General features: G+C 42.5%; 2 protein-coding genes and 1 long non-coding RNA gene across 5 annotated transcripts in view; 1 reads left to right on the forward strand and 2 right to left on the reverse strand.

Annotated features, from left to right (window-relative positions):
* Nucleotides 1–50,229: 50,229 nt before the first annotated feature.
* Nucleotides 50,230–113,901, reverse strand: LOC129643900 (uncharacterized). Its single transcript, XR_008710592.1, has 4 exons — nt 113,787–113,901; nt 63,865–63,970; nt 62,768–62,842; nt 50,230–50,387 (listed from the first exon to the last, which is right to left on the reverse strand). It is a non-coding gene; the product is annotated as an uncharacterized LOC129643900 (long non-coding RNA).
* SLC7A14 (solute carrier family 7 member 14) lies at nt 62,947–115,836 on the forward strand. Of its 3 annotated transcripts, XM_055569088.1 has the most exons (7): nt 62,947–63,250; nt 83,453–83,689; nt 85,232–85,449; nt 95,733–95,879; nt 97,866–98,074; nt 99,894–100,771; nt 113,701–115,836. In XM_055569088.1, exons 1-7 carry the CDS (start codon nt 62,947–62,949, stop codon nt 114,021–114,023), a joined length of 2,316 nt encoding a protein of 771 aa, XP_055425063.1. In that variant the 3' UTR covers nt 114,024–115,836. The 3 variants fall into 3 exon arrangements, 1 of the variants encoding a protein (XP_055425063.1); XR_008710591.1 differs by lacking the exons at nt 62,947–63,250; nt 83,453–83,689; nt 85,232–85,449; ... (1 more) ...; nt 97,866–98,074; nt 99,894–100,771 and adding an exon at nt 112,589–112,724 and having other exon boundaries at nt 113,701–113,840; XR_008710590.1 differs by lacking the exons at nt 62,947–63,250; nt 83,453–83,689; nt 85,232–85,449; ... (1 more) ...; nt 97,866–98,074; nt 99,894–100,771 and adding an exon at nt 112,896–112,999 and having other exon boundaries at nt 113,701–113,839.
* A 25,558-nt stretch (nt 115,837–141,394) lies between these two features.
* Nucleotides 141,395–144,179, reverse strand: part of CLDN11 (claudin 11) — a 14,310-nt gene continuing 11,525 nt past the window's right edge. Inside the window, exon 3 of the mRNA XM_055570333.1 lies at nt 141,395–142,107. Coding sequence (XP_055426308.1) covers nt 141,875–142,107 — 233 coding nt within the window. The 3' untranslated portion in view covers nt 141,395–141,874. The remainder of the gene's footprint in view (nt 142,108–144,179) is intronic.

Here is a 144,179-nt window from a genome sequence, read left to right on the forward strand (position 1 = left end):
CAAGAGATGGGAATACCAGGCCACCCGACCTGCCTCCTCAGAAACCTGTACGCAGGTCAAGAAGCAATATTTAGAACCAGACATGGAACAACAGACTAGGTCAAAATTGGGAAAGGAGTAGTCAAGGCTGTATATTGTCACCCTGCTTATTTAACTTATATGCAGAGTACATCATCCAAAATGTCAGGCTGGATGAAGCACAAGATGGAATCAAGATGGCTGGAAGAAGTATTAGCAACCTCAGACATGCAGATGACACCACCCTTATGGCAGAAAGTGAAGAGGAACTAAAGAGCCTTTTGATGAAGATGAAAGAGGAGAGTGAAAAAGCTGGCTTAAGACTCAGCATTGAAAAAATGAAGATCATGGCATCTGGTCCCATCACTTCATGGCAAATAGATGGGGAAACAATGGAAACATGACAGACTATTTTCTTGGGCTCCAAAATCGCTGCAGATGGTGACTGCAACCATGAAATTAAAAGACACTTGCTCCTTGGAAGAAAAGCTATGACAAACCTAGACAGCATATTAAAAAGCAGAGGCATTACTTTGCCAACAAAGGTTCATATAGTCAAAGCTATGGTTTTGCCAGTAGTCATGTAAGTGTACGAGAACTGGGCCACAAATAAGGCTGAATGCCAAAGAATTGATGCTTTTGAACTGTGGTGTTGAAGAAGATCCATTTGAGAGTAAGAGTCCCTTGGACTGCAAGGAGATTAAACCAGTCAAGCCTAAAGGAAATCAATCCTGAATATTCACTAGAATGACTGATGCTGAAGCTGAAACTCCAATACTTTGGCCACCTGATGCAAAGAGTCAACTTATTGGAAGAGACCTTGATGCTGGGAAAGACTGAGGCAGGAGGAGAAGGGGATGACAAAGGATGAGATTGTTGGATGGCATCACCAACTCAATGGACATGAGCTTGAGCAAGCTCTGGGAGATGGTGAAGGACAGGGAAGCCTGATGTGCTGCGGTCCATGGGGCTGCAAAGAGTCAGACATGACTGAGCAACTGAACAACAAAGAGGGCACTGCCCTTTCCTTGGAAAGTAGTAAGTTGTATGTCTAGGCCCCTGCATTTGCTTTTGTCAGTTCTCCACCACTCAACTAAAGTGGTGCCCTCACTCCTTGTATATCACTCTATTTTTTTTTTTTTTATCATGGTTCTTATCTTCACCTCTTTGTTTACTTGATTAGGGTCTGACTCCCTCTACTAGACTGTAAGCTCAAGGAGAACAGGAGCCATTTCTGTGCAGTTCATGGCTATATCTCAAGTGTCTAGAACACACTGAATAAATCAATCAACAGTCCCATATTCCAATTGTTAGAAAAATAAAAATAGAATGTGTACTTTCAAGATGTAATTAGCAGTCAATTTGCAGTATCATTGCTTAACCCTGGAACTAAGATATGCATCCATTGTTCCTTGCTGTGTGTGGCTCTAAATGCTCTGCTACCCTTTTATCTACCACATTTCTATTCATTGGTTCATTAATGCTTGGTCCACAGCTGGAAAGTGTCTGCAGTGACTCATAAAGGCAACAGTCAACAGGTAAAAGATAAGACCTTGTAAGTAAAGGAGTAGGACCCAAGGGAAACCTTATCAGGAAATCATTGTTAAGGTGTAACTTTCAATTACAATCAATGCAAGATTTGTCCCCCAAGCTTCCTTTTTCTGTCCTATGCTGAGAAAGGTGACTTGAACATTGAAAAGTTGTTTGGAAAAATTATTCAGAGTCCCAGAGCAATTTCTGGTAAAACTGTCCAAATTTTTCTGAAATTTATACTCATCCAAGTAACTGCTCATAATGGTACCATTTTTGAGGCAAAAATTATATTATTTCATGCTAATTCTTCCATTTCTTATGCTTCCTCATGACAACCCAGAAGTAGGTAGGAGACAGAGGTAGCATTTTACCTTAAAATATTTTTTTTAATGATATATATATATAGGAGCATGAGTTGGCACCTTCTGGTCTTTTGGTGTCCCTAAACATAAAGAGGTCCAAACTGACGCTTTCTGAAGAATATTTATAAAAAGAAAATCAGCAAAGTGGACTAGAATTTGCTTACAAATGGGAGAACTCCTCAGGAGTTCCTGGTTTGTATAAAGATGTCATTGGGTTCATTGGCAGTGAACTGGAGACTCCTATCACTCAAGGAGCTGATGGCTAACCAGAAATTGCTCCTGGATGCTGAATATTCTTGCTTTGAAATCAAACTTATTTTGAATTTCTAACCCAAATCAGTTTTACCTGGGAAAGGCAGAAGAGTGTAAAGCTGCTGTCCTGAAATATAAGTGCAAACTTATCTCAGTTATGAAATACTCATAATCACTGTGACTGTGGCTGGTGTTGTTCTAAAAATTAAAAGGCAGGAAAAAAATTAAATTTAATCCAGAAATCCATTACAGAAGACACTGAAAATGAAAATATAATGCTCAAAACACTACACCCCTTAAATTACATGCACACCCACAGACTTACAGAAAAATACTGACAGTTTAGTTGTTGCACATTCCATGATAAATCCCAACTTCCTACCCCTTCATGCCCATAATGCATCTGGACTAGAATAAATTCAGGGTTTTCTTCAGTCTGTAATGTCAATAATTCACATTTATTCACTCTGGACATTTAATGGTATGGCTTGTCATACATTATCCTCCATTTGAACCAGCTCATGGAAAAGGCAGACAAACATTCTATTCCCATTGTAAAGCTGAAACTCGAAGAGCTTGAGTGATTTGCCAAAGATCATATAATAAGTAACTGGCAGAGCCTGTATTTGGAGAAGGAAACAGCAACCCACTCCAGTATTCTTGTCTGGAGAATCCCATAGTCAGAGGAGCCTACTGCCCTCTGGGGTCGCAAGAGTCAGACATGACTTAGCGACTAAACCACCACCACCAGAGCCTGTATTAAGATGCCAAACTTCTGATTCTTTAACTCTATGCCTTTCCTGCAAAGTTCCACAGCTTCTTGGGTATCCTAGAAGATCTGATATACCCTGCATAAGCTCAAATGAAGGAGATATCTCGATACTTAAGACCTGGATGCTGGTCCAAGGCAGTAATAAATTTAAGCTAGGTAGACTTTCCCAGACTGTCACCCAGGTCCTCTAGCTAGAATCCACAATCTAAAGGTACATTTGACTGCTCCATGCTAGGAAAGAAGTGTCAGACAGCCAACATTCTTCTCAATCAGAAGTCCAGTGAATGTGTTTCCAAGGATGGGGAGTTACATCTCATTAGCTCCCATATATTTTGAAGGCCTGGACCAAAGATACAAGATTATGTAGGTACTGTCCATCTAAAGCAGTCTTTTCAATGAATATTAAATAATTCGTTCTCTGATGAGGCCAAACATGCCTCAGTTTGTACTACATAGTCCTCATCCTTTTGAGACATAACATAGTTCTCAACAAAACCAATGAAAAAATATAAGCCCAGTAAATTGCTTTTCTCCTTTCATATATTATCTGTCAAGCCTGAATGCACAGATACCCCTTTCTAAGTTTACAAAAAATACTTCCATTCTACTGGTGCAAATCACAATCTCCTTGTTTCTGAGATTTATTTTAACAGAGATGGGGGAAGGATTCCCATTTATTGAGTTCTAAATATGTTAGGCAATTTTAAGAATATTACCATTTTTAATTCTCATAATAGTTCTGTGAAGGGGTCATTTCACAGATGAGAGAAGAAAGGCTAACAGAAGTTAAATACTCCCAAGGGTATCTATTTTTAGTATGGACCAAAATTCCTCCTCAATCTTCAAATCTCAAAGCCTCAATCTTTTCTACTCATAAGATGTTTATCCAAAGATAAACTTGGTCTATTGGAGAAAGAGGAAGATCTTGTCTTTTTTAGGAGGGGAGGGGAAATCAATCTCCCCCATCGTTTCCTTTCAGTAATGCTGAGGGAGGTGGAAGAAATTTAAGAGCAGCAAGAGCTCGGTGAAGAAGGGGGAAGCTTCCAGAGGGCAGGAACCAGGTCTGGGTAGCCAGCTTTGTCCAATGTCAAGTCCAGCAGAGGTGGACCTTCTCGCAGAGGCTGTGCATTCGCAACACATCAACACTGCAGAGTCCTGCCTGGTACTCTCCCAGGGCGGAGAGCTGCCCACATCTCTTCCCCTCAGCCTCACGTACCATGAGGTACTGGAAGCAGCACCTGGAGGCTTAATAGGCCGGGGAGGAGTTGAGAGCGGCAGATAGCAGTGTGTGTGTGTGTGTGTGTGTGTGTGTACTGGGGGCGGGGGGTGGGGGGGGACGTCTGGTGAGAGGCTTCTGCTCGGTAATGTAAGGGGTTGGGCAGCCCACGTGACTCCAGGAAGGCGGAGACAGGTTAGCTGGAGGGAGGGCTGAGAGGCCGCGGGGAGGGTGCAGATAGAGGGGCGATCTGAATAATTGAGGAGCCGTTCGGCAGCGGCGGCTGCCTCCTGCTTTCCTTTGCCGCCAGCACCCCGCATCACGGGAGAAGAGACAAACCCCGAGCTGTAAGTGAGGACCGCCAGCCATCAGCCCCGGTAGCCAGTTCATCACCTCCAGCCCTCCGGTGAGTGAACGTCCCCCTGTCGCTGTAGTCTGTCCCCCTCCGTGGCCCCTGCATCCCAGCTGGAAAATGGGATGATCACCTCTTGTTGAATGAACCAGGGAGCCGGAGCCACCCGGAGCGGGTAAGCAGGAACATGGCGCGGAGGCTGAGGGCGCCCTCCGGGAAGGGGTCTCCTAGAAGGAAGGATGGAGCCGGGTCGGGGTCTCTCCGGCTCTGGCCCGGAATGGGGCCTGGATAGCATCCAGGGTGTGGGGACGCCGGGCTCCAACTGCGGGGCTGCCAGGCAGGTCCGGCCCGCGGGAGCTAGAGGCGGAGGAGGGAGCCGCGAGCAGCGTTCGGGCCGCCCAGGTCTCCACAGACGCCGGGCCCGTCCTGTCCCCCCAGTGCCTTGGCACGCACCTTGGCTCGCGCCGCTCGGTTTTCTCGGCGTCTGAAAGAGTCCAACGAGAGAGAGAGAGATGCTTTTCCAGCCGAAGCCCGAAGGACGGGCGGGAACAATGTCTGCCCTTTTACATTAGAGCAAACTCTTCAAAGGGACTCTATCTGAGCCAGGTGACCTGACAAGGCCATGCGCTCGCAGGAGCATCTGTCCCCAGAGACCGGTGACACACCGGGGGCTACGAGGAGGACGTGATGGGTGAGGTGTCAGGGAAGCTCCCTGAACAGAGGGGGCAACCCCGGGGAGAGGACTCTCACACTTACACCTAAGTCAGAGCCCGCCCCTCTTCCCCATCCCAAAGCACATCAGTGTCCTAAGAATCCAAAGGGCCAGAGTAGGGCAGTGTAGCCTCGCCGGACGCAGCCACAACATCCTTCTAGCTCTTGAGTCAGCACCCCCCTCTCCGCAGCCCCCCCCCCCCCACACACACACATACATGTATTTTGTATTGTGATTGAAAAGTAAGACAGAAGTCGCCGAATGGCTAGAAGTAAAGTGAAAGGTGGAGAAAAGGTGCAGGAATGCTGGAAAAATAGAGCCCTCACCGGGCTATATTTTAGCACTCCACCCCACCACCTATGCTGACTTCGGTTCTTGGAGCTCTTCAACCGAGAGGAGAAAAGGAACCGGCTCTTGGGAGGTATTCTCACCGTAGTGGCAGGGCCGGTCACTGGCCAAAGTTGACCGAGAAACACAGAATGATAACCCACCTCCCCTCTCCCAACCCCACTCCGACCGGAGCCCCCTCCAGGAAGGGGTTCGGGAGAATCCCAGTCCGGAGAGTGGGCCACAGAGAGGACGGCGGGAGCTGTCCGCGGTGCTGAAAGTTCTCCAAGGCGGCGAGATAACACCGCCAAGGGACTGGAGGCTCACTGCTTGCCAACATTTTTCTCCAAAGCAGAAACTGTGTTAGAACCCTCGTAAAGGAAGTCAAGTGGATCAAGTGACCTAAAGAGAGGGGTAAAGGTGCTATGCATTCCCCGTTTCTCTGCCTTCCCCTTCCCCTCGCCCTCCCCCACCCCTGGATTCCACTTGGAAGCAGGTTTTCCCCAATGCTGGGTTGAGGAGCAAGGAGCGGGTGTCACTCTAGGATCCAGCTTTGCTTACTCGAATGGGAACGAACGTGGTGCCTCATTCTGTTTTCTCTGCCTGCGCTGTGTATCTTCCTGTTGGTGAAGTGTTGGAAACACAGGGTGTTGTTCTGATAAACGCTACTGTGGCTTTCAAGAACCAGAGAACTGTGAGGCTGCACAAAGGAAGAGGCTTCATTAACGGAGAGACTAACTAGGCTTTCTATTCCTGGCTGAGGTTTTTTCTCTCTTCAGTACCCTTCTCTCTCCACCATGCGTTATCTACAATGTAAATTTTGCATCCTCTAGATATAGATCTCTAAGCAGTCTTGTATGTTTCTTTGAGAGTCTTTTACATTATGGGCTAGATGAGGAATGAACTAAGCCAATTTCAGGAGGCCGAGTTAAGAGACTATTTACTTTAAAAAAAAAAACAAAACCCTACTATTTGCTGGGCCATATCATCTCATTTAAGCTTCACAATAGCTGCTAACCAAATGTATCACAAAGTTTAGAAAACTGAAGTTATGTATCTCAAATCCAGAGCTTGGATTCAAATTCAAGTCTGCTTAATTCTGAAGTCCAAGCTATTTCCATGCCCTTATTTTGGCATTGACTTTGGGCAGTGGTTACTGGAGACTATAGCAAGAATCTGTCAAAGGTAGAGGACCAGCTTTGCTTTTCACAGACACTACTCTCTCTTCCAACCCTTTCCTCTTTAATCTGTTCACCCACCCACTGTCACTAACTCCCACCATACCAACTGCTTTTGTGCATGCTGCTTGAGATACCACTGTTCACACACTTGAGCTTCAGGATAACAGAAACATGACAGAGGAATAAACGGCAGGCTTTCCTGAAGAACAGCAAGGCTTCTGGGAGTCTGGAGAACTAGATCCCACTCATGCTTTCATATTTAGAATTACCCTTGAGTTATAGGGCTTGAAAAACCTTCAAGATCATTAAGCATCATTGTTTTACAAAAAAGAGAATTTGGGAACCAAAAGATGCTTATTAGTCTAACGCACATGACTGAAAAGTTAGGACTGGAATCCAGTTGACATGACTCCAAGGCCAATGCCCTTCCCACTACTCCCATGGTGCCTCAAATATTCTTCCATGCCTTCTCTGATTATCTTTGACAAGAACATCAGCAGGACTGAACTATATTCAGTAATTTGTTGTTTTTGTTGTTGTCATTTAGTTGCTAAGTTGTGTCCGACTCTTTGCCACCCTATGAACAGTAGTTCACCAGGCTCTCTGTCCATGGAATTCTCCAGGCAAGAATACTGGAGTGGGTTGCCATCTCCTTCTCCAGAGGATCCTCCCAATTCATGGGTTGAGCCTGCATCGCCTCCTTGGCAGGCAGATTCTTTTATCACTGAGCCACCTGAGAGGCACAAACACTCAAAATACAAGTAGTCCTCCTACCTAATTTTTCTTCCTGTTCTTCCCTCTCTGGTCTCACTGTTCCAGTGTTGGCTGACCAAATATAACTGAGATACCTGACCCACATTCCTCAATAACTGTTTTCCCTATACCAACAATTTGCAAATCGGGATGGTGGTATGGCATTTCTTTACTTGCCTTTATGCTGTCTATATTTCCTCTTCTATGATCTATTCTCAACAAAATAATTTTTCCAAAATCAATTACCCTTAGCATCTTCCTATGTTCTCACAGGTACTTGGAAGAGGCCTCAAAAAGATTTAGGCAGAAATAAGTGATCATCCTAAGTCCTGATATTTATCAATGCTAGGCAGTATGCTAAGTCCTTTCATAAGTCATTGAATTTTCACAATTCTGTCAAATGGATAATTTCATTAGACATGGTCCTAGAGTTCTAGTCCACTCTAACATACAACAGACCTGATACTCTATTCATTTTTGCTTGTTTCTCTTCTAGCCCATAGTAAAATCTCACTTTCATTAATTAGATTTTTGTAGCCCTAGTAATCACACTTGGCAAGATGAAATTTTTATATTAAATTGGACAGTTCTATCCTGCTCCAAAATGTAGAATTTAGGAATTCAAATTCAGTTCAAATGGCACTATTCTGCTGTTTCATCTCTTAATATTTACCATAACATATTCCTCCCATTTATTATTCTTTACTTAAAGATCCCCTTATGCCTTCCTAATGCTATTACTGACATTCTGCTTCAAACCTGCTCCAGAAGCAATTAAGGCATAACTCATAATTAGATACATAACTTCTATTATATCATCACTGGGTGATTCTGCAAGGATGATGTTGCTGGGTTACTCAGTCCCAGGTACCATAATCTTATACTGTCTAGAACCACTCTATCCAATATGGTAGTCACTAGCCATATGTAGTTATTTACCATTTTAATTAACTAAAGTTTAAATGTTAAAAATTCAGCTCCTTAATTACACTAGCCATATTTCAGCTGCTTAATAAAACCATATGTGGGCACTGACTGCCTTATTGGACAATGCAGATATAGAAAATTTCCAGCATTGCAGAAAGTTCTATTGGACAACATTTCTATAGGAAGTCCTAAAAACATCACAGCAACTGAGAATATGAAATTGGGAATAAGGACTTGGGACTCTGCTTTGAAACTTTTTCCAAGAGAAGAGAAAAATCCACCTGTGCTGAGAACATCCCCCAAAGCCCAAAGATGCTCAAGACAATAAGGCTAGGAAAGAAAAACATGTATCTCACTGAAGGAGCTGAAGCCCTCTGGAGTTTAATTTCACATAGATTCCTTTTTACCATAAAGTCAAATGCTCTATTTTACTGTCTTACTGGCTTCCTGAGTTCCAACTTAGAAATAACATAGCTGTTCTTATTCAGATTTCAAATTTATATATACTTTATATAAGTATCTTATATATATATATTTATCTTAAGATAGATAAATAGATCTTAACAAAAGAATGGATGGTAACTTGAAAGATACTCTTTCAGAAAAAGAGCTGAGATATACTCTCAGCCTGTTGTTGGTCAAGCATGCCATTCTCAGGCAATTGTCGCATATGGAATCTTATTACTAAAGGAGAGCTTAGAGAAACTGCCTACTCCGGTCTCCGGCAGATCATGCTGGCTTTAATAATACATACCACTTTGGGGGGAATCATGGTTTATTCATTTCATGGGAACTCTTTATCTCTTAGAGAGGCCTGGATTTTGGAAGAGAGAAATACATTACCTTGGAGCTGAAAAGAGTTTAATTTTCACTGTCTTCAGCTTGAGGGATTTAACTGATTTTGTATCTCAAGAAATAAATAGAACTGACCGTGTAGCTTTGAAACTCATGCTGGTAGCATACAATCATTCACTTAATCAATAAAGTAGTTGAGGAGTGTCATATATTTGCACAGAAAGGCTGTGGTCATAGGTGTTTGGAACGCCTATAGCCTAGCACATGGGTGCTCAAAAGATATTTGCTGAATTCATACCATTGTTCCAGGTCACTTCATGCCACAAACTCATCTAGCCAAGAAATGAGTACTCCCCGTGGCATTTTCCCTTATCAAATAAAACAGGAGACAGACACAGAACATCAAATCTTACCCTGATAACCACCCTCCTAACCCCTCTGGGGGCATAGATAGTGATGGCCAAGACAGACCGCCACTGAGAACTGTGTCTTGCTGTTTTCCTCCAGGGAACAAGGGACACATCAGTCCAAGAGTGTTTCATTTCTTTATGATGAGGCAATTTCACAAACAATACTTAAATGGAATTGTATGATACTTTTCACTTTTACCTTAAAGAGACATTTATCTCCTTAAGAAATAAATGATTGGCCTTCATGATTGTTGCAGGCAACTACTATTAGTCCTAAGTTCAGAAGGGGCTTAGCTTAAAATGAAAACACATATAATAATTAGAGGAGAGCTGACGACATCACAGTTTGATTGGTCATATAATATTATCCTTTTCCAGGAATAATTGGGCTTTCCTTTAAAAGTTTTAACTGGTGATTACTGACAAAAATGAAAGAAAAACATCTTTCTATTCTAGCAAGTCATTAAGCAAATGCCTGGAATTAGCTGATTCTCACTTGCCAAAGGCAAAATATTCCAACCCAATAAACTGTCCTACAAATGAGCAAGCTGATCTCCATCATCTGTTCATTTGAAAAATTGTTTTCCTTTGTTTGTTTTAAAAATAATCAGCAAATTTAAAAAAACAATTGCATCCAGGTGTTTGAACATTTTGATGACAAAATGTTTCTCATAATTGTAAAGATTTAATTGTTCATTAGAGAAAATCTTTATACAATATATTATTGTGCCAATATTTTGTAACAGTTGCATAACCTAACTCTCTTACTTTGCAAACAGAAAAACTGAGGCTGAGAGTGGTCACTCAAGTTAATAACAGAGGCAGAAGCAAGACTTGAGTCTTCTTTCACAATTCACTGCTCCTTGCATCTTTTAACATCATGCATCTTTTCATTAGTCATTAAAATTTTTATCAATGACTTTAGCCACCAAAACTTTACCAGAGATGCTAAGAGTAGGAAAATGAATGTATCTGGATTTCAGATTATTTCCCTTGTACGCTGGTGTGAACTACTAGTCAAGGATAGTCAACAGGTAGAAATTTCATGGCTGGTATTATAAGGCAGAAGAAAAGCATTCAAAACTTCAGAATCTTTGTTGCCAAGAATTTGAACAAGGATTTTACTTCTCTCACCTTCATTACCCAAGAAATTTGGATTAAATAGTGTTTCAGGTCCCACAAGCTGTAATATTCTATGGTTCTATGAAATGAGGCTAAAGACTTGAATATGCTGTCTCACTGAGCCCAAAGAATGAAAAATAAATGAAGGATTCCTATTTTTACATCATTATTTATTGGAAGCTCTGACATGTCATGACATGTCATGCTAGTATTTCACCTAGTAACAGCAATAATAATAATGATCATGATCATGATAGCAGATACCCTTACTCTGACCCTAAATGTTGGTAATGTTATTATCCTTTTTTTACAGATGAAGAACTGGATCCTAGAGTACTTAAATAACCTGCCCCAATTCTTATTTCTTCATGGCTATGCTGGATCTTCACTGCTACACATGGGCTTTCTCTAGTTGTGGAGACTGGGGGCTGCTCTCTAGTTGCAATACTCAGACTTCTCATTGCAGTGGCTTCTCTTGGTGTGGAGCATGGGTTCTAGGGCGTGCAGGCTTCAGTAATTGTGGTGCATGGACTTAGTGGCCTTGTGGCATGTGGAATCTTCCCAGACCAGGGATAGAACCCGTGTCCCCTGTGTTGGCAGGTGGATTCTTAACCACTGGGCCACCAGGGAAGTCTGACACTTCCTCTTTGAAAACCATTAGTCTCTCAGATAACTGATGTGAATCATTTTTAGGCCACAACATACAAGCCCCTTCTCTGGGGAATTTTCACTTTACCTACATTTTCTGGCTAGAAGAGCAATCACAAGGTGAATAGAATTTCAGGTTTCTGGTTCTGATGAAGTTACATAGGGATCTGTATTGTCTTTCTGCAAGATGGCTCTTGTCCTTTTGTAAGTTACGCCATTGATCAATTGTTTCAGTAGTTCAGTACTGAATGTTGTTGCTTTGCACCATGCTGCTTTTCCCAGAATACATGAACTGCCTGTACTGCCAGAAATGAATGAATGCTGGTGCAGGATCCATCACCTTTTAACGCTACAAATGTCAGCCTACCACATCTTCACTGTACAGTAGAGTTTTCTGGTTTTACCTCCAGGTTTTTTACTCAGAGTGACAATCTAGACAGCTTTTAAGGCAGAGAAGGAGAGCTTCCAGCGTGTCATTTCCTAGTGATGGGCTCCTATCAAAAATAAGACCAAAATTTTCAAAATCATGTGTAGAATTCATTTTCTTCTCATTAACCCTACCTTAATACCAAATTAGTCAAATAGAATACATCACAGTATCTATCTACCTCACTGTGGATTTTAACATATAGTAAATCTGCTCCTCATATCACAAAAAGGGCCGATAAGATACTCCTTGTGAACCATAAAGTCTTTACAAAGGAAAGGATGGATTTTCCGTCCTTTCTGTTCTTTTCAAAAATAGCTCTCAGGTTGCCAACATCCAGTCCTGAACCTGACTTTACAGCTAAATCAAAGTCTTTAGGGTTAAGATCTTAGACCTAAGCTTGCATGTCTAGAAAATGGTTATTAACAATAAGGGATGCTTCCTGGTTCCTTCTAAAATCAATAGTTCTCAAACTCAGGTGCTATCTCACTACTGCTGCTAAGTCACTTCAGTCGTGTCCGACTCTGTGCAACCCCATAGACAGCAGCCCGTCCCTGGGATTCTCCAGGCAAGAACACTGGAGTGGGTTGCCATTTCCTTCTCCAGTGCATAAAAGTGAAAAGTGAAAGTGAAGTGCTCAGTCATGTCCAACTCTTCACAACCCCATGGACTGCAGCCCACCAGGCTCCTCTGTCCATGGGATTTTCCAGGCAAGAGTACTGGAGTGGGGTGCCATTGCCTTCTCCGGCTATCTCACTAAAGGGTATTTTATTTTTAATTCTTACAAACACTGGGTGTAGGGGGAGGTATTATCACTGGCTTTGGCAGCCTGGGATCAGGGATGCTAAATATCCTGCATCAGCAGGACAACCCTGCACAATTAAAAAAAAAAAAAAATCCCACCTGAAATGTCAATAGCAGTCCCCCTGCATTGAGAAATCATGCTCAAAGTGAGATGCTATTCCAGCTTCCTAATTACCCAACTGATACAGAGAATTTACTTTGGTATCCTTCCCCAGATGAAACGCAACCAATGTGAAGTCTACAGCAGCTCAGAAGCATTACTGGGATTTCAATAATTTTATTGAATTCAGGGCTGGTTCATGCCCTGAATCATGAAGTCTATTGTCACAGCTACAAGAAACCTCAGAAATCACCCCAAATAGCCTTCTCCCTTCCCTATGTTTTAAAGATGAAGTAATTGAAACCCAGAAATGTTAAGTGACTTGCCTAAGGTCAGCCAGCAAATTAGTGACAGGACCAAGACTAGAGCCCAGTCCATCCTCTTTGTTCATAGCATTTTGCCCTGCTCTGTACTGCCTTCAGGAATTTTATTCATCCTTGGAGCACAATCCAGTGTAACACACAGTGTGATTATTAAGTATTTATGAAGCTCCAAGTTTTCCACTGCTCACTATTGAGATATGGTTCCTTCATAACAACCAGGTAAGAGATCAGATCCTGGGCTACTTCTATACAAGAGCATTCTTCTTAGAAATACAGATAAGCAGCATACCCAACACATGGGCACAGCATTCTTCCCCCGCCTCACACACCCTCCCCTGCCTCCTCGTTTCAAACTGCCAGAGATTATAGAGGCACAGCCTGAACAGAAGGCATCTTAATCTCCGGTGATTCTGTAAATAATATGCTGTTCATGCTTGCATATAAACGATCACAGCCTCTCTACTTTCCAGATGAGGGAAACTTCAGAAAGATGGAAGTTGCCTGCACACAAAGCATGTCAGAAAGAGGATTTTCAGATTCCAAGCACCAGCTCTCTTTGTAGCAGGGTTAAATTTTTCACCCATCTGCACATTCCTAATTATTTATCCAGGCTTATGGTCTTAAATTTCACCTCACAGTCAAGTTAGTTTGTGCATATTTAGATTCTGAAATTGCTTATTTCCTACTTTTCATTCTCTGGCCACCTTTCTTCCACCTCTCATCCAATATACATCCAATAGAGATCATCTAAACCAATCCACTCAATTTACAAGAGATGAAACTCTATCTCTGAAAGCCAGAGAGGCAAAGCTGCCAGTTCAAGGTTAGATTCTCTGACTCCCACCCCCATGCTTTTCCCTCCACACCAAGCTGCGACTTTCCAAGGGTAGGTAAAAGAGCATCTTCCCACTCCCCACACACCTCCCATTCATTGACCAACCCCATAAGGATGGATGGAAATGACTAACTGCACTGTGCTCTGATGCTTATTCCAGGACCTTATTTAGAATATCCACAACTTAGTATCGCTCACTTTGTATTGATCCATCTATCATATTAAGAAGCTGGTTATAGAGGACACTTTCTAGTCCAGAGGGTATATATAATCAATATCATCAAGGCAGAGATCACCAGAGAAAACTGTGCTCGAGAAAAAAGAGGGCATGATCCATGGCTCCCATCACTTGATAATGGAGCAAAGTTCACCCTGCATTCACTGTAAATGGCAGGTCATTGGATTCATAATCCCAGAAAGCAGATAACTGGGTAAATGTGTAGGCTTAAAAGAGTAAGAAAGTTAAAAAAGACAACTCCTAAACCATGTCTGCTTTAGGAGCAAGGTGTTTTTCCTGAATTGATCAGCATGTGTTCGTGCTAAGTTGCTTTAGTCGTGTCCAACTCTTTGCGACCCAATGTACTGTAGCCCACCAGGCTGCTGTCCATGGGATTCTCCAGGCAAGAATACTGGAGTGGGTTGCCATTTCCTTCTCCAGGGAATTGATTAGCATGATACATTTAATTTAATGTACACAAGGCTTACAATAATAGGGTTTTTCTTTTTTTTAGAAAATCAATGAAACATTTTCTATTTAAATTCATTCTGAAGAATCATTTAAAAACAAAAACAGGTGGTGTTTCAGTAAAAATTGCACTGAAAAGAGAATTGGTGAAGAAGTCTAAGAACCAGCTTCTCAGGCAGGGCTTCATACGGTCGTGATTGTCTCATCGTCTGACCAGGCTTATTAGGTTTAGAAACCTGATTTTATCAGTTCTATCAAAAGTCTTCTAGCTCTGCAGAGTCAAGCCATGCTCCCCAAATCCCAAGAGACTGACCTGATAACTAGATGCCAATACAGTCACTTCTAATGTAGGATGCTTTCGAGTACTGCCCAGCTCATTCCCATCCTGGTATTAGGATAGTAAGAAAACCGAACAAGTCATAGAAGATGACTTGAGAGCACAAGATCAGGATCAGTGGAGTTGGAGAAGCAGTCTCAGGAAATCTACCATCCACCCTGAAACAGGGACTAGAGAATTCTTCCAAATTCCACCAAGAACACCTTTCAGATTTCTGGAATATTGGGCCCTCCAAGTGGAGGATCTTGTTTCCCCTTTCTCTAGTGTTAGAGAAACTTTGGAAAATTATTTCAGTAGAAGGTAGACTTTAGCTTCTGTGCATCCCTCATCTTCTGTTAGGATATTATTTCATACATGTTATAACTTCTTAACTCATAGCTTGTCTTTTTTTTTTTTTTTTTTCATAGCTTGTCTAATATTTAGTTACATTCTAGTCTCCTTTAGGGAGTTTTGGTAGATGCCCCAGTTTAACCACCAGTCATGAATAAGTCACCCTAGTGGTTGGGTTATTTCTCTAAGGGGCAAATCTCTTGTATTTTGTGCATATTCTATTTATTCCGCTTCTCAGAGGGTGCTGTGATCTGACCTCGCTCTGAGAGCACTGGGTCTGGTGTATCCTTGTCAGTAATCTTCATGTGTGGACCCTGACATTTGAAACTGTATTCATTAGTCACTCTCAACACAGAAGACATTCATGGGGTGACTATGACTCATCCACAAAAATGCCAAAGGAATCAACTCTCAAAAGGTTTTTTTTTTTTTAAAAAAAATCAGACACCATTGTTACCTCTGACAGAGGTCAAACAATCATTTAACTATTTTTATTCTCCCCTTGAGCAGGCTAGTTATCCTAGTTCCAAGCAGGCATAAACTGCAACAGACGGTCTGGGATTCATCTTAAGTTCTTTCCTAGTCACACAGACTTTTGACACACTTTCTATTCCAGCATCAGAACATAGAGGAAGAAAATATCTGAATGAGTATAGACTGTTGTGCCAGAAATAAGTTCCTAATATAGACAACTAAAACATGCCACCATAGAACTTAACTGTCAAAACAGAAACAAGACTTCTCCATTTCAGTACTGTCTTAGTGACTAGCCTGTGTTCTTCTTTTCTGCCCCCAAGTCTATTCCAAACCAGTTGTAAATAAATATTATGGTGTCAACACAGTAATACTAGGTATCTGGGGAGAAACTTCAGTTGAGCTTTGTGATGTCGTCTCTTTACACACGTGATTCCAATATGGCAAGTTACTGAAGTCAGGGATAATTACATAGCTACATCATAATACTTCTGACAATAGTCACAACAGCTCAGTTCAGTTCAGTTCACTTCAGTCACTCAGTCGTGTCCGAATCTTTGCGACCCCATGAATCACAGCACACCAAGCCTCCCTGTCCATCACCAACTCCCGGAGTTCACCCAGACTCACGTCCATTGAGTTGGTGATGCCATCGAGCCATCTCATCCTCTGTCGTCCCCTTCTCCTCCTGCCCCCAATCCCTCCCAGCATCAGAGTCTTTTCCAATGAGTCAACTCTTCGCATGAGGTGGCCAAAGGACTGGAGTTTCAGCTTTAGCATCATTCCTTCCAAAGAAATCCCAGGGCTGATCTCCTTCAGGATGGACTGGTTGGATCTCCTTGCAGTCCAAGGGACTCTCAAGAGTCTTCTCCAACACCACAGTTCAAAAGCAGCAATTCTTCAGCACTCAGCTTTCTTCACAGTCCAACTCTCACATCCATACATGACCACTGGAAAAATCATAGCCTTAACTAGACGGACCTTTGTTGGCAAAGTAACGTCTCTGCTTTTGAATATGTTATCTAGGTTGGTCATAACTTTCCTTCCAAGGAGTAAGCATCTTTTAATTTCATGGCTGCAGTCACCATCTGCAGTGATTTTCACATGTACTCATTTAATCCGAGGAGTAGGTATATTTATCCCAATTCTTCATATGAGAATTATCAATTTTAAATGACATGCCCAAGGTCTCAGAGCCAGATTCAAATCTGTGCTACCTGACACCAAAATCCTCCCCATTCATACTATTCACCCACAATTTTCTTAATTAGTTTATTTATTTTAATTGGAGGATAATTACTTTACAATATTGTGATGGGTTTTGCCACACATCAACATGAATTAGCCACAGGTGCACATGTGTCCCCCAGTCCTGAACCCTCCTCCCACCCCACTCCCCACCCCATCCCTCTGGGTTCTCCCAGAACACCGACATTGAGTACCCTGGTTCACACATTGAACCTACACTGGTCATCTATTTTAAATATGGTAACATACATGTTTCAATGCTATTCTCTCAAATCATCCCACCCTCGTCTTCTCCCACATAGTCCAAAAGTCTGTTCTTTATATTTGCGTCTCTTTTGCTGTCTTGCATATAGGGTCATTGTTATTGTCTTTCTAAATTCCATATATATACATTAATATACTGTATTGGTATTTCCCATTCTGACTTACTTCACTCTTTATAATAGGCTCCAGTTTCATCTACCTATTCAGAACTGAATCAAATGTGTTCTTTTTTATAGCTAAGTAGTATTCCATTGTGTATATGTACCAAAACTTCCTTATCCATTCATGTACTGATAGACATCTAGGTTGCTTCTATGTCCTAGCTATTGTAAACAGTGCTACAGTGAACATTGGGGTACATGTGTCTCTTTCAATTCTGCTTTCTTTGGTGTGTATGCCCAGCAGTGGAATTGCTGAATCATATGGCAGTTCTATTTCCAGTTTTTTAAGGAATCTCCACACTGTTCTCCATAGTGGCTACACCAGTCTGCATTCCCTCCAGCAGTATAAAAGTGTTCCCCTTTCTCCACACCCTCTCCAGCATTTACGGTTTGTAGACTTTTTGATGGCAGCCATTCTGACCAGTGTGAGATGAAACCTCATTGATAATGAGTGATGTTGAGCAACATTTCATGTATTTGTTAGCCATCTGAATGTCTTCTTTGGAGAAATGTCTGTTTAGTTCTTTGGCCCACTTTTTGATTGGGTCATTTATTTTTCTGGTATTGAGCTGCATGAGCTGCTTATATATTTTGGAGATTAATTCTTTGTCAGTTGTTTTGTTTGCTATTCTCTACCATTCTGAAGGCTGTCTTTTCACTTTGCTAATAGTTTCCTTCATTGTGCAAAAGTTTTTAAGTTTAATTAGATCCCATTTGTTTATTTTTGTGTTTTGATTTTTTTTCCATTACTCTGGGAGGTGGGTCATAGAGGATCTTGCTGTGATTTATGTCAGAGAGTGTTCTGCCTCTGTTTTCCTCTCAGAGTTTAATAGTTTCTGGTCTCACATTTAGATCTTTAATCCATTTTCAGTTTATTTTTGTGTAACTTATCCACAATTTTAAAAGTCTCTCTGAGACAGACTGACCCTGATATATCTTACCTGAGCACACGGATGACGAGAATGGCTCTGCAAGCGCGCTAACCTTCTTGGCCTTATCCGAGGAGTTAGACCCAGAGGTCCAAAGGTTTCACGTGGAACCGTGAAAAAGTTGTACTTTTTCTAGGCCTCAGTCACTCCATCTAAGAAAGATAAATAATAGTGGCTCTTTAGTTATTCACTCATTCAACAAATATTCTAAAAACTGAAGTGACAGTGGAAAAAAACACAGGTTAAGAGTTGTTAATAAAAATAGGAACCCCTGTTCAGGTTATTGTTGCTAAAATAAAGATAATACTAAGTGCCAATGGCCTAGGGTATGTGGAAGACTGCATTCAAGATCGTTTTGGGTTAGTTTCTTAATCAGCAAAGCAGTTTGAAATCTTCTCATGTATCTGTCAAATAAAACTACAGGCCCAACTGACCAACATAATGCAAGTTGTTACTTATGAAAAACAATAGCCTGGATCCTCAAGGTTCCTGTGAATGGTTTCTGAAGACAAATTTGTCCTAAGCGATGAACAATACATCTTTAGACTTAAATTATTACAGAACTTCAAAGTGCCTTTTCATTTGCCTAAGGAACTCATTTCTTTCAGTGAAGGCTGAGATTATGTGATTACCCAAAGCAAGAACACAGTACAGGAAGACTAATAATCTATGATGGGAGAACTGATGGCAAAAGAGATATTTATTAAGCAAACAGAATGGGCAATTTGAAATGAAGGGAAGTAAGGCCATTTTGAAAGGCCATTTTGTTCAGTTTAAGAAAATTCTTAAGTTTAATCTTGCTGATGAACTAGAGAATGTTAAGAAAACACTGAATGAGAGAGTAAAAAAGAAAACTTGCTGTTCAGTTGCTAAGTCGTGTCTGACTATTTGTGACCCCATTGATTGTAGCGCTTCAGGCTTCCCTGTCCTTCACTATCTCCCGGAGTTTGCTCAAACTCATACCCATTGAGTCAGTGATGCCATCCAACCATCTCATCCTCTGCTGCCCCTTTTCTCCTCCTGCCCTCTATCCTTCCCAGCATCAGGGTCTTTTCTGATGACTCTTCACATCAGGTGGTCCAAGTACTGGAGCTTCAGCTGAAGTCAACCCACAAAAAGGAGGGGGAAGAGATGGCATTCTTCCTAAAGCACTTTCCCTAGAAAGGAAGAGTTGAAGTGGGAAGTGCAGAGGCGTTTGCTGGGCGGTGAGAAGTGAGATGTGTTTCCTTCCCCTCAATCAAAGACTTTACCGTGTCCCAGGCTTGAGAGTAAGAGACATCGCACACATAAATAAGCAGATGGCTCTTTCTTCAGTTCTGAATCATCCAATTTGTCCCCAGTTTTCAGAAGTCACTTGGCAAAAGGCATCATCATGAGGCCATCAACTAATGATTGCAAATTCACCAAGCCTAGAAGCCTAATTTATACACAGGAAACTACTTGGACTTTTAAAGTAATTTTCTCCTGTTAAGAAAAGGGACATCCAGCCTTTCTTGGCATAAAAACAAAACAAACACAGACTCAAAAAATCAAGGGGGAAGCACTGGCATTAGAAAATGAAGGAAATTTGCCAGCCTAATCTCGTAGCTTAGCTTGTTTGCAAGGCCAGTTTCCAGTCAAAAAGTAGGATAATAGGAGTTGTAAACGGAATGTTAAAATGTGATTTATGACTGGACTGTGTCATATCACTCAAGGTGATCCATTTTAACTTAACTTTAAATATCAAAGCAAAGTTCTCAGTGTTGGCTTTTTTTTGTTTGTTTTTTAATGAACTATAAGGAGGTCCTTACTGGAATTTATTTGCTGCTCAGCTGCTTGCAGTTTTTTGGAGAAGTGTTTCATTACAAGCTCGATGGCTATAAGATTAGTAAAACTCATCTCTCCTGGACCTTGAATGCTGAGCTAAGGGGATTAAGCTTTAAGCCACAAGCAGTGGGAGCCACCAAAGGTTTTAGTATGGTGAAAGTTGTGACCAGAAGAGTGACAGAAGGTTCTGGCAACAGTGAGTGGGATAGCTGAGGGAGACAGAGAGAGGAGGGAAACAGAAAAGTCAAGTCAGGAGATTGTCAAAAACATTCAAAAGAAAGAGCATTTCATAGCCGCAGAATCAGGGGCCATTGTTATTTCTTGGCTGGTGTTAAATCATGTCGCCTGGATCTGGAGATGAGCACAGGTCCCAGGACTAGGGCTCAAGAGCACCTTCTCCTTGACTTTACACCTGACCCACGCCCTCCCCCTCCTTTCTGTCAGCTGACTGGAACCCCTCTCCACTTATGGTGAAAGGGTTGGTGGGGATGGGCTGGAGTGCAGACAGAGGTAAACCAGAGGAGCTTTGCCTGCCTGGAACCAAGACAGTGCCAAGAAGGCCCCACGGGGAAGCGAAGCAGGGGTGCTGGTTTCAGGCCAGCCTCTCTAGCAGCGTGTGCCTCACCTCGCACAGGTTTCTTTGCTTTTCTGGGCCTGAGATGCCCCATCCTTCAAACAGAAAGGCTACTGTGGATGATTGCCATGGTTCTTTCCAGCTTGAGAATTTATAAAATCAGCAGTGTGTTATTAATTTAAAGATGCATTTCATGGACCACATTCAATTCAGTTCAATTCCAGGGTGGACACTGTGCAAAATGCCAAAGGGTTTAATTTCCTCCTTTTATTCCCCACCACTCCATTTCTTGTATTTTTCCATTATTTTTCAGATACAGTATTTTTCCCCTGTTCTTTTTTTTTTTTTTTTTCCATTTTCTGGTGGTAGCAGGGAGGGGGCTGTTTCCATAAGACAAGACACTGGAATCATCTGTTTATTGACAGGACAAGGGACTAGCCGGCCAGCTCTTTTCCACATCATTCTGCTGATGTCCCGTAGTCCTGTACCAGCAGGAAGAGGAAGTTGAACTTAACCTCCCTTCTGACTTTTGTTTTTTAATCACTGCTTTCTCTACCAAGCTGCAGGCTTCCAGATGTTCTAGGCAACTCTCCCTCACTGCCTACAGGTCAAGCAAGATGATTGCTGTTACCCACTTTTCCCTAGGAAAACTAATAAAGAAGGAGGCTGTTTATACTGTCTTGCTGTAGTTTAACTTGACAATAATTAATACGCATGTGCATATGTACACACACAGCCCAGCCTCTTGAATGCAACTGCATCTGTTTAACCTTGGCCCACTCAACTCTAACCAGAGCAGGGCCACGGAGGCCTCACTCCCAAGGAAACGACTGAACCCTGAATTAGTCACCAGTCTTTTAGTCCCCTGAGCTACTATTCCATTTGAGAACTATCAAATACTTGTCTTGCTCATCTCAGTTGAAGCTGAGCTCAGCTAGGATCTCCCCTATTTTACTGCCCCACCCCACCCCCAACCCCAGCCCAAGGTTTTCAACCCCCGACTCAATATCTCACTTCCTACACCAGCCTGGTTAATATTCTAAGCACAACTTTGTCACTTCTAAAGAAAGAGAAATAGGCCAGCAGAGGAAGTGAGAATCTATTTCTTCCAGTGCTCACAGCCTAAGGAGGCTAGAGATTTCCTCCTAACAATCCAGGATTCTGCGATGAGAACCAGGTTATTGGGTAGCTAGAAATACTTCAAAAATAAAACACTCTATACCCAAGAGAGGCCTATGTGGTTGTACATGGAGCCCAAAGCTGGAGAGATGAGGAAAGACTTTAGTTACCAAAAAAGTATTATAGAAAATGTAAATTATTATTAAAATTAGAGGGAGCAGTTGATCCAGCCCCATCTCCTAGAGCAATAACAATAATATCTGTATTTTAATCTAGTACATACCACGCACTTCATATACATTAACATGAATTAGCACAACAATCCTAATAAGGTGGGCATTTTTATGCTCATTTTTTTTTTTAAAGAAAAGCTCTTCCTTGGTGGCTCAGATGGTAAAGAATCTGCCTGCAATGCAGGAGACCTGGGTTTGATCCCTCAGTCAGGAAGATCCCCTGGAGAAGGGAATGACAACGAATTCCAGTATTCTTGCCTGGTGAATCCCACTGACAGAGAAGCCTGGAGGGATATAGTCCATGAAGGTTCCCAGAGAATCAGACAAAACTGAGCAGACTAATACTTTAGATAAAGAAACCAGGCTCAGAAAGACCATAACTCTAACACAGATCTGTCTAACTTCAGAGACTAGAGATGATTACTTCTGCAAAAATAAACTGCTGAAACTTAAACTTGGTAAAATAAAACCAAAGCCAGTGTACTGGAGGCAGACCTTTTGGGTCCAGGGAACAGCAATGTGACCCTGGGCACATCCTTTAGGTCACACTTTCTTGTCTATGAAATACAAGTTTGGGATCCAATCATTTCTTCCAACCCAACACCAGGGAGTGAGCTTTATAGTCCCTGCATGTCTCTGCCACAGGAGCCAACAGCTAAAATCTTAGCTCAGCACCACAGATCTCTAACAACAGGAAGTGCCACTTCAAAGGCTCTGGAAATGACTCAGAAAATCATTCTGTTCTCCAAAGAGAACCTATAATTTATACGACTGTGATTATCCCACCGGTCAGGGCCTAGGTAACATTCAGCATTCCATTCCACGGCACTCTGACAACACTGGAGACAGGGAGCTGTGCTCAGTTTTTTAAATACATGTGTTTAAAGCAGATAGTGACTCAAAAATGAAACAGGGTAAAAAAATCAATATTACAACCCACACATACCTCTTATGTGAGAACCCATTACAAGAATATGTCAATGGCAGGGAGGGCTGGGGTTATTTACCAGCAAGGAGTCTTCATTTAATAAAAGGAATCACCAGGATTCCTAAATAGTGTATGTTTATAGTCTGCAGAGACTGAACTTGATGGAGAGATAGACACTAAACCAACGGTGACTGAATACAGATCAAAACCAAAGTGAGAACATGCGTTATTTAAATTGAAAATAAGATATCCTGTTTACAAAGGTTTGCTTTACACATAAGTGTCAGGAACCAGTGTTTGCTGAACGGATGTGAGTGTCCCTTTGGTATGGCAGGAGCCCTCTAGGTACAAATCTACATAGAAGGGCTGGATGCACACAGGTGAGGGAGGGAGAAAGAGAGGTGGAGGTGAGATGTGAGGAAGCCTCATTTCTGCTTAGAAATGCATCATGGCAGTAAAAATTGTATTGACTTTAAAAAAAATGGATGTTGCTAGAAAAGAGGATGATATATGGTGCAATTCTTCAAGTTAAACAATCAAAAATGAACCTTTGTCTAAGCCATCTAGAATATCAACAGGGCTTCTTCGGTCAGTATGTTAACCATTAAAGAGAGTTTAACAAACAAAAGCAATATTTCTTGTAGCAAGGCCGGCAATAAGACAATGCTAGCATAAACACCGTCTCCCAGGAGGAATCCGGAAATCTTATTACTGCCTTTGTGGTTTACCATGTCCTGACCCACAAACAACAAAACATTACCAACAACACACTGTGGATCGCCTTTTAAGGTTTATACCCCCTTTTCATGTGGTATTTCTTATTTAATCCTCTTCACAACTCTTCAGGGTAAGCAGAGCCAATATATTATCTTTGTTTTGAAGACAAAGAAACAGGTTCAGAAAGGTAGACAGATTTGTTTAAAGACATACACTTTTTCTGTAACAGGTTAATCTAAAACCCTGGACTTCTGACTCTTAGTCCAATGCTCTCTCCACAATACCCCAGTAGGATCTGAGGCTTGGAGTACTCTCTTTCATAGGCTTACGTGGAAGGCAGCTCATATGTTTTGTGTGAAGATACAGACACAGCAATTTCCCACACTGGGAAGTTTGTGAATCAGTAAACAAATATTTGTTGCAAGAAGTCTGCTCGATCATATATTAACCCTGAAAAAGACTAAAAGATGGGCCATGTCCTCAGGGAACTGATAGCTGTGAGGCCTAGACTGTGAAGGGACTTGAAACCACAAGATGTATTATCAAAAGTAGTATTAGCATCAGTTAAGCCTCAGAGAATGAGGAGGTGAATCAGAAGAGAAAATGGGAGAATGAGGGGAAGAAGGGTTAGTACCCAGGACAGGGCACTAATGCTTAAGGACTTGAAGGCCCACACAGGAGGGACTGTAGATTTAGGCCCACTGGAAGAGGGGAGTTGGAACTGAGATACCTACACAGATCTAGGACTTTCAAAGGACCTCATCGTCAGTGAAAGGAAACAAAAGAAAAATCCTACTCACCACATCAGTGATCATCAAGGGAGCTGGTCTCTGCCCAGAGTTCTGAATACAAAACAAAAAAGGCTTGCATGAGAAACCAAAACCTTAGCCTTTCCACAAAAGGGTGGAGTCTAGATTCACACTACTCACTCAGTATGAGAATTCCAAGGCTAAGAATTTAACATAAAAACTGGGCCACAAATACCCATAAGGCACCTTTCACAAAGGCTTCCCAGGTGGCCCAGTGGTAAAGAATCTGCTTGCCAATGCTGGAGACAAAGGAGACATGGATTTGACCCTTGGGTCAGGAAGATCTCTTAGAGGAGGAAATGTCAACCCACTCCAGTATTCTTGTCTGGAGAATCCCATGGACAGAGGACTCTGGTGGGCTACAGTCCATGGGGTCACAAAGAGTCAGGCACAACTGAGCAAGTAAACAACGAGAACCTTGCAGAAGAAAAATGCAAAAAACTCTGAAAGGATACTTTGACCACACAGGCCAGATGGGATATCCCAGACAAAATAAACTCCACTGAAGTTTGCTCACAACCAAAATTTTAAAAACATATAAAGAAATATTCTCCAACGAGTCAGAATGGGTAACACAAAGAACTGGAGATTATCCCAAAAACCTGAGCATTACTCCAATTAAATTCTCTTTTGAAGCAAATTTTACATTAGCTATCAGAAGTAGAGAGAAACAGCATGGGAGGTCTACATTTGCCATGAAATTTTAGTGTTTTCCATTTCAGGTTCTGAAAACCATCCCTCTTTATTTTGAAGATTCTGTTGGCCAAATAAGTTCAATAGCTGTAAGTCTCCATGACACCATGATAAAATGAACTTTAAAAAAGAAAAGAAAGAAAAGCCACAGATCTAGAAAAGATACATTCACTGTATCTAACTAACAAAGGATTAGTATAAATCACATGTATTTTAAAATTCCTACAGATGAATAAAAAAAAGAAACAACACAATAGAAAATGGGCAAAGATTAGAAACAAGCAATTCACAGAAAAGGTAAAGAAAAAAAAGCCCTACTTAACAAATTGAATAATCAGAGACATACTTAACAAATTAAACCCACTGAAGTCTTTCTAAACCTATCATTTAAGCAACAATTTTAAAGTCTCATAACACTAGGTGTTGGTGATGATGTGCAGAAACAACAAGTCTTACATATGTCTGATGGAAGAACAAATTTCTGCAACCACTTCAGAAAGAAATTTGGCAATATCTTGTAAGTTAAAGTTACTTTACACCCCAGTAACTCCAAGCACACATGTGTAAGGAGACGTACTTTGCCAACAAAGGTCCATATAGTGAAAGCTATGGTTTTTCCAGTGGTCATGTATGGATGTGAGAGTTGTACTAAAAAGAGGCTGAGTGCCAAAGAATTGACACTTTCAAACTGTGGTGCTAGAGAAGACCCTTAAGAGTCCCTTGGACTGCAAGGAGATCCTAAAGGAAATAAACCCTGAATACCCACTGGAAGGACTTGATGCTGAAGCTGAACCTCCAATACTTTGGCCACCTGGTGCAAAGAGCAGACTCATTGGAAAAGACTCTGATGCTGGGAAAGATTGAGAGCCAGAGAAGAAGGGAGTGACAGAGGATGAGATGGTTGGATAGATCACTGACTCAATGGACATGAGTTTGAGCAAATTCTGGGAGATGGTGAAGGACAGGAAAGCCTGGTGTGCTGTAGTACATGGGGTCACAAAGTTGGACACAGCTTAGCAGTTGAACAGCAACAATTCAGTAAGAGATTACACCTGAATTATAATAGATTACCTAGACCTAGAGACAGATTAACTTCAAAATTAAAACTCTGAGTGAAAACGTTAGTTGATACTATTTTTAAACATTTTGAACACATACAAAACAATCTATAAGGATACAACTTATGTGATTTAAAAAATGTTTAAAACATCTGTGGGGATGATGAATATCATCTCCAGGATAGTAGTTACCTCTACAGAGAAAGAAGGAAGCAAGGCAATAGAAGAGTCTTAGCTATTGATTGGTACCTTTTATTTATTTCCAGAAACAAAGATCTATAGCAAAATTGGTAAAAATCTGTTAAATAGGAGCAGTTATCATTTTGCTTTCTAAACTTTTTTTTTTTAAATAGTTTTATTTATTTATTTCTGGCTGTGCTGGTTCTTCATTGCTGCACGGGCTTTTCTGTAGCTGTGGCGAGTGGGGGCTACTCTCTAATTGCGGTGCATGGGCTTCCCATTGTGGTGGCTTTTCTTGTGGCTCCTGGGCTCTAGAGCACAGGCTCAACACTTGTGGCACATGGGGCTTAGTTGCTCCACTGACATGTGGGACCTTCCCGGATCAGGGATCATTGGCAGGCTGATTCTTTACCACAGAGCCACTAGGGAAGCCTCTGCTCTCTACACTTTTGCCTATGTCTGAAATATTTCATAATGCAAATTTTTTTAATGTTTTATTTAAAAGCTGACGCACCGTGCCTAGCCCTATATCAGAGAGCAAGATGGCCTCAGTGAGGTTGGCAGGGACTGAGAACAGTTTTCCTAACCATTACTGAGAGAGAGTAGAATTTAGAGGTCATGGTCCCACGGAGAGAGACGAGGAATGAGACCATAAGGTATACCAGGCAGGGCTCTCACACACCCCTACCAGCCCAGTTGGATCAGGGCTTATTTATTCAGACACAGGAGACCCCAGCAGCTACAGCCATAGGCGCTTTGTCTTGGAAGGAAGTTCCTAGTCCCAGTGGACGATTCAACCTGGCCAGAGGGTTGGCAAAGACTGAGCTGGTGCTTCTCACCTCTGCAATGCCAGTTTGATTTGGTTGCTAATTATACACTGTGCAAGACCGGAGTCCCACCTAATAAAGCCAACCATAGTGTGGCCTCCCAAATTCGAAAGAGGGGTGGGTGGAGAGGAACTCTGCATGTTATCAGTTGAATCTATTTGCTTGTTTTATAACCTAGGTATTACAATTAGTAGTTTTTTTAAAAATCTATGGCATTCACTTAAAACAGGACTTAATCAATATCCCATTCTTGAATCAAGCAAACTAATGAGTGTTCATGGGTGAAAAAATTTTTTCTAGAAAAAAAGAAAGGAACAAAAAATATGCTCTGAATGCTACATCTCTTACATGAAAATAATTTTTTTAAACTGATATAACAGTAGGCATGTTAAAGTGACAGACTATAGTCTTCCTCCTCCTGCCTAAAATTTTTATAAGTTAGTTATCACTTTTTTATAGTAACAAAATTTTTAAGAAAAAGGAGTAACACTGTATTTCTGAAATCAATTAGTTCTACTGATTGAGAGAAATAGATCTTTTCTGGTACCTAGAAGAGACTCTTACAGTTGATTAAGAAATAAGTTTTAATTAATGATATTCCACCTTTCTAAAAGAGAAAAGAACTATATTCTAGCTTCTCCCCCTGAACAAACTTAAAAATTGAAACAACCCTTTGAAATCACTAATGTTCTATTTGAATAGGCCCTTTATCAGCATTAATACTAGCAACTGGCAGGAACACATTAATTAGTAATTTTGTGAGGTCCAGGTTTTGAAAGCACTGTATGCCATTTGTGGGTTTTACGAAATAGACTTTCATGGAATTGGACTCCTATATAAACCTCCCAGGACAGTCATTCAGCCAGACAGTTACTAGCATGAAAATCAGCAGGTCACATCCTTTATCTGAACAGGGTCACACTCAGGGAGAACTATTTATACCAGGCTAAGCACTGTTATAACAGGAAGGAATTGCCACCACTTCTGCTTAGGTGTAAGGAGAAACTTAAACAAGCCATTCTTATCCTATAACCTTGTATTTATAGCCAGTGAAAAAGGCCAGTCATTGAAATCCAACTTTGTAATTCTCCATTGAGAATGACACTGTAGGGAAAACATCGTGTTTAACTCTGTCATTTGACATTTTTCATACCACGTGGGTGTGTTTCCTATTTGAATTTCAGCCACAGTCTTATTACTGAGCTACTCACATCTACCACTGTGATCTGAAAATAAAACTGGCTATTTGCCCAGATACCTCAGTGTACAAAACACAGCAAGTTAGAAGTAGAATGGGGATTTAGAACTTGAGAATTATAAATCTGAAAGGTAATGTAAGTAGTTAATTCCCCCAACCCTGCCTTTTTATTTTCTAAATTGAGAATACCAAGCCTCCAAGCAGTCTTGTCTGAACTGGCTTGGTGCAGTCTCCCAGTGACTTGAACACAGGACAAGGAGTATAAGATGCTATATTCCAGACTAATCCTTCTTGCCCCCAGTGTGTGCATGTGTGCTCAGCCTCTTCAGTCTGTGCCTGATTCCTTGAGACACTATGGATTGTAGCCCACAAGGCTCCTCTGTCCATGAAATTCTCCAGACAAGAATATTGGAGTGGGTTGCTATGCCCTCCTCCTGGGGATCTTCCTGACCCAGGCATCAAACCCGCATTTCCTGCATTGCAGGCAGATTCTTTATCCACTGAGCCACCTGGGAAGCCTGCCCCCACTGTGTAAGGAAAGGAAAGTGAAGTCACTCAGTCGTGTCCCACTCTTTGCGATTCCATGGACTGTAGCCTACCAGGCTCCTCAGTCCATGGGATTTTCCAGGCAACAGTACTGGAGTGGATTGCCATTTCCTTCTCCAGGCGATCTTCCCGACCCAGGGATCAAACCCAGGTCTCCCGCATTGTAGACAGACGCTTTACCGTCTGAGTCTTCCTTGACAGTCAGAACCAATTGGCCCAGCTGACACAGTAACCCCCTTCCTTCCTTCCTTTTTGATTCAGAGACATGAGCTTTGCCCAAGATTACAAAACTATTCAGTGAGAAAGAGAAGACTAGAATTTAGAATTCACTCTTGTTCTCACAAGATAGTAATTAAACAACATTTACTGGTGCTTACCTTCAGCCCTGCATTTTCTTAAGCAATATGCATGGAGCATCTCATTTAATCCCTACAATAAGAAAAACAAATACTGCATAATATTGCTTATATGTGGAACCTAGAAAACTGGTACAGATGAACTTATTAGCAGAGCAGAAATAGAGTCACAGAGGTAAAGAACAAACTTATGGCTACCAAGGGGAGAAGGTGGGAGTCGGGGAGTGGTGAATTGGGAGATTGGCATTGACGTATATACTATTATGTTTAAAACAGATAACTAATGAGAACCTACTGTATAGAACAGAGAACTCTATTCAGTGATCTGTGGTGACCTAAACGGTAAGGGAATCTAAAGAGGAGATATATGTATATGCATAGCTGATTCACTTTGCTGTACAGCAGAAACTAACACAACATTGTAAAGCAAGTATACTCCAATTGAAAAAATGTTTTTAATGTGGTTAAAATTAGAAAAAAAAATCCCTGCAATAGCACTTTTAGGAAATATGCTATTATTACCCCCATTTTACAAAAGGAAGGGCTTCACTGGTGGCTCAGATGGTAAGCCTGCAATGCATGAGACATGGGTTCAAAGTCCTGTGTCGGGAAGATCCCCAGGAGAAGGGAATGGCACCCGACTCCAGTATTCTTGCCTGGAGAATCCCAAGGACAGAGGAGCCTGGCGGGCTACAGTCCATGGGGTCTCAAAGAGTTGGACACAACTGAGCAACTAACACTTTCACTTTACCAAAGGAAAAACTGAGATGTGGAGAGCTCAAGTTACAAGGTCACAAGGCCGTCACGGATAGAGCTGGGATTTGAAAGAGGTAGTCGGATGCCAGACCTCCACTCTCCCCCACTATGTCTTCCTTCTTCCTTCCCATCTGTCTCCCACTCCAGTGCCATTTCCACTACACAGGCTCAAAGGGGTCCCATTCCTTCATCTCTGGCCTTAGCACCCAGCAGTGTCTGACACAGACTGGTCACTTAGTAACAGTTTGATAAAAGGGATTGAACTTCTCCATGTAACACATATAGGCAACTCCAGATGTTCTTAAAATCATAAAATATGTTCTTAAAATCCATATTGAATTACATAACTCAAGGATAGTGACAAACTAAGGCTGATTGAAAGCTTCCTGGCCTGAAGCCAAGGCATTTTAAATCATAAAAGGTTTGGCTTGAGGGTTTGTTGGGTTTGTTTCCTTAGCACTTCCAATGTGCCTAGACTGTACTAAGCACTTCACATACATCATTGTACAGAACTGCTCGCAGAAACCCTGTAACATATGTCTGTGATTATCCCCAGTTTACACTGGTGGAGTAGCTTGCCCAAGACCATGCACTAGTACGGGGTGGAGACAGACTTTTCATACAGAAATGTTTCATTCCAAACTCTGCACTTTTCTACTATAAATATGAAATAAGTGTTAACCCAGCCATTTATACTATTTTCCCCAAAATCTTTTCATCAGCTTGTTAACATAAATATTCATGTTGAAGACTCCCCACCCCCACCACCCACTTCAGCTGTACAGAATATTCTTGGGCCCCAGCAGCTAGAAGGAGAAAGGCAGGAGGGCAGTGCCAACTCAGCAGGGAGGCCAGGCCAATCACCCTCTAGAGAACAGAGTTCTGCCCCTTTCTCTGAGATACAGACAGCAAGGATCTGGGCAATGCCCAGGCAGCAAGCACTTATCTTGTTTATAACCTGCCCATCCCTCCTTAGCCACACCTCTTTCCCTTACAGGACCCAATTCAACTAGTCTCTCTCTGCTGATGAGGTGTCTACATCTCCCCACTCTGTGGATTCAGGCTCAACTGGGCAATAGAACCACCCATCATTATGTGGCTTCTGCGAAAGTGGGCTCCAAATTCCAAAGGATGAGCTTCCAGTGAACCCCCACAGCACATCTCATGATAAAGTCCTAGACAGCCTTCACCCAGTAAGGAGACCAACCAGTTCATTCCCTAAAGGCAGAAGCTAGCACAGAAATACACTAAACAGGAGAACTGTGTTCCATAACCCACCTGGAAACCACTAGAAAAGCAGGGGGTGAGAATGCACTTGAAGCCTGATCTACCTCTCTCATCAGGACTGAGAGACAGGTGAAAAAAGAGGAATTCCTTGAGGCACCAGAAAGGCCTCATAAACACTATTTTTTTAATTTTGTTTTTATCACTTTTTTAAAAAATTTATTTATTCCTCTGGCCTCTTCTAGGACCCTCCTCTTGTTTTCCGGCCTTAGTACCTTAGTGGTCTTAATATTACTTTTGTTACAAGGTTGTGATGGGAGTGGGGGAGAGCCTGGTAGGCTATATTTTAGCAAGGATAATGTAGACCTTGACGCTAGTGGTAAAGAAACTGCCTGCCAGTGTAGGAAATGTAAGAGACATGGGTTCGACCCCTGGGTAGGGAAGACTCCCAGGAGGAGGGCATGGCAACCCACTCCAGTATTCTTGCGTCGAGAATCCCATGGACACAGGAGCCTGGCAGGCTACAGTCCGTAGGGTCACAAAGAGTCGGACACAACTGAAGTGACTTAGCACGCACACGTGAAATGCTGATCTCGAAATATTTAATAATTTACCTGAAAAATCAATGAATTGATTTCATTTTCTGGGTCTGTGTATGCCTATGGTAGGGCAAAATCAATACCTAGTTTCTCTAGATTTCATGAGGAATGTTTAAACAGCCCCTGTGTCTAGATTCTGCTATTAAAAGCACAATATTAAAAATATTAAAGGCCTATACAGAAAATAGGCTTATGTGGTGACTCACCATTTAATGTGCTGATGTTGAAAAAGAGGATTAATGCCTTCCTTGAAGAGCAACCCTGTTATATCAAACGTGTGTCATCATTCAGGGCACAGGATGCCTAAGTGATTGACTAAAATGTGCATTACAAAAATAGCATGACAATTAAAACCCACCCTTACAAGGAGCCCTACATAGATTATTTCTTGTAGTCCTCCCATTAAAGTAGGCATGATTGATAGTGTTTACAAAAGATCTGAAATCCAGAGAGGCAAAGGTGCTTTGTCCAAGGTCACAAAGAGGGGAAATGGAAGCCAGGGCTAAGGGAATGCAATCCTGTGGACTGCCCAACTTGCCATCCCACCTCCCAGCATCTACCGCCAGTCCTTACACAGGCTGCAGGCCATCCTGAGCCTCACGGACATCAGCTATCTATATGAGAAATGGGCTGTGATTCCAACTATTTATGAACATCGTATCTGAAATATACAGTATTAGCTAAAGTCTGAAGGTACAAAAAATTTGAAATGTCATGGCTTAAAAGGTATTATAATTCAATGCTTCCGTTTTACAAAGAAAGAATCTGAGATCTGGGGAGGTGAATTGTCTTCTAATTCAACCAACAGCTAGAGTACACCTACTTCGGGCAAAACCTTCTGCCAGTTCAGTGTACACAGTGTACGTTACTTGCTTAGTAATGGAAATAAAACAAATATACCATTTATTAAAATATAGTAGGCAGAAGTATTATAAAGTGCCATCCTCTAGAAATCTCTTCTAAGCAAATATAAAAAATGTTGTAAAAATGTATATGCAAGCAAGTTCATTTTGCATTATTTATAATAGTAAAAGCTTGATAGAACCCTAAATGCCTGGGGCATTCCCTGAGGTCCAGTGGTTAAGGACACACTCCCACTTCAAGGGACACTGCTTCCATCCCTGGTCGGGGAACTGAGATTCTGCATGCAGCATGACATGGCCAAAAAAAGGAAAAAGAGACCTAAATGTCTAACAGTACCAACAATAGTTGAATGATTACACTAATTATGGACCAACTATGTCATGAAACATTGAGCAACCACCCAAATCACATTTTATGAGAATATTTCATGATCTGAGCAAACGTCCATAACATAATAAGAACTGAAAACATCAGAATACAATATTTTATGTATAGTTTGAGTGTAGTTTGAAACATTGGGCCCAAAATATTAACAGTGGCTAACTCTAGGCAGTGGGATATGAGCGATTATTCATTTCTTCTTTACATTCTCTGTGTTTTCAAAATTGTCTACGATGGACGTGTGTAACTTTCATAATTAGCTAAACAAGCAAATATTTTTCAAAGTGCTTGGCAGTCTCTTCCAAGATTCCTTTCCACTGGAGCCATTTGAGAATCACAGAATAGTAGACAGGAGAGGCAGGCTGGGGCAAGCAACCTGCTAAGGGCTGGACTTAATTCCTTTTACACCAGGACCTGTTAAAGGTTTCTGAGCAAAACGGTAATAACTACGGCTGGGCTTTAGGAGCTGTGTCCGCTGTGGGGCAGAGGATGAGGAGGAAGGAATTGAAAGCAGAATCTGATGGGCTGTCAGAAGCAGTCAGGGCAATCCTAGTTCATGAAGGATGAAGTGCATGCGGACTGTGGGAAGAAGGAGGGGAGCCTTGCCAGAGACACTGCATAGGCTTAGTGTTGGCCGTTTGTGGAGAAGAAAATGCTGAACATCAGTTAGAATGCAGTTTCAACATCACCCTTTGGACTTGACGTGAAGTCCAAAAGGAAACACAAAAAATGAAACAAAAGCCATAGGAGAGAAAATATTGAATCAAAAAACCCTGACCAAAATCATTCTTCCTTGGCTTAAAAAGCCAGGAGCTGCCATCTGACTCATGGTTAATTTCATTCTGGTCATTCTGAATTGTGTTACTGACGTCACAGCTGTGCAGTGCAAGATATAATAGAATCAATACCCTAATCACTCAGAGCCATGCCCAGCACAGTCCTTGGACAGAGGAGAAGAGCCAGCAAACTCCTCACCACTTCTTGTTTACCCTCTTTTTGCTCTTGTCCCATTTTTTCTTTTGTAACCCTGAAACTGGCAGTTTTACCCAATGACTAACTATCAAAAACAAACTGAGGAGGGGTTAAAAATATGGAGAGAAACTGACTGGAAACATGTGCACCAGAATATTCACAGTGCCATCTGTAGGCAGTGGAATCATGGCGATGGATGTCGTCTCTTTTTATTTAATCATATTTCTTCATATTTTTCTAACTAACATGTAGTAATTTTGGAATGAAAAAAGTCATATAAAAATGTCAAATCATGGAAATAAAAAATTTTAACAATGGCTTGGACATCAGAGTCCTAGCAGAAGGATTGGTGTCCAAGGTCGACTCCAGTGTCAGTGTTTGCAAACAAGTAATTTAAACACAGCACCTGCCATCTCAGACAAATGTATTCTTCCAACTGTTCCCTATATTCTTGCTGCTTTTAGGTCCCTCAGGCTCCCTAATCTCTCCATGCTGCTGCTACTGCTGCTAAGTTGCTTCAATCGTGTCCGACTCTGTGCGACCCCATAGATGGCAGCCCACCAGGCTCCCCTGTCCCTGGGATTCTCCAGGCAAGAACACTGGAGTAGGTTGCCATTTCCTTCTCCAATGCATGAAAGTGAAAAGTGAAAGTGAAGTCGCTCAGTCGTGTCCAACTCTTAGCGACCCCATGGACTGCAGCCTATCAGGCTCCTCCGTCCATGGGATTTTCCAAGCAAGAGTACTGGAGTGGGGTGCCATTGCCTTCTCCGAATCTCTCCATAACCTCTGCTTATTTTCCACTAGACATTTCCACTTTCCTTGAATATCTCACATGGGGCATTTGGGTTTTAAATCACCTCTTTCCTCATGGAACAAAAAGGCTTTGTCCCATCAGAGAACTTCTAACATTTGGAAGACTTTCTATCATTGTTCTCGATGATGTTGATGATGATGAAGTTGATGGGTTTAATTAATTTATTTTTTAGTTGAAGGATAATCGCTTTACAGGATTTTGTTGTTTTTCTGCCAAATATCAAAGTTGATGTTTTGACCTGGAAGCGTCCTTTCCTTACTCTCTGGAATTAAACATAGAGTCCCTTGTCTATCTTCTCAAATAAATATATATGTGTTATATAAATAAGTGATAATAAATCTTTATGAGTTGCAAGGTAAATCAGCATCAGGAGAAAGAGAGTAATTAGTTTCCTGAAGGAATAAGAACTTAAAGGAGTCCTGAGGATTCATCCTTTCAACAAAATTCATTGATCCTAACAGTGCCAGACAGTGTGTTTGGGACTGAGGTGAAACTACAGATGACAAGATGAACAAAGTCCCAGCACACTGGGAACTAAAGGAAGGGCATCACCAGTTGGAGAGGAGACCCCCAAGGCTTCCAGGGGGGCTGATGGACTGGTTCTGAAAAACAAATGTGATTTCCAGACAGCTGTCAGTGTACCCGATGGAGGGGCAACAAGGCCAGTTCCTAGGCCAGGTGGTGTGCAGGGTACCCTCGATTTGAAGGGTGATCAAGCTGATGGGCGATGTAGGAAAGCTTGTCCTTCATTTCACGCAGCATAGGGAACTATTACAAGCCTTTCAGCAAAAGGAATAACCTGGAAAGACTCATAGTTTAGCCATGAGAGATGTACTGGAAAGGCAGAGAAGGAAGTAAGTTGAAGGGTGCAGAAGGTACCTTTACAGAAGTGGCTCTTAATGGGAATACTGCTTCCTGAGGGATATTCTAAAGATTTATGAGACATCTTAACTGTCACAGTGACTGGAGGGCACACTGGCATTTAATTGGCAGGGGCTAATGATGCTAGATATACTGCAATGGGTAGCATAGTCTCACAGGAGGAAGAATGGCCTTGCCGCTCACATGATGTTCAAATGTCCCACTAGACAGTTACGCAGGTGAAAAACCTGTTGACAATTGTCTGAGCCCAGAACATAATTCCATCTTATATGTAAATAGTGTGCATACATTTTATATATGCCATAAAGACAGGCATATAGATCAATGAAATAGAATTGAGAGCTCCAAATAAAATCCTTACACTTACGGGCAATTGATTTTGACAAGGGTATCAAGATAATTCAATGAGCAAAGTACAGTCTTTTCAACAAATGGTGCCGGGGCAGCTAGATATCCATACACGAAAGACTCTTATCTCAAACCATACACAAAAATTAACTCACAGTGATCAAAGACCTAAGTGTATGAGTTAAAACCATGAAAGTCTTAAAAGAAAACATAAGCATAAGTCTTCATGATCTTGGAGTAAGCAAGTTTCTTAGATACGACACCAAAAGCAAGCAATAAAAGAAAACATAAATTAGACTAGATCAAAACCAAAAACATTTGCATGCAAATGACTCCATCAAGAAAGTAAAAAGTCCACAGGATGGGAGAAAGTGTTTGCAAATTATATATCTGATAAAGATCTAGTATCCAGAATATATAAAGAACTCTTAGGGGTCAATTATAAAAAGATGAATATTCAATTTAAAGATGGCAAAGGATTTCAAGGGCTTCCCTGGTGGCTCAGATGGTAAAGAATCTGCCTGCAATGCAGGAGACCCGGGTTCAATCCCTGGGTAGGGAAGATCCCCTGGAGAAGGGAACAGCAACCCACTCCAGTATTCTTGCCTGGGAAATCCCATGGACAGAGGAGCCTGGTAGGCTACAGTCCCAGGGTCACAAAGAGTCGGACACGACTGAGCAACTAACACACACACAAGGGATTTCAATAGACATTTCTCTCAAGGAGATATACAAATGGATAATGAACACATGAAAAGATGTTCATTAGTTATTAAAGAAATTCAAATCAAAACCACAATGAGATACCAAACGATACTCACTAGGACAGTGATAGTAAAAAAAAAAAAAAATGGACAGTAAAAAGTGTTGATGAAGATGTGGAGAAATTGGTGACTTTACATGTGCTGGTGGGAAAGTGAAATACTGCTGCTGCCTTGGAACACAGCCTAGCATTTCCTTAAAATGTTAAACATAGAGTTGACATATACAGCAATTTCACCCCTCATATATACACAATGGACTTGAAAGCATACGTCCAGACAAAAATTTGTGCACAAATGTTCACAGCAACATTATTCATAATAGCCAAATAGTGTAAACAACCAAAATGACATCAACCAATGAAAGGATAAACAAAATGTGCTATATCCACACCACAGAATATTATTCAACTATAAAAAGAAATGAAGCTCTGATATGTGAAACAACATGGGCCAACTTTGAAAACATTATAAATGCAAGAAGCCAGACACGAAAGGCCACAAATACTATTACATTTATATGAAATACTTGAAAAAGGCAAATCCATGGAGACAGAAGGTAGATTAGCGGTTTCCAGAAGTTTAGGGGAGGGGCTGCTCATGGGTATGGGTTTCTTTGGGGGTCATAAAATGTTCTGAAATTGGGTAACTGTGATGGATATGCAATTAAAAACAATTGAATCATGCATTTAAGAAACGAATTTTATGGCAGATGAGTTATGCTTCAATTTTTAAAATTAACATGTACTTAATTTTCAGGAAGGCAACTAACATATAAATCAAGGAAAAGTGGTATTAGGTTTAATTTGAAAGTTTCTGGAAAATCACTTCACCTACAAGCCCTCATCAGCAGTATTTGCATTACCAACACCCCACAACTTTATTACTTATGGCTGTTGAAATCACTCTGGGCAAAGATGCAAGTTTGAATACTTCATTATACTGTGCTTGAGCATTTACAGTTTGAAAGTATTTTTATTACAAATTAATTGCCTTCTAGTTCTTCATACTATGAGTGCACTGTATTGATTTTTCTTAAATAATGTCTGTGGGTTAAGTATATTATCTATGAATTTCATGTCAGTTTAGGAATGAGTGTGATTCCCCATCACATTAATAATGTATTATGTGCTATAAAAAAGCTGGCACTGAGGCTAATAGAATTGAGGGCTCTTGATCTATTTTCAAATCAACCCCTCATTACACACGTGCCAAATCACATCATTTAATTATAGCCCAAGATCTTCCTCGTTTCTTTTCTGCATGTAAAACCTCAGACAGGTGAAACCATAGCAGCCCAGCTTCAGTATTTCCTCACACTGAAGCCTGCACAAATTAGGTCTCTGCCTCTGCAATTACAAAGATTTCCTGTAAAAAGCTTAAATTGCTTTTCTGTCTGTGGGAATGTTCAGACTCCCCACATCTCCATGGTTTGGGGGCAAGGCAATTTTGCTGATTGATCTATGTATGTTTTCTCCCCTGCTATGTTTTAAAGTATAATGTGGAAGGGACTACAGGAACCATTATTTATTCTCAAAGGATGCAATCTTCATGTCAGTGTTCAAGCCAAGTGCCTCTCTGTAGGATGTCAGGTGGGGATAACTGTTAGCATTCTTAATTTCTGAGATCATAACAAAGTGTCACATTGAGGACATTTAAACAAATTTCCTCATCTCTGGCTGAGTATAAAAAGATATAGAGGAACTGCCAGGAGAGGCAGAGAAGGGACAGAAATTCAATGTCCAAGTCTAGACCTAAGCTGTGTCATCATTAATGAGTCACTTTCTGTCTCCAAACTTCTCTTCTTCATTTGTAGGTTATGGATATTAATGCCTATGCTTCCTGCCTTACAGACTTATGACAATTTAATGTGAAAATATTTACAAGGTGTTTTATAAGGTATGCTGCTGCTGCCACTGCTGCTAAGTCGCTTCAGTCATGTCCGACTCTGTGCGATCCCGTAGACGGCAGCCCACCAGGCTCCCCCGTCCCTGGGATTCTCCAGGCAAGAACACTGGAGTGGGTTGCCATTTCCTTCTCCAATGCATGAAAGTGAAAAGTGAAAGTGAAGTCATTCAGTCGTGTCCAAATCTTAGTAACCCCATGGACTGCAGCCTACCAGGCTCCTCCGTCCATGGGATTTTCCAGGCAAGAGTACTGGAGTGGGGTGCCATTGCCTTCTCCATTTATAAGGTATAGACTCATTTATTCATTCCTATGTTCTGAGTGTCACCTTCCTGCCAGAAGGCACTGGCTTGGTGCTGGAGACACTACAATGCCCAAGAGACACACAGCTCTGCCTTCATGGGAATTCAGGGATTAAAAGGGACACAGACTCTAATCAATAATGACACAATTAGTTCATTGATTCCACGGAGGGCTCCAAAGGAGAAGTATGGGGTGCTATAACAGCTTATAGAGGCAGGATAGGGCCAAACTCGTTCATAGATCAGAAATGATGCTCTGGTAAAGCCTGGGGTTGCTAAGAGCAACCTAACCAGCAATTCCAAGAGTCTAATCTGTGATTTTGTTTAAAACACAGATTCTTATACCTCACTCCCAGAGATGTGGAAAAGCCTGAGGAGCTGAGTTTGTGCTTTTGGTTTTTTGAGTTTCCTGGGTGATATCTCATGTGCAGCCAGATGTGGGAACAACTGACCTGAGCTAAGAGTAGGGAAGATTAAGCAGGTTAAGGAGAGCAAGCCACTGTGAAGGCCTAGAGGTGGGACTGAGTTTTGCTGCCAGATGCAGAACAAGTGCACAGGCACTGCATCTTCTCGAAGGTTCTTAGAAATGCAGAATCTGAGGTCCCATCTCAGACTCGCCAAGACAGAAACTACATTTTTTTTTTTTTTACATTTTCTAGTTTGCTTTTATTTTTTTTGTCAATATTAATTTAATTTAATTTAATTTTTTAACTTTACAATATTGTATTGGTTTTGCCATATATCAAAATGAATCCGCCACAGGTATACATGTGTTCCCCATCCTGAACCCTCCTCCCTCCTCCTTCCCCATACCCTCCCTCTGGGTCGTCCCAGTGCACCAGCCCCAAGCATCCAGTATCGTGCATCGAACCTGGACTGGCGACTCGTTTCATACATGATATTATACATGTTGCGATGCCATTCTCCCAAATCATCCCACCCTCTCCCTCTCCCACAGAGTCCAAAAGACTGTTCTATACATCAGTGTCTCTTTTGCTGTCTCATATACAGGGTTATTGTTACCATCTTTCTAAATTCCATATATATGCGTTAGTATACTGTATTGGTGTTTTTCTTTCTGGCTTACTTCACTCTGTATAATAGGCTCCAGTTTCATCCACCTCATTAGAACTGACTCAAATGCATTCTTTTTAATGGCTGAGTAATACTCCACTGTGTATATGTACCACAGCTTTCTTATCCATTCATCTGATGATGGTCATCTAGGTTGCTTCCATGTCCTGGCTATTATAAATAGTGCTGCGATGAACATTGGGGTACACATGTCTCTTTCAATTCTGGTTTCCTCGGTGTGTATGCCCAGCAGTGGGATTGCTGGATCATAAGGCAGTTCTATTCCCAGTTTTTTAAGGAATCTCCACACTGTTCTCCATAGTGGCTGTACTAGTTTGCATTCCCACCAACAGTGGAAGAGGGTTCCCTTTTCTCCACACCCTCTCCAGCATTTATTACTTGTAGACTTTTGGATCGCAGCCATTCTGACTAGCGTGAAATGGTACCTCATAGTAGTTTTGATTTGCGTTTCTCTGATAATGAGTGATGCTGAGCATCTTTTCATGTGTTTATTAGCCATCTGTATGTCTTCTTTGGATAAATGTCTATTTAGTTCTTTGGCCCATTTTTTGATTGGGTCATTTATTTTTTCTGGAATTGAGCTGCAGGTGTTGCTTGTATATTTTTGAGATTAGTTGTTTGTCAGTTGTTTCATTTGCTATTATTTTCTCCCATTCTGAAGTCTGTCTTTTCACCTTTCTTATAGTTTCCTTTGATGTGCAGAAGCTTTTAAGGTTAATTAGGTCCCATTGGTTTATTTTTGCTTTTATTTCCAATATTCTGGGAGATGGGTCATAGAGGATCCTGCTGTGATGTATGTCAGAGAATGTTTTGACTATGTTCTCCTCTAGAGTTTTATAGCAGAAACTACATTTTAATAAAATGCCCAGGATATATGTATGTATATGAAAGCACCCAGGAGCACTGGGTAGAAAAAGGCAAGAACTCTGGCTTATATGTCTTGATATTTTTAGCACCCAACACATATCAGGCACTCTGTAAATGCAGCCTGAATCAAGTTTTACAGGTGAAAATTTTTATTTTATGGGAACTGTCCATTTCAGAAGCTGTTGAGACTGACAGGAAATGGATACAGGCACATTCTACTGAGGAGTGTGTAAAGTGGCACAATCTTTTGAAAGGCCAATCTGGCAAAGGCACCTAAACATGAAAGGTGTAAACCGATTCACTTGGGAGCTCCACTTCTAGGAACCTGGGGTAAGATATGGAAATGTCTGCAAAAAATACGTCCACCATGGCATTGTTTATGAGAGGAAAATAATGAGAAGAGCTTCAATTTCCATTAAAAGAAGATTAATTGTTGTATACTGATCTTCGTCTACTTGTGATGGAATTACATCCCAAGAAACCCATCAGAAGTCAAAAGTGCATTCAATACACTAACCTACCAAAAACCACAGCTCAGCCTAGGGTACCTTAAATGTGCTCAGAACATTTACATTAGCCTACAGTTGGCAAAAATCATCTAACACAAAGCCTCTTTTGTAATAAAGTGTTGAATATATCATGTAATTTATTGAATCTCATTGTTATTGTTCAGTCATGTCAAACTCTTTGTGACCCCATGGACTGCAGCATGCCAGGCTTCCCTGTCCTTCACTATCTCCCAGAGTTTGCTTAAACTCATGTCCATTGAATCAGTGATACAATCAACCATCTCATCCTCTGTCACTCCCTTCTTCAAAAGTGAAAAATAAAATAGTTGTGTGGGTTCAGAATGGTTGTAATTGTATCAGTCATTTACACAGCAGCTGATTGCCCAGCATCACAAGACAATATCGCTAACCTGAAAAAAGATCAAAATTTGAAATACAGTTTCTACTGAATATGGATTGCTTTCACACCATCATAAGTCAAGCCACTGTAAGTTGGGGAATGTCTATATACATAAAAAGACCAAATATTGTAACTCTTTAAAATGATGTACATCCATGTGTATGGTCTTAATATCTCTGATACAGTAAGTGAAAGAAGATCATAAAATAGTGTTTCAATTCTGTAAATATATGTATGTGTGTGTGTGTGCATATGTGTGTGTGGTTAAAAAGAAATAGTAGTAGTTTAACATTTTGTTTTAGATACCTCTAAATCGTCTGAAATTATTTACAAGAGGTATATATTGTTTTAGGCTTCCTAGGTGGCGCTAGTGGTAAAGAACTATCTGCCAACGCAGGAGAATTTAGAGACACAGGTTCAATCCTTGGGTCAGGAAGATCCCCTGGAGAAGAGTATAGCAACACATTCCAGTATTCTTGCTTAGAGAATGCCATGGACAGAGGAGCCTGGGAGACTATAGACTGTAAGGTCGCAAAGAATCAGACACGATTGAAGCAACTTAGCACAGCACGCACAGCACAGCTCATATATTGTTTTGTTTACAGGCAATGGAAAACATTGTCATGCTCATAAAAGAAAAGAAAACCCCGTACTTCAGAAAGTAGAACAGACTCTATTTGGCTTTTTGAGTTGCTGCAGGAGACAGGGAGGAGGAAGGGGAGGAGGAGGAGCAGGACGAGGTTCTGATGTCCTGAGGTTGCTAGTTGCTCCATCCAGGGTCTCACTGCACTGGAATCACCTGGGGTTCCCACACATCACTGATGCCAGGTTCCCAACTCAGACCAATTACATATAAGTCTTTTGGGAGTGGGACTGGTCCCTGTTACTTTTAGAAGCTCCCCAAATGACTCAAATTGTTCTAAAAAAGTTCAAAGGCTGAGAATCCCTGGGGATCTAATATGAAAGACCAAGGACATCTATGTCTCATCCAATATTCATGGTGCTACAACTTTCACCAATGACACTAGTTCAAGTCCAGTTTTCAGGGAGAGAAAAAGGATTTGACAAGTGAAAGGCTGAACAAAATCACCTTCTAGATCAGCTGAGCATCAGTGTGAGGGTCCACCCAACTGCTTTATTGGTGGGCACATCAGGAAACAGTAGAATTGCTCCAGGAGGTGGCTTGGGGCCTGACTGGGAATAGAAAGAGCTTCTGTTTAAAAGTACAATGCTAGACTTCATCCCTTGAGAAATTATAAAGTGCCTTTTTACCCCTTTCTCCTTCTCTATTTGTACTACCACGTGAATTTGTTCCCTCTAAATGAGTCAGTGGAAATGAGAACACTAATCTACATCAGTGCTCTGAATTTTTAAGTACCATCAGGTTGGCTGTAGTTGCATAACTCAGTCATCATTTGAGAGCCGCTAAGTCCAGGGTTTGTCACAGGGGAATTGGAAGCATCAAGGAGATTCAAACACAGATGCCTTTCCTCCCCACCATTCAATGGCCTAGAAGAGTCCTCGTCAGTCTCTCAAGCTGCTTTCCAATGAACTACTTTCCAGGTCACTGGAAATACTGGCGTGCTCCTCCTCAACAGGAAACATTAGATTCTCCCTCCTGACTGTGAGTTGGATGAGTCTTGTCTCCAGACAAGACAGCAATTGCGTTTGGTGATCAGATGGGCAGAACTGCTACCTGAAGAAGTCACAGCATTTCTTTTCTTGTGATGCCAGAAAGGACTGGCCTCCCAGGCAGCAGTACCCAGTACCCAAAGCCTGGGTACACCAGTAAGAATTGGGGCTTTCTTTGCTTAATAGAGTTCTGTTTTCTCTGTCCATGCCCAAGAGTTAAAGTAGGGTTTCCTATTCACATAAGTCCTAAGTCTCTAAAGGGATGTAAAGACAGGCAAATCAATGAAATGTTAATATTAATAGTTGTTAAGAGGTTACTGGGTACAAGATACTGAGCGTGGTTCACAGTGGGTAACATGAGGTTGACTTATTCAAAACTATGCTTAAGAAAAGTGACGGTCTCCCAAACCATACCTGATTGTGTATCTTTTGTTTAATAATACTACTAGCTAAGGGGAACCTAATTGAACAAAAGGTTTTGTTTTGTTGGTTTCTGGGTGTTTTGGTGGGAGGTGGGTTCAAATTAAAGAACAAAGCTTGAGGTAGACATAAATTTAGTACTTTTAACTAAAGGCTGTTTTGATTTGGGAGCATATATTTTGTTATTGTTTTGTTGTTGTTTAGTCGCCAACATGTGTCCAACTCTTCCACTACCCCGTGAACTGCAGCCCACCGGGCTCCTCTGTCCATGGGATTCTCCAGGCAAGAATACTGGAGTGGGTTGCCATTTTCTTCTCCACTGGATCTTTCTGACCCAAGGATCAAATCCATGTCTCCTGCATTGGCAGGTGGATTCTTTACCACTGAGCCACTTGGGAAGCCCATACATTTTGTTACCAATGGTAAAAGAATTGGAGTGGATTGGAAGGAAGAATAACCAAGAAGAAAGAGACAACAGAATAATGTTTGAGATAAGCCCTTAAGAATGTTAAGAGTGAGCACACTACTCACTACCAAGTTAAGCTGTTCCAATCTACTCAATTAACAATACAGGACCATGCCACGTCCCCCAAACATGCAGCGTGATGTCCTGCCACAAAGCACTGTTCTACTGTTACAGCGTTAATAATGGAGGAGGGGAAAAAGAGACTCTGATAAGGGTGAAGGAAGAAAGATGCTTTCCGATCCTGTTTGGAAAGAGATGAAGAGCCAGGAGAGTGGATGGGGGCTGGGGGGTGCTTCTCTGGTGACCAGAGCTTGTGATTTCAGCATGTGGCATCCTGGCTCTTCCACATTCCAGCTTCAGAACCTTGAATAAATCCCCCCAGTTTCACTGACACTCACTGTCCTCTTCTCTAAAGGATATCACCACCTTTCTGATGCTATTTTGAAAGTTATTAGACTCTACAGCTATGTGGTCCAGTATCATAGCGACTAACCACATGTGGCCATTTAAAATTAAATAAAATTTTAAATCCAGTTTTTCAGCTACACTAGCCACATTTCAAGTGCCCAATAGCCACCTATGGTTATGGCTACCATAACAGACTTCACAAAGAACACTTCATCATCACAGGACTCAGCTGGACACTGCTGCTCTAGATGGGCCACTGCTCTGGAGATTCACTTCCTAGGTTCAAATCCCAGCTCTGCCACTTCATAGCTATGTCACTTTGAAAAAATGCCTTAACTCTTCTGTACCTCAGTTTGGAGATGGTTAAAAATAAATCTCCCTCATAGGGCTGTTGTAAGAACAATATATGCTCAGTTGCTAAGTCATGTCTGACTCTTTGCGACCCCATGGACTGTCACCCACCAAGCTCAGACTTTGTCCATGGGATTTCCTAGACAAGAATACTGGAGTGGGTTGCCATTCCCTTCTCCAAAAGAATTATATTTATTTATTTATTTATTTATATATATAAAAATCAGTTAAAGTTGTGCCTGATACATAGTAAGCCTCATATAAGTGGTTATAAGCTATTCTAGAAGTGAAGGTTACCCAGGAGAGGACAAGGCCACATCTGGCACATAGAATGAGATGAGCGAATATTTCTACCCGAGGTGCGTGGACAAAAACACAGAGAGGGAGGAACTTTTTTTAAGCACTATGACTTACATTTTAGATATATAACCATGTAACCTCCCCATTTTTTTAGCCTCACAATAAGGGACTCTCTTTTTTGTCTATTTTATCCTTATCCACTTGCAACAGAATGAGACCCAGAGTTCAAAATAAGAAGGGGGCAGTTTTAATCCTTTTATTTGTCCCAAGGGGTGCACACCCCTTTATACACTTAGGGATGTTCACTAAGTGGAATCGGGGTCCTGCTGCTGCTGCTGCTAAGTCGCTTCAGTCGTGTCCGACCCCATAGACGGCAGCCCACCAGGCTTCCCGTCCCTGGGATTCTCCAGGCAAGAACACTGGAGTGGGTTGCCATTTCCTTCTCCAATGCATGAAAGTGAAAAGAGAAAGTGAAGTCGCTCAGTTGTGTCTGACTCCTAGCAATCCCGTGGACTGCAGCCTACCAGGCTCCTCTACCCATGGGATTTTCCAGGCAAGAGTACTGGAGTGGGTTGCCATTGCCTTCTCCGAATTGGGGTCCTAGTCACACCCAAACCACAGACAGGAAAGAATTACACTCTCAGCATCTGCCTATGACAGGTGGAGCCAATTAAGTGTTCTCAATGCCAGGTTCTGAACACAGATGCTCACTTGTTGGGATACTCATCAGTTGTCAAAAATATGACACAGTTTGACCCACCCTTTTCATGGCAACCCATTCCAGTACTCTTGCCTGGAAAATCTGATGGATAGAGGAGCATCCATCCATGGGGTCACAGAGTTGGACATGACCGAGCAACTTCACTTCACTTTTCCCAGCCCAGCCCTCTTGGTACTAGAGATTATACTTCTTATGTATCCCATTGATGCAGAACATAGTGAAATGAGTCTTCTGGCGCTGGTTCTAAGTACCAGACACCACAGCCTTCTCTTCTAGGGGAGACAGAGAAGACTAGGTCACATCTGGGCTGGTGTCTTCTGGGGAGAAAGAAGATGTCAAAGGCTCCAGGGCAGCAGGTCCACCAGCCTAGCCCGGCAAAGGGACTTTACACTTTCTGCCAAGCTTCAGATCTCAGAGACGGCAACAGCCTCAGAAAGGTCAGCTCCAAGTATGCGTCAATGTGCACAGGTGACCCCACAGTCCAGATGGACTTGAAAGTTTGTAAACCATCTAATTCTTTACCTCAAGGAATACTTTTATTCTAGCTTTAATTGTGTAAGTAAGTTCTTCCATTTCTTTTTCATGTTGAATGAAAGGGTGTCCTTTCCCCTTCCAGATCATTTGGCAGACATTCCAGTATCTTGGCATGACGGTTTCTTGATGTTGACTCACACTGACTAATACTGGTTACTTGTAAATATCATCCTATGATTCCATTTAATAGTAGACACCATATCAAGGACTAAAAATGTACCAGGAGTGAGGATCTTCTAGAGGATGCATTCTTCCTTTCAAAATTGCATTACACTGAGGAAGAAAATCACAATAGCTTATTCCTAATAGGAGGTCACTGTCAAGCTTGTGCATTACATACACACAACTTCTAGCTCTCACTGCTGTCAGATGAAATTAAGAGTGTCTGAGAAGGAGGGTGTGAACAGCTAAGTTGAATGCCTCTGACAGGTGAAGGGAGGGAGATGAGAACTAAGATATGTCCATTGGATTTAGCAACACAGAAGTCACTGATAACTTCAGCAATGCAGTTTTGGTGGCAAGGAAAATACAGAAGGCAGAATAAAGAAGGCCAATGACTGACAATATACGAAGAAGTGGAGACAGCCAGGATGACAATAGCTAAAGTGTGGCAATACCTAAAGAGGGCATGGCAGTTTGGGGGAGGGGGGCTGTTTTTAATTGTTTGTTTTGTAAAATAAAGTGAAAGTGAAAGTGAAGTGGCTCAGTCGAGTCCGACTCTTTGCAACCCCATGGACGGTAACCTACCAGGCTCCGAGGTCCATGGGATTTTCCAGGCAAGAATACTGGAATGGGCTGCCATTTCCTTCTCCAGGGGATCTTCCCAACCCAGGGGTCGAACCCAGGTCTCCTGCATTACAAACAGACACTTTACCGTCTGAGCCACCAGGGAAAGCCTTGTAAAATAAACCTGTTAAGAATAATTCAAATTCTTAGAAAAGTCCAAGAAATCATCAGAATTAGTTGCCTTTGGGGGATGGAGGATAATCAATATGGAATGCAAGAAAGCCAATCTAAGAGAAGCCAAGGGGACTTCCCTGGTGGTCCAGTGGCTGGGACTCTGCACTCCAAATGCTGGGGGCCTGGGTTCGATCCCTGGTTAGAAGGCTAGATCCCACATGCCACAACTAAGACCAGGTGCAGCCAAATAAATAAATTAAACATTAAGAGAAGCCAAGGTCACAGGACTAGATACTTGCTTCAGGGGCAGATTCTATCTTCCTATGTTGGTCTGAGCTTTGTGTAGCATCTGGGAGAATCCTGCCTCCGGGTTCCAGGTAACTCCTATCTGCTGTGTAAGGCTGATTCGTTAACCAAGTCAGAGCATTCCCTGGAAATTCCCTGAAAATTCTATCTCCAAAGTGAAGAGAGTGACAGTGATAATATTGGCTAATCTAATTCCATGGGGGAAACAGATGCTAAAACAGTTCCCTGTAACAGAGATGTATAGAAGCATAACTACAAAACCCAGGGATAAATCTTCATGACCAGGAACAGGAACAGGCTCATTATTCTGGGATCTTCTATGTTTTTTTCTGATTTTCAACTAAATATTTTTCCCTGATTTTTAAAAAATACATGCCGACCACAGAAAAGAAGAAAACAGAAATAATTTCTAAGTCAATCACCCATTGATCCCTCCTTTTAACATTTTTTGTGTTAGTTGCTTGTCGTGTCTGCTCTTTGCAACTCCATGGACTGTAGCCCACCAGTCTCCTCTGTCTATGAAATTCTCCAGCCAAGATTACTGGAGTGGGTTGCCATTCTCTTCTCCAGGGGATCTTCCCGACCTAGGGACTGAGCCCAGGTCTCCAGCATTTCAGGCAGATTCTTAACCATCTGAGGCACCAGGGAAGCCCCTTTAACATTTTAGCCCTCTGCTTCCAGAAGAGAATGCAATCAGATCATATGCTATACAGTTTATATCTTTTATTGTTAGTTTTTAAATTTAATATATTCTGAATAATTTGTTACTATGTTATTAAATATTATTTCTGAACAATATTTTGTTGGTTGCTTAAATTTTTATATTTTGAATCCCTTAAATCCATTTAACTCCGCCCTTATTTTTGGACATTCAGATTGTCCCCAATTTTCACCACTATAAATGATATTGCAACAACCATTGGGGGAAAAAAACCTTTTTTGTACCTGATTATTTTCACGTGATAGATTTATATTCCAAACACACTTATGTCAGCCCACTCTCCCACCATCAAAGTATGAAAGTATCATTTCTTTGATCCATATTATTTAATATTTGTTTGCATTAACAATTGCTCCTTAAAGGGCTCTATGAGGAATACATTCAAACTCAAGAACTTGCAGTTTGCAAAAATATTAACTCAACAGCATGGAAGCAAGCACTTTTCAGTCAAATAGCTTGTCTGGAAGTTCATTTAAAAGTCCCCAAATGAAATCTGGCATTTCTCACCATTGACATTGAAATACACTCTCTGAATTTTCCGATTTCCTAATGAAAAGACATGCTGATTGTCAAGAAAGGAACCTGCCTCCAGGTTCCTGGCTATGTATCCAGAGTGCACCCCAAGGGCCTCAGACCCATGAATCCTGAGTGGGTGCTATCTTCCAAGGAAGCCCAGAAGGTGGAAATGAACATGTATCTACAGGGCAAAGTGATCTCCATTTTTCAAAAAAAATATTGAATTCCAGGTTGTCAAAGTTCTCAACTATATTCTGCACAGATTGAAAAAAAAAAAAAATGACGCAAACTAAAACTTAAACCCTCTCTGCTATGGTGGATACTCTATGATTTATGAGACGTTTACTGCTCCGATGAGGTGAAATACTTTTTGAGGTCTCCAAGGAGCTACATGAATCATCAACTTCAAAAAATACAACTCTAACCCTAACTGGATGTTAATATTTTAATGTTAAATATTTTTAATATTATAATATTGTGAATTTTTAACTGTCTTCCCTTGACTGAATATTAAAGGATCAAAAACATAGAAAGATCATTTATTTATAACTACATAATATAGGTAATTTGGTTTCCCAAAGGGATTTGTGAAGGCAGCCAAGGAAAATAGAGTTTAATCATTTATAAAATCTGAGATTTGGATTAAATGATTTCTGAGGTTTTGTGTTCTTTGATTTTATGCACACAGGGTACTCAACAAAGGAACTCCTCCTATGTTGTAACAGAGAACAGGGATTATTACAAACTGCTATTGTCAAAGACATCTTTCATAAAGAAATATTTATGCAGAATATTCTTTTTAGCACTGTGGAAAAACCTTCATTCTACAAACATTTGTTGATTACCTATGGCTTGCCAGTCCCTAATGTGGTCCCTGAAGATTCAGCAAAAAATGAGACAGACAAATCCATACCTTCAGGGAGTTTATAGTCTAAAGAGTGTGTGTTCCAAGAACAAAGAGATCAGTGTGGCTGGACCAAAAGGGAGGGTGGCAGGCAATGACCTCTGAGATGAAGCAGATACCAGGCCACTTAGTGCTCTTCAGGCCATTGTAAAGGGCTTCTCAGGTGGTGCTTGTGGTCAAGAATCCATCTGTGCGGGAGACATAAGAGATGCGGCTTCAATCCCTAGGTCAGGAAGATCCCCTGGAGAAGGCCATGGCAACCCACTCCAGTATTCTTGCCTGGAGAACCCCATGGACAGAGGAGCCTGGTGGGCTACAGTCCATAGCGTTGCAAAGAGTTGGACGTGACTAACGCGACTGAGCACACACCCAGACCATTATAAGGAACTTGGATTTTACTCTTTCCAAAATACAAACATTTGCAGGGTTTTAAGGAGATACAAGCCTTCAGTTGTATATCAATCTGTGTCAAGGCACAAATTAATATATGCTGAGTTGGGGGGAATCAGAGAAGAAGTGGCCCAAGTCATTAGCACACACTTAATGACAGGTGGGCTATGAGCTATGTGCCAAAAGAACATGAAAATGTGGATAGCTTTGGGGAGGCAAAGGTGGGGGAAAATAGCAAGAAGAACAGCTAAAAAGTAACATCACTGTAATCATCAGGGAGACCTGCTCTGTCACATCATCATCATGCCTGTCTTCCCCGCCAGTGTGGGGGCTCCGAGAGCAAGGAAGCCATCTTCTTCTTTCTGTTTCTGCATCTTGCACACACGATGCTCTGAACCCATTAAAGCAGATGGTGTGCACTGAAAACAGTACACACCCAGAGGCGAGAGGGGAGGGGAATGTGGCATCAGGCTTTGTTGAGAACTGAAAGTTCATGAAGCATGTATAATAACCTACATCCGTCAAATTTATATTCCATCCACTTGTCTGTTGATTATTGTATCACATAGAAATGGCCATTTTCAAAATGTGAAGGACCTGCTTGAAATTATCTGACTTAAAATATAGACTCTTTAGAAGAGTAGAAATTTCCTTTGGGGGCCTTGGAAGGAAACACAGAGCCAGGAATATCCAGAATAACTGGATCAAAGGACAAAGGGGTCTGGGTATGTGTTGACACAGTGATGAGGGAACACAAAACAAGTTTCAGACATAAGCTCCAAACCCAAGGCACGACACCATACTAGCTGCAGTCACGAGTGCGTGAGGGAGCTTCCCACATCGGCAGTTCTGTTCAGCATTTCCAGGGAGAGAAGCTGCACAGATGTATCCACTGAAGGATTCTCCTGAGCAGTGCTGAGGAAACCAGCCGGTTAATAATGAAAAGCATTTATTAAATCCCTGAAAGACTCGTGCTTCTCCAAATTAGATGAAGAAATTCCCACTGAGGCCGAGTCACTAGGAAAACTCCTGAGGAACATTAAACATCCTCAGCTCCTCTAAAGGAACATTACCACCTAGGCAGGGATCATCCCAAGCCTGGCACGACAATAATTTCATACAGAAAAAATTTAGGCAGCTCTGTCCACCGTCTTAAATATGGAGCGGTAGGAAGAGGGGAGGGGGAGGAAGGAGAGGAAGATGATGTCAGGTGGGGATATCCTCCCTGACCTGGTACTGGAGGAGAAAGGGCTTCCCTGCAGGAGGTACGGGTTCAACCCCTGGGTCAGAAATCCCAGGAAATGGCAACCCGATCCAGTATCCTTGCCTGAAGAACCTCATGGACAGAGGAGCCTGGTGGATTACAGTCCATGGGGTCTCCAAAGAGTCAGACACGACTGAGCAACTAAAACAACAAATATGTGTGTGTGTAACTGAATCACTTTGCTGTACACCGAAACTAACACATTATAAGTCAATAAAAATGAGTATTTTTAAAAAAATTTATCAGAAAAAAGAAAAAAGATAGATGTGATTGTTTTAACATATTGAAATTTAACATATTGCTTGTTACTGCAGCAAAAGCTTATAATGGAGTCAATAACTTTTTAGAAACAGAAAAAGAAATAGCACACTTTGTAAAGGAAGCTGAAATGATACCACCTCTTTTGCATAGCTATTCAGATGTCATAGATTCAAACTCTCTAAAAATCTTCCAAGCAAAACAAAGTCAGCTGTGTCTGAGATCTCACATACAACATAAATGGGCTAGCACATTGGTAAGTAACATGGTAGGTGATCAAGAAATAACAGAGGTAGGCTTGATCAATCAAACCCTTAGCAAAGACATTGTTGGGAAGACTAGCAATCTGAAAATCAGGAACCCTGGTTTTAAAGCCAATTGTACATCTGAGTGAGTCTGTCAGGCACTAGTATTGCATGATTTAGGAGATACATGTATACACAAACACAGCCAGACAGATCAAAAACACCTCCCCTAACACTCTGGTCCAAAACTGTCACCATGATAAACTGCAGCCTGCCCAGGAAGTACAAATCAGAAAGTGAAAGATCTGGAAGCTGTACCACATGAGACATTGCTGATCACTGAAGAAACTGAAGATGTTTAGTCTAGGGAAGATAAGACTCCAAGAGACATGTTAGCTGCCTTCAAAGGCTTGAAGATGTTCCCATAAACAGATTAGCCCTAATCTGAACAGATAGAGACAGCAAAACAGGGGACAACAAGAGAAATCTACCAGGACATCCATCTCAATTCAATTTACTAGGTGTTCTGTTCAGATGGCACAGACCCTGGGATTCACATATATCTGACTTGTATCTGGCCACCCCTGTAAAACCACAGTGACTGACAGACAAGTGACTCCACAGTTGAGATACAAACACAGAGCTGTAATTGACAAGCTTGGAAGAAACAGAAGAGCAACAGAAGCCAGGACCTCAGCAGAGAATCTGCCACCAAAGACTCTGGCCAAGTAAGCCACAGTAAGCCACACATATGATGGTCCAGGGCTTCCCAGATGATGCTAATGGTAAAGAATTCTCCTGCCAATCAGGAGACATAAGAGACATGGGTTCAATCCCTGGGTCTGGAAGATCCCCTGAAGGAGGGCATGGCAACCCACTCCAGTATTCTTGCCTGAAAAATCCCATGGACAGAGGAGCCTGGAGGACTGCAGTCCATAGGGTCACAAAGAGTTGGACAAGACTGAAATGACTTAGCACGCATGCAGGCATGAAGGTCAGAAGGAGGTCAGGCTTTCAGAGATAGGGTGGTGACTATAGATGAACCCACCATGCCCTAACCACCAGCATGTGTATGCGTCTGGGGCAGAAAAGTCAAGGGTATAAGAGTATGAGAGCAGATGTAACATTCAAAGCTCCAGGCAAATCTGCCAAGGACTCTCTTTAGATAATAAAAGACAGGAAGAGAAAGCCTTTCTCTAAAACCTTGAGAAAGGCAAACATGAGCACGTAGGATTGCAATACCAAGGTGTACAGTCTGCAGCCAGAGGATCCAGGAGGTTTCAGTAGAAAAGAGTTGTGGGTGAGGGCTGGGCAGCAGGCCAAGGGCCCTCTGAGAGCTGCCTAGTTGGGGTGGGAGGGCATGTCAGCAGTAGGGGGCAGAAAGACCTGGTCATCCACCAGAGCTGGGTGATGCTAGCAGGCAGCTGTTCCCTGGCTTCCGTGCACGCCAGGCCCTGTGCTAAAAGCTCCATACACGTTAACTCTGATTCTCCCCACAGCCCTGTAAGCTGGTTCAGTTCAGTTCAGTTGCTCAGTCGTGGCCAACTCTTTGCGACCCCATGAATCGCAGCACGCCAGGCCTCCCTGTCCATCACCAACTCCCAGAGTTTACCCAAACTCAGGTCCGTTGAGTTGGTGATGCCATCCAGCCATCTCATCCTCTGTTGCTCCCTTCCTCTCCTGCACCCAATCCCTCCCAGCATCAGGGTCTTTTCCAATGAGTCAACTCTTTGCATGAGGTGGCCAAAGTATTGGAGTTTCAGCTTCAGCATCAGTCCTTCCAATGAACACCCAGGACTGATCTCCTTTAGAATGGACTGGTTGGATCTCCTTGCAGTCCAAGGGACTCTCAAGAGTCTTCTCCAACACCACAGTTCAAAAGCAGCAATTCTTCGGCACTCAGCTTTCTTTATAGTCCAACTCTCAGATCCATACATGACCACTGGAAAAACCATAGCCTTGACTAGATGGACCTTTGTTGGCAAAGTGATGTCTCTGCTTTTTAATATGCTGTCTAGGTTGGTCATAACTTGTCTTCCAAGGATTAAGCGTCTTTTAATTTCATGGCTGCAGTCACCATCTGCAGTGATTTTGAAGCCCCCAAAAATAAAGTCTGACACTGTTTCCATTGTTTCCCCATCTATTTCCCATGAAGTGATGGGACCAGATGCCATGATCTTAGTTTTCTGAATGTTGAACTTTAAGCCAACTTTTTCACTCTCCACTTTCACTTTCATCAAGGGGCTTTTTAGTTCCTCTTCACATTCTGCCATAAGGGTGGTGTCATCTGCATATCTGAGGTTATTGATATTTCTCCCAGCAATCTTGATTCCAGCTTGTGCTTCTTCCAGCCCAGCGTTTCTCATGATGTACTCTGCATGTAAGTTAAATAAGCAAGGTGACAATATACAGCCTTGATGTACTCCTTTTCCTATTTGGAACCAGTCTGTTGTTCCATGTCCAGTTCTAACTTTTGCTTCCTGACCTGCATACAGGTTTCTCAAGAGGCAGGTCAGGTGATCTGGTATTCCCATCTCTTTCAGAATTTCCCACAGTTTGTTGTGCTCCACACAGTCAAAGGCTTTGGCATAGTCAATAAAGCAGAAATAGGTGTTTTTCTGGAACTCTCTTGCTTTTTCGTGAGCTAGTTAGTGCCCTTCTTATCCCATTTTATAGACAGCACCAGCCAGGCAGAGAGAGGCTCATAGCTAGGAAAGGCAGAGTCAGACTTTGAACCCAGGAAATATGGCTTCTGAATTAGGTCCTGAACCAGAAGCCAGGAGCTCAGGGCAGAGGATAAGCAGTGAAGCTGGGGGCAAGAGTGGAGGGGCTAGCACATGACCTGGGTACAGGAGTAGGGAGGGGTCTCTGATGGCTTCTTCACATCCTGCGGTTGCAAGGAGGGGCTCTTCAAACCTGGCACCTTCAACTGCAACTTCCATTTGCCTGGGTAAAGAATCCGCCTGCAATACAGGAGACACAGGAGACGCAGGTTCAATCCCTGGGTCGGGGAGGTCCCCTGGAGAAGGAAATGGCAACTCACTCCAGTATTCTTGCCTGAAAAATCCCATGGACAGAGAAGCCTGGAGGGCTACAGTCTGTGGGGTCATAAAGAGTAGGACGCAACTGAGCAGGCCTGCATGCAAGCAAGGTACAGAATGAAAAAAAAAAAAGATGAGAAGGATTTTGCTGCAATCCTAACTGTCCAGCCACATGAGGGGCAGCTCCCGTCAGCCACCGCTTCCTGCTGCTCCAGATGTTCCAACAAAGGCCTGCTCCCGGGGAGAGTCAGGAAGGGATTTCTGTAATCCCTTCGTGTATTTGCAAAATCAGCCAGGAAAGATTTGAAGCTGGTTACTGTTTTGTTTGCCTTCATTTACTCCCTCTCCTCACCTCCAAAGGCAGGCTCCAACCTAATTCGATAATCCTACCTAGCCGGTAAACTTCCAAGCCATAATTATTCTCATCCTCACACAAACCTGCTCTTACTATCATTATCCTTGGAACCCATGAACCCTCAAGCATGCAGGCCAACACCACAAGGATGCCTCCCTCCTCCCAAGGGCCCCGCAAGCCTTCCTTAGTTATAGCTGTGAAGTATTTTGAGAAACCTGAATTAAAGTGCTAGAGAAAGCAAAACACACATTTATTGCTCATCTTGGAAAGACAACAGCCATAAGCTTCCAAAACTCTCTTTGATTAGCATAATCTGGGGGTAATGAATATGGATATTGTCAATAGTCACTTAGAAGCATGTTTTCTTTTGCACATTTTGTTCTCTCCAGTAAATTTCCAACCAAGGAAGGAAATGCCCCAAGTCCCTGCCTGCATCAATAAAGCTAGCACTCAGAAGAATTACATGGGGAGAACAGAGCCAGGAAGGAACTCTCACCACCTTCAACCTTTCTTCTAGTTGATTTTCAGTGTTTTCACCATGATTTCTGATTATCAAATAGAAATTCTCAGTTCCTCTAACCCATCTGGTTCTTTTCTCAGTGTCCTTATGACAGTTTCTGATGAAGGGCTGATCAGAACAAATATCCCAAATGGTATCTCCAGATAGCACAGCATCCATAGTCACTGCCTGAAAAAGACAGCTGCTGAGAGGCACAGGTACCTGCCTAGGAAGAGAAAGAGGAAGTACCTGTGGGCCTTGGGACCTCATGTGGAAAATGGCAATGTGACGTCAGTCAGGGTTTCTCCAGAGAAAGAGAACCAAGAGTATTTATAGAGAGACTATGTATATGAGGACATCACTTCATGGGAAATAGATGGGGAAACAGTGGAAACAGTGTCAGACTTTATTTTTCTGGGCTCCAAAATCACTGCAGATGGTGACTGCAGCCATGAAATTAAAAGACGCGTGCTCCTTGGAAGGAAAGTTATGACCAACCTAGATAACATATTCAAAAGCAGAGACATTACTTTGCCAACAAAGGTTCATCTAGTCAAGGCTACGGTTTTTCCAGTGGTCATGTATGGATGTGAGAGTTGGACTGTGAAGAAGGCTGAGCGCTGAAGAATTGATGCTTTTGAACTGTGGTGTTGGAGAAGACTCTTGAGAGTCCCTTGGACTGCAAGGAGATCCAACCAGTCCATCCTGAAGGAGATCAGCCCTGGGATTTCTTTGGAAGGAATGATGCTAAAGCTGAAACTCCAGTACTTTGGCCACCTCATGCAAAGAGCTGACTCATTGGAAAAGACTCTGATGCTGGAAGGGATTGGGGGCAAGAGGAGAAGGGGATGACAGAGGATGAGATGGCTGGATGGCATCACTGACTCGATGGACGTGAGTCTGGGTGAACTCTGGGAGTTGGTGATGGACAGGGAGGCCTGGTGTGCTGCGATTCATGGGGTCACAAAGAGTCGGACACAACTGACTGACTGATCTGATCTGATCTGATCTGATGTATATGAGGAGGGGTCCTTACAGGAATTGGCTCACATATTATAGAGGCTAAGAAGTCCCATGATCAGCTATCTGCAGGCTGGAGAACCAAGAAAGCTGATGGCGCCAGTCAGTCTGATACCAAAGGCCTGAAAATTTGGGAGGGGCCAGTGGTGTGAGTCTTGGTCTAAGTCTGAAAGCTCAGGAACCACAAGACTTCCCTAGTGGTCCAATGATTAAGACTCTGTGTTTCCAATGCCAGGGGCACAGGATCAGTCCCTGGTCAGGAAACTAAGATCCCACATGTTACATGGAGCAGCCAATAAATAAGTTACTTTTTAAAAGAACCAAGATCACCAATGTACAAGACAAGGAGAAGATGAATGTCTTGGCTCAAGCAGAATCAGTGAATTCACCCCTCTTCTGCCTTTTTGTTCTATCAGGCCGTCAGTGGATCAGACGATGTCCACCTATGCTGTTTCGTCCTAATCTCTTCCAGAAACACCCTCACAGACATATCCAGAAGTACTAATAGTTTACCAGTCAGCTTGACACAAACAATTAAGCACCCCAGGCAGCATCTGGTTTTCCACACCAGCACTGCAGTCATTATTAACAGGGCAGTGGACCCCCACCCTGCAGTGCAAGGATGAGCAAGGGAGCTCGAAGGGATCTCTATGCTGATGCCACAGCTCAGACCAATTAAACTGGGGTCCCTGGGCTTGAGGCCAAGCACCAGTGTTCCTGAAAGATCCCCAGGTAATTCCCCAGTGTAGCCAAGCTGGAGACCCAGGGCGGCCATCAGCAGCAGGCCCACACCTCACTCCCCTTTGTATGCTGGTCCTGGGATTGACACATCAGACAGCACGAGCCTTCAGTGAACCTCGCTGCACCAACAATGATCTTTTTAATAATGTAAATCACATTGTGTTGCTCACCTTAATAAAATCCTCCCGTGGCTTCTCAAGGCTCTTAGAGTCAATGCAAGCCCCTCATCTTGGCTTGAGAGACGCTCGGCAGTACGAGCTTGCACACCTCAGGCGGGAGAAGGGAAAAGTGTTAGTTGCTCAGTCATGTCTGACTCTTTGCCACCCCATGGGCTGTAGCCCTTTTCATACCGTTTATGGGGTTTTCAAGGCAAGAATACTGAAGTGGCTTGCCATTCCCTTCTCCAGAGGACGAAGCACAAGCTGGAATCAAGATTGAAGGGAGAAATATCAATAACCTCAGATATGCAAATGACACCACCCTTATGGCAGAAAGTGAAGAGGAATGAAAGAGTCTCATGATGAAAGTGAAAGAGGAGAGTGAAAAAGTTGGCTTAAAACTCAACATTCAAAAAAAGAAGATTATGGCATCCGGTCCCATCACTTCATGGCAAATAGATGGGGCAAACAATGGAAATAGTAAGAGACTTTATTTTTTTTGGCTGAAAAATCACTGCAAATGGTGGCTGCAGCCATGAAATTAAAAGACACTTGCTCCTTGGAAGAAAAGCTATGACTAACTTAGATAGCATATTGAAAAGCAGAGACATTACTTTGCCAACAAAAGTCCTAGTCTAAGCTATGGTTTTTCCAGTAGTCGTGTATGGATGTGAGAGTTGGACCATAAAGAAAGCTGAGCGCCAAAGAAATGATGCTTTTGAATTGTGGTATTGGAGAAGACTCTTGAGAGTCCCTTGGACTGCAAGGAGATCAAACCACTCCATCCTAAAGGAAATCAGTCCTGAATATTCATTGGAAGGACTGATGCTGAAGCTGAAACTCCAATACTTTGGCCTCCTGATGTGAAGAACTGACTCACTGGAAAAGACCCTGTTGCTGGGAAAGATTGAAGGCAGGAGGAGAAGGGGACAACAGAGGATGAGATGGTTGGATGGCATCACTGATTCAATGGACATGAGTTTGAGCAAGCTCTGGGAGTTGATGATGGACAGGGAAGTCTGACATGCCGCAGTCCATGGGGTCACAACTGAGCAACTGAACTGAACTGGACTGCAGCCCACCCAGCTCCTCTGTCCAGGCAAGGAATTTCAAGGAATGTCCAGGAATTTCCCAGGCAAGAATACTGGAGTGGTTGCCATTTCCTTCTGCAGGGGATCTTTCCGACCCAGGGATGGAACCCGGTTCTTCCTCATTGCAAGTGGATTCTTTACAGACTGAGTCACCAGGAAAACCCTCAGGCAGGAGAGCTGAGACTAACACTCTGAAAGCAGGGCCAAGGGCCAGCTCTGCCCTGATGTGCTTCATGACTTCAGAGGAGTTACTGGACCCCCAGCCTTCTCTGCCTCATGTGTCAATGCAGGTTTGCCTAGGATTCGATTAGTTGACACGCATAACACTCTAACATGGCACCTGACTCCTCCTCATCACCCTGACCCAGTGTCACTCAGTCCCCAAAGCAGTCAAAGCACTAGTCTCCCCTCTGACCCGGCTCTGCAGGACACTCTCCCTGACACCTGGCATAACTTCCCACCACTCGGGAGCCAATGCTATGACTACAGAGACCCTCTCACCCCTTCACTGCCCTGTTTTATTTTCTTTATAGCCTGTATTCATTCACCAGGGCTGCTATAACAAAGTATCACAAACCGCATGACTTAAACAACAGAAATGCATTGTCTCACAGTTCTGGAGGCTGCAAGTCTGAGATCAAGGTTCAGAAGTGTGGGTTTCTTCTGAGGGCTTTGAGTAAAACTCTGTTGCAGGGCTCTCTCCTAGGTTCTGGTGGCTGGCTGGCAGCCCCTGATGTCCTCTGGATGGTAGATGCATCACCATGACGTCTGCCTACATCTTCACATCCCATGCTCCCTGTGTGTGTGGCTCTGTGTCTAAATTGCCTCTTTTTATAAAAACACCAGTCATGTTGGATTAGGGTCCCATCCTACTCCAGTATGGCTTCATCTTAGTTACCGCTGCAGAAACTGTGTTTCCAATTGAGGTCACTTTCTCAGGCACTGAGGGTTAAGGCTTCAACATATAAATTTGGGGGGAGGGGATGCTGTTCAACCCATAACATACCTTCATCCCTCTCTAGAATGATCAGGTTTTATTTTTCTATCTGTGTATTGAATTATCTTGTCTCTCCTCACTGAATGTCATTGCTTATATTGCCTGATTGTTCTGCAATGGCCATGCTATGCCCTTGTCACACACAAAAAAATAATAAAATATAAGCCTTTCAGAAAAAAAAAAACAAAAATGAACCTTCTCCCTTGTACTGTGATTTGGGTGACTATCATCTCCAGTTCTAGACTGGAAACTCCATGAGAACAGGGACAGTGTCTTTGCATCCCTGAGCTTAACACCATGCCTGCTCATAACAGATGCTCAGTACATACTGGCTGGGTTGGATTAAACAGATATGTACATTGATTTCCCCACAGGAGCTCAAGAGCTCAAGTAGAGCACTGTTCTTGCAGCCTTCCAGATATACCTTTTCTCAAAAATCTGGAAATCTTAATAATGTTAGCACTCTAAGCTTTTGAATGATGCTGCCATATACAGTGGCATGATTCAACTATTCTGATATCTTAGATGTTGTCAAGAATTAACACACAGCATGAAGCAATGCTGTCAAATCTAGGAGGAAATTAAACCAGTAGGTCCATCACCCAATCCCTGTGAACTAAACTGCGACGTTTTACCTAATTCTTCTAATTAGGTTGTGTTTGCAATGTCTTTAGAAGCAGACAAGTGTTACATCAAGTGCTAAGTAGTATTAATTAATAATATTGGTAGATTACACCAGTTGGTACTTGCTGTAAATGTAAATGTTCTAAGCCTATCAGTATAGTACCTGGGATCAATGTTCTAGCTGTACTTTAAAAATTCTTCATAGAATTTTATAAAGCCTCTGACTTCCAAGTCTTCCCTGGTAACTCAGATGGTAAAGAATCAGCCTGCAAGGCAGGAGACCCGGGTTGAATCCCTGGGTCAGGAAGAGCCCCTGGAGAAGGGAATGGCAACCCACTCCAGTATTCTTGCCTGGAGAATTCCATGGACAGAGGAGCCAGGTGGGCTACAGTCCATGGAGTCACAAAGAGTCGGACATGACTTAGTGACTGACACTTAAACACTGACTTCCAAAGAAAGTAGCTTCATAAAATCTTTGCATTTTCTGTAACTACTTGACCAAATTTTATAAATCATCTATTACAACAATTCTCAAATCTATCAGACCAAGCATCTCTTTTTTATAATAAATGTTTTGACACACCCTTCTTTAATGTCCTAAAGCAAAATTCATGAGTAACCTGCCTGTATATAACATATTTCAGTATATAAACACTCAGGCAAGTACAAATATTGTCCTAAGATGATGGCATTGTATGAAAAATCACTGTCAACATGCCAGTTTCAAATGGCACCTTTGCAGACTGTTATAGGTGTATTGAATGGGCGATGCAGTACCATGGGTTGCAGTGAAAGGGGGTCTTGGTTTTCCAAAATGGTGATGAACTCCTTTCAAGTTCCAAATTAAAGAATTTACAATCTTCCTTCAATACATTCTATAATTGCCTTCCTGGAAAAGCCAAGAGACTGGTCTACTAAAAACATCCAAAATAGTCTCATGTGCTTATATGTTAAACAGGGATAGGTTTCAGTTCTTGTAGGTGAAGAATCATAACCAGATTCTTCACCTACAAGAATATCCAATGAGACATCTGAAGATAGTATGACACCACCCAACACATTTAGCATCTCTGGGCCCCACCAAATGCCATGGGCACTGCCCCTACCCCAATCTCTGAGAGCAAAAAATTCTCAAAACTTTCCATTTCATTAGAGAACAAAATTCCAAGACAATCCCATGGGGTGGCTCTGCCCCTCTTGAGATCTAACTTTACATCTTTATATTAAAAAATGAGGATTTGTGTCCCCAAAGAATATGCTCAAGAATCACAGACCAAGCCTTAGCAGAGCCAGGTAAGAAGCACTTGCGGATTGACAGAAGAGCACCTTCCACCTGCCAGGCATTGTCTTAAGATCTTTCTGTGTATGTGTATCCAACTCTTTGCGAACCCATGGACTGTAGCCTGCCAGGCATCTCTGTCCATGGAATTCTCCAGGCAAGAATACTTAAGTGGGTTGCCATTTCCTTCTCCAGGGGATCTTCCTGACCTAGGGATAAAACCTGGGTCTCCTGTATTACAGGCAGATTCTTTACCATCTGAGCTACCAGGGAAACCCCTAAGATCTTTTTAGACAAACACTTATTTAATTCTCACATCAACACAAGGCAGGAGGCTTGACCATCCCCATGGTACAGTTGAAACTGAAATACAAAGACATGACATAACTTACTGCAGGTCCAGTGGCAGAGCCCTAACTCAGACCACCCTCTTCAGAATGACCATGCAACATAGGGCAAACTACTCATTTAGGACTGGAAGGGACACAAAGCGGGAAAAGCAACCCTCTGCATTATGAATACACCCAACAGATCAGTTCCCCCAGTTCAGTGCACTGACCTCTACCTATGTCTCCAAGTCATGGTTTGTTCCCCCCTTGGTCTCACCTTCCTCCTTCTTGTGTGTTTCCTGCAGACATTCATGCCCAGGAGAAGGCTGCTGCAGGTCCCTCTGGACCTTTCCTGAAAGGGAGATCCCCATTCACTAGATGAGTTCCAGAAGCATCCACTGAGGTTTCTGCAGCCCACCTCTGTCAGCTGACCTTCACCACTGCCTGTCTCTCAGGATGAGTGGCTTCCTCACCTCCCTCGACCCCCGGCGGGTACAGTGGGGGGCCGCCTGGTATGCCATGCACTCTCGGATCCTGCGCACCAAACCGGTGGAGTCCATGCTGGAGGGAACTGGGGCCACCACGGCACATGGCACCAAGCTAGCCCAAGTGCTCACCACCATGGACCTCATCTCGCTCGGCGTCGGCAGCTGCGTGGGCACAGGGATGTACGTGGTGTCTGGGCTGGTGGCCAAGGAGATGGCAGGACCCGGTGTCATTGTGTCCTTCATCATTGCAGCCGTCGCGTCCATACTGTCAGGTAAGCATCTCGATGAAGGCGAAGGCCGCGCTCGCAGGCCTGTTTCCATTCCTCCCGCTCTTCTGGAGTATTCAGTAGTGAGAGGAGTGAAATGGTAGACCTTTTTGCTTTGACTAACAGGGAGTTCACTAGGTTTGGCTCATTGGAGTAGCTTCCTTTTCCTCTGGTTTCTCCATCCAAATACCCTGGTGCCTAGCTACTGCCCAATGTCTCATTCCCTGTCACTCCCAGTGGCTCTATTTTTATTCTAAGTCTCCTTTCATGGGAAGGTAGGTCAGTTCCCTTTGTGTGTGTGGGGGGGGGGGGGGGTGGGGGCAGGATATAGCCAAGATATAAATAATAAATAATGGATAGGCAGAGTAGCAAAATGACACATCAGTAAACCTGATGTGATTGGGACTTGACGAGCCTCAAACTGGCATTGTGATCACCAAGGAGGAGGAAACCAAGCTGGAAATATAAAGCCATTGTGAGAACCACAAAGCACCACCTGCTGCAAGCGTCTCAACAGCTTGATATTCTGCAGTGGTAGCCCAGCAAGCACCTTCTCTCTCCTTGAGAAAAAATCGTAAAGCTCATTTGTTTGTTTTTTTAAATAAGGCACCGGGGCTTACATACTGATAGTTTATGAAACTGTGCTATTTCTTTTTCCTCTTTCTTCCTCTTGAGTTGGGGTCCACAGTATTTTCCCAGAATGCCAGGGATGGGTCAGTGGAAACCCTGAAAAAGAAGGGAAACGTCTTGCTCTTAACGCTTATACTGCAAAAGCTCAAGGTGGACTTGAGGGTGGCAAATCACGTGGGTCAACTCATGTCTTGGCAATGAATGCTGTGGCCTCTTCAACTGTTTCTGGAGCAGTAAAGGTGCTGACTTATACTGAAGGTTCTGTGTACTAATGCATACGACCACAAGGAGAGTTCCACACTAGTATCACACATCCAGGCTAAATAGTCTTCATCTTTATGGGATGCACAGGCTTCCCGGGTGGCATTAGTGGTAAAGAACCCACCTGCCAATGCAGAAGAAGCAAGAAACGTCTTCCCACTAGGTTGGGAAGGTTCCCTTGGAGTAGGAAATGGCAACCCACTCCAGTAATCTTGCCTGGAAAATTTCATGGACAGAAGAGCCTGATGGGCTACACAGTCCATGGGGTCACAAACAGACACAACTGAGCATACATCCACACATGCACACATATGGGATGCACAGACCAGGGACATGCAACCACAAAATACACTGGTTTACATTTGTCATCTTTTTAATGTGATGAGAAAAGTAATTCCAGACTGATTTGAAAATTTATCTCCTGCCATGGCTTATATCCTTGTTGGTTTTACCACTATCTTTTCCTTAAGTCATTCTCTAATATGCATGAATATCCTAATAACTGAGATTCCTGCAGAAAAGAGGATTTTTTTCCTTATAGATGAAAATAAATTTTATTCACATGAATGAATCCTGTGGATGCTTGAAATTCTATTAACCTGATTGCAATCATTTTCAAACTTGTTTGGCAAAGAAATTATCTGGGGGAGATGCCAGATTCTTACTCACCATAAATTTATAAATCTGAAAATGTCAGCATACAGAACAGAATAGCAATGGTAAGACAAAAGGCAGGCATGTAACCACAGGTCCTACAGAGGGCATAGGGCAGATGGCTAAGGTCCTGCCTGGTCAATGCAGACCACTTGCTCTCTGCTCAGTCGCTCACTTGTGTCCAACTCTTTGTGGCCCTATGGACTGTAACCCTCCAGCCCCTCTCTCCATGGAATTTTTCAGGCAAGAATGCTGGAGTGAGTTACCATTTCCTTCTCCAATGGATCTTCCCAACCTAGGGATCAAACCCACATCCCCTGCGTTGGCAGGTAGATTCTTTACCTGCTGAGCCATCGGGGAAGCCCTACAGTCTCCTCTATGTCCCATTCTATTGTGCCCCAGTCCCCCAAACCCATAATAGTTCCCACAAGTGAATCCCCACAGCTTATCCTTCATGGTGCTAGCTTGCATTTAGAAATTAGAACCAGGCCCAGTCACATTCTGGGAGCCTCTCCCCTTCTCATCATTCTCATGTGTAACCTAGCCCAGGGCTCTGGAGGGAGTATTGACACCACAGATATTGGCAAACACTACAAATCAGCATTTGTTTGTTTGTTGTTTTCAGAGAGTGAGTTGTTATACATTAACCAGCACATCACTGGCCTAGCTTCTCAGAAGGCCCCAGTACTATCCAGTAACTTCACCAGGCACCAAAAGAAAGTCCTGCTTCTCCCCCATTAGGGACACTCCTCTCTGCACCTGGTCTCAGCCATAATCCTGCTCTACCCTTCGTAACAGACACCTCCTCACTGAGGCCAACCAGAACCTTCCCTGAGTTCCCAGCCAGGGCCAGGACCAAAATAACTGTGCCAAAGTTGGCAGTTTTACATTAGGTTTCTTCATCCAGGCCTCTCACTCTATGATCCTTGGTCACTAAACCAAGGAAAGCGCCCCTCCACCGTGTTCCTTCCACTCCCACATCGTGACCTCAGAAGTGCCTCCCGCTGGACCCAGTTCCCCACCACTTCTCCATATCACAGGAATCAAGCTCCTGTCTACCCTCAGGCTTTTTAATACATGGTCCCTTTCTACTCTGGCCTTAAGCAGAATGGTTTTAATTCGCATTTCCCTAATTATGAATATTTGAACATCTTTTTGCATTTATTTGCCATGCATATATACTCTTTGGTAAAGTATTTGTTCAAATCTTTTTCCCATTATTTAATTGGAGTCTTCAGGGTTTTTTTTAATCAACTTTTTAAACTCCTTTATATAGTTTGTATACAAGGCTTTTATTAGATGTGTGGTTTTACAAACATTTTCTCTCAGCTTGTGGCTCATTTTTAAATTTTCTTTTGATTTTGTTTTCTTTTTTAAGATACTGATGCCCAGGCTGTACCCCCTAGAGATTCTAATCCAATTCAGTTGGATCGGGGTACAGCCCAAGGATCAATGGCTTTTTTTTTTAATTCCCTGGGGAATTCTAATGTGCAGCCCAGGTTAAGAACTACTCCATTATAGGAAACGGGACTTACCTATGGAATAGCCATGACCTACAAGAAAAGGAAACATATGCTAGGATAGAAACTATTTGGCCAGCAGATTCTTAAGAGAATTTTGCCCCTGTGGCATCATCCTCCATGCCATGCAAACCAGTTTATGATACGGAATAAATTCAACTAAGAGAGGGAGCCACTTTCTCTATAATTGGACAAGATTCAAAGCTACAATAACTTCCCAGGCTCCTCCTTCCGTTCCTGCCCCAACACCACAGCTGCCCACAGCCTATCACAGGTAGGAGAAAATTAATCAGAGGAAGCAGCTTGGGCTGTAACCTTTACCCTTCATCCAAAAGGTCTTATCTACTCTCGAATAGCTCAGCAGTGCACATCCAGACCCCATGCCTGTGCCAAACCTTAGAAACCCTTTGTGTATACCAGATTGTATAAACCAGATAGGGGAAGTAGTTTTCTCTCTGGTTGCCACTGACAGCTTTATGAAGAGATGAGGGATGAAAGCAGGATAGTTTTCAGAGTTTCTCTAGTTCAGCTGGCTTGGGATGAAACACAAAGCAAGGTCTCCATGCCAGCGACAACTAGCCATTCAATGCAACCTGCCCCGAGAGGCTCCTGTGGACGTGAGTGGGGAAATCAAACTTGTTTATTTTCAGTTCTTTTAATATTAATAAAATTGAACCTCAAACAGAGTATAGGTCTGAATGACTCCTAAGATTATACACTGTCTACAGTAACTCTTTGAGCCCACATCTCGGGGTGGGGGGGCGTTGTAAGGATTAAATGACAGTAAGCATTCACAACCTCAGTCCCCTGGCTGGTACACAATACTGATAATTTTTATCTGCTCATGAAAAACAGTAGCAAAAATCTAATAAGATACAGTTTGAGAAAGCTGTATTGGGTACCCACTATATGCCAGTCTTAGGACAATAGCGGAAATAAATAAGAAATTGTCTCTACCCTCAAGGACCAATCACTTATTGGGTTCATCTCCACTGCTGGAGATAAACACTAAACCTGATAAGTAATTACAGCAATAATAGTACTGATAATAACAGTGGCAGCAGAAGCAGCTGATTTGAGCACTTCCTGAGAACCAAAAGAGTTCTAAGTGATTTACACACTATTGTACTCAGTCTTCACAACAACCCTATGTGGTAAGTGGTGTTATTGTCCTCATATTACAGATGAGAAAAAAAGGAGGCTTCTGAACAGTTTGGCAATTGGTTTAAGGTTCTTGCTTAAGAGGTGATAGAACAAGGAACAGCATGAACAGTCTGACTCCAGTGACCACTTGGCACTCAGTTTACGGTTCAGCACTAGGGTTGATCATTTGTGTTGATCATGTGAAAGACTCTCACTCACTCTTTCGCATCTTCTCATCCATCATCAGGTGAGCCCTGGTAACTGAATCCCCGGGGAGGTGGTAAGGGGAGCAGAACTCTTTCCCATAGATGAGGCTCCCAATCTCCTCCCTGCGCCGGTTCTGCAGATCTTCACAAAGTTTAAGCTGGGCTTCCTCGTTCCGGTGTTCATCTCCGGTTGATTTTCATGGCCAAAGAGATCTCTAAAGACTTAGGGTCTATTTAGATAGTCTGGTGAGCTTCCCCTCCTCAAACTGAAGCAGAGGTGAGAGGTGACCACCAGAAGGGTTGGCCCTTCTGCAACCTGTTTTCAATGACCTAGATCGCTCATTCATTCCACAAACTTGTATTTACTAGTTCCTCCAAACATACTTGAGAACTGCTCTTAATCACTAGGGGGAGTGGGAGAGGCAGAAACATTGAGAGGGTAGAGAAGAAATGCAAAGATGAACAGATGCGGTGCAGCCTTCAAGCTTCTTGAAGACTAGCTCTCCAACATATTGTCCAAATACACAGCTGTAAGTTGGAAATCTTAATAATGATAGCGGCTGCCCCTGATGTTTGTCAAGTCTGTAAGACATCAGTTAGTAAACACTTGATAAATGTTAGCCACTACTGTTATTACTGTTGTTATTATTATTCTTAAGCGAATACTGTGCTTTAGGCACCACGCATATACTACTTCATTTAATCCTCTCAGCCTCCCTGCTAGGTGAGAATACTTTTCCTGTTGTATAGCTCACCATAATAGCTAAACCACTGAGCACTGAACACGCCTGGCACCAGCTGAACACCAGCTGCACAATCCTCCCAACAAATCCTACAAAATAAGTACCACTGTCAGATTCATCTTGCACATGACAAAACTGAGGCTCAGGGAGGTTGGGTGACTTGTCCAGGACAACAAAGTAGTCAGAGGCAAAAAAGGCAAGTCTACATTTGATTCTGCCTTCTCCAGAGGCTGTTACCCCCATATTGCTTCATGCAGACACATACCCCCAAAATTTAAAAACTCACCAGAGAAAACTGAGTGAATCAAGGAAACCCTCATTCTTTTTTTTTTAACTAAAGCTTCATTCTTATTGGGGTTTTAAAAGAGCCTGTAGCTCACTCTGTTCTATTGATTAAATGAGTACTTTTCTAGATCAAAACTTCTGTAACGTGGGTCATGAAAGTGACTTCAAAGTTCAGTGCCTTTCCGTCACCTGTCAGCAGTGAGAAGGGTACTCTGAAGTGCAAGCAGCTCTTCCACAGGGGGCTGGATTGACAGCCCTGTAGGAAGTCTGTCAGTTACCAGTTCAGGAAAGGTGAGCACAATCTAATAGAAATATGCAAGTTTCTCAGATCACTTAATGTGAAAATGAGCTTCCTCCAGCAAACCCAGGAGAGGCTGGGCTTCTTTTACATCTTCTCCAGCACTGGCTGGGGTGGACAGGGCATACTGAGAGCACCCAGCGTGGCTGTGGGAGGGACTGGCCACCAGCTCTGGGCTTGGCAACGCACAGATGTTGCAGAAGACAGGAAAGAACTCCGAGACAAGGGTCTTGGCATGGATGCAAAGAAACAAGACAGGCACACATGAAATAGTCGTGGCCACTGCAGGAGACAAAGGGCCTGGGACACCCGGGATCTGGTCCAGCCCTGTCCCCCAGCAGCTTGGGACCCTGGAACAAGTCATTTACATCTTGTGCCCTCAGTTTCCTCCTCTGCAAAATGAAGAGTTTAGATTGAAAGCAAAAGTGTTAGTCGCTTCAGTCACATCCAACTCTTTGTGACCCCATGGACTGTATCCCACCAGGCTCCTCTGTCCATGGAATTTGCCAAGCAAGAATACTAGAGTGGGTTGCCTTTCCTTTCTCTAGGGGATCTTCTGGACCCAGGGATCAAACCTGGGTCTCCTGCGTTACAGGTGGATTCTTTACCATCTGAGCTACCAGGGAGGCTTGCCCATATGAGTTAGGGTGAAAAAGAGAACCCAGGGAGGGGAACGATTTGTAAAGAAAGGTCCAGCGCCTCAATTCTGCCCCCTACACACACCCCAGCGCCACATAGCATGGGAGGGATCAGTCCCAGAGCTGACATACCTCACTTCAAGCCCTGCCCAGCCATTTACTACTTGTGAGACTTAAAAAATGCACTTAACCTGGGGCTCCCCAAGCAGGTTGCCAAAAATGACAGATGTGCCAAGGTATTGCTCCCTTAGCCCTCAGGGCCACAGGAGGTGGCCAGGCTTGTCACTTGTACCTGTGAACAGCCTCGTCCCTTTACACAGGACCTCCTGACCACAATGACCATAAGCATCACTGTCTAGGTGTATTTGTCAAGTGGAAAAGATCAGGGAGTCTGGAGAACCTACCTAGATCTTGACCTCAATTTCTGTAAATGGAATAATGACAGTCTCAGCACCATTATGACCTTGTGAGATTCAGATCATGTATGGAAAGCGCTAAGCAGAGCTGGTGCATGTAGTCAATGTTTAGTAATGTTCGCTATTATTTTTATGACTATCACTACTGCTGACCAGGTCTCCAACCTAACAAGGCTAGGCTCGTTCCTAGTGCAAATGAGCCATCTGTGGTTCAGATTCGGAAGTCCCTCCACACACACCTAGCAGAAGACCCACCTCCTACCCACCCTTTCTCCAGATAAACCTTGGGCGAAGAGCTTGCTTTTGCTTCTGAAGGTACTTGCCAAAGAGGAACTCTGTCTCACAGGGACAGTCCCTTCAAACAAGCTGTGCTTCAAAACATACAAGAAGACTGTTCCTCAGAAGACAAGTAAATAAATGTATAGAAAAATTCCAAAAAATTCCAAACTGTAGTAAATGCTCCTTGGAAATTAAACAGGGTATCATGGCAAAGTACTCTCTCTCTCGGAACAAATGGTATTTAAGCAGCCTCCATTCTGTGCACTGAAATAGGGGCTAGAGATGAGTCAGGCACAACAACCAAGGATAACCACCTGATGCAGGAGTGCAGATGGAAACCATGAAGAGCAGTTGTGCCAGGCACCAGCTCTCGCCCTTGGAGGCCTGGTAAAGGCAGACACTGTGGCTGATCACAGTAGCTCAGGGACTGCTTGTGCCAACCATCTGCTGTAAACATCCTGTCCCACTCAAGTGTCCCTCTTCAGGCTGCCTGGTCACAGAGGCTGGGTTAAGGGGCCAGGGCCACCCAAGTGAATCAGGGAGGGCCCTGAAAACTCCCCAAGCCCTGGCAAAGAGGTGAGGTCACCAAAGCAGAGGGAGTATGAAGAGAAAAGAACTAAGGGCAGGACTTTGTTAAATGGCCACAGTCAGATGGAGATGGAGAAAGAGGAAGCAACAGTGGAGAAAGAAAAATGTAGGCAGAGGAATAGGAATGAAACTGAAGGAAGAATAGATTCTTACACAAGGAAGTGAAGAATGCATAAGTCCTGACATCCCAAGCCACAGGGACACTGTGAATGGCCTTTCCAGTGGACTGCCTACACACTGGAGCGGGCCACTTCTGGGCCCTTAGACAGACACTGTAAGACAAAGGGTGGAGGTGGCATGAAAAAGAGAACAGCAAGCAATAAAGTGAACCTTTGATTTAACAATCCAGGGAATGCATCATCCTGGACACAGCCTGGGCCTGGGCTTTACTGCGTGTCCGTGGGTGACTGTATGTGTGTGAAAAGCAAGCATCACACATGTTTCATGCTCTACTTCACCATGGCCGTTGACATAGACTTCAGTTCAGTTCAGTCGCTCAGTCGTGTCCGACTCTTTGCGACTCCATGGACCACAGCATGCCAGGCCTCCATGTCCATCACCAGCTCCCAGAGTTCACTCAAACTCATGTCCATTGAGTCAGTGATGCCATCCAGCCATCTCATCCTCTGTCGTCCCCTTCTCCTTCTGCCCCCAATCCCTCTCAGCATCAGAGTCTTTTTAAATGAGTCAGTTCTTCACATCAGGTGGCCAAAGTATTGGAGTTACAGCTTCAACATCAGTCCTTCCAGTGAACACCCAGGACTGATCTCCTTTAGGATGGACTGGTTTGATCTCCTTGCAGTCCAAGGGACTCTCAAGAGTCTTCTCCAACACCACAGTTCAAAAGCATCAATTCTTCGGTGCTCAGCTTTCTTTATAGTCCAACTCTCACATCCATACGCGACTACTAGACATAGACTTGGGTCCCAAAATTCCATGCAAAGTAGTTGAAAATATAGAAATATTTTGTCTATAGAAAAATGTATATAGAAATATACATTTACGTAATTATGTATGTATACACATACACACATAAATATATCTTTATATCCTATCAGTGCTCCAGGAATTTCCTATTCTGGAATGAATTCAATAATAGCCCTTTGCAACCTACTGTGTAGTACAGGGAACACTGCTCAGTGTTCTATGCCAGCCTGGCTGGATGGGAGGGGGTTTGGAGGAGAAAGGATACTTGTATATGTATGGCTGAATCGCTTCACTGTTCACTTGAAACTACCACAACATTGTTAATTGGCTCTATCCCAATACAAAATAAAAAGCTTAAAAAAAATAATAGTCCTTTGCTATTCATCTTTTTTTTTAATCAGAGAATAATTGCCTTACAATGTTGTGTTGGTTTCTGCCATACAACAACGTGAATCAGCCATAAGTAAGCATATATCACCTCCCTCTTGAACCTGCCTCCCACTCCTTGGCTATTTATCTTGAGATTTTATTTATAAATACCCCAGTTTATAATTTCCTAGACTTTTTAAGGAAAATAAACAATGCAGTAAGTTTCTTTTATGTATAAAACATGGATACAAATGCCTGCTCCTTTGCAAACACATCTAAGCATGTTTTAATTATGAGAGCACTCGACATGATACATCAGGCCAAAAGCACTCCACGTTCCCCTTGGAGGGAATGCCTCTGTCAAGAAGCCACCAACATATCCAAGGGATTCACTGCTCCATTCACTGGAGTGGTCTTACAGAAGAGTCAGCTAAAATCCCACCACTCCTACTGCATTCAGTAGGGGCTGTCTAGTTGGAAAAAACCCATCAGGACCACTTAGATGAGAATCTGGCAAGAGCAGTAACCCCTGGATCCTGGTCAGCTGTGCCCAGTACTATTTGATACACACACTATCCTTCCTACCTCATGGACCAGTAGGCAGCAACACTCACTCCTAAAATACAAACTTCAGACTTATGCCCTACGGAAGACCAAACTCTTCTAGAGTTTGTGGGCTAGAGAGCAGAAACAGGGCTGGAAAGGAAGGGAGGTGAAAGTGGTAGGCGTTCATATCCTGGGAGGGAGGACAATTAGAGAAGCAGGAGCTGCCACCAGGTCCCCACACCCAGAAAGTTCTCTCTAACTGCCTCCCAAATCCTGAGCCTCTCTCTGGCCCTGCTTTGCCCTCCCTGCATGTGGCCACTTTGGAAAAAAAGTCAAGATGGCGCCTGTCTCTTCAAGGGGTTTCTCCGGGAATATCCTCCACTGAGAGCAGACCCAGGCCCGCGAAAGACTCTCTGGGTCTCACCCACCCAGGCATCTGCCGAGAACACAGCCTGTCCCAGCAGAACCTGGTCCTACCTGCTCATCAGGTGGGCTGAGAAGGCCACACAAGTCCTCAAGTGTGTTCTCTTAGCACTCACTTTTAATCCTGCCCATTAAATTCTCAGGACAAGGGGGTAGTGGTCTGGTCCCCTCACTTCTTAGAACTGTCTTCTCTGTCGGTGCCACATTCCTATGCTTCAGGAATAGGGGGATTGCCCAATTTTGGAGAGAAATGAGCTGGAAAATCTTCGACAAGCTGTTACTTCCATGCCTGCTCTCCTTGCCTTTCTGCACAAAGCCATTTTGGTCCAGTCATCAGAGTCATCTGGATGAGGGGCAGCGTGACCCCATGGACTGCAGCCTACCAGGCTCCTCCATCCATGGGATTTTCCAGGCAAGAGTACTGGAGTGGGTTGCCATTGCCTTCTCCACATAAAGAAAGGCTGAACGAGAAAATGGGAACTCTCTTTTCATCCTCACAATTTCTAACTGAATTTGTGGAACAGAACAGTTATTACTATACTAAAGATTAAGAACCAGAAAGAAATTTTTCCAGGTTCAGATTTAGAAGTGAACCAAGCACACACAGGGCTTGATCTGAATGCTACATTACTTCTGATACCTCTGCCAATGCTGACTCTCTAACACCATCAGCCAACAATACTCGCTTCTAATCTCTTTTATTCCACCTACGAGGCCAAGGCTCCCACATAAACACTCCAGAAGCTACTTCTAAGTAAAGTTCTCAGATTCCTTTTCCTCAACTATAATTACAGCCATAGATGCCACTGGAGGGGTGCCTGCTAAATGCCAAGACCCATGACAGCTTGCCTGGTAGGCATCATCATTGCCATTTCCAGATGGAGGAACTAAGGCTCAGTGAATTGGGTGACTTATTCAAGGCCACAGTTAGCAAAACTTCTAGTTGCCATTTATCAAGCACTTATAGTGTGCTAGACACTAGGCAACGTGATCTGTGTACATTATCTTATTTAACTGTCATAAGTACTCTCTGTCTCCCTCCAGAGGCTGTGTGACTCCTATGATACCACACAGCTTCTCCTAAAGCAAAGAGGGGCCTTTGATGGAGACTCTAGCATTACCTCACAGCTCACCTGTATGGGTACTGCATACCTGATGGGTAACTGCATACAATGGGCCTAACAGAGGTAGATGCCCCCAAACATGTCTTTCCCTTTTGTAACATCTTTTGCCCTCTGAGGCTGCCTTTGATGTTTACCCAAGGTCAGCAACATGAAATTGTTAGGAGCAGAAAAAAGGGCAGTTTGAGACCACCTGCCACCTTAGCAATGAAAAGGGATCAATCTGGGCCAGAAGACAGACTCAGAAACAACTAACCCTGTGGATTCTTTAGTTGAAAGCAGCCACATGATCATTATTTTTATTACCATCCTCATACCTTGATAATGTACTAAAAATTAACCAATGTACACTAATGATGATATTAACAACAGCGTGACTAGACTGTATAATTCATCATATTATGGAATAATATTACTGGAATTCATCATATTATGAAAACCATACCTCTAATAACCTTTAAAATATTTTCAAAGAGGAGATCAAGGCAAGAGAGTAAACAGTCCGATCACACTTAATCAGTAAATTATTAAACTTCCTTGACCTATTTTGGGGGTCACTTCTCTGACCTTGAGGTCAGCTTCTTTCCTTCCTGTCTGTATGTTGATATGCTGGTGCTGTGGGCTGGGAACTTTCCAGTTCTGTTTCCTCCCAACTGTAACTGGAGCCCTGTCAGGTTCCGTAAGTAATAGTGTCGCACCCCCGATTGAAGACGCTGCCCATCCCCTAAACACAAGCTCTTATTGTCCACCTGAGGCCCACTTTGGCAGAAAAGTTATAAGTCTCTTCTCAGACACAAAGAAACAGGAGTTCCAAGACAAATTATTTTTCTTCCAGACACATTTGTAAAAATTGGCCCAAGCTTCACTGACAAGTGATGAAGTAACCAAGGTTACGCAGGTAGAAGAGACAGCTGAGGTGAGAAGGAGAGAGTGCCTGATGGATTACCCCCTGAAAAAGAAACCCCACAGTTTCTTGGCTGACGAAGAGCATAGGAACAGGACGTTGGGGCAGGGTCATAGGGGTTCACCACACTTGACAGGGGGCTGAATAGATGTTTCTTAGATCCCAACAATATGCTTCTCAAGGGACCAAATGATGGGGATACTTCAGTACCACCTCCTGGAATTCAGTGCTGCTGAGAAAACAAATGTTTCCCAGAGAATTCACACATTATTTCTCTCTAGGGTCCTGTAATTTCTCCTTATACCCCACTCCAAAGCCACATGTAAGCAGTACTAGCAACCACAGTAAAACAGGAAGTCCCCTACATACGAGTAAGTTCCATTCCAAGAGCCTGCAAGTCCAATTCATTCGAAAATCCAACAGAGTTAGCCTAGGTACCTAACACATTCGGCTATACAGTCCTGTACTGTAATAAGTTTATAATACTTTTCACACAAATAATACATAAAAAACAAACACAAAAAATAAAGAAAACATTTTTAATCTTACAGTTCAGTACCTTGAAAAGCACAGTAGTACCAGCTACATCACTGCTGCTTTTATGCTGCTTCTAGACATCCTGGGCTTGAAATAAAGATACTGTACTCTACACGGTAATGTACAGTAAAGTACACAAAAGCACAACCACTCGTAGAGGGTTTACGCATGTGACAATGTACACTGGACACAGGCACTAACTTATGTGATTGGACATGTGAATGCATGTTTACATCTTTGAAAGTTTGCAACCTGAAGGTTCATATGTAGGGGACGCACTGTATATACAACATCTATAGCCTTGCTGTGAATTTATAAATGGAACAGAGACATTTTAAGAAGACTAAGAAAATGAGAAGGAAATGGATAACAATTATCTCAGCAAAATGCCATCTTTGGTGAGGATGTCCTTAAAGACATGTTTGGGTTTAAGTGGTGAGTTGCTATGGTGTTGCCCAACAACTGATTCCTCCCTGAGTGTGGAAGACAGAGGATAAGTGGCACTCAGGAGGACTGGTGACAGATAAAACATGTTCAAAACAACCAACCAGGCTGGGTATCTGCAACCTGTGGCCAGTTACCCCAGGCAGAGGCTCTGATCAACACGCAGGCCGGGACCGATCCCAGAGACCTGAGTGAAACTGCAGGGTTGGTTAACCGTTTCCATGAACACTTCTCTCCACTCCTTCTCATACCTCCTGACACCCTCTTTCCCTATGGGTAGTCCTTCTGGCTCTCTGAAGACCTCACTTCAGAACTCAATGTTGTATCTCTTTAAATCAGCCCATGTGTTCCCCCAGCCCCTGCAACTAATATCTCCTTTCTTGTTTTCTTAAACTTGTTGCTTTTCTGGTCTGTATTCTCCACTAGACTGTCAGACCCACAAAAAGAAGAACTGTATTCTTCCTATTCACCTTTAAGTTCCTAAAATCTCACATAGATGCATCAAGATGGTGCCGTATAAATATTTCAGATGATGAAAGAATGAATTGGAAAGTGCCTAGAACTTGGTATCTGGGAACTTCCGTTTGGATCCCAGCTCTGTCATTAACTGAATACTCAGCTTCATGTCTGGGGTTCAGCTGCATCGTCTGTCAAGTAAGAAAACCACCCCGATGAGAAGCCAATACCCCTCCCCATGCCATGTTCATTACAGCCTGTGGGTCCACAGAGTATACTCACAGGCTTTGGGGAGGCGTGGGATGAGGGAGGTCCTGAGCAGGCCTCCCACTCCCTCCTCAGACAGAGCCATCCTGCTTTCACTTACTTATGAATTGGCTCTCAAATAAGACTTTGTGTGCAGAGTGGGTTTTACAACCAAGACAAAACTTTACAACTATAGTAGATAATGGTACAGCCCTTTTCTGCTAGATTCCCCCAACCTAATAACCAGGTTCTTTCCCTCAACACTTGGTCCCAGTCCCCCTCTGCAGACTCATCACCCTCAGTCCCCAGAGTATCCCATAGATCATCCCAGCTGTGCCCTTTCATCTGCCTGAGACCATCCTTTCCCATTTTCTTCTGCCTGAGAAAGCCCAGTTCACCCTTCAAGATGCAGTTCAAAAGCCTCCTCACTTTGTCTCCACTTCCCCAGCCACCAAAGAACCATGCTCCCCAAGAACCACACTCCCCCCACTGAGCTCCCAGAGCACCTCATATATACTCTACAGCATTAAACACCAGCTGTGTGGAATCATCTGTTTATTAAACCCTTTCCTGACTAGAATATAGACACTTCAAGGTCAGGAGAGCTGCCTTACTTACCGTTTAAGTCTCTGATATGATATCACCACAGTGCCTGATTTAGTAGGCACTAAAGGAAGGAAATTAGGAAGTCTGAAGTTATTCAGGAAATTAGTAAGTTCACTGATAAGTAGGTTAGTGAATTAGTCGATAAATTCAACTACACAGTAATGGGAAAACCTCTGTTTATCTGAGTAGAGCAATTGGCATTCAAGTGTAAATAATCACTAGATTTAATCTTTCTAGGAGCAAGTACACTTTTAAAAAGGACTTATTTGTCTGATGGCTCTCTTTGGTGGAAGGAAGAGGGAAACATATTTCTTGAGTGGAGAAAGTGTTCTCTAACTTTTACCTACTGTCAGTTGGATCTCTCTCCTTTACACCCTCCTAGGGTGCAGAATCTTTGCCTCCTGGTTCTATGCCTCCTGGAACTAGAGAACCAGTACAGGTTTTAAGTGACAGGATGACATTATATGGGGAGGAACATGTAGTGATTGTCTTGGGTAGTGCTGTCTTCGGCACAAGTTTAGAAAGTTCAATATTGTTTGTAGACTCTCTGGGAGCATCTAATTGAAGGTTGGTCTGTTACACCTATATATGTCATGCTGCTAAGTCTGCTGCTAAGTCGCTTCAGTCGTGTCCGACTCTGTGCAACCCCATAGACGGCAGCCCATTAGGCTCCCCCGTCCCTGGGATTCTCTAGGCAAGAACACTGGAGTGGGTTGCCATTTCCTTCTCCAATGCATGAAAGTGAAAAGTGAAAGTGAAGTCGCTCAGTCGTGTCTGACTCTTCATGACCCCATGGACTGCAGCTACCAGGCTCCTCCGCCCATGGGATTTTCCAGGCAAGAGCTCAAAAGAAATTCACATTGAAAGGAACCAAATTTTTCTGAACCTCAAATCACATATGACTTGAGGTATACACAAAAGGATTGACAGTGAATGTTTCAAAGATGAAAGCTTCTGGTATCTTGTCCCAAGCCTCTTTTCAATGTGTAAGTCCTAATTTTCCCTGGGTTTCAGGCTGGTAGTTAGTCAATTTAACCAAAAATAGTTCTAGATATAGAAATAAATCAGAACACTAGGGATACTACAAAATAAGAACAGGAGGAGGGGCTTCCCAGGAGGCGTAGTGGTAAAGAATCTGCCTGCAATGCAGGAGACACAGGTTCTATCCCTGGGTCAGGAAGTTCTCCTGGAGAAGGAAATGGCAACCCACTCCAGTATTCTTGCCTGGAAAATCCCATAGACAGAGGAGCCTAGCGGGCTACAGTCCATGCGGTCGCAAAGAGTCGGATACAACTAAGAAACTAAATGACAACAACGAATGTTTACAATATACTTAAAAGGCAGATAACCAAAAAGGGTATCAGAGGTGCAGGATGTAAGGAATGAATCACTCCTCTTCTCTTTAGTCCCACTGAAATGAAGCCACTGTATTGCTCAAGGACTTGCCTCTCTGAACAGCTCTGAAGGGAACACTTCCAGCATGTCTGCAGCACACACTCACTCGATGGCCATCTGCACCCTGACATTGTACTCCATATTGATTTTCTCCAGCTACACGGTTATACTTTCGGAATCAATATGCCTCTCCCTCTCCAGCCGCTTGATGAATAGCCGAGGAATGCAAAGTCACTTTGATAACAGCATAAGGCAAATATGATTAGGAGGGTAACTCTGGGGCAATAAATTTTCGAAATGAGTTGCTAAATTGAGTAGAGATTATTTATAAACTTATCTCTCATTTAGAATAGTGAGTCTGCATCTTGGTTCACCAAATCAATTTTAGGTGATAAATATTCTGCAATTCTTTTTCTACTATTCTGCAATGCAAACTAGAGATAATGTTAACTTCCTACGCGCTAACTTAAAAAAAAAATCACCTCTGTATGGAAGACAAAGGAAAGAAAAGTAATTTCTCATAAAAATAATATTTCAGCATATGGATGCTGGGGCATAACCACTGTGAATGCAGCTGCTGCAAACGCACACTCACATACATGTGCCGTCTGGCGCTCAAAGACCATGAGTCTCGAGCTGCTGCTGATGCGGCTTTCCCAAATGACAACCAGCTCCTGGTAAATTTCAAACAAAACAAATTACAACTGTCCCTTAATTTACCCAATTGTTACATCCCTGAATAATTCAGAGTATGTAAAACCATGCAAACAAAAAACGCTTTGTGCAATGAAGATAGATTTAAGCTCAGAAATTACAAACACGTTTTGTCTTACATGAATGTCCACTGAGACCTTTGGAATCAAGTAAGAGAACAATGCATCATCCTGTGGGATGGTCCCACACACTACAAACGGTCTAACAGCCCAGGCTTTTGCCCATTTAATGCCACGAGGGCCCACAATAATCATGCGCACCATAGACACCCTCATAGAATACCAAAACTCCCCCTAGGAGGCAGTACAAACTTGTAAGACTACTGGCTTGCAGTATCTCCTACAGGGCTTCCCCCATTAACACAAATGATTAAGAGTTGATTCTAGGTCTAAAACCAAAGAACGAAAGTACTAGCTCCTCTAACTGGCCCTTTAGTTTTACCCACGTGAGATAAGTAACTTGCCTTTAAATACTCAGTGACCACCTAATCTAGGATAAAAAAATTTTTTTAAGAAATGGCATCCTTTTTCATGGTTTTTATTTCTTATTGAAATTAGAAAGACATCCTTGAATGTGTCTCTTACACATGAGATAGTTGGGGCGGGGGTGTGGAGGTAGTAGAATGATTGACAACATTTTCCAGTTTTTTTCCCAGGATACTGGAGTTGAAATCATTCACTCCTCATCACTGAGTTTCCCTGGATACACTCTATATACAATGTGTGCTCAGTCATGTCTGACTCTGCGACCCTATGGACTATAGCCCACCAGGCTCCTCTGTCCATGGGATTCTCCAGGCAAGAATACTAGAGTGGGTTTCCATGCCCTCCTCCAGGGGAAACTTCCTGACCCAGGGATAGAATCCACATCTCTTGCATTGGTAGGTAGGTTCTTTACCACTGAGCCACCAGTAAAGCCCTCTAGCACCCACTAAAAACTTGGATTCCTGCATGCAAATAAATCAGAAGGTTTCAAAAATAAAATCCTTTACAACATGTTCAAAATGAGAGTGTGTCCCAAAGAATGATTTCCGCGAGCAGAAACTATCCCACGTGATTAGTGGCTAATTGATTTTCCCACTGTTCTCCCCAAACCCCAGTCATCAAGATCCAAGCATGTTTAGGGGAAATAAGTAAGATTCTATATGCTCCTACACCACACATAGCACAGGGCCTATTCCTCTGACCCAGAGAGCAAGGGACGGGCAGGTCCCTTCACAAGACCTAAGGAAGACTTGACTTGACTCTTTGCTAATCACCCTTGGCCAGTGACTTGAGTGTTTTCTAACTTAATTTGGCAGATCAAATATTAAGGAGAAAATGTTTGATTGGTCAAACTGCACAATATTGGCTCTCCAAGTTAAATCTGCAATCAAACTGATGCCCATTTCAAAAGTGCCACTTGGAAAAAATCTTATTTATAAGCCTTGTACATTATCAGGTGGTGAAGAAGGATGAAGAAAAGAAGCTCACAGAGTATAGGAATGACTGGATAAAGTTGTGCATACTGCACTAAAGAGAATAAATCATTTACCTCCCAAATCCTTACACTGCACTTAAAGAGACACCCACTCAATGTGCAAAGTCAATTCCCTTCAGGAGATGAGAACACATAAGTTATACCAGTTCCCCCAGCAACCAAGGAAATATCATCAGGCTCTCACACTCTATACTTGCCTCCTAGAGTTCCTCAGGCTTTCCTTCCAAGACCACTTCCTCTTAATTTTAGACTCACTCCAACAATTTAAACATCAGGTGTTAGAAGCAGCAATTTAGAACAAGAAGAGGTCAGACCGCTCCAGGTAAGCCCCACAACAGTAACAAGAAGAAATGACTGACAGTCTGATCTCCAAGGAGATGGAAAACTATTTTACAAAGTGGAGGGAAGGAGGCTGACACAGAAACTCAAAATAACAGCTTAGGCCATTCAAGGTAGGGACGAACAGCTTTGCTGGCCTTGAGAGCACCTCCATAATACAGAACAATATAGTAACTAATGTGAAAGGAAACGATGCTTAATATATTTTGCAGCAGAATTCCATATAACAATAGAATCCCAGGTTGAAAGAGTAGGAAGATCCTAAAGAGAGCATCCCGGCCTAATTCCTTTACCTTACAAGGAAAGTGAAAGTGAAAGTGAAGTCACTCAGTCATGTCCGACTCTTTGCGACCCCATGGACTGTAGCCTACCAGGCTCCGCCGTCCACGGGATTTTCCAGGCAAGAGTACTGGAGTGGGTTGCCATTTCCTTCTCCAACCTTACAAGGAAGGAAACATGTAAAGCAATGCACAGGTTCGAGGCAGAGTTGAAACAAGAGGGCAACCCGGCTGTCCAGGGCTCCTTCCATATGGAGGCGCCGACACTGACGCCCGAGGGGAAGGAAGAGAGGCCGCATCACCTGTAGTCACGCATCGTGTCGCTGCTTCTGACATCTCTGCTTTTGCATCCGTGCATTGATTTTACTCTCTTCCAAAGGAGAAGAAACTTGCTCTCTTCAGTCACAAAAGAATGAACGATATTTCCCTGATTTGTGATGAGAACCGCAGCGCTGGCCCTGAACAAAACTGGGACGGACAGTAATGTTTACTTTGCGTTCCCCTCTACCTCTTTCTCCCATCCTGGTGTGTCTCCTCCAAGCTGTTGCTCTGTCCTCCCACTCAGTACCCCACCCACTGGCCCCAAATCTAGAGTTTCTAGTACAATGTAGAATATTCTCCCAACTTCCAGAAGTTTGATATACTCCCAGCCCCTTTCTAATTTAATTTCTTATTCTATAAAACAAAAAATGAGGCTATACACCAGTGTTTCTCAAATATAAGTGGCAAGCTTATTAAAATGCATATTCTTGGTCCCCATCTCCTGAAATCACAACTCAATAGATGACTCTGATCACTTCTTGGCCTTCTGGCTAAGATCAAGTGTAATAGATGACTCTGGTAGAAGTGTCCCACCAGACCCACTTTGGAAAACATGTGACTTCTGCCTGCCTCTCCAGCCTCGTCTCCTCCCAGTCCCCCAATGCACATTCCCTTCCACCCAAAACTTCATACAGTCTCTCCCCACCATGCCTTTGCCTCATAGTCCACCTTCTGGGTCCAATTAATTTCTCCATATACCTCAAAACCAGCCGATGCACACGTCTCAGCTCTGCTCTCTGTGTTCCTGTACGTTTCTGCATTACTGAGCTCCTACAGCCTACAAAGTGTGGGGATTTCCCGGCATAGTTCCACTTGAAGGCAAGGCCCTGCCTCATTTGTCTTTTTTCTATTCCCAGCATTTGGTATCTTGCCAAGCACATAGGAGATACTCTAAAGGTGTTCATTAGATTATCTTTTGCATGTGCAAATTTCCTAGTTAATAACTAGTCATTTATTTATATTTGCATTTTTAATTAACCCCCCATCCCATATAGTACAGGATTTTCAAAGATTACTCCAGGTATCACCCTTAAATGAGGAACACATTTTGTAACAAATAAAAATGAAAAGAGAAGAATGCTAACATAATCTAACCTAGGTGACATCAGTTGTATAGTCATACTGAATTAGACCCAAGTTCACTCAGGATATCTGACACTTAAAGAACAACAACTGAGACACGTACAATAAATGGGAGTTTTTCCAATAAGATCAGTTTCTAATCATTCCTTAGAATTTGGTCTGGCATTCGGATTTAGACTTTTTACAGAAGTAAAGTTGGAAGACATCAGAACTGGCTTTGAATTGATTCATTTACATAAAACTTTGCGAACTTGTTCTAAGACCCCAGAGATGTCCAGGATTATCTATCCCAGATGGTTAGCCACCAAAAGGTTAGCTCATCTCCTGAAATCCACCTTTCATGTGTGTGTCCCATGCAGGTGTCTGCTATGCAGAGTTTGGAGTCCGCGTCCCCAAGACCACAGGGTCAGCCTACACCTATAGCTACGTCACTGTTGGGGAGTTTGTGGCATTTTTCATTGGCTGGAACCTGATCCTGGAGTACTTGATAGGCACCGCGGCGGGCGCCAGTGCTCTGAGCAGCATGTTTGACTCACTGGCCAACCACACCATCAGCCGCTGGATGGTGGACAGCGTGGGAACCCTCAATGGCCTGGGTGAGACTGCCACAGCCTCTAACTCCAACATGCAAACTCACTAAGCCAAATAAAGGGGCTCCTCTTTCAGGATGCAATTTGGCGACAAGTACCAAGGGCCTTAATATGTCTTTTTTTTGCCAAGTAATGGATGAATGAATCTGTCCTAAGGAAACTATTCTAATCTCCATAAAAGTTTTATATGAAAAAATGTTCATCACAGCCTTGTTTATAATAACAAAAAAATTAGAAACTGTTTAAGTATTCTACATTAGAACAACTGATTAAGTAAACTATGGCAGTGTATAACATAGCTAGCAATTGAAAGGATGACCAGGAAGTCTGTTGTAAGAGCGTGGAATGTTTTTAATGTAATGCTGTATGACAAAGGACACAAATTGTATATGTATCACGTTAATAACTATATAAAAATACAAGTAATTTGGAAAAAGAAATAGAAAACTATGAGGAACTTCTCTGATGGGTTCTTTAGATTTTTAAAAACTTATCCTAAATCAGCATGCATTAATTTTTAAATAAGGGAATATATTTAAAAGAAACAAAATGAATGGGTATAACAAAATGAGTGAATACTAAATAACCAGAAGCTCATGTAACAAATACCTTGAGACTTCAGCTTCTGAGCCCCACCTTCCATTCTGTCATCTGACTATCCCTTCACAATCAAGGGAAGCTAAACTGTAGTGGAGGAGACTTTGGAAGTCTTGCCCCAAAACATCCAGGGACTAACTCAGTGGCTGCATACAAGTCATTGGTGCCCCTGTCTCAGAAGAGCTGACCAAAATGCTGAGCACCTAGATACCATGAGAAAATTTAAAAATATGAAGAAAACATCTTCTCAGGATACTGATTTCATAAATTTTAGGCCCGAAAGTGTCCTCCAAAATCAGGTAGCCCAAATTTTTCACTTTACAGATGAGGTTCAGAGAAAGGAGACATTTGCCCATGACCACACAGCTGGTTACAGGTCAGAGTTGAGCTGAAATCCAGGAGCCTGACTGCGGAAGCAGTGCCACTTTCCCTCTATAGAGGGCAGGAGTCCACTGGCCAACAGACAAGACCAAACAGGCGGAGAGAGTTCCCCAGCCATCTTCTTTGCAATCACACAAATGGAAAGTACACCCTTCTTCCAGTAATCGTCAAAGACACACATTTTAAAATTTCCTAATAAAGAGATTGCTGGAATGAAATGGAATATTTATGGGCTATAAAGTAAACGACAATGAAGATAAAATCGCTCAAATAACGTGGTAGATCCGTGTATACATTTGACTGTCCTTGGATAGTCCTGCCTTCGGATGTTCCATGCCATGGCTCCAGAGGAACTGCTGTAGTTCTCATATTATGAATCCCAATTTTTGGTCCGGGATATCAGGTCATCTCACCTATATACCAAAACCTCATTTGTAACTAGACACCTGCGGACCACACACACACAGTTCCTTCTCCTTCCACAACACACTGACCACCCTTCTCTAAGCTGAGTGCAGATGCACTGGGTGGGCCTGGACAATATTATTAATTCACATCTTATCCCTCTAGGGAAAGGAGAACAATCATACCCGGACCTTCTGGCTTTGGTGATCGCAATCATCGTCACCATAATCGTCGCGCTGGGGGTGAAGAATTCTGTGGGCTTCAACAATGTACTCAATGTGCTGAACCTGGCCGTGTGGGTGTTCATCATGATTGCAGGCTTCTTCTTCATCAATGGGAAATACTGGGCTGAGGGCCAATTCTTGCCCTATGGCTGGTCAGGGGTAAGTTCATTCCTAAATCCCTGTGGGTGTACCTGCCTACTACCCTATGACCTGTTTGAGACATGAGTTAAAGGAAATGCTGCTTGTCCCATAACCTTCATGGCACTCTCTTCCTCACCTTTTACCTGAATTTCATCAGAATGTTCTGAAGAAATGGTTCTTTTTTATTTAGCTGTTTCACAAACATTTCTTGAGCTCTATGTTATATGGAAAATGATAATAGATTTAAAGTTTTGGTCACTTGCAATTATGCCTAATTCTGCATATAATATCTCATTTAATCTTCCTGCAATTCAGGAGACTGGGATTCTATCCCTGGGTCGGGAAGATTCCCTGGAGACGGAAATGGTTACCCACTCCAGTATTTTTTCCTGGAGAATTCCGTGGACAGAGGAGCCTGGCAACAGTCTATGGGGTCACAAAGAGTCAGACATAACTAAGAGACTAACATTCACTCAATAACCTTGCAAGGAGGATATTTACATTCTAGTCTCACAGATGAAAATCTCAACACTCAGAGAGGTCAAATGACTTGCTACTAAGCACATAGCTTAAGTGCCCAAGTTAGGACCAAAGACAGGACTGTGATTCCAAAGCCTGCACATGAACAGCTCAGTCCTATAGAATCTCTCTGTAGGACTGCTCAGTTCAGACAGTTGGTAAATAGACAAGCAGTAAAAGGGGCCTGAACAGTGAGCAGGCAAGGAAGGGGTGAGCATGCCTTCAGTATGGAACTAAGAAAGGAACAGTTCTCAAAACTAAACTCAATGTTTGATCCAAGGCAGAAAGTCCTGCTGGGGTCTGAGAGCAGAGAAGCCCACTGGTGTGGTCTGGGGATTGACAAAAGAGTGGGCTGGACCAAAATCTTCAGATCTCATCCCGGTGATCTGATGGTGTGGTTTATGCTAAAGAAAAGTGGAAAGGTCCGAGCAGCAAATTCTTTATACTGACAAGTGCTAGTCACACCTGAATTCTTCCTCTATATGACTAAAAATGCCACCTTTACGGATTTACTGGTAAAATTCGCTCGCCCATTCTTCTTTTTTTCAAACTGTAGAACAGAAATCAGAGAAGTTCGAGCTAGAAGGGATCTTAGAGGCCCCCTGGTCCTACCCCCTCATTTAACAGATAAAGAAACTGAGGCCAGAAGACAAGCCCACCCAGCATCAGTGACAGAAGGCCAGGATTCCACCAGATTTGCTTTTGCAGTCTTTGCTTACACTGGCTTTCCAGGGACCAGAAATTGCTCTTGGAGAACACTCAAAATAACTTCTGTGTATTCTAAACCATGCCATGCTGTTCAGTGAAGAGAAATAAGCAAGAAACAGTTTAAGCCAATGTTTCTAGTCTTCTGCTTATCAGTAAGAATTCTGCAGAACGGCAGAGTTCATCCCTCCTCCTTGAGGTGAATAAATCCTCAAACTGGTTAAAACCAGAAGAAGAGACAAAGAAACACTGTTGACCCCATTCTGGATCCCCAAGTCTATATTTTCTTATGATACAAATTGTTCCCTTCCTATCATATAAGAAAACAACAAATGATAATAGTGACAAAGAAAGAATGTTTTCCCAGAACTCCACTGCATTTTCATCATAGCACATGAAAATGTTCTCACCGTTTTCTTAACAATGTAAGAAATTACTGGGTCAGGGACTTACTGTAAGGCTTTGGCCAAGAATTAACTTCTCTGCTTTCCAGTTTTCTCATCTATCAGGTGGTAAAACTAATTGCACCAAATGTTTCCAAAAAGATAATAAAACCTTAGACATTTTTAAGTCCATATTGTATAATTAGTAACAATGATCATGATGGAGGAAGGAGCTAGAATTTACCCACTACCTTCTGGGTGGGCACATGCTCTATGGATATTATCTCACTCTTACAACAAAACTTGGAAGTAGGTGCCGCTATCCGCAACTTACAGATGGAGAACTCAAGGCTCGGAGAAGCTGGATAACTTGCCGGAAGTCACTTAGCTAGTCAGTGCCAGGACTGAAATCCCCGCTCAGGTGTATGGCTCCAAAGCCCCTTCCACTATCTTGAGTACCTTGTGTATGATGACCCCTGCCTTCTGAGTCTTCTTAACACTTCCTTTTGGGGAAGGCAATGGCACCCCACTCCAGTACTCTTGCCTGGAAAATCCCATGGGCAGAGGAGCCTGGTAGGCTGCCATCTATGGGGTCACTCAGAGTCGGACACGACTGAAGCGACTTAGCAGCAACACTTCCTTCAAGCTTCACAAAGACTGGGAGTCTTGGAGCTGGGAGGAGCATTAAGATGGGAGGATAGTTAAGCCTGGGCTTCCCAGGTGGTGCTAGTGGTAAAGAACCCTCCTGCCAGTGCAGGAGACATAAGAGACACGGGTTCGATCCCTGGGTCAGGAAGATCCCCTGAAGAGGGGCATGTAACCCACTCCAGTATTCTTGTCTGGAGAATCCCATGGACAGAGGAACCTGGCAGGCTACAGTCTGTGGGGTCACAAAGAGTCAGACCTGACTGAGCAACTGAACACAAGAAAAGTTAAGATCACAGGTCTAGACCATAATAGAATGAAATTCAACTCCGGTCCTGGAGGAGTCAAAGTCCTTATTCACTCCACTGCTCCCAGGACCTCACGCATGGCAAAAGTACCACCTTTGGCCACTGACCTCACTCCAACCCAAACCTACTACCTGGAGTAGGCTGGCCGTTGGTACCAAAAAACCTGGCTGGGATTTTGGATTTTTTGCTGTGAGTCCTCTTTCCCTGCAGGAAATTCAAATCTGTGTCCTAGTGGCTGTCCCTAAAAACATCATCTGAGCACAAAGGACAGCCCAGCGTGAAGATGGTGCTGACTCATCCTCTCTGCCTGGCCTCAGATTTCTGCATTGCACATCTCCTCCCCAGCCTGCTGCCTGGACCTGTTCTTTCTTGACTTTGGTTTTAGGTCACTTTTCCAGTCCAGCAAGGCCACTCTGAATATACATGGTATTTTTTGAGATCTGACAGCTTCTCATGAGCATGTCATCCACCAAGTGAATAAACACACTCCCTACTCTGTTCTCTAACAACTGTCAGCAAAATTAAGTTGCCTACTTGCCAGCTGCATGAACTTCCTCACTCCGTAGGGAAAATCTGACCCCCACCCCTGACCAAAAAAAAAAAAATCTGATGAAATTTGTTAGTCACTCAGGCATATCCAACTCTTTGCAACCCCATGGACTGTAGCCTGGCCAGGGTCCTCTGTCTATGGAATTTTCCAGGCAAGTTTACTGGAATGGGTTGCCATTTCCTTCTCCAGGGGATCTTCCCATCCCAGGGATTGAACCTGAGTCTCCTGCACAGCAGGCAGATTCTTTACCATCTGAGCCACAAGGGAAGCCCACCTCTGACAAGGGGACTGACAAGTTCAGAGTACCAACCCACTTTCTTGTTCAATCCCAATAGCTAAGATGGGATGGAGGACACCATTATGGAGGGAAATGGTTTATATGGATACTGTTACGTGACTTAAAACACAACTCTCAAGGACTTCTAAAGGGTTAATGAGAGCAATCCTCTGGCCACGGACCCCTCAGAAGCCTAGTCTTTCCTGTTCCAAACACTTCCTTTCAAAGAAAATAGCATAAGGAATGGTTTACTCACTTACAGGTTCTGGGTCAAATGCTTCTTTGGTCTTGAAGAGCTTAAGAACAACAAACATTTTTTCCCTATATCAAGTAACTGCTGGCCCTCAGCTGAACCCCACTTCCATCTGCAATTCCTCAGCCCTGAACATTGTTGGATGCGTATTCACTGTATGTTATTTGTTCTCGATGCTATCTTATGGTTTCTCTTTGACCAAATAAAACATTCTACCAGCACAAATAGCTCCCAGGAAAATGGTTCAGAGCAAGTATTTGTGGGGAATGCTGACAGTCTCCAAAAAGAGGAAAAGCTGTTTTCCATGTCTCCACATTTGAATCCACTTGCTGGAACCTATTAGCACATTCCACTGTCGCTGTGGACAGGCCACTAACAGATCTGGAGCAAGAGGGTGGTAGGAAATGCTGCTGAAGTTGGAGTTTTGTCTTGTTACCTTGAGAGTGAATTACACAAAGGTCCTAATTATCTTGTGGGCATATCTAAGGTAGAATATGGAGAGCCGCCTCATCCTAACGCCTCTCAAATATCAGCAAGGTACAGGGATCCCAGCTTTCAGGGATCCCTGAAGTTGAGTAGCAGGCTGGCAACGACATTCTTTTGTTAACGAATTAAGCAACAGTCCTCCAGCAACTGAGGCAGGTACTGCTGCCCCACAAAGCTCTGTAGAGGGAAAGACTGACCTGCGTCTTCTGGCTGAGCAGCTTTACCAGGTTGACCTTGGAAAATAATTTCCAGTGACATCATCAAAGTGAAAAGTCAATACTGGTTTTTATTTATGTAAGGCATTAAAGCAAAGTTAGGATAAAGTGCTGATGAGGGCAGAAACGTGTATACACACACACACACACACACACACACACACACACATGCTTCACCCACTAATTTAATTCACAGATGCTCACCCCTGGATACTAAACACATTCTTTCAAGCATGGTTGCTGCTGCTGCTAAATCGTTTCAGTCGTGTCCGACTCTGCGACCCCATAGACGGCAGCCCACCAGGCTCCGCCGTCCCTAGGATTCTCCAGGCAAGAACACTGGAATGGGTTGCCATTTCCTTCTCCAATGCGTGAAAGTGAAAAGTGAAAGTGAAGTCGCTCAGTCTTGTCTGACTAGTAGCGACCCCATGGACTGCATGGAGTGGCTTGCCATTGCCTTCTCTGTTCAAGCATGGAAGTATATCCTAATTGTAAATACCAGAGGCTCGATCTGAAATCTGGGTAGAGTGAAGTAGAAAGCAGTTTTAGCAATTTTGGGGTAGAGACACACCCATACAATTTCATTTCATGGCTTTGTTGTATTTACTAACCAGGGATTATTTGCTAGAAGGACACACGCACAAAAAAAAAAAAAAAAAAAACCTCATTCAAATTAACTCATGTAAAAAGGTGACCCTATTTGTTAATGTATTATCTTTTCTTAAATAATCTGTTTATTTAATCTCTATCTTCTAGGCCAGAGTCTGTTCAATCCTGGCAGGTCTGCTGCTTTTCCTCCATTTGCCCGCACTCCCCCAGATCACCTCTCTACTCCTCCTGCTCTGTTCTTTGCTCCAGAAGACCCCCTGCTGGTGGCTTCCTGTTAGGGTTAGCCAATGGGAGATATCAATCAGGAGATCAGAAAGGGAGAAGAGAACAGGCCAGGGTACTTCTTCCTCACTTCCTCTCAGCCTTGAGCCCTAGAGTCCCTTCATCAAAATCATTCCATTTGAACCATCTGAGTTAAATTTCGTGGCCTTCCCATCACAGTAGAACCTCCAGATTGCCTACTTTTGATCTGTTTAGTCTTTCTTCAATCATAACTGCTTTCTAGTTCTACCTATGCAAATTGTGGCTAACAGACATTCTCTTTGCAAATTTATTCTCTCTCTTCCCAACTAACCTAGTTCCCATAGTTAATTTTCTGGTATCTAATCATTATCAATAATTGCCATTCATGCTTTCACTCATTTGGGAAATAGCATCTGTGTTTTACAAATAATGTTCAGTTCAGTTGCTCAGTTGTGTCCAACTCAGTGACCCCATGGACTGCAGCACACCAGGCTTCCCTGTCCGTACCAACTCCTGGAGCTTTCTCAAACTCCATTTCATCCTCTGTTCATCCCCTTCTTCTCCTGCCTTCAATCTTTCCCAGCATTGGGGTCTTTTCCAATGAGTCAGTTCTTCACATCAGGTGGCCAAAGTATTGGAGCTTCAGCTTCAGCATCAGTCCTTCCAGTGAATATTCAGGACTGCTTTCCTTTAGGATAGACTGGTTGGATCTCCTTGCTGTCCAAGGGACTCTCAAGAGTCATCTCCAACACCACAGTTCAAAAGCATCAATTCTTCAATACTCAGCTTTCTTTATAGTCCAACTCTCACATCCATACATGACTACTGGAAAAACCATAGCTTTGACTATATGGACCCTTGTTGATAAAATGATGTCTCTGTTTTGTAATAATGTAGGTATTTGCTAATCTTGATCAATTTGTCATCACAATCAAGGTAGCATTTCTGGTCTTGCAGTGTCCTCTAGGGTCCTAACCCCAGGAGGTCATGCTCAGAGTACTTTTTGCACATGACTGTATCCATATCACCAAGCACAGTTCCTGGTTCATGGGAGCAGTTAATAAAATATGCATCAAGTTCTAAAAGAAAAATAAGGAGGAAGAAGAGGAGGAATTTGTTTGTGTCCTTGGTTTCATCTGTTCTAGAAAAACTTACAATAGTAATAAAAAAAAACTACTGATAAGAGCAATATTTATTAAGCACCTACCCAGATCGTGCTAGTGGTAAAGAATCCACCTGCCAAAGCACGAAATACAAAAGACTCGGGTTTGATCCCTGGGTTGGGAAGATCCCCTGGAGAAGGAAATGGCAACCCACTCCAGCATTCTTGCCTGTAGAATCTCATGGACAGAGGAGCCTGGCAGACTACACTCCATGAGGCCACACAGAGAGTCAGACATGACTGAGTAATTGAGCATATATTCTACAACCATGGTGAACTATCTCATTTAATCCCTGTAACAATCCAATGAGCTAAATACTATTTTTATTTCCATTTAAGTGATAAAGAAAATGAAGTCCCATGGGGTTAGGAACTTGTTCTATGTCACCAAGCTAGTTCTTGGCAGAACCAATCAAGGTCTGACAGGCTATAGAATCTGCACTCCTAACCAAGTCCTATCCACCCATACGCAAGGCTCTGAGATTCCCCCTGGAGCCTACAGTGCACCTCTCCTCCAGCAACTATGAGTCATACTTCAAAATTGGAAGGTGTTGCTCCAAGATACCTGTGTCTTAGAGGCATGTCCCACTGAGCCTTCTCTTTCAGTTGGCCCTCCCTGTGTCCTCAGTTAATCTTCTTAAGGCATGGTTTAGACCTCTCACCTTATTTTTTTCAGGGGGGGGTAAATTTATTTATTTTAATTGGAGGCTAATTACTTTACAATATCGTAGTGGTTTTTGCCATACATTCACAAGAATCGGCCATGGGTGTACATGTGTCCCCCATCCTGAACTCCCCTCCCACCTCCCTCCCCCTCCCATCCCTCAGGGTTGTCCCAGTGCACCGGCCCTGAGCACCCTGTCTCATGCATCAAACCTGGACTGGTGATCTCTTTCACATATGGTAATATACATGTTTCAATGCTAGTCTCTCAAATCATCCCACCCTCGCCTTCTCCCACAGAGTCCAAAAGTCTGTTCTTTACATCTGTGTCTCTTTTGCTGTCTCGCATATAGGGCCATCGTTACCATCTTTCTAAATTCTACATGTATGCGTTATTATACTGTATTGGTATTTTTCTTTCTGACTTACTTCACTCTGTATTTTCATCCACCTCATTAGAACTGATTCAAATGCATTCTTTTTAATAGCTGAGTAATATTCTATTGTGTATATGTACACAATAGCTTTCTTATCCATTCATCTGCCAATGGACATCTAGGTTGCTTCCATGTCCTAGCTATTGTAAACAGTGCTGCAATGAACATTGGGGTACACATGTCTCTTTTACCTTTTTCCAGGGTAGCTTGGCCCTGAATTCTTACTTAGGACCTTCCCACCCTCCTGTCCTCAGCAGGGAGCTCTTCCAGTATCTAAGACCATCCAGCACTGATCACTCCAAGTAGTATGGCACTGTAGCCCTGGGACGTCCTAATTGGGATTGATTGTATCATCAGACTGATTGTCATAAAATGTCACTGTATGATTTATAAGAGGTGTGTGTGTGTGTGTGTGTGTGTGTGTGTGTATGGAAAGAAAAATGTTAAAGAAAGAGAAATCAGGACCTGTTTTTCTGGAAGCTGTCTTAAAGCAAGGCCTTCCTGGATTGGGGCAGCTTGGTGAGCCTGAAATTCCAGCATCCATCCATCCTTGAACACCAGAAACATTTTTTAGACAAGTGAAAACAAGTACCTTTCCAAACCTGTGAACCTCCATGTACCATGAGGTGAGATCTCTTTGATCTCCTTGTCTGGAGGCAAGACACCTTCCACACCCTGAAATGCAGGACTCTGCTGGAGTGAAAGTGGGAGTTCTCTCCTCTCCCAGATAGTAGCCCCCTGGTGCTTGTATGGAAGTTCTTTCTACTAGAATAGATCAGGAGTTCTTAGACTTTTGTGTGTGCAGTAGAGTCCTTGGCAGTCTGGTGAAGCAGATGAATTCCTTTGGGATTGTATTTATATTGTATATAAACTGTGTTTATAAATGAATAACCTAATTACATAGAAGTTCGAAAGAAACCAATTACAGTTAACCTACGAACAGCAGCAGTTTGAATCAGGCTGTTACGCTTTTTTTTCAAAAGTAAATACTATGGTACTACATCAGTGAGTGGTTAGCTGAATCCGTGGACATGGAGCCACAGATATGGAGGACTCAAGTACACAAGGAACCATGGACACAGAGGGCCAGTGTAAGTTATACTCGAATTTTCAACTGTGCTGGGGTCAGCATCCCTAACCCCCACATTGTTCAAGAGTCAACTGTAAATTGAAATACAGTTACAAAAATATTTTTAAATTGTGATATAACTGTGGGCTTCTTTACTAGTGTTTTAAATATTAATATCTGTCTAATAACTAACATAAATTGGAAGTAGCAATGAGCACAAATGGTATTTCAAGATCTCTGCAACAACTAATATGATTGGGAAAATATCTGATTGGTGACAAATATCACAATACTGTTAGTCATCTATGCTCATAATCAAAAGAAATGATAACATTCAATAGAAGGGTAAGGAAAATAAAGATTTATTTTTCTCATCAAAATTCTCAGACTCTCCTGAATTGCATGGACCCCAGAATAAGAGCCCCCAGTTAGAGAACTGAAGCATTAGAGCCCTAATGGGAGAGACTAGAGAAGAGACTAACTCATTTTACAGATGAGCAAATGTTGCTTTTGAAAGTTTGAGATGATCTTCCATTTTGTGATGTACTTTATAGGTTCTAGTTCTTCATATTATGCCTTTTACTTATTGAGAAGTCAGTCAGAAAGGTAAGAGTGAAAATTTAGGGACAGGTATCTGCTTGGCACATTTTTAGAATTTCATCCTTTATAAACCAAATATGGACAAAAAGAAAAAACTGGCCCAGTCTACAATGAGCCACACTCCTGGACTCCTAGCTAGAGTTTGCATGGTGTCAAATGCCTTCGCCCCCAAACACAGAAAATCCAGAAAAATCTCTTTCATCTTCCTCTGAAAGGATATCCCCAAGCATTTCTTACTTTCAGCTGGTAATGAGAATGCTAAGGTGGTAAAACAGAATTTAAACTTTGAAAAATTCTTTGGAAGAAAGTTACATGCTCCTCAGTGGAGGATTTTCACTGACATCTTGACCCATTAAATTACAGCCATCTTTGGAATCACATAGGCTCCTGTCAGACAGACATCCAGCAGATGTCACTGGATACCACCTCCCCAGCTTCACTCTGCCTCACTCTTCATCCCTTCCCCGGCCATGTAGCCCAACTAGGCTGCTCAAACCCCCAAAATCAGCTCTCCCTTTCTTTCCATGGAAGACAAGAGTCTACCTGAAAAATCTAAAAATCCTTTATATCATTTAACATCTGGAAGATACCCTGAAAATGATCTACCAGGGTCACCAGTAGTAATTTGAGCAGGAGAATTTGTGCAACCGCATCTGAGACCCCTACTAAATGCCAGAAGCGCGCACTCTGTGTCTCTGTGTCAGTCACAAGTACCTCCCCACATTTCCAAACATTTCCTAGCGGTTATCACACAGCCCCTGGTTATGGTTGAGAACCACTAAATGAAAATAAAGCACAAAGAAATTAATGAGTTCCCCCAAGACATAGGGGCAGCCAACTTACTGATTTACTTATAAGCCCACTTAGTTCCAAAAATGATTTCAATGTGTTGAATGAACCTAATTTTTATCTGGGCATAATTCTTCTTATCTTCATTTTATACATGAAGAAATTTCCCAGTGTCACACAGCTAGTAGAAGTCAGAACTCAAGCCTTTAGCACAAGTTCCACCATGTTACCCCCTCTGCTGCTGCTGCTAAGTCACTTCAATCGTGTCCGACTCTGAGCAACCCCATAGTCAGTAATCTGCTGACCATCGGGCAATTAAGGGGACCACGTGTCAGGCGCTGGTGATCCACGGACACTCTAAATATCTCAAATGTCTTCATCTCTATAGGTGCTGCAAGGGGCAGCCACATGTTTCTATGCTTTCATTGGCTTTGACATCATCGCCACCACTGGAGAGGAAGCCAAGAATCCCAACACATCCATCCCTTATGCTATCACCGCCTCCCTAGTCATCTGCCTGACAGCATATGTATCCGTAAGTAACAAAGGCTTATTATGGCACCTTTCACATGGACTTTTCATATTTGACCTTAAAACGTGGCTCTGAGACTGGGTTTCCTTCTGTCAGGAAGTAATCCTTCACTTGTGCATTCATGGTGTTTGTACGCATATGTTCATGTTGCTCCCTCTTTTAACATGGGCTCAAGCTCACCCCACCCACTGATGACAGGGAGAAAATCAGGGTTCCAAGCTGGACGAAGGAGAAGCCCCAGGCCCTCACTTGGGCCGTGGCTCACATCCCTGCTCCGCCCCATGCACAGGCTCTCGGCATCCCGGCATCCGGTGCCGGGAGTGGGGGTGGTGGGGGGAGCATGCAGGGAGTGGGCTGCCGTCCAAGGAGTTCAGATCATAGGCTGGCAGTAACGGGTGGGTGTGCGAGCAAGCAGAGGCATTGTAGGCCTCTGTGCACCCTCCTCAATGCTCTTCTGTCTTCTGGGAGCTTCCCAGCAGCAAAGAGGCAAGGCTCCCCTAGAGTGGGGAAGGAGAAAACAGGATCGTCCTGGAAGCCAAAGGAAAACATGAGAGCAGCACTGGATATGGTTTGCCCACCAAAACGTTTCTCTTCATGGATAGTCAATTATCATTTCCCCTATGCACATGGCTTCTCAGGCGGTGTTAGTGGTAAAGAACCCACCTGCCAATACAGGAGACACGGGTTGGATCCCTGGATGCAGAAGATTCCCTGGAGAAGGGCATGTCAATGCACTCCAGTATTCTTGCAGGGAAAATCCCACAGACAGAGGAGCCTGAAGGGCTACAGTCCATGGGGTCACAAAGAGTCAGACACAACTGAGCACAAAGCTTATGCAACACGTTGTGCAACTTATCTTATCCAGCCCTGATTATCCCTGTAGACAGAATGTTCAGGAACAGTGTGGGGGAGGGGCAGCAGGGGGAGCAACAGAGACACTCTGTTGTGTATTCCCCCTCCTGTACCACCTCATACCTTCTCCTCCTCCAGGAGTCAACCCTTGTAGCACACACAATAAAGTTAATCACAGTTCCTTCCTTAGGATAGTGCTTTATAGGCTACAGAGTAAGTCTACCACATATTGCCCTAATCGAACATGGGCAGGAGACCCACCGAGAATTGCTGTAAGAATCCACCCCACTCTCCTCCAGTCTACCCCACCACATCCCCAAAGAGGATGTTGCAAGTGATGATGTTACTGGGACAGATTCCCTTTTAGAATGTGTGGGCCCTAACCACACCTCAAGAGTTGTTTGGTCTTGTGTTGGTCACCAGGCGCACTCTACCGCCAGGAGAAGAGCCACACTGCTGGGCTGTGGTCACACATTTTGCCAGCCTCCCCGGTGGCCACTTTGTTTCACTGGGGGAATCTTGGCTCCTGAGACATAGGTGAAAAAGTGATCTAGAAATGAACCACTCTCTCCTTTTCAGGCTCTGAACTCCTTTAATGATGCCAGGATTGGCCTTCACAGCCCAGGGGTCTCCTGGCCTTATGACTGGCGCCTCCGTTGCCTGGGGCCAATTATAGGGGAGGGATGTCTTGGTAGATCTATGACATGTGAGGAGAAACAGGTCCTGGTTAAGCAAAGCCATAGTGGTCTTAAGTACAAAAGAAATGAGTCTTGTCCATGAGGGCACAGTGCTCATGGTCAGTGCCAGGCCCTGGCTCCAGGGCCTCTGGCTATAGCTCCTGCCATCAGATAATACCTGCTCTTCATTGAACTATCCAGGGAGCTCCACTTTCAGGAGCTGAAATACCAGCAGACTTATTCCTCAGATACAAAAGGACCAGAGAGAGATTTTCAGAGGAAATCCTGAGACCAAGAGCTCCAGAGGCCAGATGACTGGTGTAAAGTAAAGGCACACGCCAGGAAGTGGCAGATGCAGGCTCCCATGCAGGACCAGGTCTCTTTCCTCTGCTATGGGACACCCACCCATGCATCAGACTGATCCCTCTACCTCCAACCACGTTTCATCTTGTTTTAACAGGTGAGCATGATCCTAACTCTGATGGTGCCATATGACGCCATTGACACGGAGTCCCCACTCATGGAGATGTTTGTGGCTCGTGGGTTCTATGCGGCAAAGTTCGTCGTGGCCATCGGGTCGGTTGCAGGACTGACGGTCAGCTTACTGGGCTCCCTCTTCCCAATGCCGAGGGTCATCTATGCCATGGCCGGCGATGGGCTCCTCTTCAGGTAAGGGCTATGCTCGTGGCATTTATTTTACTCTTCCATGCCTGTCCAGGGAGACTGTCACCCATCTTCCCTGTCACATGGACCATGGAACTTGTCATATATCTTGGCAAAGAGTTTGAGTGAAAATAATTTAGGTCCTAAAACAGCCCCTCAGTTTGACTCTGGGTCCCTCAATCTAGCCACAAACTGGTTTGTTCCTCCAACTGCCCCTCCCCTTTTATTTGACACTGTCTGCTCCTTCGTAAAGATGGTGGGTGCCAAAATGCTACATGGGTGGCCTCTGGAAGGAAGGACCCATTCCAGGGGCATCTTAGGCTTGCCCTCACATTGAGCCCTGACAACTGCCCCTCTGAAGTTGAAAAAAGTTCAAAGTTACAATCAAAGAGAGGATAAGACCCTTTGAGCAGAACCTAGTAATAGTAGCAATGACTACCACCATTTATTGACCATCTGTGTATCCCAGGTATATGGTATCCCATTAGTCATCACAATAACTCTATTTAACAGATCAGTGTACTAGATGAAAACTCAGAGAGGTAAAAAAACAAAAACTTGCCCTGAATCCCCCAGTTGCTAGGTTGGGGGCCGGGGGGAGGGTGGTCAGGATTTGAACCCAGGACTGTTTGACCAGAATGACCAGATTTTTAACTACATCAAGACACTGATACTTCCAGTCCCCTAATCTGGCCAGGAAGTAGCCTATCTGCCCACGGTACACAGGGGATGTGGCCCCATCTCTTGGTGCCTCGTGCCCCCTGTGTGAGGAACTTACAGGTAAAGCATTCTTCAAGTGCACCGAACAAGGAGCAAACTTCCAAGGAGGTCTCAGGAGTTCAGAGGGACCCAGCTCAGAAACTTTACCTCTGCCATTAGCTGTCACCTTCTGCAACAGTTCCTGTGCACACCCTCTGAGGTCACCACTGGGTCAGAGCTGAGACCGTGGGGGAGCTGGAGACTGATCGTGGTGGAGATGTGACAACTTCACACATCCAAAAGGTCTTTCTGCTGTCAAAGAAAACCGAGAGATGCTAGGCCTCTGAGCAGTTTATAGTCTTGTGTGAATCACAGAAATAAGAGAGGACTGGAAGAGCAGCAAGAATGAGGGCCAGGAGGAGAGGAAAGTGGAAGGTGGGAGCCTACCTAAGTCTACGGAACTGCTAAACGAGCCCCTGTCATTCAATCACCCTTGATGGTCTTCTCTATCTTCTCCAGTGAGTAACTGGCCAGATTTAGCTCTCATCCACGAGCACATGTTCTTAATGACTGTGCTATTTTGCAACCAAATCCTGTACTTTCATTGTGAAGCAAGCTTCTCAGGCTTTGGCATAAATCAGAATCCTCTAGAGGTTTTTTAAAGTGTATAGTTTGTTGGGCCCCACTCCCAGAGAGTCTGACATAGTAGGTGAAACCTGAAAATACATATTTCGAACAAGTTCCAAGGTGTTGCTAATGCTGTTGATCCATGGACCATACTTTGGGTAACACAGGTGGAGAGGACCACCAGGCAGGTATGTGACTTCAACTAGCCCCTCTTCATAGCAAAGTCTGGGCTTCAATTTAGATTCCTGAGAACCTCCTAGATTCAATCAACCCACCACATCACATAATGAAGTAGGCACTTTAATAGAGCAGTTTGCCTCATACCCAAGAAATTAAAATAGATTCTGTTTAAATTATATTTCAGAAACTAGATCCTGGAGTAGGAACAGCAACAGTATTTAAAGCAGTGAATCCAGAAGTAAACTGGAGGAGCAGGACCAGGAGGTGTTAAACCATGTTGAATCAATCACCATTAACCCTCTGCTTGCCCCTCCTCCAGATTCCTGGCTCATGTGAGCTCCTACACAGAGACCCCCGTGGTGGCCTGCATTGTTTCGGGGTTCCTGGCAGCTCTCCTCTCCCTATTAGTCAGCTTGAGAGACCTGATTGAGATGATGTCCATCGGCACCCTCCTCGCCTACACCTTGGTCTCCGTCTGTGTCTTGCTCCTTCGATACCAGCCCGAGAGTGACATTGATGGCTTTGTCAAATTCCTGTCTGAGGAGCACACGAAGAAGAAGGAGGGCATTCTGGCTGACTGCGAGAAGGAAGTCTGCTCTCCTGTGAGTGAAGGGGAAGAGTTCTCCGGCCCAGCCACCAACACATGTGGGGCCAAGAACCTGCCATCCTTGGGAGACAATGAGATGCTCATAGGGAAATCAGACAAGTCAACCTACAACGTCAACCACCCAAACTACGGCACTGTGGACATGACCACAGGCATAGAAGCTGATGAATCTGAAAGCATTTATCTCATCAAGTTGAAGAAGCTGATTGGGCCCCGTTACTACACCATGAGGATCCAGCTGGGCCTCCCGGGCAAAATGGACCGGCCCACAGCCGCTACAGGGCACACAGTGACCATCTGCGTGCTCCTGCTCTTCATCCTCATGTTCGTCTTCTGCTCCTTCATCATCTTTGGTTCTGACTACATCTCAGAGCAGAGCTGGTGGGCCATCCTTCTAGTCGTTCTGATGGTGCTGCTGATCGGCGCCCTGGTGTTTGTGATCCTGCAGCAACCAGAGAACCCCAAGAAGCTGCCCTACATGGCTCCCTGCCTCCCCTTTGTGCCTGCCTTTGCCATGCTGGTGAACATCTATCTCATGCTAAAGCTCTCCACCATCACGTGGATCCGGTTTGCAGTCTGGTGCTTTGTGGGTAAGCAACTTCCTTTGGAGCCTTGAGAGTTCCCTTCTAAGGCCTTGACCAGGCTTATCCCAAAATTACCTCCTAGCCCGACTGGGCATCCCCTTGCCAAGAGAATTCTGACTGGTTCTGTGGATCCTTGCTTTCTGCTATAGAGTCAAAAAAGCCACGTGTGACCTTTCTGCCTGTTATGATCTTGGTTGTTCATTCTGAAAAATGATACTGATCAATCCATCACTTCACTGAATAGCTTACTGGATATTCTTCTTGTGGATAATTAGTATTATAGAAAGTGATACTTATTTCATTTTAAGTGGATCCACATTTTAAAATAAATCCACATTTTTTAAAAAGGACAAAAATAACATATAAATTGAGGGTGGGAAAGGTTGATTGCAATTCTTAAAAACTAAAAATTATGAAGAATTTTATTTACCTTATGTTGGACAGAATTAAAATAGCAATCATGCCATATTTTTAAACAAAGTATGAATTAAGTATGCATTCTTGGCGTAATTTTTTGACAAAAATTACATCCTGGCACCATTTAATAGTCCTCATTTTTTATCAACTTTCACAAAATATTTGAGCATTTCATTTTTTCCCAAGATCTTTCCTCATCCATTGATATTCCAATCATTTTCTTGGAAAATACCTATCACATCATCATCCTTGTTGATTTTCTCTTCTGTTGATTAGGCTCTGTCAGGTTCTCAACATCCACAGCATTAAGTGAATTACTATTGCTCTCTCTAAACTCACTTTCACTGCCTCTGACAATCCTGTATCTTCCCCAAGATTTCTAATTTTCCTTTGGAATCAGTTTATATTATATTCACATTACCTGTTTAACATATTTGACCGTTCCTGATGAAATGGCTTGGGATAGGTGCTCATGATAACTTAAGAGAGATGTTTAAGTGAATGCTTATTTTAAGGTTCCTTATTTATTATTTTTATATTTCCTATATAATTTGGCAACCCTGGGGTCTCTGGCAACAAATACTTAGCTAAGGAGGGTCCTTACGTGCTTTGAGGAATAGGAAAGGAAAGAATAAGGGAGGCAAAATAAATACATGTGAATCAATCAGCCTGGGCAAGGCAACAAAAAGACTCATGGAGTTGTAGCCCAACCACTCCTTGAGATGAGGAATATGCATGTTCAACGTGGTGACCTCTGTTCCCAAACCATATTGTTGTTCATGCTTAATAAATACTTATCTGTGATTATAAAGCACTCTTCAGATAAGAAAAAGGAAACTTTCAGTCAGAATAGTTGGGAAGGACTTTAAGGAGGCAGAATTTGAACTGGACGACAAGATAGGTTTTAGAGAGAGGGAAGTTGGCGGGGGGGAACACAGTAATCAAAGGCAAGAGCATATATCTCCCAGAAGATTCCTCACCTCTGAAGGCCATCCTGCACCTCCCTGTAAGCATTTTGTACCAATTTTCCACTATCTAAGCCTCATCCCTTGTTAGACTTTAAGGGATCTCTTGAAAGGACCCCACTGACTTGTCAAAGTTCTAAGCACTTACATGATTTATTCACAATCTCTCGCTTCTGTTTAAACATTTTGCCACTGGAACAAGAAGCAAACCAATGGAAAGATGATACTATAGGTAGAAATGACTGAAGTGTGTAGAAATATTAGAGTCTGTATTCATCAAATGAATAAAGGCACAGACACAAATACCCGAGAATTTATTCATCTTTTCCTGGACTATCCAAGCTAGATATAGCCTTCAATATCTAGTGCAATCTAGTTACCCACAGTGTGGTAACCATTCCACTATAGATATTTGGACTGATTTTAGAGAGTATATGAACTTTTCAAAATATCGTATGGTTGTTACTTTCACAAACACTACAAAAACAGCCATATTCAAATCATTGCTTTTTTAATAATTTATTTATTTTAATTTTGACGGTGCTGGGTCTTCATTGCTGCACTCAAGCTTTCTCAGGCTTTCTCTAGGTGCTGCGAGCAGAAGCTACGCTCTCATTTCAGTGCTTGGGCTTCTCATTGCGATGGTGTCTTTTGTTGTGGAGCACAGCCTCCAGGCGCACAGGCTTCAGCAGTTGTGGCACAAGGGTTCAGTACTTGCAGCACGAGGACTCAGTAGATGTGGCACACAGGCCTGGTTGCTCCAAGGCATGTAGGATCTTCCCAGACCAGGGATGAAACCCGTGTCCCCTGCACTGGCAGGCAGACTCTCATCCATGGTACCACCAGGAAAGCCCAATTATTTTTAAATTTCAAAATGAGTTAAACAGAAGAAAAAACATTAGTACATGTGCCATATGATTCAAAGTGATAAATAACACTTATATGGCACTTACCACATATCAGTCATCATTCCAAAGGCTTCACTTCTATTAACATATTTAATCCACACAACCAGATCCATTTTACAGATGAGGAAACTAAGGCACTTGACTGAGGTCACACAGAATATAAAGTGATAAAGTGAAGTTGCTCAGTTGCATCCGACTCTTTGCGACCCCATGGACTGTAGCCCACCAGGCTCCTCCGTCCATGGGATTCTCCAGGCAAGAATACTGGAGTGGGTTGCCATTTCCTTCTCCAGGGGATCTTCCCCAGGTCTTCCAGGATCTTCCCTGGATCCCGACCCAGGGATCAAACCTAGGTCTCCCACATTGCAGGCAGACGCTTTAACCTCTGAGCCACCAGGGATATACCAAAGCCAAATTAGAACTCAGGTGGTATAATTCCAGAGTCCACAATCATAGTCACTACATTAAAAATGTAGTATATAAATAAAATGTAAATAAATTTTGAGAAACATTGAAACACTCCCCATTTCTCCCTATCTCAACTATACAGATAAGTAAATTGAACCTCCAAAAGGTTCAATAACATGCTCAAGATCAGCAAGAATAACAGGAAATTATTCACAGAGCTATTACCACAATCCCGAATCTCCATGTTCAATGGGGGCCTCCTACCTCCCCACCACAGTGCTTCTGAGCAGACCTTCGTATCTGCCCAGAATGTTTGACATGTAGTCTGTGCAGATTAACAGAGGGCTGGCTTCATGGGTGGATGATCTGTGCAGTCACACAGGGCCTCGTGCTTGGCTTAATGCTCTGGTGCTGTCTTCTTGAATTCTTAACAATGTTTTAACAAGAGGCTCCATGGTTTCATTTTGCACTGGGACCTATAAATTATGTAGTCAGTCCTGCATAATATCTATGTTTCTGGAACACCAGAGGAATTTTGCAAAAATGATGCAATGGCCTATTGCCTTTGGAGTCAGACAGCCCCAAGTTCAAATCAAAACTCTGCCATTTCCTTGTGACCTTGGGGAATTCATTTAATTCCTTTGGGCCTCAGTTTACTCATCTGTAAAAATGCAGATAATTCTACTAGACTTGATCTAGTTGCAGTTTGAGGCTTAAACAAGAAAACAGCAGGGAAAGCAGTAAGAACTATTTCTTTCCTGCCTTTCTTTTAAAAAGCTGAAATGATTCATTGTCTCCCAGACTAGCTGTCACATGCAAAAGTACAACGTGAACCTGTTCTGACTCAGGCTGCCTTCCCAATTATCAGGCAGAAGAAAGTTCCCAGAGAACCTTTTGTAATCTTGCTGATAACACAAACTTCAAGCTGGTTCCAGAAACTGATACTCCCTGGCATGGGAGGGTGCCACCCTGTAGCCTGAGTGGGCCAGACAGAGGGCACTGGAGCCTGTAGGTTTAAGAAGCACCCAGCTGCTGGCTACTAACTGCTTTGGTATCAGTATCTCTGAAGGCTCATAGATAAGTAAGTTTCACCCAGAACAAAGATTCTCAACTCAGACTACACAACAGAATCATGTGAGTTGCTTCTGAAACATTCTATGTCCAGAATCCCCCCACAGAGGTGTTCTGATTCAATTGATCTGGTACAGCCAACCATGGTATTCTTAAAGCTTCCCTGAGTGATTCTGTTGTATAACCAGGTTTACAATGATCTAGAACAGTGGTTCTCAAAGTAAGATCCCAGACCTGCCACATCAGTATTACGTGGAAACTAGTGAAAAATGCAATTTCAGACCCCAGCCCAGACCTACAGATAGAATCAGAATCTCTGAGGGCAATATAGATTTTAACAAGTCCACCAGGTAATTCTGATGTGTGCTCAAATATGAGATCCACTGATCTAGAGAGAAGAATAAGACAATAATTAGCAGGTAGGCAGATAATTTAATTACAAAACTCCCTGTTTTTTGCTATATAAAATATATCCATCCCACAACCACAAATTGGCTTATAAAATCTTTAATGATCTTATAGAATAAATTTCCCATCTCTAAACATCTGAGTCTCCAAAATGTCAGATTTTTCTTCTTCATCTCTCTATTCATATAAGTTTCCCAAGGAGAACAGTAGAGAGATTTCTAAATGGAGCTTATTATGAAACATCCACTACTCTTTAAAAAGATTTACATGGTTGGGCTGAGTCATAACTTGATAATCTTTTCAAACACATTTTTTACCCAAATTTCTCTAAATGAATCTTAATTACAGCATTTTTGTAACAATGTTTAGCTAAGCTTTTGTCCTTCGGAAGAGCCCAACTCATAGCGAGAAACGAAGCCGTTCTTAATAGATACCCAGCACTTGTTTCTTTTCCTTCTGACAAGAGAAATAACACACATAGCAAAAGTTTCATAATCCCCAACAAAATGAACACAAAGCCAGCCTTCATTTACCCTTTCTCTTAAATGATGCAGTTTTGTAAAAGAATACCTCAAGGAGTTGGGCAGAGTCCCAGAAACCAGCAGGGACCAGTAAGAACACTGTATGATGGTATTCTCCAGGCATGTGTCAGGTCAACTTGTCCCTGTGGGCCTTTATTGTAAATTAATCATCCGTTAGACCAGCTCACAGGTACCCTTACCCTGCATGCCAAGTTGCTCCAGTCGTGTCTGACTCTTTGTGACCCCATGGACCATAAACCTTACTCTAGGTGTTGTCAAGATTTCATTTGGAATTTTTTCAGTCCCTCTGAGGAAAACCAGGTGGCTCTAGTAGTAAAGAACCCGCTGGCCAATACAGGAGACTCAAGAAATGCAGGTTGCATCCCTGGGTTGGGAAGCTCCCCTGGAGCCTGCTCCAGGGGAGGCCCAGCAACCCTCCAGTATTCTTGCCTAGAGAATCCCACAGAGGATCCTGGCAGGCTACAGTCCATAGGGTTGCAGAGACTTGGCCACAACTGAAGCAACTTAGCACACACACAGCTTTAGAGAACAGACGGGACATGTGATTTGGGCAACGGACCTCATAAATCCTGGACTAAACCATCAACATCCCAAAGAGAAGACACACTTCACGGTTTTCGCCTGAGCTCTCATCTGAAATCCTACTGGAAACTGACTCAAAGCAGCCATTGTGATGAAGGGAAGAGAAGGGAGAGAAGGCCATGAATTCGACCTGAGAGGGCACCAAGATAAGCAAATTCCTGATGATATGTCCCATAAATCAGTTTGAAATTCTCCTTGTAGGAAGTGAGAAAACAATTGGCAGCTTCAACATCAAAATTATGCTCAGAAGAGCAAGAAAAATCACAGAGGCCAGGATGAGCATGGCAACAAAGCCAAGCTGATTCCAAGAGGGAAGGAGAGGGCAGGTAAACCCTGAGGCTGCCTGCTGGTGGAGGCGCTGGGCTGGCTAGGGAGACTCCTGGGGAGGAGGGGACAGCTGAGACTGAAGGGCCAGGAGACCACACAGTGGAAGGCCCTGGAACAGGCAGTGCTGTGAGTGATGGGCTCCTTTCCGTCAGCAGTACAGGTGTGAGGTCATCCCAACCTTGTGCTTGCGGTTTTAGTTTGTTCGTTCTCCTTGCTGTCTAGCATCCCACAGTGTTGATATCCACAATGTATTTATCCATTCTTGTATCCATGGGCATTCAGCATGGCAGCTGCTACGAACATTCTTATACATGATTTCGATGGACACACAGGGTTTGTGTTTTGGTTGGGTTTCTGCTGAGTTAGAGGTGGAACTCCTGGAGTTTTTCATGTTCTTTAAGAAGGCTGCCTTTGGTCTCATAGCCATTATACTCCTCGAATAAAATAAAGGCCCCCAGCTCCATTCTGCAGCTGGGAAACTGAAGCATAAAGAACCTGACATTATGTTAGATCAACTGCGGGCCTAGAAGAGAAGCTCCTCTGGTCCCCACTTCATCCTGAGCCTTGCTCTTCCTGGCCACACCATATTAAACAAACCTAACTGTTGTTACAATCAACAGGGCTTGCGGGTATTTAAAAAATAACCAGCAAAGTGGGAGCTGGTGGGGACTGTGCTGGATGGGAGGGCACCTTCTCATTACTATCTTCATTTCTGCACCAGCAAGTGTCTGTTTTGGAAAGTTGATCCCAGACTAGAAAAAATAAAAAAGCCTCTGGGCATAACAAAGTGCCTCAGTTATCTGCAGCAGGCAGGGCTTCCTGCCTGAACGGGCGCCCCAGAAAGAGACAGCTCCACCCAGCCTGCGGTCAGGTGGCCCACCCGCTCTGGCACTGAGTGTGGAGCCACGTGCAGGGCACAGGAAGCTCCTGGGGGACTCTAGAGAGCAGGAACCTGCTTCGTGACCTGAGCTAGAACCTGAGAGGTTGGGAATCTGTCTAGCTCCAGGTCACCTAGCCTCTTTTCAGAGCTGAGGTTTTTTGTTTTTGTTTTTGTTTTTGTTTTATTTAAATATCACTTTTTATTTAAATTGCCAGTCTTCCTTCTTTTTTTTTAATTTTATTTTTAAACTTTACAATAATGTATTAGTTTTGCCAAATATCTAAATGAATCCGCCACAGGTATACATGTGTTCCCCATCCTGAACCCTCCTCCCTCCTCCCTCCCCATTCCGTCCCTCTGGGTCGTCCCAGTGCACCAGCCCCAAGCATCCAGCATCGTGCATCGAACCTGGACTGGCAACTCGTTTCATACATGATATTATACATGTTTCAATGCCATTCTCCCAAATCATCCCACCCTCTCCCTCTCCAACAGAGTCCATAAGACTGTTCTATACATCAGTGTCTCTTTTGCTGTCTCTCTTTCTAAATTCCATATATATGCGTTAGTATACTGTATTGGTGTTTTTCTTTCTGGCTTACTTCACTCTGTATAATAGGCTCCAGTTTCATCCACCTCATTAGAACTGATTCAAATGTATTCTTTTTAATGGCTGAGTAATACTCCATTGTGTATATATACCACAGCCTTCTTATCCATTCATCTGCTGATGGACATCTAGGTTGCTTCCATGTCCTGGCTATTATAAACAGTGCTGCAATGAACATTGGGGTACACGTGTCTCTTTCCCTTCTGGTTTCCTCGGTGTGTATGCCCAGCAGTGGGATTGCTGGATCATAAGGCAGTTCTATTTCCAGTTTCTTAAGGAATCTCCACACTGTTCTCCATAGTGGCTGTACTAGTTTGCATTCCCACCAAAAGTGGAAGAGGGTTCCCTTTTCTCCACACCCTCTCCAGCATTTATTGCTTGTAGACTTTTGGATTGCAGCCATTCTGACTGGTGTGAAATGGTACCTCATAGTGGTTTTGATTTGCATTTCTCTGATAATGAGTGATGTTGAGCATCTTTTCATGTGTTTGTTAGCCATCTGTATGTCTTCTTTGGAGAAATGTCTATTTAGTTCTTTGGCCCATTTTTTTGAGTTTTTGTCCTAGGATTTCTCCCACATGATCCAGAGGAACCCCTACCCCTCTCATTTGTACGTTTGAGGTCATTTATTTAGTTTGCACAGAATGACACAGGGCTTTGCACAGGGCCAAGACAAGTGGAATAAATAGGTGTTTTGCCAGCTGATACTGAGGTGTCCCAGGCTTGTAAAAGCAACGTGGTGTCCCAAACCTCCCTGTAGGCCCCCAGTAGGCAGCCCTCCATGCAGACTCAAGAGATGTGAGTTCTGATGCCATTTCAATCCCTGCATATTGCGCAGGTCTTAACTCCTCTGGGGTGATGTGCGAGAAAGTAGGTTTGTATAAAGGGCTCTCCAATCACAAGGTGTCCTGTTACATAAAGAAAGCCCATTCAATGGCTGAAGGCATGATCCTTCACCTTGTCCAGCCCAAACCTCTCACAGGCACAGAACTGTCTGGAAAAGAAGCCAGAGCCTCCATTTGAATATTTACCTTCCATATAAACAGCTTCCCACGGGACTCACTGCCATTACTGGGTGCCCAGTACAGCCATGTTTGCTGTGAAAATATTGGAACACTTCTGTGCCTTCTGCTAATTAGTTGCTGCCTTGAATGCCCCATCTACAATCCATCACATAAAAAAATAACTCCAGCCTACCAGGGGAGCCTCCAAGACCCTCTGCAGCACAAAAGCTGGCTGCCTTCTGATTTTTTACCTGCCTTTCATTTATTCAGATATCAGATAGGTAACTACAAAGCAGTGGATCTACGTTTTTATGGAACTGGAGAATTAAATCCACAAATAGAATAAATAATATTACTTATCAATTAGCCACCTTATTTTTGAGACTTTATTCCAAATGACTTCTGGCTTATGCTAAAAGCTAATCCACTGTCAAAAGATAAAACTTTGCCATCCACAAGGATTTACAAAACAATAAACCCAATCTCACTGACAACCTGAATAATAGGACCCAAAACCTATTTCAAGCAAAGACAGCATTATTGGAATAAGTGTATAGCTTTAAAAAGTGAAGAGTCTATCCAAACAAATAATTCAGGGAAATTTTGATGCTTCTGGATATCAGATGATTTAAGGAATTATTAGTTTTTAGACGTGATAATGGGACTAAGTTTTTTAGAGGAGTCTACTTTATAGATACCTGCTAGAGCATTTACAGAGGAAACAGGATGAAAGGAATTTGTTTCAAAGTAATCTAAAGAGAAAGGGGTAGGTGAGTGGGTGTCAGGAGAGACAGAGCTAGTGATGACTATATGGGCCTTTTTATATTGTTCTCTCCACTTCTGTATGTTTCAAATTCTTCAAAAGTAAAGTTCAGGGACTCCCCTCTCAGTCCAGTGGCTAAGACTCTGCGCTCTCCATGCAAAGGGACCAGTTCAATCCCTGGTCAGGGAACTAGAGTCCACTTGCTGCATCTATAAGATCCTGCATGCCACAACTAAGACCCGGCACAGCCAAATAAACAAATAATAAAATAATAAATGTTATAAAAAGTAAAGTTCAGCAAAATCATTTCCAATTTAGTATATACCTCCCAACTACCCCCTGGTAGGTGGGAGAAATAACAATTGCAAGCAGCCAGGATCAGGACATGGAAGGACCTGGCAGGAACTGCCATCTGCACAGTCTAAACACTGACTATGCAGCTGTAGAAAATCCTATATTTGGTCTTGTGCCAGTCTTCTGTGAAATGCCATAATCATAACCTACACACACACACACACACACACCATTCTCAGGAGGAATCTAAACAAGATAACACTTGCAGAGTATTTTTAGTTCCTTGGGAGAAAGGCCGCATCACTGTTGGACCTCAGCACCCAGGGGCGCTGGGTGAAGTGTTGTTCAGATGGTTCAGGATTCCCAGAATCCCCACAGACTTTTCAGAAACTACCTCATGCTTCATTCTCAAGGCCATCTGAGAAAAAGGAGCAGAAACAAAACACCCTGCTTCTACACAGGAGGCTTTTAGCAGCTCTGTTTACTCCTCCAACACAAAGCCCTTGTTTATGTGTGACAGATGGTAATACATGTTTCTCTCCTCCCGCCCTCTCTCTCTCTCTCTCTGCTCCCCTTTCATTTGCTCCCCTCTGTTTCTTTGTCCCTCTCCATTCTTCCTTTTCTCCAGTCCTTCTCTGCCTCACACCACTTTTCCTGAACTGACTCTAGGGCCAGCAAGTAAGATAAGGGCAGACAGAACACCAAGCCCTAGGAGAACACATTTGCCCAAGCTGTCTATTCATGCTGTCAGGCCAATGCACCCAGTCGCTTCTGGGTTCACAGTCCTCATATATGAAATGTGCTTTTCACATCACTGCAGACCTTAGTTACATCCTGGGAAAAAGACTATTTCCTAAACTAAATAAAAAAAAATGAAATGTACTTTTGAAGACAGAGTGACACGCCTCAGAAACTGTAGGGGGCTCAGAGCAAACATTAAAAGGCCCATAAATATTTATGTGGCAAGTTTCCATGGATTGCTTTCCCAAAATAATCATAGTTGACACATTTGCGTACTGACACATACATACACACATACACACACACACATATACATACTCATGTTCCTTCCAAGCCAACCACTCCCAAAACAAAACCTAAGCTCATACTGACTATTTCTGCACTAGGCAGTCTCTAACCCAGCAAGGGAGGGGATGTGAAAGGCTGGATAAGCTAGAGCCTTCTCTCTCTCATGGACTGCTGGTGCTGCCCCTCAAACGCCCAGGCAAGTGACTCAGTCTTTCCCAGTCTCCATTTCTCCATCTGTAAAATGAAGGTATTCAAACAGATAAATGACACAGACTCTTTTCCAGCTCTAAATCTCTATGATTCTATAAGGAATCATACCAAAGTTCTTAGAGAATTACCATAAACCAATCTAGCTGATGGGCTTCCCTGGGGGTTCAGACAGTAAAGAATCCACCTCCAATGCAGGAGATAGAAGTTCAATCCCTGGGTCAGGAAGATCCCCTGGAGAAGGGACTGGCTACCCACTCCAGTATTCTTGCCTGGAGAATTCCGTGGACAGAGGAGCCTGGCGGGCTACAGTCTATGGAGTCACAAAGAGTCAGACACAACTGAACGACTAACACTTTCACACTTTCATTTCATAGTCTATCAGACAAAACATCTCAATACTTGGTGGGGTTAGGGGAAGGTATGTCAGAATAGATGTCAAACCAGTGCTTGATGACCTCTGTAGTACAGAGAAGAGAAGCCAGGGGCAAGGGGAAAAGAAAAAATTTTATTAAGTTTAGTAGGGAAACAACACGCTTACAAACAGGATCTGAGAACGGGATCAAAAAGGAAAGAACTGACATAACAGATACCAAGCAGACAGAGGAGGCAAGCTTTGCCACCTACTTGGATGCCTAGGAGAAAAGATAGCAAGAAATAAAAACTGGGCAAAAGGAGGCGTGTGCCTGACCATAAACTCAGTCTCCTGAAATTTACTCTCTCATTTCAAATGTGCTTCCAACAGAGGTATTCTCTAAGCATCAAACTACTAGCCCTTTTAAAAGAGGCCTCGATTTGGTGCCTTGTTCTCCACAACGATAAGAACTATCCCCCATGCCCACCCCCAGCCCCAGCCAAGAAAGAGTAAGATCCATGCTCAGAAAAAATGAAATTGCTATTTGAGAACAGCCACATCTGCCAATGATTAACTCCAGGATTTATTACCAATTAGGACTATAAATCTCTGCTTACTTTGGCTCCTGGAAAGTTGATTTCACAGGAAAATGGTGGGGCGGGAGGGGAGGAGTGGTGGTGGCAGGGAGAGTCATTTGAGACAAGGAGGGAGAAATCCAAGCTTAAAAAGACACACTTCAAATTCAAAAGGAAGCAGAATACCTCGGGGACCAGAGCGGAAAGCTGGCTTCACCTTGTGGTTCTAAGCAAACAGCCCAGCAGATGCCCGCAGGGTTAGAAAGTCAGAGAGACTAGTGCCACCCAGAAGACTGTGTTGGTACCTGGAAGGAGTTGCAAAACTGAGGGGACAGCAGTGGCCAGGCCACCAAATGGCCAAAGTTGGCAGTGGAGCACACGCATCAGGAGTTTTTTGTTTTTTGTTTTTGCCACGTCACGAGGCTTGCGGTGGTATTTTATGAGTCCATTTTATCTCCTTTGTTAGTCTATATTAATATTATGGACTGAATTGTGTCCCTCCCAAATTCATGCTGAAGCCCCAACCCCCAGCGTTGTTTTTTCGCCAAGCTGTGCGGCTGGCGGGATCTTAGTTCCCCAACCAGGGATTGAACTGGGCCCAGGGCGATGAAATGGTAAATCCTGACTATTGGACTGCAAGGGAATTCCTGCCTCAGGGGCTTTAAGGTTCCTTATCTCAGGGGTTCTCAGCTTTGGCTGACCACTGGAATCACCTGTGAAGCTCTAAAAACATCTACACCTGAGTTACAATGAAGACCAATTAAATCAGAATCTCCAAGGGATGAGGTATCAGGATTGTACAGGAACTCCCCAGGTGACCCGCCAGGTGCAGCCAGGGTTGAGAATCACTGCTTACGTCGTTTCCTCCTCATAGCAGCTCCCTGTATTGGTACAGTACTCTCGAGATTTCATACAAGAGAAACCTGAGGCACAATGAGGCCCAGTAACTGGTCCAGGGTTACACAGTGATGGAGGCAGGATTTGTACTCAGACCTCAAGTTCTTAACCATTATGCTCCTTGGCCTCCAACGCTATGCTTCTCAGCATTCCAGGCCCTGACCCTCCATGGGCTTTTCTCAAACTATTTTCATATTTTTTTTTCCTAAAAATTCTTACAGAAATGAGCCCATAAGTGGAAATCTGGGATAGTAAAATGCTATGAGAAGGCTGGGAGTACACTGTGGGAGATCCGCAACTATTTAAACAAAAAAAGGCAAATTCCTGGCTGGCACCTACATGAGTATAGTGAGCTAGATGTCAACAGGGGAGTGGGGACTGAAGGGACCTCAAGTGCGCCATATCCTAACTAAAGAGATGGCCAGTTCTCACCTCCAGCCAGAAGTCTCCATGTAGGAATGTGGGTACAGCATTGTCAGTCCTTCTGTTCTAAGTATTGGTTGCTTAAAGATTTACCATTTTTAAATGGCATCTAAGTCAAATCTTTTCAAAACACTGTGCAGACCAAAGAAAACACATCCACCACCAGGTCTGCTCTCATCATTGAGAGTAAGCCCCCTGCTTGATGCGTGGATCCCCAAACAACAGCTTATTCACCTGTGCTTCCCCCCACTCACCCCACCCCCGCTGCAGGTATGCTCATTTATTTTGGGTACGGCATCTGGAATAGCACCCTGGAAATCAGCGCCCGAGAAGAAGCCCTGCACCAGAGCACCTACCAGCGCTACGACGTGGACGACCCCTTCTCAGTGGAGGAGGGCTTCTCCTATGCCACTGAGGGCGAGAGCCAGGAGAACTGGGGCGGGCCGGCCGAGGACAAAGGCTTCTATTACCAGCAGATGTCAGATACGCAGCCCAACACCCGGACGAGTAGCAAGGCGAAGAGCAAAAGCAAACACAAACAGAACTCAGAGGCCCTGATTGCAAACGATGAGTTAGATTACTCTCCAGAGTAGGAGCACACACACCAGAAATGTGCAGACGTGGTGGTGATTTCTTTTCAGTAACTTCACCTGTGGGCTAGAAGGTGGACACTTCTTTGGCTCTCATTTCAAAACTCCAGCCTTCCCCAAAGTCAGTCCCCAGTCATAGCCTGTCATTGGCCACCTCTGCTCTTCATGACCGTTCTGTGGAAGGGCTTCACGCGGGTCCCATAACTAGTCCCCTTGCAAAAACAAACAAAAAACTAAACTAAAAGCTATGAGAAATTCTATCAGGTGCAACCATCAGAGCTGATGGCAGTGTCTCCCAGGCCTTTGCTTTGCTGGTTGAATCTTTTTGCTCCTTACTAAGTCCCCAAGATGCAGGGAGTGAAACCCCTGGAGATGTGCCAAAGCAGGAGGGGTTGGGCACAAGGCAGCATTTCAACCACCTGAGATCTCAAGGGCAAAGCCCTGTTCTCAGAACGCTAGGCTGAGAGCCACTCCTCGAGGCCACGTGGCACTTGGCACTTTCTCAGAAAGCAACATTTTGCTCTGAAATCTCACAAAAACAAATTCATGGTGATGCATACTTCTTTTTCCTTCACCAAGGTTCTCACAGTCCCCAAACTAGAACTTTAGGATGCAGCAAAGGTCAGGAACTCTGAGACCATGATCCCAGAGATCTCAGACTCACCGTAAGACAGTCAGACCCAATAATAAGGTAAGAAGCACCATCAAAACTCTACTTAAATGCCCAGGAGGGAAAAAAAAATACTGAATAACCATCTCTTGCAGTGAAGGCCAGAAGGGCACTGGCAAAAATTAACTCTCTGTCATGTCATGCCTTCTCTTATACCAGACTCTAAGCTCCTGCTGATATGATGAAAGAGGGCAAAGTGGGAGCATGATTTCATGGCACTAATATGCCTTGAAGAAGTAGGCTATTTGTTTTATGATCAGATAAAAAAGCTTTATAAGGAGAAGTGACCCAGCCACTGAGATCACATTGCAAACTCTATTTCAGATTTCTAAAATTATAAATTCTGAAGTTTTTTGAGATATGCAACCACTTGATTGGTGGGTGCTAATCTGAAAACAAAAAATACTGAAGCATGGCTACTTAGGTAATCACATTCCATGAGATCATATTTCATTCTGAACCCTACTCCTCTGGAGTAGCTCACTTTCAGACATGGATTTTTCCTGCTATTTCCCAAAGTAGTTTCACTAAAGCCCAGAGGAAAAAATCTACCTGATAAGGTCTAAACCCTGGAGAAGGGCAAGGCAACCCACTCCAGTATTCTTGCCTGGAGAATCCTCATGAATAGGGAAGCCTGGTGGGCTACAATCTATGGGGTCGCAAAGAGTCAGACACGACTGAAGAGACTTAAGAGGGGCTCTTAAAGATTATTTTCTCAGAAACAAACTAGAAGAGGACATTTGCAACAAGAAAAAAACACATGGTCTATGCATTCTAGTCTTGGGTTATAGGGATTCGTACAGTACCTTGAGATGTGTATACATGTATGTGAAGGCACAATTTGGATCAAGCTAAAATCTTTGTGAGAATTTCCTGAAAGCAGGGCAAAATAGTAAATTCTTTGCTCTCTCTGTCTCCTGGATCTCGAGTTATGCCAAAAGTTTTCCAGAACATCAACTAATGTTTAAGTCTGTTCTTTTTTAAAGGTTGAGATTTGTGCCATCTTGGCATGGTTCAGGATTATAGACAGGACACAAAATCACATTTTTATGTGAAACTAACAATGATCAATACTCTTGCCTGGAAAATCCCATGGATGGAGGAGCCTGGTGGGCTGCAGTTCATGGGGTCGCTACAAGTCGGACATGACTGAGCAACTTCACTTTCACTTTTCACTTTGATGCACTGGAGGAGGAAATGGCAACCCACTCCAGTGTTCTTGCCTGAAGAATCCCAGGGACGTGGGAGCCTGGTGGGCTGCAGTCTCTGGGGTCGCACAGAGTCGGACAAGACTGAAGCGACTTAGCAGCAGCAACAATGATCAAAATTGCACCAAATCCTAAACAATAGGAATAAAAAGAAATGTAACATCTGCCCTTGGAGGTTCACAGCCCAGGGAAAGGGCAGCACCGGAACCTGATAAATGTAGATAAAACAACCAAACATGGCAAGTCCTCTTGGTTGATGAACTGGGCTTTAAAAATAATATTTATAAAAAGGCCAACTGAAACTAGTTTTTCTTTAATAAATTGGATATCCCACCTGAAGCCAATGTATGCCATTTAAATTCAAATAATTACTGTTCTCCAGATCTTTTTTTTTTTTTCATTCCTCTATAGTAATTGTTCAGCACTCTGGTTTTCCTGAGGCCATTTTTTTCATCTTAATGTAATGCTTGATAATTCCATTTCTCTCTCCCTTAAGATTAACCATAAAGATACAGTGGCTGGTGTGTGAAATATATCTTTGGAGATTAAATTAGGACTTCTTGTGAAAACAAACTTTGGAACTGGTCTTAGGACTGAACAAATCTGCCTAGTTTAAATATAATCTATTAGACTTGAGACATATCCAGACAGATGGAGTGGAGCTGTATTTATTAAAAGTGTTCAAAGAGAAATATGAATGCAAAATAACAAAATCTTAACATGCCTGAAAGAGCTTCCCTTTACTAATAAGGTGTAAGTATTATTGTAATGACCGTCTGCTGGTAGATGTGTGGAGTGTCTGTAGCATGAGAAGAGAGGACCCAGGGTTGGTAAACCCTGTTGGTACTGATTTCATAAAGACCTTCTCAAAATCACCCTCATTCCAGGAGTCATTTCTCTCAAATAGTATCTCTATATTTTTTGTTAAGCTTTGCTCTCTTTATTGCTCTAAATTGGTTAGTCATTTCACCAGTGACCTTTGTTTTTTTAAAAAATTAGTCAATATGATAAAAGGTTTTTCAAGATAAATAGACATGTTTTTCTCTCATGGTTCCCAGCCTCTGTGAAATAGACTCAGATTTCACAGTGCAGTTTTCAAATATCATTAATCACTAGAATGATATTAGCATCTCCTAATGCATTTTCTTAAGACTATATTTGTGGGACCACATTAAAAGTAAGATTACCCTATAATTACCTCAGACACTTAGCCCCTTGAACAGCATCCTAGGAAGACCTATATGTTACTGAATCCTCTGTAGCAAGAGCTCTTTCGGTGAGATTTCATAATATGGATTTATAGCTTGGAGCTAATTATTTGGTTTTTTAAATGTATGCTACTTATTAGTACTCTCCTTCATTTCAAGAGGATTTCAAGTGGTTATTAAAATACATATAATACCAAAAAAAAAAAAGAAATTAGGAATGTGAGGCAAATAAAAATAGAAAAGAAAGGATAAGACAAAGCTAGAAGTGTATTTAGTGCACAAATGGAGACCCTTGATATGCATTGCTAAATTTGCCAATGAGGGAGCAACTTAAGAAATGATGAAATTGTTGATAATGACAGCAAGAAGTATTTCAGCATGATAAGACTAAATCTTTCATCAGGAGGGCGAAGAATTGTAAGAGCAGAGACCACTGACACCCACAGAAAAGCTTCAGGGCTAGATTTTACCAACTACATGTGCCTGGCTTATAGTGGATGTTCAATAAATACCTGATAATCTGAAGGATGGGTAGATGAAAGAAAGGAAAATGAAATATTTATTCAACAATATTTGTGGAGAGCATATTATGTGCTGTAGAGATTCAAATATGGAAAAGACCTTCCTCCAATGGAAAGATCAAAGAGAATGCAGCCCTTGTGTTGAGCATTGTGGGATGGGCAAAATTTTGCCAGGCAGAAACGAAGGCGATGCCTGCCAAGTGCAGGATCAGCATGAGAAAGGTATAGATTGTGGCTGATAACTATCTCTTGACTAATAACTTGTACTGTGTTTCCTTCAAGGGAAAGCAAGAAGCTAGTTTAACAAGAATACATGATTTATATTTTGAACTGTAGGAAATAATGCTGAGAAGGCAGGTCGGGGCTCATGTACAGATAGACATGAATGTTGAACTGAGCTCACCAGCTCTCCTTGGGTGGGGAGGCACTGAGAAAATGATGAAAGTATGAATCAGTGAAGGCTGGACTTTAAGAAGCTGGAGCAGTGGCTTCCTCTGCCCAGGCAAGGAGCTAATAAATCACATACACACTCCAAGTTGATTTCACATATTAAAGGAGAAAAATATCCATTCTTAAAACAACATATGATACTTCCTTTGAAATCCTGTCTGATTTCATCATTAGCTGAGGAGAAGTTTGTTCATTTAACATGTAGACAGACAACACAGTTATTTCCAGCCACATTAAAATTTTCAGTAATACATTTAAACAACAAAGCTAACAACATTTTATATCTATCTAACCTAAATGTTAAAACTGCAGCTCAAGATTTTACTCAAACCTGAGTACAAAGCCACTTTGAACTAGTGAAAGGAAAAGAATGACAGAATTAGGTCAAGAATCCAGTTCTACTTCTTAGTAACAAACTAACAGCTAATCAAATATCAACATAATGGTTATGATGAGCCTGTTTAATAAACAGGGGGAGAAAACTACTGAATTTAATGATCTTTCTTTCTCTAAAACCTATGGGTTGGTCAGGATATAAACCTAGTAATACTGGGAAAATAAAACACAAACTCCTTCAAAGAAATGTCTTCTCCCATTCCGAAAAGAGTTGATGAACCTGAACTCCTTTACACCCCACCTGTTGGAAATCAACTTTACAAGGGGCTAGAACTCTTCACGGCAACATAAAGAGAAACTACAAGAGTCTGAGAATCAGCCTAAAAGACGAGAGGAAATTGCTGTCCACTGTCTGACCAGGTTTTAGCAGGGCTGAGATGTCAGTGAAAGCCCACTGAGGGTCAGCCACAGGTTTACTGATTTTGCGTCTCCAATTAGACTGCTTGTTGGGTGGAGATGTCAGAAATCGGAAAACGTGTCTGAAGCCACAGCTGGGGGTCAACTCACCGAGTCCAGGAGGCAATCAGCAGTCCACTCTTGGACTAAAGCCCTCGGGTTAGTCAGCACTCTGAAGCTGGCCTTAGTATCTTATGCTAGTGGAGAGAACGGAGCAAAGGAAACCCACCCTCCAAATGCGCCACGTGGAATGTGCACTCCATTTTCTCGCTGTTTTAGAATATAACTTGTTCAGGAGCGTTTTTCTATCCCATATTTTCGCGGAGCCTCGGTTTCTCCCATATGCATGCACCCCCCAGACTCTAAGGACCCCTTTGTCTACAGGGGCCTCTAGAGTCCCTCGGAAAGATGGGCGCCAACCTGTAGGCAGCAATGGTGCCGCGGTGAAAGAGCCAGTAATGTGTAAATGAACAACGCGCGCGCAGGACAGCGTCCCAGCCAGCAGGCCTCAGCCGCGACCGGAAATCCGGATGCTGTTTTCCCAAGGCATTTTTATTTCTCAGCTGGAATGATGATGGATAGCAAGAAACTCCTATCGTGTACGATAGTCCTGTATCTACTTTCATTGTCTCAAAGATTTTAGAGAGGCTGTTGTAACTTTCTTCCCGCTCAGGAGCAAGTTCGTTTCCAACAAGCTTTCCTCTTTTTGCTTGGCTTGAGTAACTCACGCATCCTTTTGAAATACCTAGGCACTTGCCTTTTGCCAAAACTCCTTCTCTAAGAAAACCTTCTTTTCTTTTTTTAGAACTTAAAGCCCAAAAAGGATTAGTGGACATTTTGAAGGTCATCGAAAGTGAACATATTTTCTGTAGTATCAACTAAAATAGTGTTAGACGTCATTAAACAGTATACTACCCGAATGGAGTTAATAAAATGCACAACAGCTTTGGGCTTGAAGTCTTCTGAAACTAGGCAACTGTAATTCCATATTCTATAAGAACACGTAGTGCATTTTGATACAATAAGGAACGAAAATGGCTTGGTATTAGAACTAGGAAACAGGGGCAGCCTGTGGATTTTTTTCATATAGACTCTGTGATTTTCCCCCCATTTTTCTGACATTGGCATTGGTGACATTGGCTAATGGGAACTGTGGGTCATGTGAGTCCCCCAGGAAGTGCAGACTATGAAGGACTGAGTTGATTCTGGAACTGGGATGAGGAAGCTGTTCCTTGTACATCTCCTACTGATTGGTCTTTGCAGTTGCAGATACTTTGCTTCACTCACTCATGCTCACAAAAGCTAGAATCTACCCTGGAAATCATAAACCTCTACTTTCCAAAGCAAAAGCACGGTTAATGCTATGATGGTGTATAAATACCTCATCTGTCTGGGCTAATAGAAGGGGCTGCAGTCTTTTAGAGAGCAGCCACAGTCCTCATTCCATGTTGGCACACCATCTATCCAGGACTCACATTCTAGCTTTTCTCACTGTGGAAAAAAATGTTACTGTTTAATTCATATCCAAAGTTATAAATACAGCTTGTAAATTTTACTAACATGTTTCATTTTTGTTTGGTCCTTAAGAAGTACAACTTGCTTTCTGCAGATGGTAACTTCTGGTGGTGTTCTCTGCTTTTTTTTCCTGGTATGAACTTCTGTGTTTGTTAAAGTTTGTTCGTTTTGTGGTTTCTAATTCCCATTGGTGCACTGTACAATGGGGTGTGTGGTGTTATGAAGAAAGAAATAATATCCAGATGTGTTATGAAGTGTGTTTTATTTTCAAATGACTGTGATGTTGACAATATATTGATTTATCAAGATACTAAGGGAAAAATTCTAAATTTACCAAAATGTGTATATTTTAATAAAAGGATAAAGCTTTATTGTGTGCCTTTAAATTTTAAAATGGGCTTATAAAGAAAGTCAGAAACAAAAGTGTCTTACTATAAAATATCCATAGTAATGTAAAGCTCTTATACAGGAAGCGACCTAAAGAAAAAAAAGAAAAGGAGCTTTCCCATATTTTGTTAACCTCAACCAATATCTGAAGTCTGCTACTTTCTTTCCATATTAAAATGGAGATGAATAAGTGAATCTTGCCTTAAATGTTTCAATTGTCCTTTGTAGAAAAGCGAGATAAATGAGCTCATTTTTTGGAACTAATTGCATTATTGTGGAAAATTCATTTTCAGAATAAAAAAACTATTTAAAAAACTACAGGTAATCGACTATTAAAATTTAAATTTGAAGAAACTCAGTGCCATCCTACCTTTTAAAATTCACTTTACTTCGGTAAAGAAACTAAAAGTTCCACTTTAGCAGACTCGGGAGAACATGAAGTGACTCTATCTCCCTCTCACCATTTTCCTCCAACAAGGTACAGGGCTTTACCCAGGACCCTGCTCACTACACTGCCTTGTTTTGTTTTGTTTTGTTTTAATTTTATTTTATTTTTAAACTTTACATAATTGTTTTAGTTTTGCCAAATATCAAAATGAATCCGCCACAGGTATACATGTGTTCCCCATCCTGAACTCTCCTCCCTCCTCCCTCCCCATTCCATCCCTCTGGGTCGTCCCAGTGCACCAGCCCCAAGCATCCAGTATCGTGCATCGAACCTGGACTGGCAACTCGTTTCATACATGATATTTTACATGTTTCAATGCCATTCCCCCGAATCTTCCCACCCTCTCCCTCTCCCACAGAGTCCATAAGACTGTTCTATACATCAGTGTCTCTTTTGCTGTCTCGTACACAGGGTTATTGTTACCATCTTTCTAAATTCCATATATATGCGTTAGTATACTGTATTGGTGTTTTTCTTTCTGGCTTACTTCACTCTGTATAATAGGCTCCAGTTTCATCCGCCTCATTAGAACTGATTCAAATGTATTCTTTTTAATGGCTGAGTAATACTCCATTGTGTATATGTACCACAGCTTTCTTATCCATTCATCTGCTGATGGACATCTAGGTTGCTTCCATGTCCTGGCTATTATAAACAGTGCTGCGATGAACATTGGGGTACACGTGTCTCTTTCCCTTCTGGTTTCCTCGGTGTGTATGCCCAGCAGTGGGATTGCTGGATCATAAGGCAGTTCTATTTCCAGTTTCTTAAGGAATCTCCACACTGTTCTCCATAGTGGCTGTACTAGTTTGCATTCCCAACAACAGTGCAAGAGGGTTCCCTTTTCTCCACACCCTCTCCAGCATTTATTGCTTGTAGACTTTTGGATTGCAGCCATTCTGACTGGTGTGAAATGGTACCTCATAGTGGTTTTGATTTGCATTTCTCTGATAATGAGTGATGCTGAGCATCTTTTCATGTGTTTGTTAGCCATCTGTATGTCTTCTTTGGAGAAATGTCTATTTAGTTCTTTGGCCCATTTTTTGATTGGGTCATTTATTTTTCTGGAGTTGAGCTGTAGGAGTTGCCTGTATAGTCTCGAGATTAGTTGTTTGTCAGTTGCTTCATTTGATATTATTTTCTCCCATTCTGAAGGCTGTCTTTTCACCTTGTTAATAGTTTCCTTTGATGTGCAGAAGCTTTTAAGGTTAATTAGGTCCCATTTGTTTATTTTTGCTTTTATTTCCAATATTCTGTCTTGTGAGTTACCGCTTTCCCAGTTCCAATTTCCAGTCACAGCCACACATCCCTCCACCCTTAGAACATTAGAGTCATTGCCCACGTTCATTTTATGGCCTAATTGCAAGAACATTACCTGCCTATAGTCTCAAACCCAGTTAATGATGATAGCATTCATTTATTTTACTTTTTGATGGCATAGATACTGACATCTGCAGAAAAGATAGAGAGGAGCATCAGGGTCACATATTGTCCACACCACATGAGATGTGAAGACCTGCCTTGTCTTTATTACCTACAACTCCTTAATCTCCCTTGCAAAGGTCTACCCCACTGGGTAGCAAGGGAGAGAAAAACAAACTTTAAATATATTAATTTATGGAATCACATTTGCCTTCCAGTTTGGTCTCTTTTTAGATGATCTAGACTCTTTGTTATAAATTCTCCATATTCTGGATTTCCTCCCTTCTCCCTTGCTTCTGTCCAAAATGGCATCTGGGAACAGAGCCAATGAGATCTTATAAGAGAAGGGAGTTCAGGTGTAGATAAGAACTAGGGTGCTCTGGATCACTAATGGATGCTCCTGCAGAATGACTTCCTGGGTAGCTCCCTGGACAGATGACCACTGAAGAACAATGGGCTGTGTGGGTCTCATGATGACACTCACTTCCAAAGTTCATAGGCCTGGCAGTTAACTCTGGAAAAGTTCCTGAACATTGACACCTCTTCAGCTGGACTCCAGACCTTTGCTGGTCTGTTGAGGCCTCAGCACTTCTGGATTAGAATTCACTGCATCCCTCCACGGAATGGGCCTGAGAACCAGGAGCACCACCTGAGGCTCAAGTAGCAGCCACGCCTCTCACTAATGATACACTATTGTTTCTGGGCTCTGCTCACGGAGGCATATAGCCGGTGGTGTGCGACAGCCTGCTCATGAGAATGATTAACTTTCCATGGACTTTGGTGACTCAGTTGCAGAAACAATCATTATTAACACTTAACTTCTACAAACTTACAATTAGTTGTATTGAAAGTAAAGGTGATAAATACTCAAAACTGTTTTATTACATGTAACTGTGATCTATGCTCTTGAGGTTATTTACAACTGTTACGTCTGTATGGAGGAAATACTATGTAATGATGTGCTATTACACATTTCTTCCCAGCTCTGTGTTCAGTGAATTCACACTAATAGCCTGAAATCAGCCACGGTGAGCATTATTTACGCCATGCAAATTGGCACAAGCTGCAAGATCAGGGTTGTTGTTTTTTTTTTTTTTCCTTTCCCAGAGAGCTGTCTATTAAACCTTTATAAGCACACTACAAACCAAAACAGTGTATTAAAAAACAAAGACTTTGCTGACAAAGGTCAGTATCATCAAAGCTATGGTTTTTTCAGTAGTCATGTATGGATGTGAGAGTTAGACCATAAAGAAGGCTGAGTGCCAAAGAATTGATGCCTTCAAATTGTGGTTCTGGAGAAGACTCCTGAGAGTCCCTTGGACTGCAAGGAGATCAAACCAGTCAATCCTAAAGGAAATGAATCCTGAATATTCATTGGAACGGCTGATGCTGAAGCTAAAGCTCCAATTCTTTGGCCATCTGATGGGAAGAATCGACTCATTGGGAAAGACCCTGATGCTGGGAAAGACTCTGATGCTGGGAAAGACTGAAGGCAAAAGGAGAAGAGGACAGCAGAGGATGAGATGGTTAGATAGCATCACTGACTCAATGGAATGAATCTGAGCAAACACAGGAGATTGTGAAGGATGGTGTGCTGCATTCATAGGGTCATGGAGGGTCAGACACAACTTAGTGACTGAACAACAACAACAAGCACACCGCAGCTTATATCTTTTCCAGCTCACTGTACCATACCCTTTGGATGTTTTCAGGCATTCTCACTCCTATCACACCCTGCCCATAGAGTGGGGAAAGCCTGGACATGTATTTCTCCCTCTCTGTCTTACCTCTATTTCTCTTCCTCTCCCCATCATCCAGCAGGACCAGTAGGAGCTGGACTAGCCCTCTTCCTTCAGTCTGAAAAGGACTTCCCAACATATTATCCTTCTTCTGGGGCAGGGGGTTGGGTGGCAATAAGCCTGGTAATTTAGTCTTACTGGTGGGAGGATGCCCATTTGCCTGTTTACAAACAGTATCCAAGACTCATAGGGCAACCTGGAACTAGGGATTATCAGGATCAAAAATAATTGGATGGATATTCCAAAATACAACCTGATTACACAGGTCTTAAAGTTGAAAGGTTATTTAATAACAAATACTGATGACTATTTGGAGAAAATGGAACCCTTGTGCACTGTTAGTGAAAATGTAAAATGATGCAGCTGCTGTGAAAACAGCTTGGCAATTCCCCAAAGCATTAAAGATAGAACTACCATATGAGCCAACAATTCCACTTCTAGGCATATATCCAAAAATAAGGAAAGTAGAGTCTCGAAGGTATTTGTTCATAGCAGCATTATTCACCATGGCTAACACATGAAGGGAACCAAATGTCCAGCAATGAATAAATGAATAAAGAAAATGTGGTCTATCCATAGGATAGAAAATTATTCAGCCTTAAAAATGAATACAGTTCTGACATACGCTACAGCACGGAGGACATTATGCTAAGTTAAATAAGCCAATTGCAAAGAGACAAATATTAACTAATATGAGGTACCAAGAGTAGTCAAAATCATAGAGACAGTAAGAAGAATAGAGGTTGCCAGGGGCTGGGGGAGGGAAGAGTGCAGAGTTACTGTGGATATAGAGCTTCTCACTGGGAGAGGGTGGTGTTGACATTTGCACGACAACATGAAGGTGCTTAATACCACTGAACTGTACTCTTAAAAATGGCTACATGTATGTTTTATGTTATATATATTTTACCATAATTCTAAAAATTGGGAAAAAAGATTAAAAGGTTTATTCAGAGTATTGAAGGTGTTTTAGAGGCATCTTCTCCTTAGTCTGTAGCTCAAAACCATTTTTAAAAATTAAATACCCATTAGAAATGTAAAGGATTCACATATCTCAAACATTCAATGAACAGCTTTCCCACATGTTATTTCCAACTGTTAGGAGCTCACTGACTGGCAATGAGTCCTTTCTGTGTCAAGTTCCCTTCCTCTCCTCAGCCCACACGCTTCTACCCCACGAGAAGTTCTTTCCATTCTCCTATTGGCCTCAATCAAATCAAGAAAAACTCTAAGCTGTGAGGCTCAGAGAGAAAAGCCTCACCGCGCCCCCATCCATTTTTATGACCTAAAATTTGAATTCTCCAAGTGCTTATTACATATATGTGTAAGTCTGATGCTTACAGAGCCATTTAGAGTGTTTTCAGGAAGGGATGAGCCCTCTGAAAGTCAATTAACTGGATGAGATAAGTACTGTGGCAGACTTGCCTTCAGAGAAGGGAAATATGAATGATTTGTGACTCTAATTAACTTCAAACACAGCAACAGGAATACAATTTGGAGTAGAATCCAAAGAGGAAATAGTCCATCCAAATTCAATTCTGGTGACTGGAAGACTGTAATTGAATTTCCTTCCTAGCGGAGACACTCCTCACAGGGCAGGTGGGAAGGGGGAAGGGGGTTTCCTAGCAACGGGGTTCCCTGTTCTCTGAAGCTCTAGGTTCAAAGCAGCCTCTTTTTTTTTAACGTTTTAATTGGTATTGCAAAATAACCGATGAACAATGTTGTGATAGTTTCACGTTAACAGTGAAGGGACTCAGCCTTACATATACAGGTATCCACTCTTCCCCAAACTAAAGCAGCCCCTTTAATATACTGGAAATAAACTCAGGCTATGGATACAATGTCCTCAACTTCCCCACCCAGCCTTATCAACCTTGTATTTAAGGGGGAGATTGGGCTAACCAACTATGGTAGAAATGGTGTGGGAAGATGTGCTGTGAAAGAAGGGCATCCCTGCCCTACCTACTCCCTGATGCCCAAAATGCCTCCATTGGAAACAAAGTCTGGCATTCTTCGATAAGAAAGAGATCTTCAAATGCCTTCACAGTTAACTCCCCTTGGAAGAAGAAACACTGTCTTAATTCATTCACATTGAGATACAAGTGACTGATATCAGTTCCTTCCCAGAAAGGGGAGTTTTCACAAGTCACGAGAAAAGATTACGAGTTCGTGGGGGTGCCTGAGAGAGAGGATTAGGAGACTCCAGGAGGGGAAATGGCACAAAAGGGAGAGGCCCGAGCCCCAACAACAGGCTTGGCCCCATTCACTTCACAACTTTGCTGAGAGTTAGATCTAAGTACAGAAGACACCAAAAGCCAGCCCTTAACTGTTGCCCTCAAGGTCTCACTGAGGGGAGAGATGGCTGGTTGGGGGCAGAGAGGCTTCAACTGCAGGAGAGAAACCTGTATTCCATTCCTGGCTCTCCGTGGATGGCTGTGTAAAACCGGACAAGCTGCTTGCCCTGTTTTCTGTAACAGGAAGTTGACCCATGATTTCTAACTTTCTGGATTACTGCCACGATGGAGGTGAACACATCTTTCTTGCTTCCTGCTGCACCTTAGCACCCAGGAACAGAGCCTGGGATGAGGAGGCATTCAGAGAATATTTGTTGAAGGGCTGGATGAATCAAAATTAAGTATTCTCTTGTCATACAAAGGCCCTCCATATGCTTTTGCCAAAGTGGAGAACAATTTCAATCACTCTCTTTAAATATTCGACAGATCACCTCTCCTACAAATTCCAGATCCTTTGAGCACTTTTAGAAATTCATCCTAAAAAATTAAATATTCAGAGATGTGATCAAAGGTTTATGCCAAAGAATATCTCTAGAAGTACAGGAAAAAAATTGTAATCAATCTAATGTCCCAAACTGAAAGTTGTTTAAATAAATTATAGTGTAATTTTAGAACTCAATACAGCACAGTCATATAAAAATATCTTCAATGAACCTCCCATGACATAAAAATATTCACTATATTTTTAAGGTAATAAGATGAAAAGATTATATATAATGTCTTTAGTTTTGAAAATACATGTATTTTACATATGCACATAAAAAACATTTGCTGCTGAGTCACTTCAGTTGTCTCCAACTCTATGGGACCCCATGGATGGCAGCCCACCAGGCTCCCCCGTCCCTGGGATTCTCCAGGCAAGAACACTGGAGTGGGTTGCCATTTCCTTCTCCAGTGCATGAAAGTGAAAAGTGAAAGTGAAGTCACTCAGTCATATCCGACTCTTAGCGACCCCATGGACTGCAGCCCACCAGGCTCCTCCGTGCATGGGATTTTCCAGGCAAGAATACTGGAGTGGGGTGCCATTGCCTTCTCAAAAACATTTAGGTGATTATATCAAGTATTAACCATTGTGGGCTTCCCTGTGGCTCAGCTGGTAAAGAATCTGCCTTCAATGAGGGAGACCACTGTTACCTCTGAGAAGTCTGATTGGGGATGGATTTGCATTTTCTTCTTTATGCTTTTCTGTTTTTCCCAAACTTTCTTCAAAGCATATTTCACTTTCATTTTCAAAGATACAATGTAATTAATGTTTATTCCCTGTAACACAAGGGCCTTTTCAAATATTTGTTGTGCTAAATGGCAAACCAATAAGACACCTTGGTGCCTCCCCCAAAGCAATGACACAAACAACAGAAGCTATCCTTTCAAAGCCATATCATAGGCAGATTTCTCTCTATATACTGGCACTTGTAGGAGGCTCATATTCCTTCAGGAGAAGAAATCCAAACTCAAGTGGAGTTCATAAGCTTGGACACTGGGATCACATGTGTATTGTTAAGTATTAAATACCAGTGTTAATTTGTTCCAGATGTTGAGGTTATCAAAAAGACATCACCATGGTAAAGAATAAATGCAGATATGTGCGTATTCAGTTGTAAATGCTTAGCTTAATTCTTCTACCAAGTAAAATATGCTCCAATATACCTTTGTGTTGCCTTGGGGATATTGCCTGTCACACAGAATATGGTCAATAATATTAGTTAAATTAGATTGAACAGAATTTCACTCACATCTGCCAAAAATTTAATTATTTTCAAAACCTGCATTTTGTTCATGATTTATAAATGAAATACATCCTTCACTAAAGTCATTCCTTTATTTAAAATCTCCAGTAGTTCCCACTTACCAATAGAATGAAGCCCTTCACTGCCTGAATCCCATCCATCTCTCCAGTCTCATGTCTAACTCTTCCCCCAGGCATCCTATATTCTGATCCCGGCAGACTACTCAAGGTTTTCTGGGCATCCTCTCCTGTCTTCTTGTGTCTCCTTGAATGTCCTTCACCCCCTTATCCACTCAGCAATCTCCCATTCATCCTTCAAGTTCCTCTCAAATATAGCTTCTCTCTGAATTTCTGAAATTTAACATCTGTCCTACCTTGTCCTTCCCTGATCACATGATTCCATAGCATTTTTTTCCCATGTATATAGCATTTTACATGTTGAATACAGTTATTTGTCTATATGTCTCTCTTCTGCTATAGATCATAAGCCTCCAAAGAATAGGGAAAAAAATTAGAACTGTTTTTCTAAAATAATTTTCATCTAAAAATTAAGAACAAAATTAAGCCTTAAATTAGTATAATAATATAATAGCAATACATTACAGTGTATTGATTACAATATATATTAAAGTAACAATATAATATGTTGATTATAACATATATTAACATATTGTTATAATAATATATTCAGTGTTAAATATAAGGCATAATTTGATTTGTATTTATTATTATTATTATGGATCCTATTGAGGCACATATTCATCAGACTATCCCTGTGAGGGTCTAATGGTCATCTGGGTCTTGAAGAGTTCCTGATGCCAGAGGTTCGTCTTCAATGAGGAGGGGTATACAGCACCACCCTCACCACCTTTACTATCTCATTCAAGTTATGATGTTTTGTATAATACACATATCCATTTAAGTAGATTTATAGATTGCATTCTCAGGTGGCACTAGTGGTTAGGAGCCGACCTGCCAGTGCAGGAGACTTAAGAGACTTGGGTTTGATCCCCGGACCAGGAAGATCCCCTGGAGAAGGAAATGGTAACCCCCTCAGTATTCTTGCCTGGAGAATCCCATGGGCAGAGGAGCCTGGAAGGCTACAGTCCAGGGGGTCACAGAGTCGGACATGACTGAAGTGACTTAGCACACAGGTACATAGATTGTATTATCTCTTTTTACCAAACTAACCTCACAAAAAGAGCTAGTCAATTAAAAAGATTCCTGCAAAGAAACCATAAAATAGCCCATTTATAGCAGCAAAAACAGTGAAGCTACAAGTACAAAAGTTTGCTATCTGACAAGAATTTAAAACAAAATAAACCTTGTTAATCAATGATCTTATATAATTCATGAGACAGCAGTTGCATTTTGAAATTAGTGCAAAGGAGAGATCATTTTGTAAAAAGATGTTTGGACATGTATGTGATTTTCTTACTGAAAATAATATGTATCAACTATGAAAACAGTTCTGTACATGTACAAAATTTTATAGCCTGATTAAGAAATTTTACAGAGTATCTATAGGCTTTCAAATAATTTATTTAGAAATAAAAACATGCAACTTACCTGATTAGTTTGAAAAAACAATTGAAAGGCATCAAGGAATATGGAGAACTGCCAAATTTTAATACAAATCTTTGCAAAATTGGTGGAGGAGGTTGACACAAGAGTATAACGATGGAGGAATATTGTCAATGATGTACTTCTTCTGTCTGGTTCTGTGTATACACACGAAGTATCTTTTTTCAGTTAAAGCAGCTATTAAAACCAAGCAGTAAAATTAACTGAACTAAGAATCAGACTTCTGAACGTTTTTATCTCAGTATTAAATAATGAAGTAGGTTCAAGAGCATTGCTCTCATTAAAATATTATTACTAGTAAAAAGAAAAATAGCTTGTGTCATTAATATAAATAATATGAAATAAAATTAAAATATTATGCCATTTTTCCCCATTCTCCCAACTTTCTGTACATTTTGTACTGTACATAATATGTTAATACAGTTGTTCATCTATAGAGATAAGAAAATAAACATACATAGGTTTATCTAGAGACAGAAGAAATAATTAATAAAAGTTTGCAGAATGAAAATCTTCTTACAAAATTTAATAGCAGAAATATAAAAATATTTCCTCCGTGGATCCTCTGCACAGAATGTGAAAAAATTTAAAACTTGGAGGTGGGGAATACTTTTAGGTAGGCTATTGTTTGCTTATTCTGTAGTAATTAAGAGGAGAGAAACTCTCTCTAAAAGTTTTGGTGTCCTAGGATTTAAACTATAGCACTGAATAGAAGATCAGAATGTAAATTATAGCACTGTGTAAGATAAAAACGTGAAACCATACATTCAGCTCTCAGAGAAGAATTAAATATTGAAATTTATTGGCATTTTCTGACAAAGTCTCAAGATCTCATCATTAAATAAATTCACTTGACCAAACAAAGGCACATTCTAGTATCTTTCCTAAGAGGACCTTGATTTGAATTCATGAATATAATGAAATTCTGTTTCCAGAAAATGTTCAGAGGGAAATGAGGCGTTTTTATCACTTATCATTATAAAGCAATATAGTGCTTTGAAAATGGATTCAAGCATGTTTTGTGTTTTCTTCTCTTAAATTCTGTGGAGCTATTGTTTCCATTTAACAAATTAGAAGATGGATGCATTTGAAGCTGCTTCACTTGTTACTATGCCCAGATCTTCAATTGCTACAGAATATTTACCCAATCTTCCTCCGCACACTTGCATCTCAAAAGCTGCTCAAGGACTGGGTTGGGTGCACTGGGGCAAGCTAGGGGTGGGGCGGGGCGGGGCGCGGGGTAGGGGGGGGCGGTAATTGAGGCGGGGAGCTGGGAAGGAGGCTCAAAAGGGAGGGGATATATGTATACGTACAGCTGATTCACTTTGTTGTACAGCAGAAATTAACACAACATTGTAAAACAACTATAGTCCAAGTTTTAAAAATCCATGGTAATCATTGACATGAATATTTTCCAATAAATAAAGTATCTTGAGAAAGGGGAAAAAAAAAAGCTGCTCAGTTGCTGAGATCAGCTTACTGACCTAGGAAAGGAGGTGGGCAAACTAAGTGACAACCAAACGAACTCTTATTGAGACAAAAGCAACCAGTCACCAGAGACAATCTGAGGACAAATAAAAGGCAAAACTACTTTCACTATGGGTGGCAAACATACGGAACTTGTTAAATCCGAGTGACAGTGCTAACTGAAGCATAAATGGGTTCATGGAAGGTTCAGATATATTCAGAGAGAAAAACTCTCTAAAGGGTTATTAAATGGAAATTAGGTGTGTTGGGGAAAACTCCATGCCCTGGAAATGGCCCTCAAGGGGAACCTGAATCCCACTCTTCTAGCCATTAAAAGCACCGCAGCCACTCCAGCCTGACACAGAGCAAAGTTATTTTGTTCTTACCATGACATCAGAAATAAATTCCAGATCCTATTACACAGAGGGCATCTTTGATAGCCTCCCAGGTCTTGGCTGTATATCATCAAGGCAATATACTGTCACCCTTCTTATTTAACTTAGAGTACAACATGAGAAATGCAGGGCTGGATGAAGCACAAGCTGGAATCAAGATTGCTGGGAGAAATATCAACAACCTCAGATATGCAGATGACACCACCCTTATGACAGAAAGCAGAGGAACTAAAGAGCCTCTAGATGAAGGTGAAAGAGGAGAGCGAAAAAGCTGCCTTAAAACTCAGCATTCAAAAAACAAAGATCATGGCATCCGGTCCCATCATTTTATGGGAAATAGATGGGGCAACAATGGAAACAGTGACAGACTTTACTCTCTTGGGCTCCAAAATCATTGCAGATGGTGACTGCAGCCATGAAATTAAAAGACACTTGCTCCTTGGAAGAAAAGCTATGACCAACCTAGACAGCATATTAAAAAGCAGAGGCATTGCTTTGTCAACAAAGGTCTGTCTAGTCAAAGCTATGGCTTTTCCAATAATCATATATGAATGTGACAGTTGGACCATAAAGAAGGCTGAGCACTGAAGAATTGATGCTTTTGAACTGTGGTGTTGTAAAAGACTCTTGAAAGTCCTTTAGACTGTAAGGATATCACACCAGTCAATTGTAAAGGAAATCAGTCCTGAATATTCATTGGAAGGACTGATGCTGAAGCTGAAACCCCAATACTTTGGCCAATACTGATGCGAAGAACGGACTCATTGGAAAAGACCCTGATGCTGGGAAAGACTTAAGGCAGGAGGAGAAGGGGACGACAGGGGATGAGATGGTTGGATGGCATCACTGTCTTGAGGGACATGAGTTTGAGCAAGCTCCGGGAACTGGTGATGGACAGGGAAGCCTGGCGTGCTGCAGTCCAGGGGTCGCAAAGAGATGAACACAACCAAGAGCTGAACAACAAGTCTTGGCCCCGCCAACCCTCCCTGGGCTAGGGAGGAAAGTATGTGACTAAGAAATCAGAATCCTGGCTCTTTCTTTCCCATTCTGAAGCTAAATATACTTTTTTAACAAAATCAAGGCCCTACTTCCCTTTGAGGGGCCTTTTGGAATTGAAAGTAGTTCAGAAAGACCTCTTGACCTACAGTGGTCTTTTTTTAATTTTATTTTCAAATTCTAAGCCAAAACTGGTTGACTTCAAAGGTCTCTGTACAAAAATCACAGCATTGTTTTCCTAAGGAGGCCTTATTGAGTGATTGATATTTTGAGGGTTTTCCAGCCCAGTGATTTCTTTGCTAAAAAAAAAAAGTGTACTCACTCATCTTGGCATTTGTTTGCAAACCAAACCCATGGTTTGAACTCTGTTTATCATCCCCCACCTCATCCCTCGCCCTTGACACTGGAATTGCTAACACATAGAGAACACAGTGGTCTGTTCCTAGCAAAATGTGCTCCCCTGTGACTTTGCTTTTTATGCACAGATTATCATCTCTGTCATTCATTATAACTTCAAAGGCTACAAGAGAGTAAACTCCCTTTAGTAGCTAATTCCCCTTATTTCCTGAAAATCTGTTTGTGGAGACTTTGAGTCCACATTTCCTCTTTCCAAAGATATGAATATTGACTAGCCCTTTTACTATAGAGAAGCTTGAGTGTGTGGGGCTTCCCTATAGAGAAGCTTGAATTCCCTCAATTTTCCAGCTACCACAGATTAAAGGAACCATTTCTAAGAACCAGGTCCAGAATTTAACCTTACTCCTAAACTAACATTCTCAGTTGGGAGAATATTTATGTTAATAAATCTTAAGGGAATTTTCTGGAGGTCCAGTGGTTAGGACTCTGTTTTCATTACAGGGGGCCCAGGGTTTGATCCCTGGTCAAGGATTTAAAATACTACAAGCTGAGCAGCATGACCAAAAGAAAAAAAGAATCCTAAGCTAATTTTGAATCTGTCCTTTCATTAAATGGCTTTCTATAGTAATTCATTCCCTTAAGGAACAAATTCCACTTGAAGGCTGGAGCAGTGGTCAGTACTTGGGGCTTTAGAATCAGGCTTGCAAGGCTGTGGAACCTTAGGCAATCTACTTAACCTCTCTGGGTCTCTGCTTTCTCATCTATAAAATAGGTATATGATAGCCCTCAATTCATGAAATTGTTATAAGAATTGAATGAACAATATACGTATGGTGCACTTAGTTACTATTTTAACTGAAATGTATTCTTGTTTTTAATATCTTATGAGAAAGACACATACTCTTGACATTTTCATTCTACTGTATTTCATTAAACATAATTTAGTTTCATTTTGTAAATTCCAAATATGCTGTAGCAGTATGAGAACTGGCCTTAGCATTGGAAGACATGAGTTCAATCCTGACCTTGATACTTACTAGCTCTGTGGCCTGGACTCATTACTTCACCTCCTTAACCTCCAGTTTTGTCATGTAGATAAGAGGGATGATACTGATTGCTGAGTGGACTGAATGTGTGCTCTGCAAAATTCATGTGCTGAAGCCCTAATCCCTGGTGTGATATTTGGAGGTGGGTCCCTTAGGAAGTAATAAGTTTAGATGAGGTCAGGAAGATGGAGCCCCCATGATAGAATTTGGGTCCTTGTAATAAGAAGAAAGACTAGAACCTCTCTCTCTCTTTCTTCCCCTTTCCTCTCTCCCCACCAAGCGATGACACAGCAAGAAGGCAGCTGTCTACAAGCCAGGAAGAGAGTCCTCTGCAGACACCAGATCTGCCAACACCTTGATCTTGTGTTTTCCCGCCTCCAGAACCATGAGAAATAAATGTGGATTGTTTAAGCCCCCCAGTCTATAGTATTTTGTTGTAGCAGTCTCAACTGACTAAGACAGATGCCCTCCTAAGAGTGTCAGAAGGTATAACACAGGCTACAAGTTTCCCTCAAAATCTACTCTTTTTCTTTTTAGAGACTTACTCAAAAAATTTAACCAGGTACATGGCCAGATGGAAGAAAGGCCAGGGTCAGCTGCGTAGCCTCACAGGCCCCACAAGCAGAAGGATTATTAAACCCTGGTTTAATTCTGTGCTGTTGGCATTCTCAATAATTTTTTCATTGAACTTGTGTTTTGTAAGTGAAGTCTAAGGAGACCATGGAGCATGTGTGTGAGGAGAGAAAATACATGCAGTATACATGTCCATCACTTCTTGCCACTATATCCGCACATAGTGCCCATGATACCCCATGAGCACAGATTTCGCATGGACCCACATGTGTGGAAGTCCAGCAGGACTCAGAAGTTCAGAGGTGAGTGTGTGTTATGCGTGTGGCTGAGTGCCATGGTCTGAATGTTTGTATCTGCCCAGAATCCATATGCTGAAATCCCAACCACAAGCGATGCTATTAGGAGGTGGGGCCTTTGGAAGGTGTTTAGCTCATGAGGGTGAAGCCCTTATAACAGGATTAGGGCTTTTATAAAGGTGGCCCCACGGAACCACCTCACTCCTTCTGCCACATGAGGACGCAGGGAAAGACGCCAGCTCCGAACCAGGAAGAAGGTCCTCATCAGAAAGCGACCATGTTGGTCCCTTGGTCTTGGACTTCCTAGAACTGTGAGAAATAAATTCCTGTCATTTATAAGCTCCCAACCTGTGGTATTTTGTTATAGCAGCCTGAACAGACTAAAACTGAGTAAAGAGGTGCACTGAAGTCCCCGGAGGACACACTTCCCATTCAAACCACAGCTCTCTTCAAATGTAGAAAGAAGACAGTGGGTTCTAAGAAACATGAATGACCTTAACCTTGTATTAATAATTCCCTGTATTCACCAACCATTTTACACTGAAAATGATGACATAGATAGAAAGGGAAAGATAGATCCCATTCATTTCGGTCCCATTCATTTCATTCCTTCTTACTCTTCACTAAGCTGAAGCAGAGTGTGTTGGCAGAATGGGTGCATATCAAGGAGTAAAAAAAAAATATAAGTGAATTAGTTTTGTGCAATGTTTCCACTATTCTAATGAGTAATACTGAAATGTGTACATGCTGCCAAATACAAATTGTGGGATTTTGGTGTTTCTACAAAAAAAGTGAAACTGTCTTTTTATTTGCACTTAAAACAGATTGCACAATTTAAAAAATGGTAAAATTCATGCTTGTAATTTAGTTTTTCTTAAAATTTTTACTTAGAAAAATTTCGTTTTTTTTTTTCCACTTAGGACAACATTAAATAGGGGAAAAAAAACCACCATGACAGTCAAGAGAGAGACCACAAAAAAAGGAAAAAGCTGTTTTAAGTAAGAACACTTTTTCCCTGTTTTTTTGAAAAAGGAGCTGTTTTTATTTTATACTGGGCTCTACAAATTACATAGCCAATCTTGATTAGAAAAAAAAAAAACTTCCCAGTGTCTCTTGCAGCAACATGTGGCCATGTGACTTTTGCAAGCAGATTCCTGCAGCAGCTTCAGGGAACTATCTTAGGAGATGGTGGGCATGAACCTTTGCCCTTTCCCTTTGATCCTTTCTCCACCTGAAATGTAGATGTTACCATCTTGGACCCCTGGGTTTGGTGAAGCAGGGAGTTGGAAGGATCCAGGATCCCTGAGGGCTTTGTAAAGAAGCACCTAGTTAGCCAAGACTGTGGATTGCTAAACTTTTACAGTGTGTGGAATGGATTTCATGAAATGATTCGTGTGATAGTATATGTCTATGTTAGTCACTCAACAAATGTATAGATTTTTATTTTTGTTTGTTTTTAGTCAACTAGGAAAAGATATATTATTCTTCATATTTTTCTTCGAAACAGTTCAGCACCTTCTGACCACCTACAAGGCCCAGCTTGGGGATCTCTGCTTCAGGTCTCCACTTTGCTCACTGTACCTGGTTGAGCCTTTTAAGTACGAATCAGTGCCAGCAGATTCTGCTGCCCCTGTTGTACTTATCACAATAAAAACTGAGCTCTGTCACCAGGACAGGAAGTTTTTGTTTCTTTTCACTATTATTTTTTAATTTGGTCACACTGCACAGCATGTGGGATCCTAGTTCCTAGACCAGGAATTGAACCCATACACCTTGCACTGGAAACATTGAATGTTAACCACTGGACAGCCAGGGAAGTCCTTGGAGAGGAAGTTTGTAAAATATTCAAACCAGAGAAGATTGACACCTTCAACTAAATTCCAGCCCTAAAAATTAGCGAGCTTCTTTGCGGAAGGTCTCAGCAAGACTTGGCAGAAGCCTGGACAAGACCTTCTCTGCCCATTCTTCACTCTTCTGCATATAATCAAATTGATAGCCTTTAAGGAGTTTGGGAGTTGGCTGACTTTCGACTCCCATTTTAAAAATGTATCAAGTTGGGAGAAGATCTGGTCAACATGCCTTTATATATCAAATATTCTGTAAACTCTCATCTTCCATCTGCGCACTAATATGCTTCTGTCGGTATTTTATTTTCCCCTCAGTCAGGGTGTAAGTTTCCAAAGTCAATTAAAGATGACAATGATAAGAAGCTAACAGCATCACTATTCATGATGCTCCTAACTACATCACTAGGCTACAAGTTAATTGAGGACTGGGATTGACTTTGTGATTCTTTTTTATATCTGGTGGCTAACGCATGGCTGGCACATAACTAGGGCTCATCAAATGCTTGTTTAATTAGTTAACAAATGAATCAACGAATGAATAAAGAAATAAATTTTAGCAGCTGCTCTTAAAATCCATTTTAGGATAACCCAAGTTCTAAGAGTTTGTGAACTGCCTTTTTCTACAGTGTTCAGATTTTTTTTAATGAGTGTCTGTGACTCCGGGTTTGAGTCTAGACCAATAGAATCAGCGTTCCCTGAGAGCTGGTTAGATGACAGAGTCCCAGGCCTCACCCTAGACCTGCTGGATCAGAGACTGCATTTTAATAAGACCCTCATGTGATCCATGTGCACCTTACAGTTTGAAAAGCAAAGTTGAATATAACTCAAAATAACATTTTAATTAAAGAAAGTACCAGACTGTGACAACTAGGTGCTCTTTGCCATTTAGAAGGTCATTTTGTTGTAAAGCATAAGCAGTTCTTACCTTCTACAACCCTACAATCTTATGGTGTCCACATTTTTCATTTCAACAATGGGGCATGGAGCAGTGACAAGTTCCTCCATCTCCACTCCCTCCCGCTGTCCCGGAGCCACAAAGCCTGAGCTCTGAGATTCTGCGTGAGGTAGAATAATATAGATTCCTCAAGAGCTGCTATTCAAGCCATAAGCAGCATGTGCCAAAGTTCCACCCACAATTCTGGTTCAGTCTCCTTTAGGCTGCACAGCTGGCTGTCACACACTCTTTTGTGGGGACATCTCAATGGCCGCACTGATGCGGCCTCTGCCCGAGGCCAGCCCTACAGTGGCCTCCCTGTCTTCCCAGCATGTGATGTCATGAGCATGAATGTCCTGCCAAACATTTAAGATGTTGCAGTTCACATTGTGTACATTGTATAGAGAAACACTGACATGCAGATTTGAAATTAAAAAAAAAAGAGAGAGAGAGAACCACAGGACAAGATACAACCAAACTTTGTTCTATTGTTATCCCTAACCACCAGTTCAACACAAATATGTAACTTGTATTGTTAAAGTACACAATCTTACAATCTTCTCTCTCTCTTTTTTTTTTTTTTTTTTGCTGTTGTAACTAGCATCTGTAGATGCAGAGATTTCTTGAAATATTCTTTCTCTAATTTGGTTTCTACCAAATTCTTGGAAAGTGTGAGCAGAACTGGTTCATTTCAAACTAAAGACCCTCTGCATGTGGTCCCTTCAGAATGGACCGAGGAGTTGGATGGAAGCTGGGTATAACAAAGTCATCTTGTCTCTAAGGACCATCTAAAAGGGATGAGGGAGGGGATCAGCTGCACTACCAAAAGACATGAGAAAGGGGCTCTTGCCTTCACTCTATCAAAGTGTGGCATGGGGGTCACCTCTTCAGAATCACTGGTGCACAATAGAAGTGCAGTTTCTTGGGTACCAACCCACATCCACTGAGTTGGTGTCCGAAGTGAATCTGAAACTTACCTGACTTTCTATATTGACTGTTATCTTGGAGAACAAAGGCTTTAGAGTTAGACTTGAATCCTATTTTAGTTCTGTATAAGGGCAAGCTGACCTTGACAAATAACCTGAACTCTCTACACCTCCTTTTCCTTATCTATACAACAGGGACTGTGAGAAGGATTACGTGTGTGAAGTTCACTGGAACAAACAGGTCTCAAGAGCAGGTCTTCCCTTTTCCCTATTACTCAGGCAGAGCACTTCAGGTCTGCCATTTCACCTGTGACTGGGGGGCTGTTGTCTTCCCCTGGGTGGCAATCTACTGTCACTGTAGGTGCCAGGTTCTCATGGAGCTCTAATGAGGGCAGCTAAGATCAAGAGTCATCCCTTTAAACGTCCCTTGGTTTTGTCACTAAGGCGGAACCTGTTATTCTATAGCTGTGCTCTCCAGTCCAAGAGCCATCAGCCATATGTGGCCACTGAACACTTACAGTGTGGCCAGGACTAATGGAGAGATGCTGTAAGTGTAGAATCCACACTGGAGTCCAAAGACTTAACACAAAAGGAAGAGCGTAAAAATGTAATTGATTACATATTGAAACGATAATACTTTGAATGCACTGGAATAAAATAGAATATATTAAAAATTAATTTCACTTGTTTACATTTAGCTTTTTAATGTGGCTCCTAGGACATTTTAAATTATATATGTGGCTCAGGTTATATTTCTACTGGACAGTGCTGTTCAGGGGGAACAGTGACCCCTCCCCTCCTCCTTCACACTGATAATATAACCCAACACTGGAGTTATGACCTACAAAATGGGATTCCCTAATGAAGCAATGATCATCCAGGAGACATTGAGGGTGTCTCTTCTCCTGCTGCAGGGGAAAGTGGGGCTCCTGCAGCACAGCCCCTCATGTGAGAAAGCACGCAGCAGCCTCAGGGAAAGAGGTGTGTGAGTGAGCACAGCCATAAGAGGACACTTCTGATTCTAAGAGGAGACAAGGGGTGTGAGACCTACAGTCTTCCGTGTCCACACCCCCTGAGGCCCTCTTGCTCCATTCATGTTCACAGTCATTACACTCTGGCAAGTTTTCATGAGGTAGAGAGGGTCCGGCAATATAATCACAAAACTTGCATTCTTACAAAGCTGCCATAACTGAGCAAATATTTTGGTCAACATGAAGATTATCTTTTCTCCACAAGTTAATTTGGAAATACTTTCCACTAGGTTATAATCTCCTAATGTACACAAATCTCTACAAAAATGATTAGTCCAAGTGGATATTTCCAAAAAGGAAATGTTTGCCAACCATTATGCTATCAACTAATGAAATTAGTATTTTTGGAAAAATACTACCAAAGTAGATTACAATCTGTTTTTTCTAACAGCAGACTCATAACTTGACAGACTTTCTGGAATAGAAAACAAACAAAAATCAATTTGCTATATCCAATTTTGTTCAAAATTTCTAAACATCTACATATATATGTTCAAACAAAATGCACTTAGATATTATTACCTGAAGATCCAATAAAAATGAGATTGTTTTATAGTTCCCCTTATACTGAGCCAATTCCTTTACTATGCCTAGAATAGATAAAGGAGTTTGTGTGATACTTGGCACTTGGTATCTGATGGTTGCCTATTTATATGACTTAAAGAAGCCATAATGTCCCTCCTTAAGAGACCTAGAGAGCATCTAGGTTCCCCTTATGACCACATGTAACCATCACGATACAGTGAATAAAATATTTTTTAAAATTTTCAGCATAAGGCAGAAAGACTTACTCTTGAATCCCTGACCAGATTCCCTGTAAATTACTAGTAGAGATCAATGAAAAAGTTTAAATTGATGGATGATACCTCTGGATACAACAGAATATTACAGGCCAGTTTTGCAGACAGTCTGTTATTTTATTGCACAGATTTCATTTAAAGAACAAAATGCACCATCAAGTTTGGAGAGTTTAGGGTCTTGGATACCGGTACACCATCAGTGTTTGCACCCGTAAAGCCAAATTCAACAGTACAATTTATGCTAAACAGTATCACTTCAAGACAGCTAACAGAATGAAAATAGAAAAGGGAGAAAGTTTTTAAAATATGTTAAATTGAAGCATATGAAAGTGTAGGATTAAAAACTATATCCTACAAACCTGGAAATCAAGAATGTTTTGTGGCATGTCAGTTAGTTATACTCACTTGTACTGTTATTTACGGTAACATTAAGGTCTGTTTGGTTCATTTCCTTCATACTGATGCATTGAGAATTTCAGGAAAACCGTGGTTATAAAAATGAGCAACCTTAAAAAGTATGTACAGATAAATGTAATATCACAAACTAAAAAATATCCCCACCCCTTGCCCTCACCTTACAAGAGGGAAACTTCCCCATGGAGGGCAAGGTCCACAATGCCCTTCCCTACCCCACCCCGCATTCCCAATTCTATCTTTTTCTATTGGTTATAACTAAGTGACCTTGGAGCTGAGAGGAGAGAGGGAACAGAGAGGCATCTCTATGAGGCTCCCATTGTCATCTGTAACAGCTTGAAAGTGTCTTTTCTTTCTCTCCCCACACCCAACATGGCAATGTTTGCAAGGTATTTGAAATTTAAAGAAAGAGGAAAAATTTTTTCATATATATGTGTGTGTGTGTGTATATATACATATATATATACATATATATATGTATGACAAAAGAACGCCCAAGAAAAGAGCTAGTAGTGGGCAAAACCATGGGGAAAAATGTGCGGCATTATCTGAGCTAAACATTTCTTTTAAGGCAACAGAAGGAGAAGGAGATGTTAAGACTACAGAGTGCCAGACAGGATGCTCTTCTAGAACTTTGGCTTTGGAGCCTGGCAGAGGAGTGGGCTTCCCAGCCCCTCACAGTGGCAAGCGAACCTAGGGCCGTGGGCCCGGCATTTACAGCACCTCTGTGGGCAGGCTGGCAGCTCTCTTATACATGGGCACTCTTGGCGTGAGTAGGGGAACTGGAGCCTGAAGAGTAGTAGAAACGATTTTCCCCGAACGCCTGGGCATCTCCAGCGCAGCAGACGATGACACAGCCCCCCACGAGGCACAGCACGGCACCAATCCAGCCCGCGTACAGGGAGTAGCCAAAGCTCACGATGGTGGTCTCACGGTGGGCGCACACGGGGAACCAGATGGTGGCGACCATGGCGCAGAGAGCTGGGGAGACAAGGAGAGAGCTGTGAATGAGGAGCCCCATCACACACCAACAAGACCAGGCTCCCCTTCAGTCCACACACGCACCCCTCTGGCTTCCAACCAACTCCAAAACTCAGTACACCCAGCTCTGCTCCCTTTAGGTTCCAATCTGAACTTAACGGTTGACATCTATTGAATAAACAGATCGAAATCATGTGCCAAACTGCTAGGTCCTTATTTTTTCAACAGGTGGCAGAGACAAAAGAGGGCTGCTCAGGCTAAGTTGCTTCATTCGTGTTCAACTCTGTGAGACCCTGTGGACTGTAGCCTGCCAGGCTCCTGTCCATGGAGTCCTCCAGGTAAGAATACTGGAATGGATTGCCATGCCCTTCTCCAGAGGATCTTCCCCAGAAACAAACAAAAAAAAAGTCCAATGTAAAAACCTAGAAATAAATCATTTAAGTCCAAAAAATATGCATCTGTATTTATTTATATATCTTGACTCTATATACTTATATTTCTATTCTTACACTTACTTAAATGTATTGTAATTATCTCTTTACAACTCTATTTCCCATGCCAAGTTCTGAAGATCCTTGAAGGCAGGGCCCATGTCTTATGTTTGTAAAGTCAGTGTTTAGCTCAGCACAGAGTACAGAGTGTGTGCTCAATGTATACCAGGTGAATGACTGGATGACCTGAGCCATTCAGAAATGAGAGACAAGATGGTGCCACTTCAATGTCCACTCTTGTTTTCTATTTGGTCAATTCACAGTACAAAGACCTGAAGAAGCTATACAAATTCTCTTGCTGTAGAGAATACTGCCAGACATCAGTGGAGTATCAGCTAGGAGTCTGAGTTTGTATTGTGCTGCTCACAGTCACGAAACCTCTACATACACACACACATGAACAGTTCCCAGAGTAAAAGAAATTACCCACTCAAGGACTGTGACCCATCACAACAAATTTCATCATCATAAGAAATAGCCTCTTCACCAGTTAGCTTTTCCCCTCCTCCTAAGCAAAGTAACAAAACAGGACAGGCAGGAGCCTATAAAGATTTTTTAGAAGGTTTTAAACCTCTACATGAGCACTGTCAAATAGGGTAGCTAACAAGCTACATGGGCTATTGAACATTTCTTATGAGGCTATGCTAAGTCACTTCAGTCGTGTCCAACTCTGTGTGACCCCATAAACGGCAGCCCACCAGGCTCCCCGTCCCTGGGATTCTCCAGGCAAGAACACTGGAGTGGGTTGCCATTTCCTTCTCCAGTGCATGAAAGTGAAAACTGAAAGTGAAGTCGCTCAGTCATGTCCGACTCCTAGCGACCCCATGGACTGCAACCTACCAGGCTCCTCCGTCCATGGGATTTTCCAGGCAAGAGTACTGGAGTGGGGTGCCATTGCCTTCTCCATCTTATGAGGCTAGTGAGACTGAAAACCAAATTCTGAGTTTTCATTAAATTTAAGTGAACACGTAGCTAGCGGCTAATGTACTAAGCAACAAAGCTCTAGAAAGTAACTTCATTCTTACTTTGGTATCATCTGATTTCTCACGACTACAAGTAGACAGAAATTTTAGGTAAAGCTTTGAGTTGGGGGACTTCCCTGGTGGCCCAGTGGTTAAGAATCCACCCCTCAAGGCAAAGAACTCAAGTTCCATCCCTTGTTGGGGAACTAAGATCTCACATGTTGCGGGGGAACTAAGGCCTGCCTGGCACAATTAGAGAGAAGCCCACCTGCCTGCTGCAACTAAGACCTGAGGCAGCCAAATAAATAAACATTTTTTAAAACAAATATTAAAATAAATATATTTTTTTAAACTTTAAGTTGGGATGTCACATTAAAGTTAACAGACCAAAATAAAAATGTTTCTAATTGTTAGTCATAAACACTTTGATAAATTTAAGGCAGTTGTTGCACTGTTTGCTACCCAGGGAACTCTTGTCACTTCAGCTTAGCACACTTTTTCTGATTTATGCTCATACTGAGTAATTTTCTAACTGACCTCTATGCCCACAGAGAAAAAATGTAATTTTTCTTTAATAGCACTCAAATCTTACAGCCTTGTACATTCGATCTAAAGAAAA

This window comes from Bubalus kerabau, chromosome 2 (assembly GCF_029407905.1).
Source record: "Bubalus kerabau isolate K-KA32 ecotype Philippines breed swamp buffalo chromosome 2, PCC_UOA_SB_1v2, whole genome shotgun sequence".
NCBI lineage: Eukaryota > Metazoa > Chordata > Mammalia > Artiodactyla > Bovidae > Bubalus > Bubalus kerabau.

Coding starts and splice junctions, on each gene's coding strand:
- SLC7A14 (XM_055569088.1), top strand. CDS start 62,947: ATGAGTGGCTTCCTCACCTCCCTCGACCCCCGGCGGGTACAGTGGGGG. Junction 63,251..83,452: donor CGTCGCGTCCATACTGTCAG/GTAAGCATCTCG, acceptor TGTCCCATGCAG/GTGTCTGCTATGCAGAGTTT. Junction 83,690..85,231: donor GGGAACCCTCAATGGCCTGG/GTGAGACTGCCA, acceptor TTATCCCTCTAG/GGAAAGGAGAACAATCATAC.